Source organism: Tiliqua scincoides, chromosome 2, assembly GCF_035046505.1.
Source record: "Tiliqua scincoides isolate rTilSci1 chromosome 2, rTilSci1.hap2, whole genome shotgun sequence".
Classification (NCBI taxonomy): domain Eukaryota; kingdom Metazoa; phylum Chordata; class Lepidosauria; order Squamata; family Scincidae; genus Tiliqua; species Tiliqua scincoides.
The window spans coordinates 125,561,809-125,704,732 of NC_089822.1; the positions used below are offsets into that span (position 1 = coordinate 125,561,809).

The window sequence follows — 142,924 nt, forward strand, 5'->3', positions numbered from 1 at the left end:
ATAAAAAAGGATGGTGCCACTGAGCACATGTGAAAAATACCTTTCCCTGCGCACAAAGTAATTACTCACACATCTGGCATTTGTGTGAGTTTACAGGCATGCTTGAGCCCCTGGTGCCTCTCGTCTAAAAATTTTAACATCTAGCCTCTTGAGGATTTCTGGAGAATTCAGATTTTGCTTGAAATTCTTGGTCTTCTTTTGGTTAGCTCAATCAAGGCCTTCCTTACTATACTGTGGCTTTTGGACCAACATGGCTACTGAGAATTTTAAAGTGCACAAGAGTGACCAGAGTTAGAAGGAATGCAAATGGGGGTGGCAGTAGGGGGAGCAATCTTGATTGAGTGGTTCTGCAGATTAGGAAAAGTTGGGGGCACCTCAGTCTAGAAAAAGTTGCCTGAGGGGGGACATGATTGAGACATACAAAATTATGCAGGCAGGGGATCGAGAGAGTGGATAGAGAGATGCTCTTCTCCCTCTCACACAACATCAGAACCAGGGGACATCCACTCAAATTGTGTGTCACAAGAGTTAGGACTGACAAAATAAAATATTTCTTTACCCATGTTAACCCCTGCTAACTGGGTAAGAGGCACTTTTTTCCCAAGTGGGTGCTACTCTTTCATTTAGCAGGGGAAGTGTAACTGGCCCTCCTCACCTCAGCAGTGGTTTTTCTAGTGGCTGCCTCCTGGTGTTCTTTTGCATCTTTTTAGGCCATGAGCCCTTTGGGGGCAGGGAGCCATTAGTCATTTGATTTTTCTCTGCAAACCGCTTTGTGAGCTTTTTGTTAATTAGTCTGTGGAACTCCTTGCCACAGGATGTGGCGATGGCACCTGGCCTGGATTGGACAAATTTCTGGAGGAAATGCCCACCACAGGTTACAAGCCATGATGGGTGTGTGCTAGCCCTAAGTAGGCTGTCTGTGAATGCCAGATGCAAGGGAGGGCGCCAGGATGCGGGTCTCTTGTGTGCTCCCCGAGGCATCTGGTGGGCCACTGTGGGGTGCAGGAGGCTGGCCTGGCCTGATCCAGCCAAAGGGGCTCTTCTGATGCTGGGATCACATTCGCTGCCACCTTAAGGCAGCAGGCAGAGGTGGCTCCACCTTAAGAAGCGCCGCGCTGGGTTCCAGCCCATCCTTTCTGCCTGCTACTGATGTTGCCGACGCCTGCAGCAGGAGGGGGCTGAGACCAGCACTGCGAGCAGCATCCCGGAGGGTCCACCAGCCCAGCCGAGAGAGAGCGCCTGCTCTGCTGCTGCGGGGTGACAACCCAGGAAAGCGGGGCTCCCTCGACTGTGGACTTCTAGCGCCCGCTTGCAAGCTGCTGCCGCCCTCCGCCTCGCCTTCCCTTGTGCATTGCCTCCCCCCCGCTGCTGCTTCTCCATCAGCCCCCAAAGCCCCACCGCCCAGCAGCCAGCATGACCGAAGTGAACGAATGCAGCATCAAGGTGCTGTGCAGGTTCCGGCCTCTGAACCAGTCGGAGATCATACGGGGGGATAAATTCATCCCAGTTTTCCAGGGGGACGACACCGTCATCATTGGGGTAAGCAGGTGCGGCGGTGGGGGTGGGGGAGAAAGCAGGTGAGCCCCCACGCGTGGATGGAGGCAAAGGGGTGGCTACTGCAGTGAGCATCCTCTGGAGGTTGGGTACCACCACTCCCCTTTCAGCCGGGCCTGTGGCAGGCTGCCCTTGGCAGGAGAGCTGGTAGCTTTAGCATCAGGCAGGAGGTAAAACAAAAACATGGAGCTTACCCCCCCCCCCCATGAGACCATCAACCTGGTCTCCTCTTTAGGAGAACAATCCCATATGCACTGACCTGGAAGGAAGCCCCATTGAATCTAATGGGACTTACTTTCGAGCAAGCATGCTGCGTAGGGATGTGCCCCCATCTCCTCCTGCTCAGAGGACCCTCTACGTGTGTAAACAAGGACTCGTTCACATCCTGAGAAAACGGAGAGTGTTTTGGGTTTAGTTCATTTGTTTGGGTGCTGCTGCTCCATCCTTGGCTCTGCAGACCTGAAGTCACTGGGTGTGGCTAGTGAAGCCATTGATTTGGCTACCCGGAAGAAAAGAAGAGTTGCTTGGAGCCAGGAGAAAAAAAAAATGTCCTCTGTTTTTATTTGCCTCTCCCACCGGCTTTGTTACCTTTATGTTGCTTTCAAAGCCAGAAGGCTTTATCTATCTGTGCAAACACACTGCTGCCTTGAGGTTATGCCCTCAAAGGGCAAAAGTTGAAAGGCTGTTGTATCTAGGTTGAATCCTCACCATCACTACTGATTGTGATTTTTCAAGCCACATGCACACCACCACCACCACCACTGTGAAGTTCTCCATGCTCACTTGTGTTGGTGCAGGTACAAGGGTGGTGTACCTACAAATAATGGAGGTGGCTTGCTTAAGGCTGCCGGTTGTTTACTCAAAATTGGCAACGCCCTGGTATTTGTCCTCATGGTCTCTATGTCTGTCAATGGACAACATTCTGGGCTTCTGACTTTTTGGGTGTTTGCATGTTTCAGTTGCTAAATGTATCCTTTCTGGGGGAAGGGTCCCCATTCTTCTGAGAGAGAGGGTGGTTATGCCATCAGAGCCAGCCAGTTGGCGCCACATCCCAAGACTGATGTCTGCACCTCCCTTCTGTGCTATGCCACTGGCACTCTTGTTGCGTTGGATCCTGGGCAGAATCAGGGCTCAACAATGTTGGGGATGTGGCCAGGAGATTGGTGGGTTTCCCAGCAGATGAATGCTATCCCAACAGCATCTGTAATCTAAGGAGGAGATGACCCACTGACCAGTTGTTCATGAGCAAGTGACCCATTGAATAGTGTTTCTTATGTGAAGTCATAGGTAGGAGCCGCCCAAGGTGACCCAGCCACTCCAGGCATTTGCACAGACTAGAAATCAGGCCCTCTCCTCACCTTATCTGCTGCGTACCCCTCTCTGGTTTCTGAATGCCTTTCTGTCCTTTTGCTGCAGAGCAAGTTATCCATCTGCGTGCTAATGGGGCCTGACTTCTCTCCCACTGCACAGGCGGCAAATTGAGCCCTGCCATGTCAAATTTATTTTCCACTTGGGTACCAAATTATTCTCTCTTGCCCAGGCTTGGAAAAAGGAAGAGGCTGATGGGGGCATTTTGGAAACCTCTTCGTTTAGCGTAGCCGTGCCGCAAAGTCATTCTTGCTGGTGCTTGAACCAGAATCTTTCCGTGGAGCTCCCTAAATAACAAGAGGCCTGTTTATTTTCCCAATTAATGCAGGTTGTTTTTGTTGTCTTCCACAAAAAACAATTGGCGCCTGTCTATTTTAATCTGGTATAATCCATTTTTGCTGCTGTTGTAAAACAGTCAGACCATTTTTAAATACCGTGTGAGTATTTTTAAAGCGAAAATTCATTGATGCAAATTAGCGGTAGCTGTGTTTGTTTTGTTTTTGGTTTTAAATTCCCTCTAAAGGAGGCAGCCGCCTTATTCCTTTGGAAGAAAATCCCAGAGAGGCAGGAGCATCACTGCAGAGAGCAGGCAGCAGGATGCAGTCCTGCCTTCCTGGGCTCAGCTGCTTTGTCATCCCTCAGAGCAATGACAGGGAACAGTCGGCTACTTCCAGGAACCACTCCCCTCCATTGTGCTCAGCCCTTGTCCACCACCGGACTGACTGCAAGCAGATCTCTGCTGTCCTGCCTTTGGAGGCTGTGCCTTCCGCTTTGCATTCCTCCTGTCCAGGCTGGGTTTCTCACAATCTTGTATCATCTTTACCTTCAGCCATAGCGAAAAGTGAAACTGCTTGGTCTTTTTGTAAGCTTTGTTAGATGCCCTGGAGCATCTGCTCCATACATCATCATCTGCTTCGTTCCTGGGGTTCTAGTGGTGGATGGATGAAGGCCGAAAAAATTCTGCTCTGGTCAGAGCCAGCTCAGCTTAATGCTTTTTCAACCAAAGCTTTTTCAGCTTAATGATTTTATCTGTCTGCTGCTGAGTGTCTCTTGATTGTTGAAGACTGTTTTTGCTGGTCATCAGAATGGTTTCACTTAGGGAGGAGAGGGGAAAACTGACTGATTAGTTTTCTTTTAATTACACTTAGCCTGAAGAAGCATGCCAAGGGACCTGAAAGGTTTCTTGCTACTTGGTGACATTTTAGTTGGTCTTGATAAAACAATATTACGTGACTGTAGCTTTTGTTTTCACCCCATAGGGCTGCATTGGTTAATCGATTAATTGATTAGGCTGAGCAATCTATTTAAACACCTTTACAGCCTGATCCCACCTAAATTCCTGTGCAGCAGTGCTTCTGCACCAGCATGGGCCCCTCTGCATCCCAAGGGGGAACCTTGGTAACTGGAGGTCTTCTTGGGGTAAGCAGACATTTGTCATGGGTCAGATCGGATCTGTACCAGCAATGTTACTGGTGCAAGTCTGAGTGGATCCATGTTGACAAATTGGGTCTGGGAAGTGTGGTAGGATGCAACGTGGGCTGGCGCTGCTGATCCCGCCCTCTCCCAGGCCAGATCTGACCACCTCTGCCCTGTTCCACCACCTTCCCCCTGGCCCTATGCCAGATTCACCTGCTGGGGTGGGGGGCAGGAAGGCTGCCAGTGCTAGTAGGAAGGCTTCAGTCTTCCTGCCAGCTCTGCTGAGGCCTTTGCTGTCACAAAGCGCTTTACAGCACTTTTGCAACAGTGCAAAGGCCTGGTGTGCCAGCGGAATACACGTTCCTCTGGTATGCCAAATAGTCAGGATCGGGCCGCTAATCAATTAAAAAGATTCTTGACACAGCAGATTTTTTTTTTTAAAGAATTGTCATTTTAAATTCAAGTACTTCTAAAACCTTCAGGCCAAAAAGCACCATCATAGGAGAGGCACATTCACTCTCTTCTCACACAATAGGAACACCTCTCCTAAAATGATGCTTGCAACAGCAAATTCATTAATCATTATTTTAAAAAGCGTACCCTAAGAAAGTTAGTAATGATGAATGAGCAATAATGAAATTTGGGAGACCCCGATTTGTCAGGGGGTCATGACAAACCCCAGTAATTTCAATAGGATTTGGAAATCCTACCACTGGAGGATACATCCAAGTGTGCTTCTAGCTTCAGCACTATTATTTTTATCCATATATGCATTTATTCAACTGAGCAGCTGAATCAATTAACTAAGATTTCTGCAAATGGGGTGACAACCCTAATTTTTTCTAATAGGCCAACATAACTATCTGCCATTAATCTCTCTTCCTGTAGGATTAGGTCACAGTCTCTAGATTATCACTATGCCTGTTGAATATAACCAGAACTGCTAAAATGAAAGGTGAGCTTGTGGGAGAACCTTTTATTTCCGGGTCGCCTGGATCAGCCAGGCAAAACCGATCATGCAGTAGTATCCAGCGTGATACAGCTGTGGCCAGATATTTTCAGAAGTAATATTCAAGGTCATGCAATATCTGTAGTGCGGAGCTGAAACAAGAGACACACAAAAGAGGAATAAGTGCGTTCATCTTTGCAGAATGGTCATGTTGCAACCCACAGGATGTAATTTTTCCTTTAATGGTACTGAGGCAGCAGGAGGGGTTGTTGCCATTGTACTTGCTACCCCATTGCTCATTCTCTCCCCCGACTGCTAAAGCAAGTGGGACTTTAATTCTGCCCCAAAACAGAGGAGTAAGGTTTGGGATGGCACAAGACAGTGGTCAAGTGCACTAATGGAAACCTCTCGCACTGCCTTGATATGAAAGGAAAAGGCATTTTAGATTTTAGAAAAGGGCTATCAGAATGCCAGGTGCAAGGGAGGGCACCAGGATGCAGGTCTCTTGTTATCTGGTGTGCTCCCTGGGGCATTTGGTGGTCCCCTGTGAGATATAGGAAGCTGGACTAGATGGGTCTATGGCCTGATCCATTGGGGCTGTTCTTATGTTCTTATAAGGCATGTTCTCCAGGATGCAACCTGGTAGCTATACATACTATAAATTCCACTTAATTTTTTCCAGTGATTATTAGTTTTTTCCAGTAATTAAATTTTTTTTTTAATTAAATTTCTATCTCTCCCCATGGCCACGACGACCCAACCAAGAATTTGGAAAAAAAAAAATCAAAACAATCCATTGAATGAATAGCTATAACTTCAAGCCAATCAAAGTAATCAGACAGTGAAAGCGTATGCATGTCTACTCATAAGTAAGTTCCATTGTGTTCAGTAGGTCTTACTTACTTACTTCGATAAACCTTTATTGGCATACTGGAAATTCACAAGCAATAACATAATAACACAGGAAATAAATGCAACTTTACGGGGTATTAGCTTCTGATCTTTGCCTTAGCAACTATGTTCAGTAGGTCTTACTCGGGGAAATTGTGTGTAGGATTAAAATACAGGAATCAAGTAGTACTTTCAAAGAGCAGAGATCACTTTCCTAAGAAAGGAAACCTGATTGATTTTTCCAGCATTGTACAGTGGGCCTTCAGTATCTATAGGAGAGCCATTCTAGGACAGCCCCCAGATAATGTAATATAATCCACAGGTGCTGGAATCCATGGGGGTGGGGGTGCAGCATGGCGCTGCAATTACCTTCAGTGCCAGACCTTCTGGAGGCCGCGCCAAGCCCATGGGCCACTCTGCCTCCTCAGAACTCCTCTCCAACGTGATCGGAAATCACTTCCAGTTCAGGGATGCGACTTCCAGTCACCTCTGGGAGGTCTCAGAACACTTCCTGGACATGACAAGAAGCGGATTCCAGTCACCTAGAGGCCATCTGAGGCATGGGCTTTGCATCTGTGGATAGTGGATTCCATAGATTCCAAGCCTGCAAACATCAAGGGCCCGCTGTATGGGTGTTAACCCGCCAAGTCTTTCTAGATAGAGAGTTCCCACAGCATCATTAATCCATTGATTTCTAACAAATGAATGAGAACTTGTATGAACACACTTCAGACCATCAGTCCATCTCATCCAGTGCTGAATATTCCAACTGGCAGTAGCTGTCCAACAGAGGTTGTTTGTGTTTCTGTTATCTGGAGATACCAGGGTTTGAAGTGGGGACTTTCTACATGCAAAGAACATGCCCTGACCTCTGAGCTGTGGCCTGTATCATCCTGCTTCCCCTCTGCCCTCTTGGGTCCAGGGCTCCTCTTGAAAGTGCTGTCTTTTCCCCATTGTTGGGTTGGTAGTCTGAGCTCTGATTTTACTGGGGATCTGATAGGATCAGTCTCTCCTTTTCTGACAGATCGAGGCAGAAGGGGAAGGGACACTGTGTACTCTGGTTTGCTTTGCTTCACTACTGTCTGCATCTGAATTATTTCCATACTGCCCTTTTGAATATATGAAGCACTTGCCCGTTCAAACGTCATTTTTCTTCACAACAGCCCTGTGGGATTTGTGTCAGCTGAGAGAATGTGATATGCAGATGAGCTAGAATAAGTTTAATAAGCTCACTGAAGCCCAACCCCCATCTGCAGAGTTTATTCAGCCTGAAGCTTCTGGACCATCTTCAGGAGCGGCCTACAAAGAGCACATAACACTGTTAACCTGGACATGAATGACTGTGACCACCAGGTCTCTGGCCTCCAGGAAGGATTGTAATTTGACTGTCTCTCTGTTATTTCAGTTACGGTCCTCCTGAAGAGTGCCTGCCAAAAGGAAGTATGGAGTGGCCATTTTATGTATTTGTTTAAAAACATTGATATTTTTCCTTTCTTGCCAAGGCAGTTTTTTTTACCTTAAAAAGCATGATCCTACAGAATATATTTAATGGATACCTTTTGTGAGATGCAGACTGTCCAGTTCTGGATCATTAGCAGTGTATCCTTATTTTATTCATCCTCAGACCAGCCCTTTGAGATAGGTTGCTTAATGTGTCCATTTTTCAGACAGAGAAAGATAGTGCCATTCCTGGTGTGACTCAGATCTCCCATGCTTTATATCAGGGGTGTCCAAAGTTTTTGGCAGGAGGGCCACATCAGCTCTCTGTGTCGGGGCCAGGGAAAAAAAAAGAATTAATTTACATTTAAAATTTGAATAAATTTACATAAGTTTACACAAATGAATATATTAAAGATGAACTTGAATGAATGAATGAAGATCTTGCGAAGCTATAAAAGGCACAAAGCAAGGCTGTCCTTTTGTTTGCTGCCGCTATTGCATCACAGACATGAAACAGCAAGCAGTGGAGTGGCCCTCATCCCACAGCTCACGCGAAAAATCAAACAGTCGCCCTCACGCTGAGATCAGTTGTGTTGGGCCAGAGCGGGCTCCAACAAATCTCCAGAGGGCCAGAGGCTCACTGGAGACTGGGGACTCCCTGAGGGCCGCATTGAGAGGCCTCAAGGGCCACAAGTGGCCCCAGGGCTGGGGTTTGGGCACCTCTACTTTATATGACCAATCATGGAATTACATGCAACTGCAGGTGGTTGTAGGTTTTGAATGGCTGGAAGGGGCATGCTTAGTTCCTTCCTTCCCAGTTGGTTGTTCACTCAAATTCACTCACTCCAACCTGTCCTTCCCCACCCCCCAAAAAAGTTACAAGATACAGAGAACCTAAAACCTATGTTCTGTATTCACCAGTAAACCCAAGTGTCTCAAAAGGGGCTGAACAATACAAATATCTCACCTGTGCCATCAAGAGCAGTGGAAGTGAGTAGGGGTGAGAAAGAACCTTCAATGATGGCCCAATCCTATTGGAGCGCTACACCAGTAGAACACTTGTTCACTGCCACAAAATTGCCATAAGGCACTTTGTGATAGTTGCCAAAGCCTTCGTCCACCATAAGATGTCAGGGTGCCTGCCAGACAAGGTAAGTCCAGAGCAGGGGGAATAGGGAGGAGATGGGGTTGGGTGGGCAGATTGGGCCCAGGAGAGTGGCAGGATCAGCAGCCCCAGAATGCACCATATCCTAACCCCCTTCCTGGACCTGAAACACCTGCAGGGATCAACTTGGACTTGCACCAGCGATATTACTGGTACAGGTCCAAGTGGACCCAGATCCAAGTTGATCAAATGCGGTGGCTGGGGTTTACCCCAGGGGCAAAGGGACAAATATCCCTTTACCATGAGACCTCCAGCAGCCAAAATTCCCCCTGTGGGATTAAGCATAGCTCGTGCAGGAATCACTGTGCTGGAATTTAGACAGGATTGGACCAAAAGTCAGTTTTGAATGATGGCTGCCTGATGACTCCTTCTGTGACACAAAGTCAATCCTCCCAGTTACTCCTTTGACTGCATTGAAGCACTGCTCGGGGGTGGGATGTGGGCTTCAGTGCAGGGCCTGAGCCTAGGCCCCCAGCAGCCTGGCACCAGCCGGGCATACCTGGCATTCAGACCTGTTGTTTTTTCAAGAGAGACCTGTCATTTTGTGGAGTTAAGTAGGGAAGCAAACTATCTTGGAAACTGGAGACAGTAATCACTCTTTCCTTCTGATGCCTTTAGCTTAGTGGTTCCAAAGTTTTTAGCACCAGGACCCACTTTTTAAAATTATTCTCCATCAGGACCCACCTTGCTTCATGAGACTAAAAAAAAATCAGTTTCACCTTACTAGCTGCTCAAGTCTCTGTTTTTATCCTTTTATTATGTGAAGGCCAGCTTCTGGAGCATTTTTTGAACAGCCCATTGATTGGATCAGAACCATTCTGGTGGCATTGTGTTCCCCTTTGCCTGGTAGGAGCTGACACACATTTGCCTACTTGTGAGTAAATGGGCACATGTGGCTCAGTTTTGCTTCCCATAGGGCTCAGTACATTTTCCTTGTCTGCTTTGGTGGGGACACACACTTCCTGCTGGAGTGTTTTTTTGGGGCCTGGATTCATTGAATCGGGACCATTCAGTGGTGTTGAATGGTGGTGTTGTGTTCCTCTCGGCCTGCCCCTTCAAAGTGGATTGAGGATCATTTGCTTACTCATGAGTAAATGTGTACATGCAGCTCAGTTTCGCTTTCCATAGGGCTCAATACATTTTCCTTGTCAGCTATCAGCTTGTCAGTTTCAGTTTCATGATCCATCAACAATTAGGTTGTGACCCACTGGTGGGTCCTGACCCACAGTTTGGGAAACACTGCTCTAGCTTTAAGCTAGCATTGTGTATATGCTTGTGCATCCCTATGATTACTTTGTGAGTACGGCCTAGTTATCACAGAGTTGGTAAACCTGTGATGAACCATACCACTTCACATTACAGTGGGAATCACCTTACTGTCTGCTTCTAACTGAACATTCTATTTTTGTATTTCTTTCACAGATAAAAATTAAAACAAGAAGCTGAGAAGGGTTACAGCTTAGTCTTCTTCCTTACATGCTAGTTTTCTGTATGCAGGGGTTATTGATCGATTTGGTGAAGGAGCATTTAATCATGTGAGCTCCCCCTTTCAGTCTGAAGTGGTAACCCAAGCAGAGGTTTACCTCCACCGTGAGAATTGTGGAAAAGCTGCAAAAAAGCAGCATACAAATCTTTTAAATAAATATATTAGGCCTTGGAGATACTTTCTTTTAAATAAATGGATGTGTCAGTATCTCTCTGTCTAATCTACTTCACAGAACTATTTGTGAGGATAAATCATGTGTGCTATCCTGTTCTTTCTGGAGGAAGGATAGGATAAAAATGTAATAATAAACCTCAGCTCTGTTGTGGTTACTGCAAAGATGGAGTTACATCTCGCCACACAATGCTAGGTGATAGGATGGGATGGGATGTTGGCCCTGGCTGCCAGGGAAAGTACTTAAGTGGTTGGGAGAAGGTGATAGTGGCAGCTGTTTCTAGGCTCTAGCAGTTATGTTTGGTTCAGGCAGGGCTGGTCAAACTTGGTGCATGCTTCTGTACAGCTGGCTGGTATTTGAGGGCCAGTTGTGGAAGAAGCAGCATTGCCCAGAAGTCTCCCTCTCATACAACTGTTGAAGGCTCAGGAGTCCTGAGGCTCTTTCAGCCTCAGCTGGCCATGAATATGCTACTTCCTAGCAAGAGATGAAAGAAAGGGATGTCTACTTTTCCCATTAGCCACCCTAACCCTAGAGACCTTTTGGAGCTGATCCCAGGAACATGCTTGCTGCAGGCATTCATAATCCATCTCAAACTTAATCCCATCTGCTCCGAGATCAAATTATGCTCCTTTGATCTTGTCCTCCATAACTGAAGATCTTCAGCGCTGAATCGAAAAGCTCAAATTTCACTGCACACAGCTCTTTATCCACTGTGGGGGTGACTTTGGGACTGTCACACTACGGAACCATATGGCACATTTTTATTGAGTGTGCTGTTAAACTCCCTGGCCTACTAACACACGTTTAGCAAGCTTGATAGTTTGACCTTCCAGTATGCCTACAGGATTGAGAGTGTGGTTTGTGGTCAACCAACCCTCTCTTTGCATAGATGGTAGTCACAATCATTGGCATCACTATGGAGGTGTGGGTGGAGTGGGCCACACTGGGTGTCACCTTCAGGAGGGGGGGGGCATCACACCGCCTGAGCCTCCATTCAGCAATCTGCAGACTGCTCCAGGCCCAGCCACCTCGCACTCTTGGCGACAATTGTGTTTTTGCCACTCACCGGTTAGAACATGAAGCAACTGGGCCCAGTTTCCAAACTGGGCCAAAGGTTTCCAAACGAAGGTGATCTAGAGGCAGGCAATAAAGCAATAATAATAATAATAATAATAAACGTTATTTATACCCCGCCCCTTCTCCCTAAAGGGACCCAGGGCGGCTTACAACATGTTAAAAACAAATTAAAACATAATTTAACAAACAGATAAAAACATATTAAAAACACATTAACAGATACCATAAAACAGTAGTCAGATAAAAAATCAGATAAAAAGAGCATAAAGCAGCAGATCGTAGAGGAATCAGGCCTGTAAAAAATACTAAAAGATGTTAAAAAGATGTTTAAAAGGCCATGAACTCAGAAGGCTTGTTTAAACAGAAGGGTCTTCAGGACTCGCTGAAAAGTCTCAAGAGAGGGAGCCATTCTTAAGTCAAGGGGAAGGGAGTTCCATAACTTTGGTGCCACTACTGAGAAGGCCCTATTTCTTGCCGCCGCCCCACGTACCTCCTTAGGTGGTGGCACTTGTAAAAAGGCCTTCTCTGATGACCTAAGAGGACGAGCCGGATTGTGCGGAAGTAGGCGATCTCTAAGATACCCTGGCCCAGAGCAGTAAGGGCTTTAAAGGTCAAAACCAGCACCTTGAATTGGGCCCGGAAACGAATGGGCAGCCAATGTAGCCCCCGGATAAGTGGGCTAACAGAGTCAAACCGCTTAGCTCCAGTGACCACACGGGCCGCCGCATTCTGCACTGATTGCATTTTCCGAACCGTCTTCAGGGGCAGCCCCACATAAAGCGTGTTACAATAATCTAACCTTGATGTCACCATGGCATGGATCACCGTGGCCAGGTCTGCAATGTGATAGCCCAGAAAGTCTGGGATGACAATTACATCATTATGTCACCCCTGAACTTCCAGAATGCTCAGCTTCTTCAGGTAAGTGTTTGCATTGGGTGACATCCATCCCAGAGACACCTTTGGTCACAGAAAGGTTTTTTAAAAACTGGGTAGCAACCAGTTGCAGGGGGGCAGTGGCAGCAAAGAAGTCTGCTTGTCTTTCCTGCTTGACTAGTTGGTTTCGTGGAGGCAGCAGGTGGGCTACTGTGCATACCAGGATGCCGGGCTGCCTTTGGCCTGATCCAGCAAGACTCAAGAAGAGTCTTGTACGTTCACATTGTGATTTTTTTACTCATGAGTGGAGCTTTCTGCTGGAAGAAATTGTGCCCAGCGAATTTCTCCTTCTTAGATTGATTTATTTCTAAAACATATACACTAGAGCACCTTCCCCCAATTCACTGCACAAGGCAGTGGACCAAACCAAAACATTAAAAATGCAGACCATGTAAAAGCACAAAAAACAGTCAGAAAACTGCAGTGGAGACACATGCCATTGGGTCCACAGGAGAAAAATCAATCAAAAGCCAGCAGTGAAACTGTCAGTTTGAATCCAGGTTCTCAAAAATCCGATAAAAAATGACATGGCACGAACACTCCATGCTCAGCTCCATCTGAGTATTGTCTTTGCAGACTGGCAGTCGTTCTCCAGGGTTTCAGGATTCTTTCTCGGCTCTCCCTGAAGATGCCCAGAATTAAAGCTGCGCCCTTCTGCACCCACTGCAGGTACCCTGTCGCTGAGCAATCACCTCCCCCACCCCCTTAAAACTTACCCTTAAAGATATCGCCTGGTGAGATTTCCTGCCATGCAGATTCCATTTTTTTTAATGTCATAGAAGAAGCTATATTTGTGGCAGCTGTAGAGCGAGCCTCTTTTGGCTGAGGAAACCTGTGCGATGGCCTCTTGCGAAGAATTCAGTAACAGTGACAGATCTGTACATAAGAACATAAGAACAGCCCCACTGGATCAGGCCATAGGCCCATCTAGTCCAGCTTCCTGTATATCACAGTGGCCCACCAAATGCCCCAAGGAGCACACCAGATAACAAGAGACCTCATTCTGGTGCCCACCCTTACATCTGGCATTCTGACATAACCCATTTCTAAAGTCAGGAGGTTGCACATACACATCATGGCTTGTACCCCATAATGGATTTTTCCTCCAGAAACTTGTCCAATCCCCTTTTAAAGGCATCTAGGCTAGACGCCAGCACCACATCCTGTGGCAAGGAGTTCCACAGACCGACCACATGCTGAGTAAAGAAATTTTTTTCTTTTGTCTGTCCTAACCCACCCAACACTCAATTTTAGTGGATGTCCCCTGGTTCTGGTATTATGTGAGAGTGTAAAGAGCATCTCCCTATCCACTCTGTCCATCCCCTGCATAATTTTGTATGTCTCAATCATGTCCCCCCTCAGGCGTCTCTTTTCTAGGCTGAAGAGGCCCAAAAGCCGTAGCCTTTCCTCATAAGGAAGGTGCCCCAGCCCCGTAATCATCTTAGTCGCTCTCTTTTGCACCTTTTCCATTTCCGCTATGTCTTTTTTGAGATACGGTGACCAGAACTGGACACAATACTCCAGGCGTGGCCTTACCATAGATTTGTACAACGGCATTATAATACTAGCCATTTTGTTCTCAATACCCTTCCTAATGATCCCAAGCATAGAATTGGCCTTCTTCACTGCTGCTGCACATTGGGTTGATACTTTCATCGACCTGTCCACCACCACCCCAAGATCTCTCTCCTGATCTGTCACAGACAGCTCAGAACCCATCAGCCTATATCTAAAGTTTTGATTTTTTGCCCCAATGTGCATGACTTTACACTTACTGACATTGAAGCGCATCTGCCATTTTGCTGCCCATTCTGCCAGTCTGGAGAGATCCTTCTGGAGCTCCTCACAATCACTTCTGGTCTTCACTACTCGGAAAAGTTTGGTGTCGTCTGCAAACTTAGCCACTTCACTGCTCAACCCTGTCTCCAGGTCATTTATGAAGAGGTTGAAAAGCACCGGTCCCAGGACAGATCCTTGGGGCACACTGCTTTTCACCTCTCTCCATTGTGAAAATTGCCCATTGACACCCACTCTCTGCTTCCTGACCTCCAACCAGTTCTCAATCCATGAGAGAACTGTAATACTCCACAGCTGGATAAATTTTGCAGGTAGCAAACCCAAGACCTTTCCCCAAAACTGGTGACCTTGGAGATGAGGAGCTTCCATTCTGTTGAGGGAGATGTCTATTCAGGCACTTGAGGATATCACATCAGGATGCTGTAGGGCCTAATAGGGAGAAGAGAGAGTGGCAGCTCTGTAGGGTGGTCCTTAGCAGGGCTAGATTCCATGTTAATGCTCCATACTCTTCAGATTTGTAGTCAAATTACAGTCCCCTGTTGTGGTTAATGACAGCGGTGTGTGAAACAGATGCCCATAGTCCCTGTGCTGGGCTTTTTTCCACGCTACCTGAAAACTGGTTTCGGTGAGAACTCTAAAACGTAAGAGCAGTGACCACATCCCACCTAGAGGAAGAATTTAAAATATTTGTAGCCTGGCAACCAGGGGAAGGAAAACACTCTCTCGCTTCTCTCTACTGCAGAAGATTTCACAGGCAGGGTGATGCAGAAGGGAGGGAGGCTGGCTGCATCTGTTGCACATCATGGATGCAAGTGTGGGGCTTTTGTATCGAGAAGTGTGTGGACCTTAATATGGTTCAGCATTGGGGTTACCACTTTTTTTTTGCTAGTCTATTATCAGGGCACTGGCCTATCCTCTTGGTGATGGAGCTGTGTTCCATGGGGGGGGGAGGGGCCCTGAACAATTGTGTGAATCGGTCCAAAAAAGAGCAATATGGAGTTATGGACGTGTGTGTGTGTGTGTGTGTGTGTGTGTGTGGCGGGGGGAGAATGAACTGAGTGGCAAAATCAAAAAAAGCTGGACTTTAATCTCCTATCATTTGAAATGTGGTATCTCATTTATTTATTTAAATCACTTCTGCTTTCCATCTGCTACCTGGCTAGGCCAACATCCAATATAATCAATACTCAATCAAATAAAATTAATTGCACATTATTTTAATACTTTATAGTGGACAAAGAAAATGTTTAAGGAGCACCACCATAAAAAGTGTGCTGAAAAAGTCCTTATTTATTTATTTATTTATTTATTTATTTATTTATTTATTGCCTGAATGAGATCAGAGGTGTGTCTGAGTGGGTTTTCCTGGGCAAGAAGTTCCATAGTCTGGGGGCTGCTACTGAGGAAGCCAATTACATCTCCCCACTTCTTGTATCTTGCTCAGTTATGAATTTGAACTCTTGGTGATCTCATTTCTCATTAAACAGAGCAGAAGTTTCTAGCCATCATGGTTATGGAGATATCTTGGGAAAAGTAAAGGCAGTATCTGTAAAAGCTCGCACAGCATCAAGACAGAGGTGCAGTCTATGCATTAGAACATGCATAGCGAAACCTCTTCCATGATTTCCAGATCATGCTCCTGTTACCCTTCACTGCTCCTTCTGACACCACAGCCTTTCTTTTAAAAATCAAAATCCTTTGAATTTGTATTTTGGGTTCAAATATTTGAATAAACAAGTGTGCAAATTAAGCAAGCTTAATGAGCTTATTGACTGAGGGCACAATCCTTTGCACGTCTGCTCAGAAGTAAGTCCCATTGTGTTCTATGGGGCTTACTCCCAGGAAAGTGTGTATAGGATTGCAGCCTAAATCTGTTTTACCTTGAATAGTTGCTTATTTACACAACACATTATTAGTTCACGGAATTCACTGCCACCAGCTGTGAGAACAACTTTTAGCTTAAATGGTTTTAAAATGGTTTAAATTAGATATATTCAGAGAAGATTGGTTTATGAGCCATGATAGTTAAATAGAACCTCCATGTTCAGGGACAATATACTTCTGAATATGATAATCTGGGGAAAAACTACAGGGGTGGGTTTTTGCTTCTTTGCCCTATTTACAGAAGTCTCAGAAGCATCCAGCCGGCCAATTGAACTCTGGATTAGCTGGACCTTTTGTCCAAATGCGCAGGGGTCTTATGTTCTTTGACTCATTTTCTGTGCTCATAGTTATCAGAGTACAGAATCTGGCGTCCTTTGGCAATGCACTGATCTTGAACAGTTGTACGAACATGGCACTGTGGACTAAAAGAAGCAACTTAGCCTTTAAGGTGGAGGGAGTTGGGGGAGCAGAGTTTGATTTGAGCCTTGTCTCAGACACAGAACCAGCTTCCAGCTTCAGCCCTAGTAGGTGTGATTCATTCCTCTCACCCCATAGCTGTAGGGTGGTGGATGAGATTGTCTCTGAACACATGCAAAGAACTCCCTCCTCAGCTGCAAATAACAAGTAGTCTGATATACCAGGGGTTAGGAGAGCTTTGAACCCCGGCACCTCTGATTTTTGCAAATCGACTGTAGTTGCTGAGCATATGAGCAGATTCCTAGAACTCATCTCTGAGCAGTTTTTGTCTCTTTCAAAGCCGCTCTATGATGCTAATGCATCTTATCACTGATTCACGGCTTTTCCTTTGCTTTCCTTTTGCTCCAGCCAGAGTCACTTCCCACAATCTCCATCCACACCACACCCCATGATGTCCCCAAAGCCATTTTTCTGCACCCAGCATCCTGGCAAGGCTGAGCTCTGATTAGGCCACTCAGCCCTGGATGCCTGGACTGTTCCTAAGCAGATTAGAGGATTTCTGTTGCTTTCTCCATCCCTGGGAAGAGCAGACTCAGAGAAAATTGATTCTAAGCTCAGCAGATCCAGCTTTGGGTGCCACTAAGAGAGCTGTGGTGGTAGCTATAGGTTGGGAAGGTACCAGGAAGAGAGTTTGGCCCGTGGATGTTAAGGGGGAATGAACTGAACCAGGGAAGCAGCAGCCTCACGTACCTTCCAACATTTGAGTAACAGAAATAGGGATGCACTTATAAAGCTCTGAGTCGTATAGTGAAAATCATGGCTTGAGCACCCTCCCCCTGTCTTCCACAAAGCTACAGTCTCTCTGTTGTATGCTGTGTTCATTTATTCTGCAACAGACTGTCCTCCACAGATTTAAAAGATGGTGCCTGCTGTTTGGGTTAAAGAGATATTAAAAGAAAACTGAATAGTTTGATAATATGCAGAACAAATCTCAACAGCTACTGTGTGTGAAATAAAGGGTTGTCCCCATGTGCTAGTATTCATGTGCATCCATTTGTATGCATGTGCGACGTGAGCAAAATGCACCCACCTCCACCCTTCAGAAATTTCACTTTTGGGAAACTGGGGGGGGGGGTGAATACTGAAAAACGTGATTTTCAGAAAATACTGATAGTGATTTTACCAGGGAAGGTATCAGAAGCTTTCCTGGTGAATATGGCCAGTTGGAACCTATGTACTTGTTAATTACTGTGTCCAATTACTTGTTAATTACTGTGTCCAATTATTAGATTTTTATTCCAACCCCCTCCCAGGGTGACGTACATGGTCCTTCCCCATGTACTATTTTATCCTCACAACAATCCAGTGAGGTAGACCAAGAAAATGGTTAACTCACAGCCACCCAGTGAACGTCATGGCCAAGTGAAGATCTAAACTTGGGACTCCCTGGTCCTACTCTAGTACATTAACAGCCCAATCCTATCCCTGGCAGCTCCGCTGAGTGCAGCAATGCCAAGATGGCTACTGCTGTATCTAGCGGTGCCGCTGAGACCACCAGAGGTCTCCTGGGGGGAGGGGACTTTCGTCCTCTTCCCACAGGGAAAGCCCTAGGATCCGCAATGGAAGGCTTCTCAAATCTGTGTCGCAATGGGGCTTCTCAAGAGCACCACTGGTCCCACCCCCTCCCCTGCCAGTTCCTCCCTCTGCCCCACAGGAAAAGCCCTAGGACCTGCAATTGAAAGAGTGCACATAGCTCCCTCCACACAGCTCTGAGGCCCAGCAACACTCTGTGTTTGTGATACCCAGCACCAGAGCTCGGCCCGCTTAGGATTGGGCCCTACATTCCTGCACCAGACCAACTGCACGCTGGCTTGTTGTTCTGGCTTTTCCCTTAATTGTTCTCCCACAGTTTAGACTGTGAGCAACTTTGGGGTGAGGATGTGTCCATTTTTCTTATATTACTCTGTACATTATCTGCAGTGATGGAAAGCATTATCTGCAATTAATCAACATACCTACATTTGAACTCTTTTCCAATTCACAGATAGTTTCATGGGGCATCTTCTTGGCACAGGTTCAAGTGCGTGTTTGTACGATTCCTTTCCAGAGCCCATCACCATGGTGCTGGGTCACTCTATGCCTCTTGAGATAGACAGCTTCAACATTAATAATGTAGTTACCACAGAGAGGGAGCCCAGTTGGAATCTGCATGATTGAAAAGGGCCCAAGATATTTGGATATGGTATAGAAATCTATGCCAGAACCTTGCACAGTATTACTGCTACCTTCTCTATCCCTGCTGTTTCTCTCAGCTCCCTGTAGTGAAGCCAACAGCATTATCCTGATATGGCCTACATAAACCGTTCTATATAGTAGATGGCAACTAATACCTATGGCTAGTTCTTGTTAGTTGTAAAGCAAGCCAAACCTTCAGAGCTGTTCGTTTAAAGCCCTAACAAGGTCTCTCCCATCCTTTGTTCCTTCTGCTAGTCCATGCCCAGCGAATAGCTAGATGGCTGAATCCAGATGCTGCCATGCCCACCGGCAGCTGAAGCAGGTTTCCTGGAGCCAGCTGGCTCCTGGCTTTCCCCCCTGTTCTGACTGGGCAAACTGTGACACAGGCAGCATCACAAAAACATGACAGCATGTGTCTCCAATGCAAGATGGCTGTCGTCGTCGCCATCATCATCACAATGACCACCCAGCAACACCTGTTCAGAGGCTGAGGAGACAAGAGCAATGTGATAGATTCCAGGTGTTTGAACAAAACTTCTTGCCAGGAAACTGGAAGTAATCAAACCTTGCATGATCTCATCCCTTTCCAACCTCCCTGGGGGAATCGGCTTGTTGTCAATGACATAAGTGATTCCTCACATTTACAGGGATTACTACCCAGATATTTTTTTCATGGAACTGTGTGTGAGTGCCAGAAGCCCTGTGGAGCAGCTTTCCCAGCTGCTCCCTTCCTCTGACTATTCCCATTGCTCTCATTTTATGAGTTCCTTAGCCACTATTGACGACACTGCTCTATTTCTCAGTGAGTACTGCTTTGGAGCAACTCTGGCTCCTAGGACCGTTGCTATTCTGGGCCCACAAGCCATTAAAAATACATTTGGATTTGCCACGCAAGACAGCAAAAGGGCTGCTGAAGACTCCATGGTTTGTGCCAAGAACCTCATAGTCTGAAGTTGGGGGGGCTACCTGGGACTGTGCTGAGGTCTTGGTTGGCAACCTTCAGTCTCGAAAGACTATGGTATAAGCCTACAGCACCTGGTATTCCTTGGGGGTCTCCCATCCAAGTATTAACCAGGCCTGACCCTGCTTAGCTTCTGAGATCAGGTGAGATCAGGCATGTGCAGAGTAACAGTTGCTGCTTGAGGTCCTCTGTAAAGTACTGATAGGAAAGCACTTTGTCCAATGTTTGACCCTGTAAACTTGTAAACTTCACCAACACTGATTTTCCTTACAAGTTCAGTGTTTGCTGAGCGGCAGCGTGTGTATATTGAGCAGAACACTGTAAAACGGACCAGGAAAGCGGGTACAATTCCTCCCTCAGCTGTGAATCTTTGTGTCTAAAACTAGGAGTGTTAACTACCTATGTCACTGGGCAATACTAGTGTTTTCCATTACACAGTGTTCTTGTATGTTAATAGTAGTAAGTACCATAATGATGGGAATCTTTGGTATTAAGAGGTCTTGTGTGGGATGCTTTGTCTGCTAGTTGTTCCTTATCTTGTTTCTCCAAGAGTTGCTTTGGAGTAAGAATTCTTATGTGTCTGGACCTAATGAAGGCCAACTGCCTTGGTTATGGCCCATGTTGTGACACATTGGACCTGGCGGCACAAGAACCAGGGCTAAAGAGACATGTCAGGAGCTTTGGAGCAGAATTTGCTCATCCAAGGGCCTTGATCAGAGGTGTCCCCAGTTCTGGCTCCAGACATGGATATTCCCCAACCAGGAGGAGGAGGATATGGGTGGATCCTGGGCTCCCTCCCCTTCTTAATTCTGAGGCATTGTGGCATTGCTTGAAAGCTTCATCCCTATCCACCTTGCTGCCCCAAATCCTCAGCCCTATCCTTTCATTCATTCATTCATTCATTCTCAACCTTGGCAACAGCCCCTGTGCCTTGGCTGCCAGGATCTTGGGACCACCCCTGGTGCCACATCACGATTATTGTTATTATGAGTCCACAGTGCATCTATACAAAATTGTGTTTCCAACAGTGACCTATCCTAAGGACACTCAAAGTTGTAATCTGTTCTGTGTGGTTTACCACTATCATTTGATAATCACAGGTATACTGTAGCTAAACATAGAGGTTCCATTTCCAGTAATTAATGCTAAAGTTCTTTTTAAAGCCAGACACTAAGATTGGGTACCAGAGATCTTAAGCTTGTCCAGCTGCATCTGTGCAGAATGTGGGAACTTGTGCTGTAATTGTAGGGAAGATCACAGCTCACAGTGCACCACCCAGATAATGCACCTGCACCCAGCCTTCCTGATAGCAAATTTGAGGGGAAGTAATTTATTTCCTTCACTCAGTGCTGTTACAGTGGGATGCAAAGAAAGCATTTTTGTTCTTGGATCATAGAGCTTTTTTTATATGGCCAATGAATTTGACTAATCCAGAAGATATATTATTTTTATATATGTATTTGCACAAGGGAGGAAAAATTACCTCCTCCTTTTCTCATAAAAACAAGCTGAAAGTAGCTAACGTAATTAGAAGTGTTTGAAAAAAAATGTTATTTATTTTACTCAGAAGTAAGCCCATTGTGCTCAGTAAAACTTGGGCTGCAATCCTATCTTACTCACTTCTAAACATACACTTCTAAACATAACGGTCGGTATCCACAGTTTCCCTTGTCCCAGAACAGAGATTGATCACAATCCTATGCATGCTTACTCAGCTGTAAATTCCATTGTATTCAGTGGGACTTACTACCAGGAAACTATGCATAGGACTGTGTTCTTCCTGTGGAACAAGGACTCTTTGTTCTGGAGTAAAGGAAACCGTGAGTGCTATTCAGTATAGTCATTCAGTATAGTATAGCTATTCAGTATTGCTTTGTATTTTAATCTCGATTGTTAGCTGCCTTGGGTGCCCTTTGGGGAGAAAGGCGGAATATAAATCCAATAAATAAATAAATAAATAGTCAATAAGACTTTCAGCTTAAATTAAAAGTAGCAATATAAAACAGGACCACTATATTTATTGATTTAAAACAACAGTGTTAAAAGGTTTTATAAAATATAAGTTTCTGTTCTTGTCAACAGGTTTGTCTAGATGTACATTACTGGTAACCAGTTGCTATTTTTAGCTTCAAGAAGCATACAAGCTGAGCGCTCCTATTGGGAATGTGGCTTTTCTTTCACAAGAAATGGAAGCATATTTCTAAAAAAAACACAAAAATATGAACCATTGAATCTGGCATGATAATGCAGATCAGTGTGACATCTCTGTGGAAATCCAGGAAATTAAAAAAATAATAAAAATTGATACATCTCTTATGAAATCGTCTGTAGTTTTATAGACCACATCCATAGACCACAATCCAGGCTGTACGCACTCCACACTTCAGAGATCACGCTGCATAAATGCAGAATTCAATACTGGGTCCAGAATTTAATTTCTTGGGAATCTCATCATTAAAAGAAAAAACCATCTAGCTTTTATCACTTCGAAGCCAGGCTTGAAAAAGCGTGGGCAATGTCTTCTGAAAATATGACAATCTAGAGCAGGCATCAAATAGGATTTCCAGACACTCTTTCTAGCTTCCTGTCCTCCCTGTTGCTAGTGGGTGTAGAATGAATTATGCTAAACAAGAAATGCACACAGATTTGCATCATTTTCATTCAGGTCACAGAACCTGGCATGTTTTGATACAGAATCCAGGTGTTGTTTTTTTTAAAGCAAAAGGTACACTTCCAAAAAAGAAGATGAGATCACGCCAATTTTGCCAAGTGTCGATAAGCATATTGGAAGCAAGTAGAAACTCCTAAAGCAGGCACACAAGCACTAATCCAAATTTGATTCTGCAAAATTTGGTGTGGGTACTTGCACACAGACACAGACCCAAAGAAGCTTCCATTCCAGATAAACCCACATCTTTCTCTTGTCTCTATTTCAGCGATTTTCAACCAGTGTACCATGGCTCACTGGTGTGCCGCAAATGGTCTGCAGGTGTGCTGCAGGAATTTGTGAGAGGGTCATTTATTATTATGGCCATTGGGGGATGTTAGCCCCCACCAGCATCATGGTGTGCCTTGTCAATTATCAAAAAGCTGATGGTGGGCCTTGACAATTTTAGCACTTTGTCAGTGTGCCCCGAGATGAAAAAGGTTGAAAATTGCTGCTCTATTTCATTCTTTACACTAAAATTTCAATGGCTCTTTCTCTCCGTTCTCTCTGAAGGCTGAGACATTCCTAAAAGGTGGAAAGAGATTTCTAGCTATTAAGCAATATTACACCATTTTGTCAAGGTCCGTTTGCAATGATCAAGATTGGGCAATCTCAACATTATCTGCTGTTTGCAACCTACCCATTTTCTAGCAGCACAACTGTTATTATCATCATCATCTGTTCATTTATATATACTGGTGGGCAACCTTCAGTCTCGAAAGACTATGGTATAAGCCTACAGCACCCAGTAGTTCCAGGCAGTCTCTCTCTCTCTCTCTCTCTCTCTCTCTCTCTCTCTCTCTCTCTCTCTCTCTCTCTCTATATATATATATATATATATATATATATATATATATATATACTGCTTTGCTTGTAACACTGAGTGCAGTTCACAACGTGCAATAAAAACCAAATACGAAAAGCATTCCAAAATGGATATAACATCACTATTTAAAAATATTTACTATACCTAATCCTTTACAAAAAAAAAAAAAAAAAATCAGTTTTGTTCTTCTCTTCTGTCTCTCCATACATTAAAATGGATGTTATGCAATTACATATTAATATATGTTGAAATTGCAGACTGCATAATTTACAGCAGTGGTTCTCAAACGTTTTAGCACCAGGGCACACTTTTTAAAATGTGGAACCCACCAGAAATTGGGTTACAGCCCACAGTTTGAGAAACGCTGACTTACAGTAAAGTAACATGCAGTGAGTCATTTGTCAATAACCAAGATGAAGGAAAAAGGAGGGGAAGACGAGGCAATTACAGTAGGTCTGCTGTATCAGTAGATTTGGGACTCACATATCTCACTATCCATGGGTCCCAAACCCATGGGGTCAGCCCCATGTGGACCATCCAGAGATAACCGGAGCTGTGCTCCACTTGCCTCCAGAGGGTTTTCTGAGGTCTGCGGAGCTGCGCACAGGAGGCCCTAGAAGGTCACTTCCAGTTTTTAGAAAAACCGGAAGTGATGTTTAAAGGCCTTAAAAGACCTTCGGAGGGCCAGGGAAAACTGGAAATGGAAAACTGGAAGTACCCTTCTTAAGGCTTCCAAGTCCTCAGAAGGTGATCTGAGGCCAAAGGAGGCTGTGTGCGACCTCCCTCGGCATCAGAACACCCTCTGGAGGTGATGGGAGCTGGAAGATTAGAGGGCTCCAAGACCCGCAGATTTCATCATCTACAGGTTTCAGTATCCACAGGGATTCCTGGGACAGAACCCTCGTGGATAACATGTGCCCACCTGAAAATGGTTTATAAGGGAAGAATGGAGAATTTTTTTCCTGTAAAAAAATTCATCATCAAACTGTTAAACAACAAATAAATAAACAAGTTTATTATTCAAAGCTTAGTTTAGAAGAGAAATCCAAGCTCCTGTGAGTGTCACAGCAACGAGATTGATATGATTGGACTGCCTGCCTGTTTCAAAATGCATGAAATTTATCAAAGCGACTTAAATAACTGAAGGCAGGCGTTTTTGCCCTCTAGGCTACAACTTGTGTCCACCCTCACCCCACCCAATTTGCATTTGTTTGCTGAAGCATATGAAGTATGTATCCAGAATGCCATGGTACGAACTGCTCTACTTGCAGATGGCCTCATTCCCTGTTGTTCAGTTCCATCATAATCAGTTTAAGGTTTTAGGGATATCCTCAGCTAAACATTTGTTCATTGCTATGGACCCTCTCAGTGAATTGCTTGTGGAATTTCTTTCAGATTATAATCTTTGCCTCTGGGGGATTATTATATCAAAATCTTCATCTTTTGGAGGAATATTGCAGGTGTGCAAGTGGCTCCTTCCCCTTCAGAGCGGCAGGTGAGGCAGAACTGCCCTGTTGTTGTCAATGGAATAACACTGCAGCTGCCCGACCTATTTACACCTGAGGAAGCTTTCCTTACACCTGTAAGGAGTACCTCCTCAGGTGTAAGGAGAGCCTCCTCAGGTGTAAGTAGGCAGGGTGGCTATGGTGTTTTTCCACTGACAACAACGGGGCAGTTCCACCTTATCTGCCACTCTGAAGGGGAAGGAGCCGCTTGCACACCTGCAGTGAGGCTCTGTGCAACACATAGTGCTTTGCATGCTGAGGTGAGGTTTCCTGCAAAACTTAGTGCTTTGCACCCCCTCTAGCTATGCTACTAGAGCCATGCGGTTGGAAAGTGCGATTGCTATGAACTAACTCCTCCCCCTTCCTGGGCTTCTCCAGCCAATTGTAAGGCAAGAACCCCCTTCGGCTCCTCCTCCTGCCCTGTCTCAGCCAAAGAAAAATATCTTTCACATTACGTAAACAAGCATACCCAGACACAGACAGACTCTAGTGTGCAAGCATGTAGAGTTAGTGCCAAGTCAAGTGGCTTCAGACTCGAGTCAATGCCAGAGTCATTGGTGCAGGTGACTTGGGTCTCCACGAGTCAGTGAAAAAAGCTGATTTTAACTGCTTGAACTCAAGTCACCTGACTTGAGTTCCGATCCCTGGCTAGCAGCAGATAATTCTGCCTTGGGGGATGATCTTGCCTCTTTTTATTCCACGTTTAGTAATCCTTTCTCATAATCACTAACTGGATTAGAATCCCTGCTTCAGCTACCTAAAAGGAAGAAAATGCATAATTTGAGTACTCTGCAGTCACTCCGATTATGAGAGCTGAGGGTGTGAAAGTTTGTCTGGTTCATGTTAGTGTTTTCAATGTCCAGTGCCTTCCCCATACTGAAGGCACTTCTCTGCTTTCATTAGTCCAAGGGTTAATTTTCTCTTTGAGAGGGTAAATAGAAACCTACTAAAAACATGGCCCCTAGTTAGGTTAGGCATATTCTCCAAGCCAAGGACTCTATATGAGCGAGGAAAGAACTGATAAAATCAAAGTGACTTAAATAACTGAAGCAGAAAACATCAGCCTGGGCATTTTAATCAACATTTCTGTTTCAATTATTCTCTACAAGAAGGCTTTTTTTTTTTTTTTTGGCTTGTGATGTTTACTCTCACTTTTATTTTTATACGGGTAACTGCCTACACAAAGAGCACATATTTGTGAAAAGAAGTTAGTGGCTTTACCACTTTCAGGACAACATCATTGGTGGCCTATTAGTACATGAAATCCTCAAAAGAAAATGAATTACTACAGTATTAACCATTTCCTTCTTTTGTCTGGGTTACAACTTTATTCCAGAAGTGAATTGGATTTCTCATAAGGGTAACTTTATATCCTTTCAGGCAGCCCAATCCTAAACCTCCCAGTGCCCATAGCTCCAGTGGTGCCAAAACAGCGAACACTGGATCCTGTGAGTGTCAGGATACCACCGGAGGTCTCCTAGGGGGAGGAAGCATTTGCTCCCTGACCCCAGGTAGGTAGCAGCCGGCAGCAATGGGTCTCCTCCGTTCTGCACCCATGTTTGAGCAGGCACAAAGTTGAGGAGACCCATGTTGGGTCACCTGGCTCAGAAGGGGGGGGGGTTAAGATGTGGCAGCAGAGGCTGCTGCCATCTCCACCCCCCCCTCCTAGGCTGATCCTCCCTCCAACCTCCCTCTGCCCTGTTCCACCCACTCCCCACCTCCCCCCATCCCAATAAGACATACTGCGGTCTGGCGGGAACAAAGTGCCAGGTAAGGCACCGCGAGTTTAGCCTCAGTGCAAGTTCAGCAGCAGGGTAAGGAGACCAGGGCCTCAGACACTGTCCTTCTCTTCCCTTGAGAAGAGGGCAGCAAACCAGTGAAGGGTTTTAAAGAACCCCTAAACAAACAAACAAACAAACAAACTATGCAGTCAGACAGCCAGCAGCAGGGTGGGGGCTATCCAGTGTTTTGCATCGAGTGCCACATGTATGACTATATGCCTCTGAGGCATAAGTCATGGGTGTGTCCTTGGTGCAAGGAGCTCCAGGGACTCAGGGAACGCATCCACTCCCTTGAAACCTGGGTGGCCGACCTGGAGAAGCAGATGCAGGCAGAGAAGGACCATGGGGTGACTTCCGGGGATGATCAGGTTTCGTCCCAACCTCAAGCGTGCAGCTCCTCAGATGCCCAGGTGGGAAGTCTCGGGGCTGGAGGACGTCATCCTGGAGAGGAGGGAAACAATCTCCTAGGGGGGACCCCTTCTTCAGGGGACGGGCCCGTATCCAAACGCACTCAGGATACTCCTCGGCGGAAGGGGGGTCGGGGGCTTCTGGTAGTGGGGGACTCGATTATTAGAAACATAGAGAGGGGGGTTTGCAACGGATGTGAGGACTGCATGGCGACTTGCCTGCCTGGTGTGAAGGTTGCGGACATCACTTCTTGTCTAGACAGGCTGGTAGACAGTGCTGGGGAGGAGGTAGCGGTTGTGGTGCATGTCGGCGCCAACGATATGGGCCAGTTTAGCCAGGAGGTCCTGGAGGCCAAATTTAGGCTATTAGGTAGGAAGCTGAAAGCCAGGACCTCAAAGGTAGCATTCTCAGAAGTGCTACCTGTTCCATGCGCAGGGCCAGCTAGGCAGGCGGAGATCAGGGGTCTCAATGCGTGGATGGGACAGTGGTGTAGGGAGGAGGGGTTTAGATTCATTAGGCACTGGGGAGAGTTTTGGAACAAGCAGGACCTGTACAAGAGGGACGGGCTTCACTTGAACTAGAATGGAACCAGACTGTTGGCGCATAACATTAAAAAGGTGGCAAGCAGCTTTTAAACTGATCCCTGGGGGAAGGCCGACAGGAGCCGAGGGGCATCCAGTTCGGAACTCTTCATCCCTATGGGACGAGGATGGGGAGGTTAGAGAACAACAAGGTAAAGGCAGAGTAGGAGAAGAAATTGGGAATGGAAGCGTGATGGGATATGATAGATGGTTTGGCACAATGAGAGGATTCAGGGATAAAGGAGCAAATAAGCAACCCATCCGGGGGCATTCCATGTACAAATGCTTTTATGCAAATGCCCAAAGTCTCCAAGCAAAGATGGGAGAACTGGAATGTCTGGTGGCAAGAGAAAACATTGACATAGTGGGCATAACGGAAACCTGGTGGAATGCAGAAAATCAGTGGGATACCGCAATCCCAGGCTATAAACTCTACAGGAGGGACAGGGAGGTGCGTGTTGGAGGTGGGGTGGCCCTTTATGTTAAGGAAGGGATAGATTCCAGTAGAGATTGAAGGCGGGTCTGACTCCACCATAGAATCTCTGTGGGTTAAATTACCAGGCCTGAGGAGCAATGTAATACTGGGGGCATACTATCGTCCTCCAGACCAGAAACAGGAAGGGGACCTTGAAATGAGGAAACAGATCAGGAGGTGACAAGGAGGGACAGGGTTGTAATCATGGGGGACTTCAATTATCCTCATATAGACTGGGTCAATTTGTGTTCTGGTCACGAAAAGGAGACCGGATTCCTTGACATGTTAAATGACTGTGCCTTAGAGCAGCTAGTCATGGAGCCCACCAGAGGACAGGTGATTCTGGATTTAATATTGTGCAGTACTCAGGACCTGGTTAGAGATGTCAATGTTACGGAGCCGTTGGGGAACAGTGATCATGCTGCGATCTGTTTTGACATGCACGTCGGGGGAAGAATACCGGGCAAATCTCTCACAAAAACCCTTGACTTCTGATGAGCAGACTTCCCTCAAAAGAGGAGGCTGGTTAGAAGGAGGTTGAAAGGGAAGGTAAAAAGAGTCCAATCTCTCTGTAAAAAGAGTACATGGAGGCTGCTTAAAACAACAGTAATAGAGGCCCAGCAGAAGTGTATACCGCAAAGGAAGAAGGACTCGACTAAGTCGAGGAGGGTGCCCGCATGGCTAACCAGCCAAGTTAGAGAGGCTGTAAAGGGCAAGGAAGCTTCCTTCTGTAAATGGAAGTCTTGCCCTAATGAAGAGAATAAAAAGGAACATAAACTATGGCAAAAGAAATGTAAGAAGGTGATATGGGGGGCCAAGTGAGACTATGAGGAATGCATGGCCAGCAACATTAAGGGGAATAATAAAAGCTTCTTCAAATATGTTAGAAGCAGGAAACCCGCCTGAGAAGTGGTTGGCCCTCTGGATGGTGAGGGAGGGAAAGGGGAGATAAAAGGAGACTCAGGGATGGCAGAGAAATTAAATGAGTTCTTTGCATCTGTCTTCACAGCAGAAGACCTCGGGCAAATACCGCTGCCCGAACAGCTCCTCCTGACCAAGGAATTAAGTCAGATAGAGATTGAAAGAGAAGATGTTTCAGATCTCATTGATAAATTAAAGATCAATAAGTCACCAGGCCCGGATGGCATCCACCCAAGAGTTATTAAGCAATTAAAGAATGAAGTTGCTGATCTCTTGACTAAAATATGCAACTTGTCCCTCAAAACGGCCACGGTGCCAGAGGATTGGAGGATAGCAAATGTCATACCAATCTTTACAAAGGGAAAGAGGGGGGACCCAGGAAACGATAGGCCAGTCAGCCTAACATCTATACTGGGTAAGATGGTGCAATGCCTCATCAAAGATGGAATCTCAGAACACATAGATGACCAGGCCTTGCTGAGGGAGAATCAGCATGGCTTCTGTAAGGGTAAGTCTTGCCTCACAGGCCTTTTAGAATTCTCTGAAAAGGTCAACAGGCATGTGGATGCGGGAGAACCTGTGGACATTATATATCTGGACTTTCAGAAGGTGTTCGACATGGTCCCTCACCAAAGGCTACTGAAAAAACTCCACAGTCAGGGAATTAGAGGACAGGTCCTCTCCTGGATTGAGACCTGGTTGAAGATCAGGAAACAGAGAGTGGGTGTCAATGGGCAATTTTCACAATGGAGAGAGGTGAAAAGCAGTGTGCCCCAAGGATCTGTCCTGGGACCGGTGCTTTTCAACCTCTTCATAAATGACCTAGAGACAGGGTTGAGCAGTGAGGTGGCAAAGTTTGCAGACGACACCAAACTTTTCTGAGTGGTGAAGACCAGAAGCGATTGTGAGGAGCTCCAGAAGGATCTCTCCAAACTGGCAGAATAGGCAGCAAAATGACAGATGCGTTTCAATGTAAGTAAGTGTAAAGTCATGCACATTGGGGCAAAAAATCAAAACTTCACATATAGGCTAATGGATTCTGAGCTGTCTGTGACAGATCAGGAGAGAGATCTTGTAGTGGTGGTGGAAAAGTCGATGAAAGTGTCGACCCAATGTGCGGCGGCAGTAAAGAAGGCCAAGTCTATGCTTGGGATCATTAGAAAAGGTATTGAGAACAAAACTGCTAATATTATAATGCCATTGTACAAGTCGATGGTAAGGCCACGCCTGGAGTATCGCCACATCTCAAAAAAGACATAGTAGAAATGGAAAAGGTGCAAAAGAGAGCGACTAAGATGATTACTGGGCTGGGGCAGCTTCCTTATGAGGAAAGGCTATGGCGTTTAGGCCTCTTCAGCCTAGAAAAGAGGCGCCTGAGGGGGGACATGATTGAGACATACAAAATTATGCATGGGAAGGATAAAGTGGATAGAGAGATGCTCTTTACACTCTCACATAACACCAGAGCCAGGGGACATCCACTAAAATTGAGTGTTGGGAGGGTTAGGACAGACAAAAGAAAATATTTCTTTACTCAGCGTGTGGTTGGTCTGTGGAACTCCTTGCCACAGGATGTGGTGACGGCATCTGGCCTGGACGCCTTTAAAAGGGGATTGGATAAGTTTCTGGAGGAAAAATCCATTATGGGGTACAAGCCATGATGTGTATGCGCAACCTCCTGATTTTAGAAATGGGTTATGTCAGAATGCCAGATGCAGGGGAGGGCACCAGGATGAGGTCTCTTGTTATCTGGGGTGCTCCCTGGGGCATTTGGTGGGCCGCTGTGAGATACAGGAAGCTGGACTAGATGGGCCTATGGCCTGATCCAGTGGGCTGTTCTTATGTTCTTATGCTGGAGGAGCACGGGCCAGCCAGCTGAGCAGCAGTGAAACTCAGCACCTACTGATGCTGGCCCAGCTCTGGCACTCCCTCCTCCCCAAGTGCCACAAATGTGCTTTATGGCACATTTATGACACCCAGTGCCGGCGCTGAGCAGTAGCACCAGCTCTCTGAGCCCTCAGGAGTGTTCTCTATGGTTGCTATTAATTCAAATTATTGGGATTTACTTTCTGTTGTCAAGTGTCTCAAACATTCTGCTCCCAAAAGTTGAAGATGATTGACAGATGACAAAGTTTTCTATTAGTACCTTACACAATTGTGTGTGTCCTCCAAAGCATTCAGAACTGGCTGATGCTGGAGATTGGTTACTGGGTATTAGAAATTCAGATCCTCACTTCAGACTAAATATGAAAGTCAAGCTTAAAGAAAGAAAAATAAAATGTTGGGTGGGGTGGGAGAGGAGGCCTCAGACTAGAAGCCATCTTTCATGCATGGAACAATTGAACAGTGATTCACAGCCACATGCAACACCCAACATTACACTAAGCAGAAATGGAATGGACTAGTAGTTTAGACATTGTCCATGATCCAGGGCACTACCTCATTGAAATGAATGGACTGAACAAAGAACTAGTTCAGGATAATTATTTTGCAGATACTTGGACAGTTCCCTGTTCATAGAACCATCTCTGTAGGGACAAATTTATTTTGCAATAACATTTTGTAGGGACAAATTTATTGGGCAATAACATCAACAGTTCCACGCGAAGGACTTTCATTCTTTGGCATGGAGTGTATGCTCCGGTCTTTGTGCTTATTTTGATCTCCAGGTTGAGGTTTTACTGAGTGGATGTACTTCGTATTTTTAAAATAGGAGAATAATGACATTTAACAGAAAAAAAAATATCTAAGGGCTTGCAAGATAATTTTGCAGTTTGCCTGTTAGTATTGAGCTCCCATTTTTTGTGACCATTGGCTTTCAGCTTTAAGAGGGGAAAGCCATCAGTCTTTCTGGTGGGGAAAAGCAAATCTGAAATGCAATGGGCACTCTGCCACAGGGTGTGATTGGTGACAGCGTCCAGACATGCTACATAATTAAGGCATTAATTTTCTCCCCTTCCCCCACCCTAACTTCTTTAACGAGGCTATGAAATGAAATCTGTAGCAGACTCCATAGGCTGTAAATATTGCACAGCCACCCCCAGGCTAGTCAGTGAGAAGGGAATTTGCTCTGTCTCCAGATTGGAGGTGGCCTCAGTTTGAAGCTGCAGCCAAGGGATGTCTCAAGATGACGGTATGGTACATGAAAAGGAAAATCACTAGAGCGCTGTTTCCCATTTTTCTACCCCTCCCCTTCCCTCTCTCATGTTTATTTAAAGCCTCTTCCTCAGAAATAGGACATGGAGGTGTAATTAACCGGAGCTCCTGTGTCCTGGAAATGTGATCAGGGAAGAAGGCAGGTGCAGGAGAGCTATGTGAACCATTATGCTAAATGTGCAGAGAATGGTGAGTTTTCAGCCTCCTGTCAGTTGAGTGATGACAGGTTAGAGCACAGTCTGTGCCCAAGGTGAACTGCTCAGGTGACCTGCTTGACCACAAGTGCAGCAGTGTCTGTGCCGAAAATGTGGCTAACTGAGCAGTCAAAGACTCTGCAAACCAGCTTTAAGTAAAAAGCCAAACCGTTGAACACTTGCGTTCAGCTCTGTTCAGGTCAATCTATGTTTCCTACCTCTCTAGTTCAGTATCAATTCAGCCGCTTGGGGTTTGAAAAAATTGCTGTATGTGCACCTGCCAAGGGATGTTTTAAGTACAAGTAATCCTGCTGTAGATCAACCCATGATAGTTGCTAAAGGGCTAGTCGAATTGTCTGTGATGTGCAAGAATCTTCACAGGAGAAGGACAAATATGGGAACATACCACAGTGCACAAAAATGCTGGGACATAACACTGCAGTGTTTTCAATTTAAGAAGCAGCATGTGTCTCTAGCAACTTTTATGTTCACCTCTTGCCATATTGGAGCTACAGGAAAGAGAAACAGCAAAGAGGCTCCGAGAGCACCACCAAATTGACATGAAATGAATCCAGCACTTGGACAGCTCCCTGTTCATAGAATCATCTCTGTGGCTTGTGCAGAAATTCAATCCTTTGACCTCCCTTGTTGTCTGGACTGCCTCTCCTGGACCCCTTGCTTGTCTCTGATGGACTTGGCAAGATCTGCAGACCCAAAGGGCCATTTATTCTAAGACCTTGTCAGTTGTGAGAACCATGGAATCTAACAAATGACAGCTACCATTACTCGGAATAGTAGAGGAGAGCTCTGGGATATCATTGCATGATTTCCCCCAGCTTGAACCTCCTCCTGGTAAATATGGGTCTGCATATACAAAATGTCTGGAGAACATTGTAAAAATAAGACCTTAAAAAAAAAAAAAAGATGTTGCACGCACATAATGCACTTTGTAGAGAGCTAGTGTCACACAGGCCTAAATCCTAACCAACTTTCTTGCACTGAAATAACTGTGCCAATGGGGTATATGCTGCATCCTGCAGTTGGGTAGTAATCATGGAGGCCTCTTCTAGGTAAGGGAATGTTTGTTCTCTTAGCTCAGAGCTGCATTGCCCTTACCTCTGTGCTGGAAAGTTGATTAGGATTCCACCCACAATTCCTAAGCGTTCTCAAAGAAGTGGTAAGCCTGTGTCTAGGTTGTAACACCAGCCTGCAGTTTAGACTTCTCCACACACAAAATCCCTGTAAATAGAAAATGAGTATTTCAAGGAGAAGGATTCTACACTAGCCTCTTTTCTAATACACCAGTTTTCTATGTGCAGGAATCTTTTAAGGGGAGGAACATTCCATCCGCATAGGCAGTCTGAAGTGGCAAATATAGGATTCTCACTTCAGGGAGAACTAGGTTTGAGGCTGAGCTGTGAACTAGAAAGTCTCTGGTTCAAATCTCACTTCTATCATTTACCTACTTGGTGTCATTAATGGCTGTTTAGCTACTAAAGGGGCTTTTGATGTGGCCACAAAGGTGCCAGTTTGCTCAGTTGTTAAAAAATAATAATCAGTATTATTCTTAATAACAACAGTATTAATATTATGTATTATTATTAATTAATATCAATTTATTATAATTAGTAATAACAGTATTAATAATCAGTGTTACCATGATATGATTCAGTGGATTGTATGGAAAATGACTGCCACATCTGCAGCCACTCTACATGTTCCGTAGTTTTAGTCGCAAACCACAACTAGAGACCAGTTTGAGAAGCTCTTAAGAGAGCAACTGATCTCTCAGCATCAACTCTCCATTTGCAACATACAACAACTCTGACCTATGTAGACATGACCAAGATAATGTATGTGAAGTGCTTTGAACTTTCAAAAATGCTATGTTAAAATGCCAACTTTTATTACTGTATTCAGTTGAAAGCAACATCACTTAAATGGCTTCTTTTTTCTTTGTAGGTGCAAAGTCTGCTATCATTATTTTAATTCAATCCTGTTGACATTGCTCATTACTTCCCCCTTCTGACTGGTGGATCACACTGCTTTGTGCTCCATTGGTATTGGATTGGCTGTGCTTTCCTTTCATGGTTTTTTGAAAGCACATTTTCTTATGCCCTTGTCTGCATGGCCTACATCAGGGGTGACCAAACTTTATGGCAGGAGGGCCACATCATCTCTCTGACACTGTGTCAGGAGGGCCGGGGAAAAAAGAATTCATTTACATTTCAAATTTGAATAAATTTACATAAATGAATATTTTAGAGAAGGAACTTATATGAATGAATGAAGGTCTTGCAATAGCTCAAGGCCTATAAAAGGCCTTTCCTTTGGTGCCTTTCCTTTGGTGCCACTGCTGTATCATAGATGTGAAACAGCAAGCAGTGGAGGGAGCCCTCCTCCCACAGTTCATGCAAGAGGTTGAACAGTTGGCTGAGAGCTGAGAGCAGTTGCATCAGGCCAGCATGGGCTCCAGCAAGACTATGGAGGGCCAGAGGTTCCTTGGAGGCTGGGGGCTCCCTGAGGGCCGCATTGAGAGTCCTCAAGGGCCGCAAGTGGCCCCAGGGCCAGGGTTTGGGCACCCCTGGCCTACATTGATGGTGTTTCCCTTTGGAATGTGTGAGCAGAGAGAGTTTGCTTCTGTCACCTTCTTAGGCTGCAATATTGTACACACTTACTTGGAACTTCATGCCATTATTCTGTAGAGTTTACTTCTGAGAAGACGTGCCAAGGATTGCACTGTTAAACTGACTTTTTTCACAGTTCCTGGGCTGCCTACACTTCTGTTTCACATAAAGATGGAATGTGGTATTGAGTGTACAACTTTGCTGCCTGAAAATATCATTTTTTAAAAGGCAGAGTTGTTGTTAAGATCATGTATATCCCACCTTTTCTCCAAAAACCATCTAGAATGATCTCTCCCAAAAGGAAAATTTGTGTTTTTCCCTGATAGCTTTTAGACACATATGTAAGGCATACCTATTCACCTGGGTTGCAAACCTATGCTCACTTTCTTGAAAGGAAGCCCCAGCAAAGAAAATGGAACTTACTTCTGGGTAGACAAGCATAAGATTGTGCTGTAAGCCTTTGGACAGAGGTGGGTTGACCATAAGGTGGGCTTCTCCCTGGTTAATCCTGCTGTTGTATTCCTTTTGATTTTCTCTTCTGTTTTAGATTGTGTTGTTGGGATTTCGTTACATTTATTGTTCTTTTATGATGATGTGAGCTGTCACAAGTATCTGTCACAAGTGGGAAGGCAGGGCAACAATGTTTAAAAAACAAATACTCTAGTATGCCATATTGGTTTTCTTACTCACCTAATGCAAACAGTTTAACTAGACTCAACCTAGTGCTGTTTTAGCATATAAAATGACCCTAGAACCTAAATCTATCAAACAAAGGGCCTGGAAATACATTTGTTTGGGAAAGGGAAGTGTTATACATCAAGTAGTTAGAACAATGGTTCCCAGCACGTAGTCTGTAATACTCTGAAAAGTGGTCTGTGAGGTCTCAGAAAAAAAGGTGGCCTTCTATCACTTCCACCACACTTCTGTCACTTCTTCACACCATGCGCGCCTCCACAGACTGCCAAATTTAATTGTCATTTTTGTGTGGAGAGGATGGGGGAGGTTGCATGTGGTCCACAATTATTCCAATTTTTGCCTCAGTGTTCCATGGGCTCCTAAAGGTTGGGAACCACAGAAGGAGCCTGTAAGAAGTCTGTGAGCTGATAGGGGTACAGGCTAAGGAAGGAGAAGTGAAGGTTGGCACAGAAGGGAATTCTGGGAAAGAACAGAGTGGTTTCCCACAGCAGTATCGAAAGTCCATCATAGCGGTAGAACGTAGCAGTGGTAATTCTCCAAAGCCAAGGGACAAGAACGCTTTTGCTACTGAGTCCTTCTTCCTGCTATGCTGAGGAAACGGATCTCTTGGGGACAAATTTGGACAGTTTATGCCAGTAGGAGACGGAAGATGTGTAGTAGTGGTGTTGTGAGGCTAACAATGGTATTTCCCATAAATCTCTGAGTGCTTCTTTGATCCCTCTGTTCTGTTCTTTCCTTCCAGGGCAAGCCTTATGTTTTTGACCGTGTCTTTCCACCCAACACTACCCAAGAGCAAGTGTATCATGCCTGTGCCATGCAGATTGTCAAAGGTCAGTTGGGGAATTGGTAAAATCATGTCCTCTAAAGCTGATAATGGGACTGGCCTATAAAACAAAGCAGGGGGGACAGGGCAGTGGGGTAAGGGTATGACATGGAAATGGCGGAATCTATTTCTCAGTCATCTGCTTTTCCCTTTCAGATGTGCTGGCTGGGTACAATGGCACCATCTTTGCCTATGGGCAGACATCCTCTGGGAAGACTCACACCATGGAGGTGAGGTGTTTGTGGTATCAAAACAAGCTGGGCCACAGCTGGGAATCATTGGCTGGTTTTGCACTGCTAATGGGACTTATCTCTTAAAGGCCAAAGCTTAGCTGGAGAAGGGTTTGAGGGGGGTTCCTCTGAGGCTTATCACTGACACTTTGTTCCTCCAGGGTAAGCTGCATGACCCCCAGCTCATGGGTATCATCCCACGCATTGCCCAGGATATCTTCAATCACATCTACTCCATGGATGAGAACCTGGAATTTCACATTAAGGTCAGAGGCCTTAAGGAACGGTGGGGCCAGCTTTTACAGTGGGCATAGAGAATGAAGGAATGTGGGTTCCTAATACAATTTTCACCCTAATACAATTAAGCATTTATATAATCCCATGCCTGTAATAGGGTGGACTGTGTCCCTTTTGCACAGTTTGCACTGAGAAGTTCTGAGATATCACTGGTGCAGGTCTGAGTTGACCCATTGCAGCTGCTGGGTCTTACCCTGGGGCAAGGGGACAAATGTCTCCATATCCCAAGATGACCTCCAGCAGCTGAAATCCCCCCTCCTGTGGGATGCAGCATCACCACGTGGGAATTTAGTTAGGATTGAGCTGCTGGTTTCGAGTGGATTATTTTTTTTGTTCTCAGTGAGGACTTGGGCTTCCAAAAAGGTGGTTGTCAACAAGGACTATGATTTAGGGAGATATGAGAACCACCTGTGCTCTTCCTGTCCTATTCACTCCACAATTCCCCCTGCCCCACAGGTTTCCTACTTTGAAATCTACTTGGACAAAATCCGTGATCTGCTAGATGGTGAGTATCTTCAAGGCAGTTGAAGATATGGAGTGGGGTAATATGGACAGTGGTCTAGGCCAGTGCTTCTCAATCTCTCTGATGTGGCAGACTGGTCATTTTTTCTTCCAGTGTGCCAGGCACCAGTACTGTATCTGCTGTGTTATTGCTTCTTTCCTGGTAATTCACCATGAACCGGCAGCCAATGGCTCGCAGACAAACCCTAGTCCGTGGACCACCACTTTGAGTAGCACTGATCTAGAGCATTACAAGCTAGGAACAGAGAAGGGGTTGATTAGTGACCTTGGGGAGGATTCTGGCAGTGGGAGGATGCAAGTGAAATGAATTTTCTTGGATCAACTGGGGTTTGTTAGAGCTCATTTCCTATCCTTGCTCACAGTGACCAAGACCAATCTTTCGGTTCATGAGGACAAGAACCGTGTTCCATTTGTGAAGGTGAGTTTTCTAAGCGCATGTGGTGCAGGGAAGACCCCTAACCAGAATAGGAAGTAGTGGGTTTGGCCAGCAGTCTATTTAAGGAATGCTGCTTAAGGAATGCTTCTTTTTTTTTTTAAGTGTGTGGGTATGGGGTGTTTCAAGCAAGACTTGGGGCACAATCCTAACTAGGTCTACTCAGAAGTAAGTCCTATTTTGTTCAGTGGGGCTTACTCAGGAAAGTGTGGTTAGGATTGCAGCCTTAAATGCCTTGGTTATAGTCAAGTTTAAATACAGTAGTAACCAAAGCAGTGCATTAAAAATGAACAGCACATTTGTAAAGCTTCATACTAACCATGGTCTAAAATGCTAGAGCAGGGAGACTGTCCCCACAACCATCCTGAATGAAATCCCTCGTTGTGGAAACTGCCTGTGGCGAGGGGGAGAAAGCCAGAGAGGTTGCCCCAAGTGTAAGGCTGAGCAGTGTAAGGCTGCATAGGATGATCATAGAGGACAGTGTGAGGTCAGCACCACCGTATACCATGGCAACACCTTTTTTCCTTCCCTTCAGGGCTGCACTGAGCGCTTTGTCTCTAGCCCTGAAGAAATCCTGGATGTCATCGATGAGGGAAAGTCCAACCGCCACGTGGCTGTCACCAGTGAGTTATGAGGATGAAAACATGCTGCAAAGGTGGCTAATGGGAGAGGTTCTGTACTAGGCCTGCATGACGTGTGACCACCAGGCCTAATGAAACTGAGTTTTCCTATATTGTCGGTTGACAGTTGCTTGACACCCCCTGTTTACGCAGGCCTGGCATTTTTGGTGTAGCAAATCTCTGTCCGGGAAGCAGGCTTGGTTCATATGCCGTTTTTCTCACCTTTGTACCCTTGCAGACATGAATGAGCACAGCTCCCGCAGCCACAGCATCTTCCTCATCAACATCAAGCAAGAGAACATGGAGACGGAGCAGAAACTGAGTGGGAAGCTTTATCTGGTGGATCTGGCTGGCAGTGAGAAGGTGCTGGAGGCTTGAGTTGGATCTGGGATGCCGGCGGCCAAGGCAGAGTCATAAATGCTTGCCTGCCTTAAAGGACCATCCATAGAAAGGTCCCCTGTATCAGAAACCTGTCGTGATCCCAGCAATGCCCTAATTAAGCAATGCTTACTAGGAAGCAAGCGCTCGCTGAAATATGTCCTCCTATCTTGCTTGTCAGGGACCTCCAAACTTAGCCAGAGTTGCCAGGGCCTACGGCTGAGATCTAGCTTAGTGAGATGCCATGAGTCGTGTATGTGTTCTCCTTTTTGAGGTGCAGCAAGGAAGAACCAGGGCTGCCCCCCTGAGTCTGCTGTTGCTGCCTCCTTTCAGCCATTACTACCTCCTTCCTTCAATGCAAGAATGAGTTGTTTTGTTTTGAAATGGGCGCAAAGCAGATTTTGCTTCCTGAAGCAGAGTTCTGCTTCTGGTTTCCAGAAGTTACATACTTCCAGGGTTCAAGGCAGCCTGAGGGGAGCACAGTAAGAGTATGGGGAGTGGTTAGCGGTGAGGTGGTATACCCAAACTGGCATCAGGCAGCAGTTCAGGTTGTACCACCTTGGGAAGAACTGTGCAGTTAGCACCAAGTTTTATTTATTTTATACTCCACTTTTTAGCCAGGATCCTTAAGCAGCTTACAATCAGTGTAATAACAAAAATGCACAATGTATTAGGTTGGAGTGTTTATGAGAGTCTGCATTTGTTCTCTCTCAACCTAAACAGTTTATTGAGAAGAAGAATTAACTTTTTCCTCCTTCCAGGGCTCTATAAAAAAAACACCTACTCCTTCTTTTGTCAGGTCAGCAAGACAGGAGCTGAGGGTGCAGTCTTGGATGAGGCCAAGAATATCAACAAGTCCCTGTCGGCACTTGGTAATGTCATCTCAGCTCTGGCTGAGGGCACGGTGAGTGATATCCTCTGGGTAATGAGCACTCCGTGGACTCTGGGTGCTCTGTGGTGTGTGTGTATGTGCACAGATTGTCATGGGGCTCCCAGGACAGGACTTGACTTGAGAGACCCTAGTGTTGGCACCGAGTCCCATGAATTCTTCTCCTCTGACTCATGCAGGCTCTCCTCCATGTCCCACTTGATGAATGAAGCCCAAAGTGATTTTGCTTGTTGCTAGGAACTGGATAGACAGGACTTTTCCCTTCTAGCAGGAAACTGTAGAGTACATTTGCACTTCTGGTGGCGAGTTTTGCCAGGGTGGGAATGAACCAAATGTGTCCACACTTTGTGTCTTATACAGAAGGGTTATGTGCCCTACCGGGACAGCAAGATGACCCGCATCCTGCAGGACTCCCTTGGTGGAAATTGTCGCACAACCATGTTCATTTGCTGCTCACCTTCCAGCTATAATGATGCAGAGACCAAATCTACTCTCATGTTTGGACAGAGGTAACCATTCTGCCCCATCCCATCTCTGCCCAAAAAGACAGCTATCTGTTCCAAATTCAGGTCTTCTTGAATTGTTGATGAAAAGTTATAAATGCTATAGCATAAAATAAGAGCTTTTTTATGGAATCACCCCACACCACCCTGGTCATCTGAAGAAGTTCCCACTTTCATTCATCTTCCCTCTTTTAGTCAAAGGGCCTCGGTCACTGTAGGACTTGCTGGGCTAGTTGATTTCTGCTAATAGCACATTACTGTAATTGAGACCATCTGTGTTTGGAATTGGGTCCTCGCCCCTTCACCCATGAGAAGGCAATAGACAATGAATAGACTATAGCTGGGCATCTCTGTCCACTGATGCAGACGATGGGGTGAATGGGATGGAATGTTCAATCCAAGTCCGCACTGAGGACTTTGTGACAATGATCTTCCACTTAACCCTTCTCTGCCATAGGGCCAAGACAATCAAGAATACAGCTTCAGTCAATTTGGAGTTGACTGCTGAGCAGTGGAAGAAGAAGTTTGAAAAGGAAAAGGAAAAGAACAAGGTCTTGAAGGAGACAATTGCCAAACTGGAGGCTGAGCTAGGGCGCTGGCGCAATGGTAAGTCGGAGTCTGCAGAGAAGGGAGACTGTGTTTGACTCACAGTTGGGTACGCTCCTTTTAGCAACAGTATCTTCTTTCCAAAATGAAGAGGAGGTGGTAATGGTTGCAATTCCATTTGAGTCCACATGTAGTTTTGGGGGGGGGGGTGGAAGTGTCCTCTGGGACAAGTGGACTTGCTTCTCATGAAATTTTCCCATTTTTCCAGTCTCCTTCTTTTTTTGATACAAAAATTCCAATTAGAATTGCACCTTGTCCAGCCTTTCATTTTGACTGTGCAACAATTACACAGATCAAAAGAGGGAGAAAATAACGCATACTGGGTTAATGGCAAGAATTGTGAATACCAACGTGTTCGTCATCTTAAATCACATGCAACTTCATGAAGCATGAGAACGTGTTAACTCCTGCTCACCTCTGCTTCTAAAGACAATACTGGTCAGGTGCCAGGTGGGTGCTTGTCACAATACAAACTCATCAGATTCAGTGTGGATTACCAGTGGTACGACAAGGCACTAAATAGCCAGTGATGATATGATCCAAGAATCCCAAAAGAGCAAAATCCAAGAGGAAAAGCATAGACAGTTGCTTCCCATGTTCCTGGTTGGTGCTCCTGTATCCAGCAGGAGGGAACGTTCCAGGGAAAAGACAAATATTACCAGCTGTGTAGATTGCTCTGATTTCAGCCAGCTTTTTGGATTTTTATGGGCTTGAGCTACAGGAAGTGGAAACACTGAAAAAATGCACCCATTTCTCTGAAACCAGATCCCACTGGAAGAGCCCGAAGGTTGTAGGATAGGGCATAGGAGTACGACTTGCCATGTTGCCAGTGACTGCTCTGTCACTGGAGAAGAAATGATGAGGTAATACTCCTTGGGAGGCTTTGAGGGTCATGATAACTCTGAAGATTACATAGGATGCGCGTGCAAAGATGGCTGAGCTGGACATAATGGAACAGATGGAAGTGACAATCATCCCAGAAAATCAGTGAAGGATCTAGAAGTTGAACTGGGATTTGAAAAACGGTGCATAATTACTGAATCTCCTTTTGGCTTTGGCAGTTGAAACTGAGGGAGAATTAAGACCCCAGGTAGTTGACATTGATAGAAAAGGGCAGCTGCTAAGGGCTTCTAGAAAAGCATTACTGTTACACTTGCGGTTCCCAAATTCTCTTTGGGAGCTCCAGTAAGTTGTTGCAGGAGAGGGGGGAATATAGCGACGTGATCCCCAGGATCATGCCGCTGCCAGGGGCGCAAAGGGCTTTCTTTTACTTACCAGAAGGAGCAGCAGCTCCTCGACCCACTTCTGGTTTGCGATTGTGAAACCAAAAGTGGGTTGTCGGCATTTTTTCATTCTCTGAGGCTTGAGGAGCCTTGCATAGGCTTCCACAGAGCTCCCTGCATCCCTGGGGGGCTGTTGCTCCTTCTGGTAGGTGAAAGAAACCCCCTTGCACCCCTGGCAGCAGCATGATCCTGAGGATCGTGTCACTACATTCCCCCCTCCCTGCTCCTTCAATGGCCAGAGGTCCTCTGACTGAGGTGTCGCAATGCCCTAGTATGAAAACCTCTGCCTTACACTATTCTTTTTCCGCTGTTTGCATCCTTCCAGGTGAGAATGTCCCAGAAACAGAGCAGCTGAGTGATGAGGAGAAGGTGGTGCCCGACACCTGTGATGAGACACCCATTAATGACAACAACTCTTCCATTGTGATCCGGATCTCAGATGAGGAGCGGCACAAGTATGAGGAGGAGATACGCAAGCTCTACAAGCAACTTGATGACAAGGTCAGATGCCCAGCCCTGACCATATGCCGACCCCACCCCCACTTTTTCCTCTGTCTTGAGTTTCAGTCTCCACCCCTTCCTGTCTTACCTTGATGCATGATACCCCATCCCCAGTCTCCTTTGGGCCGGCTAGCCTTTGCAGGTAATGCTGGACTTCTATGTTTGTACCCTTGCTCTGCTGATAAAGCAAATAGCACTGAACTGGTTCTTTTCCATCCAGGATGATGAGATCAACCAGCAGAGTCAACTGATGGAGAAGCTTAAGCAGCAGATGCTGGACCAGGAAGAGGTGAGCAGTGTGTGCATCCCTGTGCACATACATATGTGGGTTATGAGGGTGTATTTACACATGCACACATGCGTGTAAGAATGTAAGAAGAGCCCCGCTGGATCAGTCCAAAGGTCGATTTGGTCACAGTGCCAGCCAGCTTCTTCCAGGAGGTTCCCCAGCAAGGCAAAGACTGGCATCCTGAACTTGGAGGTTTTGTTTAGCTATTGGTTGGCAACCTTCAGTCTCGAAAGACTATGGTATAAGCCTACAGCACCCGGTATTCCCAGGCAGTCTCCCATCCGAGTACTAACCAGGCCTGACCCTGCTTAGCTTCCAAGATCAGACGAGATCAGGCATGTACCTATCATCTGGGAATTTGTCTTAATCCTCTTTAAAAGGCATCAAAGCTAATAGCTGCCATCACATCCTGTGGCAGTGATTTCCACAGATCCTCTTGAGTCATCTTTCTCTCCCTTTACTGTATTTTTAACACCCCTTTATCTCTGTTCTGACTCACGTCCAATGGTATAGTGGCATATTAACTTTACATTTCTTCCTTACCATGTTTTTCTTTTCCTTCCAGTCCTGCCACCATTCTGCTGTTTATTTCTACTTTGAAACATATTAGTCTTTGTTTAAAAGTCTAGTTCATTTCATCCCAGACTTTTGGAGTGAGTTGCAGTAGTTCTCAGACAAATGTATACAAAGTCAAAAATAGCATTAAAAATATCCCAGATAAATATAACCTGTACAAAACCATGTTAGTCTATGCATGTTTACTCAGAAGTATGTTGTACTGTGTTGAATAGGATTTTCTAGTCCTATTAGGTAAAATTGCATACAATTGTAGCCTGAATGTAATGTGAGCTACATTCTGTATCTCAGGTAGGCCTTGGTAAGATAATGGCCAAGACGTTAATGTATGCCCTTAGGCACATTTCTTAGCTTGTCTCCTAATGAGCTTGATGCTTTTTCTCAGTTAAGATTCTTCTAAAAAAAAAAAAAAATTCAAAGGCAGCACCTGAATGCTTCTGCTGCAGCTGTCATTCCACTCCACCTTGACTACATGGGCTTTCTTTTCATCCTTCTTCCTTCTCTGTTGAAGTTCCGTGACATAGGCTGCAAACCTGAGAGTAAACCCCACTGTACAAAATAGGACTTACTACTGAGTAGACCTGGTTAGGATTGTGCCTATAATGTGTCTGACTCAAGCCCTTCCTTATCTCTCCCCCCCCCCGCCTCTTTTCCTACAGCTGTTAATGTCGACCCGTGGGGACAATGAGAAGGTGCAACAGGAACTAAGCCACCTACAGTCAGAGAATGACTCTGCCAAGGAGGAGGTGAAGGAAGTGCTACAAGCTCTGGAGGAGCTAGCTGTCAATTATGACCAGAAATCCCAAGAGGTGGAAGACAAAAGCCAGCAGAATCAGCTGTTGATGGATGAGCTGTCCCAGAAAGTGGTATGTACTGGGGTGCTGGGCCGTGCTAGGGGTTAATTAGCTGTGAGATGAGTTCATCATCGTCAATAATATTACATAGCATTTGGACAGTGCTTTTGAATGTATAAAGTGCTTCATATGTACTATTGTGATGTAAGCCTCGCAACACATAAGGTGGTCAAGAACAAACAAACAGATCTATCCATTCCCCCCCCCCCGCCAGTGCAATGGTGCCAAAATGGTGACTGCTGCTTCCTGGGGGGGACGGGGGACAGTGGTGGAGGTCTCCTCTGGGTAAGGAAATATTTGTTCTCTTTCCCGGTGTAAGTGAATATTTATTCCCTTTCCTGGGGTAGGCCTCTGCAGCACTCGCTCAGGCATGGGGGGTGGTTCTTGCTTGGACCTACTTAACTAAATAGTTAGTGTTGGTCCAAATGAACCTTTGCCACACGATCGGGATCAGGAAGAGGGGTAGGATATCCCAGCGTTCTTTGTAAAGCAGAAGGAGGGCAATATGTGAATGTGCACCCAACTCCCATGTCTTGGTTCAGCTATCTCCTTTCCTTGCAGGCCACCATGTTGTCTCTGGAGGCAGAGTTGCAGCGGCTACAGGAGTTCAGTGCGCATCAGCGCAAGCGTATTGCGGAGGTGCTCAATGGGCTCATGAAGGATTTGAGCGAGTTCAGTGTCATCGTGGGCAATGGTGAGATCAAGCTGGTAAGAAAGGGAGAATTCCTAAGAAGATGAGGGAAAGTCAGGCTGATGCATGACTCCTACACTGGCACATATGATGGAGTGACAGGGGATGCCTGGTGCCGCCTGCTATGGACCAGCCCAGCATGCCCAAGCCTGCCTTTATCTCAGAGAATGGCAACGCAAGGCAACTGATGGCATCCCATGTTGGGATGGGCCAAAAGTAATGGGAATGGATCCTTTAAGGCTATGTTGGAGCTGGATACCCCTTATAAACTTATATAGCCCTAGTGTTCCAACAGCTGGGGCAGGTCTCCAGAAAGCCAGAAGAGCTCCTGGGAGAGGCAAGCAGCCCTTACTAAGGAAAAGTCATGTTGGCATTATCACAAATCTTTTTTAGTCTAGCTCAAGCAGGAGGAAGACTCCTCCTGTGTAACTGGCTTTCAAAAGTATAGGTAACCCAGCCCAGATGTGATATGGACCCTTGATAAGAGCCACTGCCAGTCCTAGGTTCAAACAGACCTCAATGATATACCAATTTGCAAATAGGTTTGTTTTCCTCAGGATTGCACCGCACTGTGAGGCTAAGGTGAGCTTTCCATATTGCCAATCGTCAGTTCTTTTTAGGACAAAAGAGCCCCACATGGGGGAGGAACATGAGTCTCATTTGACTCCTTTTCCTAGTTGTTTGGTAGGGGTGTTTATACGCTAAACTGGGGTTGAATTAACACCACCCTATTTTGTTGCCATCTTCAGGAGAGGGACAAGGGCTCATTAACTCTAACTAACTACAGCTACCCAAGTCCCAGACTGTACAAAAAGGCATACAAATATGGGAAATTACTGCCAGTTCCTTGCTGCATGACTAAACTGATTCTACATGCAAATGCCTTGTAGCTGAGCTTTGTGTCTAAGATAAGAATTGTAGCTTCTGGAAATGCAGAGGTTTCTACCCTTCTATTCCCCTTCTGCTAACACTACTACCCCATTCTCTTATTCTCAGCCAGTGGAGATTAGTGGTGCCATTGAAGAGGAATTTACTGTCGCCCGGCTGTACATTAGCAAGATCAAGTCAGAAGTGAAGTCGGTGGTGAAGCGCTGCCGGCAGCTGGAGGGGCTGCAAGTTGAGTGTCACCGCAAGATGGAGGTGACAGGCCGAGAATTGTCTTCTTGCCAGCTTCTCATCTCTCAGGTCAGATCCGTGGCAGTGGGAATGGAGAAATGCAGTCATGGGAGAGGGTGACTTTCTGATTTGGACATGGGCTGAGCAGTCAGAGGTATCAAAAAAACCAGGAAGTCTAGAGGCAGATTACCTAGTCCAAGGATAGAGAGCAGACTTGCTCTAGTCCAAGGAGAGCAGGAACACTTAGGATAGCAACACATTATCCCACTTTCTAGAACTTTCCATGCTAGGATGTGTCACAGAAATGGGAGCTATAAAGGAAAGTTTATGCTGTATCTTAAACTTCAATACTCGGTTGGGCGTATAGGTTCTTAAAATGGGATGGTGGCTTCTAGAAGCTGTGCTGGTCTTAGAACTCTCCCCTCCTATCCCCTTCCATCTTTTGAAGAGAGAATTTTAGCAGGGCTGGGTCCATCTTAGCAGAAAGCTATGCATTTGGCTGCATTCCATGTGGCTTTTCTATGGAGAGGCCGATGTGCCTGTGTTCCCACCACAATGAGGGCAATTTCATGCAGTGTGCAACAACAAACCAGGTTACATGTGGAGTGTATCCTTCATAGTGACTGCAACTAATCCTAGCTCCTTGAGGAGTGCACCTATGTGATACTCATATTTGTCTCAGTGCAGCTCCGCCTTTCATGTAGCAAACACAACTGCTGGTGGGTAAATCAGTATCTTATGACTGTACACCACAGATGTGCATATTTTCAGGTGTGGCATCAAGGGTTGGCCATCAGAAGGCCCACTTGGCTGTAGTGAATCCTCAGTACTAGTTGCAGTAGAAGAATCCAGTCTGTCATCAGGGGGTGCTATGGGGGCCTGCAGTACAGGGGTGCTATGGGGGCCTGCAGTACTCAAGGCCCCCAGCAACCTGGTGATGGTAGTACATATTTCTGTACATGTGTCTGGGAACACTGGCCCTACCAGAGGCATACACACATAGGTATTTAAAGATGCATCTGTGGGAAACAGCAGTGGAACAGAGGTGTACCTCATCAGTTAGTTTGCTCCTTTAAGTGCAGAGTTGCATTAACCAGTTAGATTATTCATTAAAAAGGTGTCTGATTAATTTAGCAGCAGATCTGATTTTTCTATAATCCACAGACTGTTTTCTTAAAATGAGCAGATTTAATTTTAATTTTTATTTTTAATATTAGTACTCCTGAACACTGAGGAGCACAAGCACTATTTTAAGAGTCATTCCCCCATTTTTTCCTCACACAAAAGGGAATACTTACAATGCCTGCTATGACACACGTGTGCATCATTTAACAACAAAGAATTCTTACATTAGAACTCTTTTTGAATACAACCAACTACAACTTGTATGATTCAGCAACTGAGGCTGCAATCGTAACCACACTTTCCTGAGAGTAAACCCCATTGAACAAAATGGAACTTACTTCTGAGTAGACTTGGTTAGTCTTCTGCCCTGAGTTTTCTTTGATTGGGTGACAAGCCTACAAACCTCATGTGAGGCAGTGGAACTGTGATAAGATACTGTGACATTTTTCTTTTAATGTAAAAGCAGCTGTGGCAAGTGGGGGGTGCTCCAGATTCAATGAGATATCTTACTTGCTTACTCTTGCTCTCCTTTCCTTTTCCACCAGCATGAGGCAAAGATCCGCTCACTCACGGAGTACATGCACAGTGTGGAGCTGAAGAAACGGAACCTGGAGGAATCCTATGATTCTTTGAGTGAAGAACTGGCTAAAATGCAGGCCCAAGGTGTGTGTATGGGGCTGATCTGGTATTTACAGCAGACACACAACATCTGAGTGTCATGCAGAATTTATGACAGAATTCGAATGACAGGTGCAGACAGTGGTCGATTTTTAATGCAGAATTTTGGTTTTCAGTCAGTTTTTAACACAAGAGAGGAGATAGCTTGAGTGGTACAGCAGATGTTTTGCCTGCAGAAGGTTCCTTGACATCTCCAGGAGGGGCTTAGAAAGGATCCCCATCAAAACCCTAGAGGGTTGCCAGTCAGTGCAGAAATACTGAGTTTGATGGACCATTTGACAGATGGCAGATTCAGATGATGATGATGATGTAGTGCCATCAATGAGCATGATGCTTAACATCAAGTGAGCATCTCTGATTAAACTGCAGTCTTGTTTGCTTCTAAGCAGCTTTCATCAAATTTCAGCACATTTAATCATATCGCTTTATAAAACTTCCCTGTGCACCAAATTCTAGTATGCTGCAAATCAGTATCTGCTTATTGATAGACCATGACTTGGGGTGTTGTTCTACTGCTGGAGGGTGTTTTCGGGGGGTAGCATTTGGGGGTTCTTAAGGAAGGCAATGGAACAGGGAAACCGCACAAACCATTGTTTGCCTGTGCAATTGGAATACAAAGGATGATTTAGAATCTGAACTGTGGTTAGTTCATCCATCCAGTACCTTGCTCAGAAGGCCACATGATCAATGCAGGGGAGGAAGTGGGACTTCAGCCCACATCTCCCAAGCGGATCCTACTCAGATTTCTAGTCTCTGAACTAACATCAGTCTTCCCCCTCACTGGTCTCACAGTGGCACCAATGACCATTCTTCCTCTCTTACAGAGACTGTACATGAAGTGGCCAAGGAGCAAGACCTGATCCAGGATGCAGATGAAGTCAAAGTTAGTAACAAACCTGTAGTTCTTCTTTCCTAGTCAGGAGGACTCTCCCATGGAGGAAGAAGAGCATCTCCCTTTGGAGCATACTTGGCCCTTAGCAAAAAGGGGGAATTAAACTTAAGGATGGATGTGCATATGCTAGGCTGACATCACACAGCATGGGAAGGAGAACAAAGTGGGGTGGGGGAGTAGCATGGGTCTGTTGGAGGGAATAGAGGTGTGATGGGGAATATTAAAGATATTTGGGTCAAAGGTCCCAGGGAAAGATCCTGAAGTTGTTTCCTGTGTTTCTGAGTTGTTTCGTTCCTGTTCAGCAGAAGGCCCTGGAAGTGCAACTGGAGAGTCACCGTGAGGCCCACCACAAGCAACTGGCACGACTGCGTGATGAGATCAACCAGAAGCAGAAGATCATTGATGAGCTCAAGGAGTGAGTCTTCTGTGGAGTGAGATTATGATTCACCACTTGGGTGGGTGTGTCATGTGATGAGACCAGCAGCAATGGTGCGGGGAGGCTGGGCTTATTGGCAAGGCCCAACTCAGTCAGGGATGGAATGTTGTTATGGGCTGAAAGCAACTGGGCTGCAGGGCCAGGGCTAGAAGAGAAAAGCAACCACAGCCATGTATCTGAGCTGGCAAAGGAACTGGGAGCGGAGATGGAATCAGGAAGGAGGCGGGAGTCACTCTTGGGCATGTTGCAATGCACTGAGGTGCAAGGCTGTTGCATTATGTGGGGTGTAAGTCTGCAGTGTGTACTTGTAAGTTCAAACACATAGAGCTAGTTAATGGGTAGTCTTTGGGTGGCATGAGTTCCAGACTGCTAGTTTAGGGCTTTACTAAACTCCTTCACGCAGAGGACATGGGTAGACTGCATGCCTAAACACATTTAATTTTCATGTATTCCTTCTGGGGGATTGAGGTTCTATCAAGAGAGCTAGGATTCCCAAAAATGTCACCACCCAAGGTTCCATGGGCAGAAAATCAAAGTGGTTAGTCCTGTTTAAAATTGGCTTAAATCAGGCCCATAAGTTCAGTATCAGCTGCTGGTAGTGCAATATGGCTCAGTAAGTGGTTGCATCGAACTGTTCCTGCATCTTAGATAGGGGCTTTCAAGGACTGGCAGCCAGGATTTTTGGTCTCCCTCTTTTGAGCATTTACATTTGCTTCCTATGTGGATCTTACACTTGGGTAGAAGGCTAGCAAGAAAACAGTGAGCATGTTTGCCATCCCTGTGTTCACATTTCTGTCCCTCCTTGTTCCATCTTGGTACAGCTTGAACCAAAAGTTAGAGCTTGAATTGGAGAAGCTTCGTGCCGACTATGAGAAACTCAAGAATGAGGAACAAGAGAAGTCACAAAAACTGCAGGAGCTGACGTAAGAGACCCTCTTTCCCTCTCTTTCCATTTCAGCCTGTTTAAGTTCTCTCTGTTGGTACTGTGGAGAAATCGTAAGAAGGGCAGGCATCCATGTCTGAGCACAACCTCCTCTACGTGGCCCAACAATGACCCCTACCACTGTGAAAGTTGATTTCCCCTGTTTTAGGATTGCTTTGCATGTTAACTGTTAAAAGTCTGTGCGAAAAAGGTCTACCCCCATTGTACAGTGCCATGTCAGAAATAAGTTCCGTTGTGTTCAGCTGGGCTTACTCTTGCAAGTGAGTTTAGGATTGCAACATTCAGAGGGTACTTGTGAATGAGACAAATACATTTGAAAATAAATGCGTTAAGAAGGGACATCAGTCATAGAGCCACCGTTGACTACAGTGCCCTGTCACTTGGTAGCTAACTCGGGTTTGCTGTCATGAAATGTATGGAATGGATCTTTGCTGAAATTCAGAGCTGTTTCTTTTTAAAATAGTTAATAGAAACGGCAGCTTTTAGATTTTGGAAATGAAATTGATAGATGTGCATCCAACTATTCTAAAGGGCCCCTGCTTCCTAGGAAACAGTGCAAAAGTGCTGAGCAGAGAAGGCCCACTGAACCCTTTGTGGCAGTGGCAGAGCTAAGGGGAGGCAGGAGGTACCCAGGGTACTCTGCCTTCAAGGGTGTCAAGCACTTGGAGAGGTGCTCTGAGCAGCTGACTGCTTTTTCTGCTTTTTTTTTTCCCCTGTGAAAAAAGTGGTTGGTCACTCAGAGCAACACACAACCACTCTAAGTGCCCACGGCCCAGAAGTAATTACTTCCAGGTTGGGCAGGGACTTTTGTGGGGTGACATCAAGAGTCACGGCCCCAGGTGTCAGAGGGGCCAGTTACACCACTGTATAATGGAATATTTTTTCATCCTTTTGTAATCACAGATTTCTGTACGAGCGACACGAGCAGTCCAAGCAGGACCTCAAAGGGCTGGAGGAGACTGTGGTAAGTACCTGAGGTAGACTTGATGGAAGGGACAGGCAGGCTGCAGTTGCATGGCTAGATGAGGCAGCACTGCTTTTGTTTTTTGCGATCCTCAGGCCCGTGAACTCCAGACCCTCCACAACCTTCGCAAGCTGTTCGTTCAAGACGTCACGACTCGAGTTAAGAAAGTAAGCAGCTCTGCAAATTCCTCAGCCTATAATAAATACGAGTAATACATAATACATATATCAGGGAAAGGGACTCCTAAGAGAAGGCTTGCTGATTAAGGGGAGTAGCTTTAAAGCATTCAGAGCATGTCACATACATTGTCTCATCTGTCCTTGCAGCAGTTCTTTTAGGTGGTTATTATTATTTTCAGTGTATTGCAAATGGATGGTGCTGAGGCTGTGCGGCTTGCCCAAGACCCCTTGGAGAGTTCATGGCAAAAGCAAGATACAACTGGGGGCCTCTTTGGTTCACAGCCCAGGCTCCTAACCACTGTCCAGCACTAGCTGTACTGTCAGCTTCACTATCAGCTTTAAAATTGGCCAGTGCCTAACTTTTAAAGTGTAAGGTTTCGGAGTTCAAGTCAGCCTGCAGGCCACACTCTCGGGAAGCTCCTTATCTCAGCTTTTTAAGTGGTACATCTGTGCCCCCCTCAGTGGTGAAGGAAATGTGATCTCTCCTACATAGTTTTATATTTCAGGTCCAAGTCAGGCATGTGCATTGATGAGTCCTTGCTCAAATTAGGCCCCAAAATGGTCCTTCCTGAACAATCAGTTCCTCTAAAATTGGCAGTGGTTCCAAATGCCATGGCCGCAGACAGTTTCCCCCTTTGCAAGTAATGTGTGCCATGCTGAGATACACCCCAGAATGCCATGGCACTTTTCTTATTCTAGCCTCACGAATCGTTTCCAGATTGTTTTGGAATGACTAAAACCAAGAAGCCTCTCAGCAACCTGCTTGCAAATCAAATCAGCCCTTTGGTGTGGGCCTCTGAACTACTGTACCGTTTGGCTTGGTTGCCTTGCCCGTTCTCTTCACCTCTCTAGAGATACAAGCTCACTCTTTGTTTCCCTTCCAGAGTGCGGAGTTGGAACCCGAGGATAGTGGGGGGGCTCATTCCCAGAAGCAGAAGATTTCCTTTCTTGAGAACAACCTGGAGCAGCTTACAAAAGTTCACAAACAGGTGAGTGGGTAGGATGAGAGTCAGACAACCTTAGTAAGACATGGCAGGGGCAGTAGTGGGGGAAATGGTTTGGATTGGGTAAGGCAGCTGGTGAGTTCAGTCCTACCCTCTCTCCTTACACTCAGTCATCTGGGTGGGAAGCCTCTTCCCTCTCCTCCATTTTGCATTGTCTCTGTGTATCGTAGCAGCTTTGAATGTTTATTCATGATGCCCCTTTCTTTGCTGGAAACACTGCCTGGATGTTCTCCCAATTTTGGTCACCCACCCAAGTCCAGCCTGGCACAAAACATTGCACAGGCATGTCCCCGCATCACATATCTTGCTGTGGTGATTCATAGGCTCGTTCTTGCTGGATATATTGCCTAGACCTGCCCATGGGGCCACCTCATTCCTCTGTCAAACCCTGCTGACCGCAGTAGCATTTAAAATCCTGTTAGCTTAGATTCCTTGCCCTCTACCAAACTGGAGTCACTCCCACCAAGATGACCACTACATTTATATCCCATGCTGCCCCTGAACTCATCACAAACACCTGGCTTGTGTGAACTTTTCTGCCATGTGTTCTGCCCACCTTGCTATGTAACGCTGCCAACAAAATTTGTCAAGTTGTCCCTCTGGAATCATGGGGCTTGAGCAGAGGGGGGTATTTGGGACAGGCAATGGCTCTGTGCTGTTTCTGAGTTTCTTCTGCTCACCTCTGTGAAAGGGTGGGTGGGTGCCACTGCTGTGGGAAAAGGGAAATTGTATCTCTGTATGAGAAGAAATTAGGCATAAAACACCCTGAAGCAGTAAAATGCATCAAACTTCCTATAAAAATACAATGAATCCAAACTTTGTAAAGAGATGTATCGACCTTTGCTCAGGAAGGTCATTGTCCTTGGAAGAACTGGAATTCACTTCACAAGCATTAAAGCGTCCATTCCATGAGGTCTTATTATACTCAGGCCCCAATCCTAACCAACTTTCCAGCTCTGACATGGCTGTGCCAATGGGGTATGTGCTGCACCCTTCCGTTGGGTGGCAGTCACAGAGGCCTCCTCAAGGTAAGGGAAGGTTTGTTGAAAACTGGGGTGTAGCTGCACCAGAGACCCAAGGCTAGGCAAGAATTACCAGTGAATAACAAGGCGTAGACTCGGCAAAGCACCACCACCAGAAGTCTGTTTATAAACTATTTACAAATGTACAGTGCTGCGGCAGCACAGCAAAGGTAAACATCAAAAGTACAACTAGCCACAATCCCAACTCCTCCAACATAGATTCATGCTAGCACTCCTAATAACGACTTTCACACCGTAGGCTGTCCGAGCCCTGAATATACACTAACACTGGCCAATGGAAGGTGGGTTACCTCATAGTTTTGTGACTGTGTATTGCAAGGTATTGCATCAGCCAATCCCATAATGCAGTAGGAATACATTCACTTGCATTGTTACTTGGCATTTGCCCATAATGCCCTTTTCATTGGTCACTTGTACACCACATGATACACTTGACACTTGCAGAGACTATACAGGCACTCACATTGTGGCATGTTACATGGCATTACAGTGCTTTCATCCAGGCCAAGACATCAGGGCCTATCCTTGCCTAACCCAGCCTGTAAATTCCACATGGGTGTGGGGCATATACCACAACAGAGTTGCATTGCCCTTACCTCAGTGCTAGAAAGTAGGTTAGGATTGCTCCCTAAGGCTGCTTGCTCTCTGGTACAAGAACCGTTCCAGAATAAGCAGGCCCACTGAGAGTGGATGCATGGGAACTTGGATTGGGGGCACAACTCATGGATGGAATGCCTCCTTAGCAAGTCCTGTATCAGTGTATAAACTTCTAAAAGAGTTTTTGGAGGGAACTGTCACAGAGAAGCCATCAAAGTGGGGGGTAAGTATTGGGCTTAGAACTGACCTATGCGCATGGATGCCATTGAGGAGGCACACTGGTTCTGTCTTCTAACATCCTTTTGGTAGGTTTTATTCCATTCCAAGGCCTCAATGTAATGTGCATGAGTCAGGCCTGCTGGGGTGGAGCAAGCAGCTGAATATAAATTTTGTACCGGGTGCAGATACTTCTGTTGGCAGCAGTGGAAGTATAAGATATACAAATACCTTTGCAAACAGATGAGTACCGCTGTGATAATAGCGCCTTAGATCAACACTAATAAGCTGCTTTGAAAGCCCATTAAGGACATAAAGCGGGGTATAAATTTGTAAGTAAATAAGTAACACAGCCATTGGGCCCAATCCTATCCAACTTTCCAGCACAGGTGCAGCCGCAATGCAGTCCCAAGGTAAGGGAACAAATGTACCCATACCTTGAGGAGGTCTCACCACAGGATACAGTGCACACCCCGTTGGCACAGTTGCACAGGCAGTGGAAAATTGGATAGGATTCAGTCCATTGTCTCTTAAGGAGAGAAGGGAGTTCTGGGTAAAGTTCCAATATCATCTTGCCCCTCCCAAGATTGCCCTGGTTATCCTTTGCAGTTGATCAGTGACTGCATTCTGCTGATGTCACTAACAATGGCTTCTTTCCTCATGTGAGCCAGGCCAGCTGCAGCAAACTCTGCCTTCTATTATAGAGGCTGAGCCTTTTCTTTAAAACGATCAACTTTCCTGCAAACTCCCAGACTCTCTATCATTTAATCCCATACTTATCTGTCTAGGATGCATAAAATTTCTGTAACCTTGTACCTACACTATAGATGGGTGTGCTTTACGATGACGATATTGATTTCCTGATTAGTATGTAACTGCTAGAACAGAAAGGGCAAGTCGGATTGCTTGAATGTGTTTCCCTTGTAGCCTTCTTTATGAAATGAATAACAAGAATTGGAAGGATAACAAGGGAAAAGGGGATAGATTTTTTAAAGGTAATCAGGATGGTACAAATAGTGTCCCCATTTTCATCTGTGAAATGTTGGAAGATGTGGACATTTGAGAGGTATGTACTTGGGTTGGACAGGGACCAGAGCTCTTAATTTATAGGAGATATTCAATATTTCCTGCTTAGCTTTGCTCACTGGTTAATTTCCACTTTGTCCCCAGTAGGGAGTCACTTCTCTACATTTGTACGATATGTAAAATACTCCAACCATAGAGGACTGTTCACCATTTATATCAGTCAGAACCAGCCTGGCCCAGCCCATACTTTCTAGGCATGTTGCCACTCTGGTGTACATCTCCCTTCTGCTGTTTTTCCTGTTCAGAGATCTTGGGAGCTCCTTGGCTGCAAATGTTCAAATGCCACCTATGATACGGTGGGATTTTGTAGTATGCTGGGAAAGAGTAGGTAGGTTCCAGGTATTGTAACAAATTGTGGCTTGCAGAGGGGAGAAGAGAAGTTGGATAATATATTGGTTATGATGGGCGGACAGGAGTTTGAGGCAATGGCTCTCCTACTGTTTTCCTCTTCTGCTGGGAGAATGGGATGTTAACTGCGTGGTGAGATCAATTGTCCCAGTCAAGGTAGCATGGCAAAGTAAGAAGGGACTAAAGGGAGAGGGGGTGCTTCAGGTCAGAATGAGTGCTGCCTTAACATTTGCTGTATCCATTCTCTCTCTGCATTGCTTCCTTGTCCCCCTTCCCCATTGTATGGTTGTATGTCACCTCATTTTCCCTACTGTCATCCCATACTCCCAAGAATCCTTTACATTAACATGGGGAGAGGTGCCTTGCCCCATAGCTTAGCCCCAAAGAGGTAAAGTTTCTTGCTTTTAGTTAGTTAGAAGACAGAAAGGGTACTGTCCTCATACAGCCATCATTGGACACGTTCTATTGCTGGGGTATAACTTGTCCCTCTCTGGTTTTCCAGAGCAGGGGCTGGGCTGGGGACTCTGTTGATGTGCTCAGTTGCTGTCTGTATCCCCCTTTTCCCTTGCTGCTGCACCCTAGCTGGACCGCTGGGTCTCCAAGGTACCGTACGCCCTCTCCCTACATATTCACTGCCTGCTGGGCTGGGCAGGACATGTTTGCACTTGGCGACCTAATTGGGAGCAGAGGTTTTTGGGGGTGGAGCGGTGGTGGTGTCAGGTGTCTATTTCCTTCTCACTGTTTCACTGCCATGACAACCCTCCTTCTGTCTGCAGCAACCAGAGGTCCCTCACTATTCCACTCCCATGACAACCCTGTCCATGTTGATTATTATGGGCATCCTCTGGAAGTACAAGGTTGTCCTCTGCTACCATGGCAACCTCAGCCCTTCTGGTCTGCATGGCTGACACAATGAACCCACTCTCAGCATTGTCATATGTGTGCCTTCAGTGGCATCTGGTGAGTCTTTAGCCATGGCGACCTTGACCAAATTTTGCCTGCACAGCGGCTGCCCCAAAGGAAACTGATAAAGACCCACAGCTTCTAGCTAAATTCTCAACCACAGTTCTCCAATATAAGACTAGAAGTAGGTGTGGAAAAAACCGGAGATTGCTCATCCGCAGCACTGGATAATCTCACAGAGTTTCAGACCCTGTAGTTATCTGGAGAGGCATTAGTTAATAAATCCTCAGCCTACTGTGTGTATTAGGTGACACACACCCCCACCTTCCCCACTGTGATGTCTGTTTCTAGATATGGGAGCCAAATGTTATCTCAAACATTTTCTTTCCCTCCCTTGGAGACTGTGCTGCCCAGTGGCTCCCCTGTCAATTCCCATCATGCTGGTGACTGCACCCATCCCACGTGTCTGCCTCATGCTATTGAGCTGTCATTCTAGCATGCCGCTCACCCACCTGTGTGTAGCTTGTGTGTGGTGGAAGCAAAGGAGTTCTCTGGAAGAAGAGAGGCTCTCACCCCCTTCCCTGATGTTGCACCTCATGACATCCCTTGGCATGGTGCATGGCTTGGATCTGTGACACCTGAGCAAATGTTGGGGCCCGCCAGTTTTGAGGGAATAAGGGGTGAATGCTGGTTTGGATGGGCAGCAGTTTGTCACCAGCATCCAAGTTGAATATTATATATTAAGATTTGAATATATATTAAAATGCATAATAGTTTTCCCATGTCTTCAGTTGGCAACTGCAGGCCATAGTATATAAGACAACTGTGGAGTCACTAAGTGAGAGATCAGAGGCAGGGAAGAACAAGAAAGTCGAGGTATGGTTGTCAACTGAAGCTATTCTTGGAGCTGTTCCCCCCCCCAAACATGATATAATTTTGGAAATTCCTAGAGGCTCTGTTAAAATTGCCATGGTTTGATGCTGATTCTTGGAGACTCCAGGCCAATTTTGGAAGATTGGCAACCCTAAGTCCTGGTTGTCAAGGGGCAGTGATGTCTCTGCAGGACTTAGGGACATGTTCTGCTGTTCTTGGGAAATGTATGGTGTGAGAGGACAGGATGAAGGATGCAATCCTATCCACACTTACCTGAAAGCCCCATTGACTGTAATGGGACTTACTTCTCAGTAGACATGTATAGGATTGGGCTCTTAGGGCACAAACCTAACCCACTTTCCAGCACTAGCATAAGGGCAATGTAGCTCTGAAGTAAGGGAACAAACATTCCCTTACTTTAAGGAGGGCTCCATGAGTACTACCCAACTGCAGGATGAAACACACATCCCATTGGCACAACTATGTCAGTGTTGGAAAGTTGGTTAGGATTTGGGCATTAATGTGGCTGTTCCCTCTAGGAACAAGAATGGATAGGTCTCTATGGTTTGAGGCTTCTGGATACAGGCAGGAAAGGCAGAAGTGATGACCAGTGGTTTTATGGTGAATGCCATAGGGCTGGAAGATGAGCAAGCGCTCTGAAAGAAGGGAGAAATCTATTGGAATGAGGGTAAGAAGTTCATTCATTTATCTCTTCAACGGCCCATACTCTCTCTGTTTGTTCTACCTTTTTCCTGTCAATGTGGTGTCCAGCTGGTTCGTGACAATGCAGATTTGCGTTGTGAGCTTCCTAAACTGGAGAAACGTCTTCGGGCTACGGCTGAGAGAGTTAAGGCCCTGGAGGGTGCACTGAAGGAGGCTAAAGAGGGTGCTATGAAAGATAAGCGGCGCTATCAGCAGGAGGTGGACCGCATCAAGGAGGCAGTACGCTACAAGAACAGCATGAAGCGCAACCACTCTGCACAGATTGGTGAGCAAGGAATATTGGCGGTGGCAATTACTCATAGTAGAGTACACTCAAGTGTACGTGTGGCCGGAACGTGAACATCTGAATTTTAGATACTGTATATATATTTGTTTCTGAGTAAGCTTGGAAGTCATTTCTTCTGCGCAAAAGCAGAACAAATAAATACGTTATATGTTTTAGCCCAGGTTCCAGTGCTGTGTGTGCTCCACATTTTAAAAAGAATGGCAATCTTGTGTCCCAATAACCTATCCTGAAGATTGAAGAAATGTTATAGACTGAAAAAATTACGAGTTCGTTGAAGAAGAAAAATTAATAAAGTAGTAGAACACTGAGTGTGCAAAAACTTTTTATTGAACCAGTATAAGTATAATTCCATTAAAGCATACTATATACTTGAAAAATGTATCAACTATACTACGGGCATATGGAAGTGATTGGCTGTGATCAGATAAATAACACCATAACCGTTCCAAAAGACAAACGTTGATCATTGTAAAATCCAAAAGGTTATTATTTGTATCACACTCTTTCTTGACATGCCACATTTCCTCCTCATTCTTAAGACTAAATGGAGGAGTATAAAGTTTATAATGCGCGAATGAATGTGTGATGTGTGCTGTGTCTTTTGCAGCAAAGCCTGTGCGGCCAGGGCACTACCCAGCTTCATCCCCCACCAATCCCTATGGTGTCCGCAACTCTGAATGCATCAGCTACACTAACAGCCTCTTCCAGAACTATCAGAATGTCTACCTGCAGAATGCTGGCAGCACTGTGCCTGACAGCTAGTGAGTATCCCTTGCATCCAGTTACATTTAGAAGGGTAATGCACAAACTACTGTTCATTCTACACCAGTTGTTTCCAAACTGTGGGTCGGGACCCCCTGGTGGGTCATGACCTGATTTATGGCGGGTTGCCAAAAAGGCAATGGTAAGATCAGGTAATTAATTATCTCAAGCCCTATGGTGTTCAAAAATCAGATACTGTAGGTACTGATAATTATCCTGCAAAGAGCTCAACTCCTGCAGTTTGCAAGCGTATGTATGTGTAGGAAGATAAATGTCTGAGGGTCTTTTTTGGTTATTATTACTTATAAATAAATATTTATTTCTTGATCTCCTTTTTAAAAAAATCTGGTAAACCTAGGTGGGTCCTAACAGAATTTTAAACAGAATTTTAAAAGTGGGTCCCAGTGCTAAAAAGTTTGGGAACCACTGGTCTACACAATTCCATCATGACTGATTCAAGGTCCACCTCTTTAGTCTCACCAACTACTTTTTATAGGTCTGTTTTCTAAGAAATTGAGGTAGAGGGAGTCTGACGGACTTCTTGATTTCCCAAACCAAACTCTGATATACCATCCCTTCCCTAATTTTATAAATAAAAATTCTGATGGAGACTTTCTCCTCTGGTCCACCAAGTTGCTTACCAGGATTAGGTCAAGTATGGTTTTCTCTGAATCCAGAGTCTGGAGCTTCAAAATCTTTAGTGAGTAGAAAGGCAAGGAGGACCGCTTCATATGACCATTTTTGTGTGTGCTGAAATTCTCACTGGTTAGTTTATCCCATGAATTTGGATGAGTTGAGCTAGATTTCTGAATGGTTCAATAGATGTGTGTCAACCTGCATTGTGAAGATTACTCAAAATATGGTGAGTTGTGATTTGGAGAGACGAGCTATTCATGAGGCTGTTGAAACATGCACAAGCTTGCTGGAGAAAAAAAAAAGATATCCTAAAGACATTGGAAAAAATGACTGTTACAGTTGCATTTAGTTGGGGTATAAGATTCAGGTAGGATCATCAGGTCTGACCCATTTAGAAATTACTCACACTGATGATTTTATAAGAAAATATATGCCTGTACTCCATGTTCCCTCTTTCCTGTGAATGGCTTGTAACCTAGAATCTAGCAGTGACTCAGCTCATAGATGCATGGTATCCCTGAAACTTTGCACACATGTCTTTTCTCTGCAAGTCCTTGTGGAGGATTTGACTCTAGAATCCCATAACCACTCTAGTGGCTGGTCGTCCTTTGCTGTAGGCTATACTTTTAAGGAAAGCAGAGCAGAACTGAGATACCAGAAACTATGCGGTCCTCACCCAAGTGATAGAAACCCTCAGACTTCCATCTAGCCCCATCACTATTTTTTCTCTTCTTCACCCACACAGCTTTACCAATGCCTCTTCTAGCAGCGGAAGCAGCTCCTCCAGTGCCCCACTGACCTCCTACCAGAAGCTCAATGTGGATAATGGTAAGAGAACTGGAGAGATACCTGGGCAGTGATGAGAAGGCAGAATGCTCCAGGAACTTGTATGTGTTCACCTGAGTTCTTACCACCATGATGTGCTATACTTCCCCACATTCTGAAGTTCTTCATTTAGAGATGGCTTTTGTCTCTCATTTTAGAGGTCAAGACGTATGCCTCCAACTCCACAAAAAATCGGGGGGGGGGGGAGAGATAGGAACCAAAGAAATTGACTGAGGGCTGGTCAATGTGGTTATAATCACAGGTTTTTGGAGGAAACTGCTGCTTCCTAAACCCTAATGCTTCTGTTTTTATCTTTCCATCTTGTTCACTTGACTTGATGCACAGGAAATGCTACAGACATCAATGATAACAGGTGAGAAGCTCCAAAGAGGGGCTGGGTAAGTGGCCTATACAGGAGGAGATTTCCTATGCACTGGATGAAGTAGGTTCCCTGGCCATTCAGGAGATCTGGTCCTAGCCTTTGTAGTTTGCAAAGCCACAGACTGCTTGTGGACTAGTTGGATCCAAAGAAGGGCTGCCACCTCTTGTGTGAAGATTTGTGAAAATTCACTATATAGGCGGAAAGGTCTGGGCTCCTACATATTTGACTTCCCTTCTCCCGTAGAAGTGAACTGCCCTGCGGTGTTGAAGCTGATGAACAAGCCAAGCTCTTCCCTCTTCATCAGGAGACTGCAGCGAGCTAATAGCAACAGTGCCACCAACTGCCCAGTGGGCCTCAACACACCATCAGGTACAGCCCTTCCTCTGCTCTCCCTCTCAGCCAACTCTCTTCGCTTGCCCTGTAGCATAGCCTCTTCCCTTTACCCCAGTGGTTCCCAACCTTTAGGAGCTCAGGGACCACTAAGGCAAAATTTGGAGACGGCGGGGACCACATGCAACCCCCCCCCACCCTCGCACACAAAAAATGCAATTAAATTTGTAATACATAAGAAGATTATTTAATAATTAATGTGATGGTTGTGCTTGCATTTGCTTCACTAGCTGTGAAAGTCAAGTATGGAAAAACACCTCAAAAAGGGAGAGGGTAAGCACAAGGGGATTATAGACAAGTCATGCAAGGTAGTTAAATGAGCCAACAAAAAGCACACACATCCCTCCACACTTCCTTTTGTTACACAGCCCTGGCCCTGCTCTCCCCACTTGTGAGTCCAGAGTCCTTAGGAAAGTGTTCAACACAATTTAGGCAGGTGGGTCCTGAAGGAGAAGCACCAGCTCAGAGAGACATCTCAGAATAGCTGCTGCATGTCTCAGGAAGAAAAGTCCTTTTGGTGTGCACTGTAAGGTCTTTAGGGGGAAAAAAGCCACTTCCTGTTCTAATTGCTGTCATGCGCTAGCTGTGGACTACTTTGGTTGGAGCTAAGAGAGTGTGAGCAGGCCTATAGGTAGGTTGCAGCCACAAAAATACAGCTGCCTGCTCTGCCATTAGTCTGTGGAACTCCTTGCCCCAGGTGTGATGATGGTGTCTAGACTAGATGCCTTTAAAAGGGGACTGGAGAAATTTCTGGAGAAGTTCATCACAGCCACAGTGTGACTAACAGCTCCATTCTAGGCATGTCTACTCAGAAGTAAGTCCCATTATAGTCAATGGGGCTTACTCCAAGGTAAGCATGCACAGGATTGCAATCTGAGGAGATAGGGGAACTGGCCAAGTGTGGGGTGGGGGGGGGCTCCCCATGGACAAAGCTGCTGCTGCTCTCTGAGGAGGAAGAGTCAGGGTTTACACCTGCTGTACTTGGTTATAGTGGTGCCTGTTCTGCAACTTCTGGGATTACTTCTCCCCAGGTGGGCCGTTTGCAATAAGACAGCAAAGGTGCTGCCTGTTTCCCTCTCCAAAAGGGGTGCAAAAACCTGGTTGCCTGGATCCCCCTCTGGCCCTCCCCCTCACCCACAAAAGGGACTTCCCAGGCTGGCTGGAGTCCTGATCTGACTCCTGAGAAACCAGGCTGCCACGGCTGACCTGAAGGCACAGGATCAAGGAATGGAGGCAGTGGGCAGCAGGGCACCTCTCCTCTGCATGCAGCTGAGGCTGCACAAACGCACGCACATTACAGGGCGCCTGCACTTCACTTTTTTGCTTGTCTGGGCACTCACAGACAAGGAGGGAAGGGAGGTGGAGGGGGGAGGCAGGAGACATAGAAAGGCTATGCTCTGATGGGATCTGAGCTGCTCTGATTTGCTGCTGGCACTGCAGAGGCTTTTTCTGCCTGGAAGGGCATTTTTTTTTTCTTTTTTCACCAGAGAAGTTGCGGACCACCTGGGGGGACGCTGCGGACACTGGTCGGCAGACCATGGGTTGGGAACCCTAGCTTTACCCAGAAATCTATCTGACCCCTCTCTGCTGGGCCTCTAACATAGCCTCTCCCCTTAACCCAGGAATTTGTCTGATCCCTCTCTTGGCTCTTTCCAACAATGTCATTTCATTCTCAGAAAGCTTGCCCCGTTATTAAAGTCACTTCATGTTTCAGGGAAGACATACCCATCCAAGTCCCATAGGATCATAGCTGGGATCTGAAATTCATGGATGTGCACAAGTGCAGACTGCCTGCCTGGTCTCCCCCCCCCCCCCCCAATAATTTGGTTTGGAGTCCAAGAATTAGCATCCTGACAATTTCAGCTTTTATTAAAAAGAAGAGTCTGGGACTTACTCCCATGTAAATGTGTATAGGGTTTATTAAATGTAAATGTGTATTAAGGCTGCAATCCTAACCACACTTTCCTGAGAGTAAGCCCCATTGAACAAAATAGGACTTACTTCTGAGTAGACCTGGTTAGGCTTATGCCCTAAGTGATGTAGCTGTAAGAGATTTCAGCAATGCTCTGAATTGCTCCTTGCCTCACCTGTGAAAAGCAGAACAAATAATGCAAATTGTGCCATTGTAATAATTTATATAGGTTGCAAAATTTGGCATTTCTGGGCAAATTTTTAAACCCTTTTAAAAAATAAACCTTTTTAAAAAAGGTTTTTTAAATGGTTTTAAAAAATCAATAGGATGACTGGAAACAAATTTGGAATATAAATATTGATAACTAAAGCAGTGTCTTTTAAATATAATTTATATAAAATGTTTTATAGATGGCATTTAACTTCAGAGAAATTAGCAAAAATGTATTCTGGGTCATCAAATAAGTGTTGGAAATATAAAGAGGTTGAAGGAACCTTTTATCATATGTGGTGGACATGTGAAAAAGCAAAGAAATACTGGAAAATGATACATAAATTCTTGCAAGAGATATTGAATTGTGTATTACCATTCAAACCAGAAATATTCCTCCTAAATGTGACATCAGAAATTAAAGACCAATATAGAAAATACCTTAGTGTACATATGGTTACAGCGGCAAGAATACTGTTTGCGCAAAATTGGAAATCTACAGACGTGCCAACTAGAGAAAATTTAATAGACAAAATTTATGACATAGCAGAAATGGAAGTTTTAACAGAAAGAATGAAAGAGAGAGATTTAGGTAGAGTAAGAAGATATTGGAAGCCTTTTAATGATTAGATAGATAATTTTAGTTAAACAATATCGAGTGTTGAGATAAATTTAAATTTTTATAATGGCAAATATGATAGCTTTTGTATTGAAGATTATTGTGTTTTTGTCAGTCATTTGATTGCTTTTCTTTTCTTTTTTTTAAATAATGCATGTTGTAATCTAGATCCATATCCTTATGTGTAACCTGTGTAGTACCTGCCCAAAGTCTAACCCATTTTCCTCACCTGTATCTGTAATAAATAAATAAAATACTTTAAAAAAAATCAATAGGATAAATTTCAATAACTTACAGAAAAGAATTAAAAATAACATTATAATTTTGAAAAAAAACAGTTATGGATTAGTAGTATCTTGGAACTTCTGTCTCAGAACATAATAAGAGTCCCTTTGCAGCAAATTTACCCCAGTTTGTTTCCTGGGGTAGCTTTTTAAGAAATTTATCAATTCAGTAATTAATACAGTATATCCACTTGACCTGAATAGTAATAAATAGAGTATCTTAATTTATTACTCTTATAAATTAAGAGTATCTTAATTTATAAGAATAAATTAATATATTCTTATAAATAAATTATAATATTATAAATTAATAAATTCATTATGATAGCAACAATGGAAATTTTTCCTAATTCTTAGATTTCAGTAGCAGTATTATAATTGCATCACAGCCCAATCCTAAACTGCACTGGCACAGCAGGGCCACATGACCTCCACTGCATCTAACGCAGCTTTGGAGCAGGCTGGAGGTCCCCTTGGGGTAAGGGGATATTTTTCTTTTTCCATCATGCCCTATGGGGCTATGGATCAGACCAGCTATTTACCGCCAGCTATTTATGCTGGGAGACCTGGAGTGGTGGAGAAGGCCCTGCTGCTTCCACCCCCCTGGGCCTGATCTGCTCCTTTTCCACCTTCCCTCATTCAGAAACACACCTTCCCTATGCCCCTACACTGCCCAGCGCAAACCTTACCTCTGCCTGCAGCCATTGGGCTGGATAAGCATTGACGGGGTGGTGCAGGCTTTCCCACTGGTACTGCTTACTCTCCAGGTGCCATGATGCGCCTTACAGCATATGTGCGACACTCTCCACCAGCGCAGGAACCGCTGTACCAATGGATCTTCTAGTTTGGATTGGGCTCTCAGCTACATACTCAATAGGCAGAAGGATAAGAATCATTACTGCAGCTATTACGATTTTTAAGACAATGTATAGTTAATCTGGCAGTGACAGAGGCTAAAAACACTCCCCTATTGGTTAGCTTAATTATGACATCTAGCATAGTTATGACATCACTGTTCTGTTTCTCCAGCAACATCAATCTACAGCCGTTGCCCTGGGTTTTCACTCCTGCCTTTATTGTTAATTTAGCTGTTGTCAGCTGATACCCCCCCAATTCTTATCAGGCCTTTAAAGTGAAGAAGATGTAGGTTTTTAGATGGGTGGAAGATGGAGGCTTTGTTCCTTTGGCTTCTGTTCCAAAGCTGGACTCTCCAGCCTTTCTGAATCAATCTGTAATTTTGCTCACCAGAAAACCTTGCTCTGGCAGGCAGGCTATTTATGAGAAAATTGGAGTCTTTATTTGGATTGCAGATTGTGGGGTCAGCTTGTTGAACTCTTTTTCCATCTCCAGGGACCCTAAGAATGGACGGGGGAGTGAAATGGACTTGTGGAAAATGGAAGATAAGGGAGAGCACTAGAGGGTGGGGTAGGATAGCTGAATTTGAGTCAAAATTGAGGCCATGGAAGGTGTGTGTGGTTAGGGTGTTCACAGTTTTCCTTGTTGCAAAGGGAATCCCCTGGGTTGAGAGACAAAAGATATGGGGGGCAGGAGTTGTCTCACCTGTGGGAAGAGTTAGGTGGGGGGGGGGGTGGACTGAAGCTTTTTTTACTTACTAGCTCAATCCTGAAGTGGCAGTTCTCATCACTGGGCATTTGAGCTGGAGCCCAGAAGAGGTACCAGTCAGACTAGATGGTTTGATCCAGTAATACAAGTGCTACCAAATGTTGGAGAATGGAGAGTCTAAATGGAGAAACTTTAAAAGACTGCAAAAGACCAAGATGCTGCTGCATCCCTGCAGTCTGTCTAGTCAGGAGCCTGATTTTGTACAACCATTTCTACTTGCTCTTCCCCTCTTTCTTCTTTTCTCTTCTCTTAGTTTCTAATCAGGATGGAAGCCTCAACTCTGCATGCCGCAGCCTGGCTTTCCATGGCCTCTGCTACAAATGGGCCCTGTTTGTGTGTCCTGCTCTCTCCGTGTCCTGTATATTTATCCAGCTGCTGCTTCTCTCTCACTGTTTCTGTCCTACTCACTTAACTAGACAATGATATACTCACTTATTTCCTTGGACTCCTGCTCCTTGGTGCCCCCCCTTCTCACCTGCCTCAGTTGCCTTAAGCAGATGCTACAGGGACTGGTTGCCACTGGACCCAGATGTAGAAGATTCCTACTGTAGGAATGGGTTTCTGCCTAAGAGAAGGGGTATAAGGCATTATACCCCTTATTAATATCTCCTTTTTTATGTCATATTGACCCTAGCCTGGCAATGAAGAACCCAGCAAAAATCCTATTATTATTATTATTACTATTATTATTATTAATAATAATAATATTTATATATTGCTTTTCAACAACAAAAAGTTCACATAGCAGTTTACATGACTAAATAAATGGTTCCCCATTCCAAGTGAGCATCTCACAGAAAAGATGCAGAAGAAACACCCAGCAATAGTCACTGGAAAAGATTCTGTGCTGAAGAATAGGGTCAGGAACTCTTCCCCTGTTAAATATCAGAGGACTGCCACTTTAAGAAGTGCTCTTTAGCAGGAGAGTTTTCGCCTTTTTACTATATTTTTCTGTCCCCTGTGGGAGTTAAGCACCTCCATATTATTAGCAAGGTGGTGGGGTAGAATAATTATTCATACCCAGAGTCATAGCTAATTGACTCGGGGGGGGGGGGAAGCCTGGACTTCTTATCTGTACAGAACGTTCCTTAAAGGGCATAGAACATGGGCAACCGACTTCACTTTTTGGAGCCCACCATGGTGCCTGAATCTCAAACCTTCTTTAGACTTAACCCCATCTTTCTCTGGGCATACCTATAGACTAGGGTCATTGTGACACTTCATGAATGCCAATTGTTTTCAGCAGAAAGGAGCTACTTACTCCCTGCTTTCAAAGCTTCGCTAGTCATCTCCTTTGGTTGGCATAATAGGTTATGGATGCTGCTACCCTCAGTTAAGCTGACCCTTTGGTAATCACCAGGATTGTTGGATGCTTCATCAGTGGAAGCAAAGTGGGGAGTGCATAACAATAAGGAATGAAGGAGATGAACAGCTCTGGTTTGAGCTAGTATTTGGGCACTGGGAACACAGGAACTCCATGTTAATCTATATAAGGAGAAAGAAGGGTGGGGTGGGATGCAATTTGCTGAGTCCTAAAGGGTTTGGTTGTCAGTTCTCTAACACATCCTGCACATCTAGAAGGGTGGGCTAGAGTCTATTGATTCTGGAAAATGAGGCTGCTATCAACACAACACATTTTAGGTTGTTCCTTTTTTTGTGTCTCTTGATAGCTGGGTCAGTGGCCTTTAGTCTGTGTTTTCATGTATATCCCTAAGGGGAACAGTGAGTCCACTGCACATCTTCAATTAATGTCACCACTTCTGAGTCACAGAGAACAGACAGGTTTGTGGGAGAAGGGGGAATGGCAGCTCTTATGGAGGGCTGTGGGTCTGCCTGCTGTCCAGCTCTTCCGAAGCAGCAGCAGCCCTGTTTGGCTTTCTTTGGAGTTGCTGAGACCCCATCGCTTTATTTCTGTCTGCTCAGGTAACACCAAATGTTGCATGTCAAGAATATCTAGAAGTTTATTTAAAAAAATAAATGAACAAATATGTTAAAAAATAACAGCGTTGTGCTCTGTGTGTTATTTTGTGCCAACTCAAAGGATACAGTAGAACTGGAAAAGCTGTGGAAGAATGCACGTTCTTGTGAGAGACTAACAATGCCGTCAGAGGCATGTCTCCTCAGAAGTAAATCCCACTGAGTTCATTAGGATTTACTCCAAGGTTAGTCTGTATATCTACTATGCACACTTACCTGAGAGTAAGTCCCATTGAACTCAATGAGCCTTACTTTGGAGCCATCATACATGGGATTGTGCTGCACAGGTATGGCTTTAGGTGGTTCTGTGGCTGCTTCCTTGGCATCAAAAGACAGTAAGTGTAGGATGAGTTAAATCCTACCTTTTATTGAACCATCTTAGGATGCTGCAGAAATATTCAGAGTTCCACAGCATTCTTCATCATGCATGATAAAAAGGACCAAGATTTCAGCTGCTCAGGGAATGAGGAACATGGTGCTGACTTACAAGGGCTTGAAAAATCTTATCAACAACCTGGGACTATTCACAGTGTTTGAAAAATGTGCATCATTGGTAGGGGGCAATTTGCATATGTAGGTTACAAATAGCTGATAAGGGATACCTTATAGAACATGCCATACTTGCAAATAAAGGGCTACAGAGAATTCTACTACCTGCACTTGGATTTAAAGCAGGGATGACCTGCTTTGGCGGCCCATGTGGTGGCCCATGTGGGACCAATTTGTCTTGCAAAGCAATTTTATATAGCTCATTATCCTTTCTGGCTTAAGCACAGTTTTGTTCACAGTTTCATGCACAAGGAAAAGGAAGTAGTTTTCAAATGTTGTGCAAAATACAGATGACCCCATGTTGAAGTTACATCTCCTCCGGCATTGTATATGGGTTGTATCCAAAGAAAGTTGGTGTCAAAAAGCACCATTGCTTCTTGAGATAAGTTCATCATGACTAACTCAAGTCTCATTAATTTAAATGGGACCTAGACACAACAAACTTTTTTTGGATACAAACCAATATCCCATCTATGATCAATTCTTACCAATAGGCAATGCCAACTATATGCAAATCAGGGTGTGCAACAGGATATCCTTCCTTTCACTGCCCATGGACTACTGTCCTATTTGGTTATATTTATTACCCTGTTCTCAAAGGGTTTTAGGTGATAGCCCTTTTCAAGGCAGCATTATTAAAAATATTTACCTCTTTTCAACAAAAATAGGTCCTTTCAAAGTTTTGCAAGACTCTGGCCAACATCTGGAACTCGGACTACATCTGCATTATTTGTCTCCTGGATTACACATCAAATTTCTGGTGTATTCAGCACTTCATCCTTAGTAATAAGGCACCCATTTTTAGATTTTGTTTCAGGAACATTAACATCTCGTTAAGGAAAGTACCAATTTCCCCATAATATTCCCTGTGACACCTGAACGTACATCACAAAGAAGGTTGTCCTCTTTAAGCTTCCCCCTTGAATCAGCAAGTTGGCATTCCTACCTGTGAATAAAAAAGTGTTATGGTAGTGGTTAAACATAAAAGCCAAAAAATCCAGGATTCAAATACTTATTAATTCACTATATTCTTAAGCAGTGGTAAAATTTGAAGTGTAGGAGTTGTTTCAATATGACCATAGGCACATTTGTACAGCATGTGCAGCCTTTCAAAACCTTTTGCATACACTTCTCACTGCTATTCGATCCCACACTGAGCATTTAAGAGTAGGAGTGAGACTTTTTAACCCTTATTTGACAGCTGTTGCAGTGGTTACTACATGGATACCTTATCAACCACATTGGGAACAGTTTTATTATTGTATAGCGCAGGCTTTTAAGATGGCAACAACGGGACTTGCTAAATAAGAAGAAAAAAAGAATGGTCCATTTTGTGCTTTTAACAGCAGCTTGAGGAGTGGAAAACAGTAGAGATAAACATTGGACCAGTTAAAGATTCTGCCTTCTATCGAAGACACAGCTGCAGTGCCCATTTGAGAAGTTGGCAACAAGTAAGAAGTGTCCAACTGCTAAGCACAGCTAATTAACCCCTTATTTGCAGGGCTTATGTGCTTTTCACAGCTACGGGGAAGCAAACATTAAATCATTATTGCTACCATTGCAGCAGTATTTCCTAGCAAAGAGAGCCTGAAGTAGAAAAGATCCTGGTTGAATCAGTGCTTGAGATGTGGCTCTTCAACGGCATAATAGGAAATGTTCGCGTTTAGAACGGGCTTTTCACTCTTTACATGGAAATTATATGTTTCGCGGCTCACAGGTACAGGTGTGCGTCACTTAACGACGGGGATGCACTCTTCTATCCCCCGTTGTTATGCAGTTAGGTCATTAAGTGAACATTCCAATCTATTGCCTTTGTTGTGTAACAGACACTCCCTGCCAGACACTAGCTGGCTGCATGGGCTACTGGAGATAGATGGCCTCTTCCTTGCATTAAGAGCCTCTGTGCTGTGTAAATAGACACTCTGCTGCAGGCTATGGGAGATGTGATTGCCTCATTATCAGCATCTTTATTGTACTTCGACCACTGTCACATATTCGGTTCATCTTAAGCGAATGGTTGTTAAGTGGCGCATACCTGTATTTTGAACAGCCCCAAGTACACGTGTCTACTCAACACTCTTATAGCATGTGAGAACACAACTGTAGTACATTTTACTGTAGTAAAATAAATCCCATTCTGAGCCTCTCCTTGATCAACACTCTTTATTAGCTAAAGGCTCATTGTGCCTACAGCCTTCTCAGGCTACAATCTTATGCGCACTTTCCTGGGAGTAAGCCCCATTGACCAAAATGAGACTGACATGGGGGTAGACATGCATAGATTGGGCTCTCAGCTGGTTGACACTTCGAATTGTGACACGCCTACCTGAAACTGTTGCAAGATTCCAAAGCAGCCCTTCACTTACTTAGCTCATCATGCACCCGCCCAGTTTGATTTCTTTCTCCACTTCCTTATAGTCATGGAAAATAAAAAGTCTGATGACAAGTTACACATCAGGGCAATTGGCACTTCTGTCCAAACTTTTTTCCCCCACTTTCAAAGCAACTATGAGCCCAAGCCTATACTCAGAAGTAAGTCTCATTATAATCAATGAGGCTTACTCCCAGGTAAGTGTGGCTAGGATTGCAGCCTATGAGCCCAATCCTATCCAATTTTCCAGTGCCAGTGGTGCTGTATCAATGGGCTATGCACTGGTTCCTGTGTTGGGGAGGTAGTCACAGAGGTCTCCTCAAGGTATAGGAACATTTGTTCCCTTACCTTGGCTGCATTGCAGCTGCACCGGTGCTGGAAAGTTGGATAGGATTGGGCCATATGAGAGTAGACGTGCTAGTCCAGTGGTTCTCAAACTTTTTAGCACCAGGACCCATTTTTTAGAATGACAATCTGTCTTGGCTCACTGGAAATTATATCATTAACCTGGAAGTGATGTCATAGCTGGAAGTGACATCATCAAGCAGAAAATTTTTAACACCCCATACAACAAAATCAAATCAATCAAGTAAATTAAAAGTTTGTGATAAGTATAAGTTTAAAAATTTATTTAAAAGAAAGAAGAATCCTCCTAACCCTCCCAAACAGTTGATCTGTTTTTAAAACATTCCCCAAACATCCCAAAGGCTGCAATCCTACTCACACTTACCCAAGAGTAAGCCCCATTGACTGTCATTGTTAAAAGCACATACAGAGCAGCCTGTTCAAAATACAGATCTGTCACATTTCCCCAAATGCAGTCACATACCATGGTGGCATCGTATTAAAAATACACATCGAAACAAATGGGGACCCACCGGAAATTGGCTCAGTTTGACAAACACTGCATTAGTCTGTTGCAGCACAAGAACCCTGAGGCACTTACACAATTTAACATGTTGACTGCAGCACAATCTTTTGCAGACCAGAACCCATGGGATTGAGTCTTGAGTCTCATGGGCTTGAATCCATGAAATCTTTTGCCTCGATAAGTGTGTCCGACTTTTAAGTTGCACAGGACTGTTGCTTTTCCTAGGCAAAGCAGATGAGCATTTTCCAACCCACGCAGGGATGCAGAAAGCTCTTAAAGAAGAAGATATTCACTCCAATTGAGTGGTGGGAGAGTTAGGACAGACAAAAGAAAGTATTTCTTTACCTAGCGTGTAGTTAGTCTGTGGAACTCCTTGCCACAGGATGTGGTGATGACAACTGGCCTGGATGCCTTTAAAAGGGAACCGGACAAGTTTCTGGAGGAAAAGTCCATCATGGGTTACAAGCCATGATGGGTCTGTGCAACTTCCGAAGTAGGCTGTCTCTGAATGCCAGTTGCAAGGGAGCGCACCTGTGGATGCAGGTCTCCTGTGTGCTCCCCAACAGCGCAAGCCTATGCATGTCTACTCAGAAGCAAGTCCCATTACAGTCAATGGGGCTTACTCCCAGGTAAGTGTGGATAGGGTTGCCGCCTCAGAGCCCAATCCTGTGCACGTCTACTCAGAAGCAAGTCCATTACAGTCAGTGGGCCTACTCCCAGGTAAGTGTGGCTAGGCCTGGGCTGCGAGGCATCTGGTGGGCCGCCGTGGGACCCAGGAGGCTGGACTAGGTGGGCCCTGGCACGGGCGCTTCCTGTGGCTCAGCAACCCCAGTGGCGAAGCACAGCCTGAGTCACTCTAGCCTGCTTCTGCCTCTACGCGAGCTCCCTCTGTGACGCGGCGCGCGCGGCGCGGCGGTGGAACCAGCTGGTGGCTGCTTCCGTTGCCGGCGGCGAGGCAGAGGCAGAGGCAGAGGAGGCGATGGCAGCCTCGGCGGGGCCGGGCTCCCGCACCAAGACCAAGAAGAAGCACTTCGTGCCGCAGCGGGTGAAGGTGCTGCGCTCGGCCGACCCGCTGCTGGGCGTGTTGAGCTGGGGGATCAACCACCAGGTGAGACACCCACCCTTCTCGCTCGTGTGAACGTGTGCACGCGTGTCAGGTCGACACGCGTCTTTCCTCTGCGGGGTCTCCAGGGAGGTCTGCCTGCCTGCCAAGCCCTTACGAAGGCGGGTTGCCCAGTCCATTCACACTGTCCTTGGTGAAAGATGGGAAGTCAGGGACCCCAAAAGAGGACCAGGCACCCGAGAGATGTAGGACACGACAAAATAGAAACATTTATTCCACCTACTGTCCACCTACACCTACTTTTGGGTCACCCTGTGTTTGTGCGTGTGTGTGTGTACGTATATGTATATGTGTGTGTATACACACACACATTGACAGTCCATCCTCATTGGCGTGCGCACACACACACACACACACACACAGGGTGACCCAAAAGTAGGTGTAGGTGGACAGTAGGTGGAATAAATGTTATCATTTACTGTCCACCTACTTTTGGGTCACCCTGTATGTATGTACACACACACACACACACACACACACACACACACACATACAGGGTGACCCAAAAGTAGGTGGACAGTAAATGATAACATTTATTCCACCTTCTGTCCACCTACTTTTGGGTCACCCTGTGTGTGTGTGTGTGTGTGTGTGTGTGTGTGTGTGTGTGTGTGTGTGTGTGTGCGTGTGCGCGCACGCACGCACGCACACACACACACACACACACACACACACACACACACACACACAATGTGGTTAATTTAAACCACACATACACACACACACACACACACAAATGTGGTTAATTTAAACCACACATATACACACACACACACACACACACACACACATAAATGTGGTTAATTTAAACCACACATATACATACACATACAGAAGTATATATACTTTTGTATGTATATGTATACATATATTTCTGAAGTTGAAGTTGTGTGTAAGGGCGCAATCCTAACCAGATCTACTCAGAAGTAAGTCCTATTGTGTTCAATATAACTTACTCCCAGGAAAGTGAGGTTGGGATTGCAGCCTAAACAGGGTTAATTTAAGCCACACTCACGCATACACATGTATAAGCATGTGTGGGTGTATAAAATGTGGTTAATTTAAACACTATGTGCCTTAATATCAAATTTAAAACTATGTTATGCATAATTTATTGCGACGCCGCTGGAACCAACCGTGTTGGCCTCTGCCTTTCCATTGGACCATTTCAGCGACGTGGAGAGGGAGGATTTGCTGCATGGGAAACAGTCTATCCTCCATATCTACTTTACCCAGGCTCCGCGCACTGGAGAGGACACTCTGTTCCAGAACACTATTCAGAGCGCGATACCATAGTCTTCCGAGACTAAAGGATGCCAACAAGATTGCATATAACTTATTGATTCCAAGAAGGCTATGCGCTGCCTGCAGGGGGCCTGCTCACAGGGAAAAGGAGGACATTGAAATTCTTTTCCAGAACCTGAGGCTGAAAAAGAGGACATGTCCTGGAAAAAGAGGACATCTGGTTACCCTGATCAAGATAAAGTACCACTTCTTCTCACCCCCCACCCCAATCCCCATCGCCCATCTTTTCTGGTAACAGTATTTTGTTCCCTGCTCCTGGTCTAGTGGTGGTGAGGGGCTCTCCATTGTGTACCAGAATTTCTCATTAAGAATCTGAGTAACTAACTAATCCTGATGGCATGCTTTACATTTTTTCCATGGTTGAGAGGAAGTCGTATTTTTTTTTTGTCTTTGTTGTAACCTTTCTAGTACCATGTAATGCAGTGGTTTTCAACCTCTTTCGTCTCGTGGCACACTGAAATTGTCGATCAGGTTTTTGACAATTGTCAAGGCATTCCATACTGCCAGTGGGGGGGGGGCTCACACCCCCCATTGGTCCTACTAATAAATGACCTTCCCCCAAATTCCTGTGGCATGCCACTCACGGCACACCAATGTGCCACAGTACATTGGTTGAAAATGGCTGATGTAAGGTCTCGAATGCCTCATACCCTTTCCCCCTTGCCTTATGTGATGCCCATGAATGAGCTTCAATATGGGCAAGGAGAAACAGGCCATTTTGGCCTCACATGGAAACATCTCTTTAGTTGGAAGCATATGACACATTGGAGGTTAGGTTTAGAGGTGCTAGCTGCAGTAGTACTGGTGCCTTTTCTGTATTGATTTATTGCATGGTGAGATCTCCTTCTTGCCTGGAACAAGTCTGGTGGGATTCTGAACTGAAAGGATTAGCCCCAGGCATACCAAATAATCATATGAAAAGGATGAAGTGTTCAAAAGAGGTCAGTCTGCCTTATTTCCTCCTCCACCTGACTTTCTGTAGATTATCTGGCTGATTCATCCCCATGAATCTGACATCATCAACTACTCTCCCATCTGACTTCATCACCTTGGAATTCTAAGTTGAGAGAGCCTCACCAGTTGGCAAAAATGGAGAGTAATAAATGACTTCTCTTCCAAAGCTCCCCTTGCTTTCCATGCCTGTCCTTTTCCGTAGCAGCTCATGATCTGGATCTGAGGATTGCCAGTCCATAGCACTCATTTTCAACCTCCTGCCAAACCATGCTCTCTTTTTCCATTGAGTGGCGTGGGGTGATTATCAAAGGGATACAGATCCTGAAACAATGCCAGATGTATAGTCATCATCCGTTGCCATATGTCTCCTCCAGTATCTGTGTGGTTTTAGGTTGCCATTGTTCAGTATCTGTACCAAATGGTTGCCTGTACAATTTTTCAGAATATTCCTCTCTACCCTTCTGCTACTGGGGACCAGCCATCTATTCATTTTTTAGATTTTTACTGTGCCCTTCCATCCTTGTTGGGCCAACAAGGTGGCTTGCAGTCAATATTAAAACATAAAAATAGTACAAACAAACTAAAATCAGCATATAAAAATAAAAAACAATTTTAAAAACACTTTAAAAATCATATTTTTCCTCTTTACAGGGCAGCTGGTGTTTGTAGCCTTTAAATGTTGACCTCATACCCTCTCTTATGGGAGTGGGAGGCAAAGGCAAAAGAGAACTTGATCACCAGGTACTGAAGGTTACACAGTAAATAAACAGATGTCTTTGGATATCCTTTTGCCATCTTCCAGTCTCTCCTGGTATCTTATTTATGTTTGCTATTAGAAGATTATTTACCTTGAACTCCTATCCAACCTCCCCTCTATAACAGGATCTAGTGCTGGGTGTTATTGTCCAGTTACTATTTCTGTTTCAGCCAAAGAAATATCTGCCTCTGTTATGACATCCCCTGGGGGCTGGGGATAAGAATAGGCCCTCAGTTTGGCTGTACTTGTTGTAAGAGGCAACTAAACAGCCACCTGGTAGATGGGACTCTTTGGCCTGGGAAGGCAGCTCATCTGAGAGAAGGAAAACTCTGATCCCAAACCTCCACTGCCTTGTGGCTACATCCAGTTATGGAAAAGGCTTCAGGAGTCAACCTCGAGGCAAAATCCGGAGCTGGAGTCCCTAAGGCAGTTCATGGCTGAATACAGTGATGTTCTGGAAACTCCTGCGACGCCGCTGGAACCAACCATATTGGCTTCTGCCTTTCCATTGGATCATTTCAGCGACATGGAGAGGGGGGATTTGCTGCATGGGTAACAGTCTATCCTCCATATCTACTTTACCCAGGCTTCGTGCACTGGAGAGGACACTCTGTTCCAGAACCACTATTCAGAGCACAAAACCATAGTCTTCTGAGACTGAAGGATGCCAACAAGCAAGTATGACTTATTTTAGACTGAGGACTAATCAACTGCCCCATGTTGACATATTTATAAACTTTTTGGGTTCCTGTGCTGCTCATCTTGGTATCCCATGGTAGTACTTGTCTCTGTAAGCCATTGCATCTCACAAGGGCTTTGTGGTTGCCTGATGCTGGTTTGGGGAGCCAGTTGCTCCAGTCTTTCTGATGCCATTGTTTATCAGGGACTGGCATGGAACAGATCCTTTCAGTCATGATTGATACTTCTGCCCAAGAACCGAGAGAGTAACTGTTGTGAGTGTTTGGGGATCAACCCCTAGAAATCACTAGTGTCCTCTTTCTGATCATCCTTTTGGGAAGAATGTGCCAGAACACGTGGCTCTGACTGACTCATAATTGATGAGCTGGACTCTTGCTTGTGCAGCCAAAACTCCTGACACAGATTATTTTTAGAAGGTAGCTGGAATGGTAAGGTTGTTTTCATGATTTTCTCTTCATTTGTACTACTTTGGTCCAAATCCTAAGCCACTTTCCAGCACTGGCACAGCTGTGCCAATGGGACATGTGTTGCATCCTGCAGTTGGGGGATATTTATGGAGGCCTCCTCTAGCATGTATGCACTACTGAAACAGAGACGCCTGCGTTGGCTCGGTCATGTCGTGAGAATGGATGATGGCCGGATCCCAAAGGATCTCCTCTATGGAGAACTCGTGCAAGGAAAGCGCCCTACAGGTAGACCACAGCTGCGATACAAGGACATCTGCAAGAGGGATCTGAAGGCCTTAGGAGTGGACCTCAACAAGTGGGAAACCTTGGCCTCTGAGCAGCCCGCTTGGAGGCAGGCTGTGCAACATGGCCTTTCCCAGTTTGAAGAGACACTTGGCCAACAGTCTGAGGCAAAGAGGCAAAGAAAGAAGGCCCATAGCCAGGGAGACAGACCAGGGACAGACTGCACTTGCTCCCAGTGTGGAAGGGATTGTCACTCCCGAATCGGCCTTTTCAGCCACACTAGACGCTGTTCCAGAACCACCTTTCAGAGTGCGATACCATAGTCTTTCGAGACTGAAGGTTGCCAACTAACTAACCTCCTCAAAGTAAGGGGATATTTGTTCCCTTACCTCAGAACTGCATTGCCATTATGTTGGTGCTGGAAAGTAGGTTAGGATTACACCCTTAGTCACTTTAACATGGTTGTCAATGCTGTGCCAATATATAGTGTTTGGGGCAGTCTTCCTAGAGGACCTCGCAGACTATGACTTTGAATTTTAGTCTCTAAAGTGAATTATGTCCATTTTCCTTATGGAGGGGGTTCACCAACAGAAATCTGTCTCTGTTTTGGTCTTGTTCAAAGACATCTTCCAGCTGGTCTTGTGTAGCATGTTACCCCATCCTTTGTTGCAGGTAACTTCCTATTCAGAAGTTACCTATAGTAACTAAAACATCCTGTGCATAATGTTTCCATGAGTTGCAATTAGGTCCTTATTTCTCTGAAGTTTGGGGCTGGCATAAGATGCTTTAAGTATTTGGGTGTAGTATGGTCCAAATTACTGTTCCTTTAAGTAGTAGGGAATAAGTTTCCTCCATTACCTGAACATGAGGGATTTGTGCTAAGAGCTCTTAGTAGAGTAGTCTATTTGTATCTACAGGAGATATGTTCCTGGACTCTCTGAAGATGCTGACGTCCACATTTTTCAGTTTTTTTCAGTTTTTTAAAGTATTCCTTACCTTAGCGCTACAAACCGTGCCAGATGCAGGGCAGTCTCTTCCGCTTCCAGAAGTTACTTTTGGGTCGTGCCATGGTCTGTGACCCCCTTCCTTGGCCCTTGCATGCCTCAGAATCATGGAAGTTTTTCCCAAACACTTCCATGATGCATTCTAGAACGAACCAGGTCCAAGGGAGGGAGTCGTGGGCCTCAGTGCGATCCAGAAGTGACTTCCAGGAGAGCCAGAGACTGCCCTGCAGCCAGCATGGTTTGTGGCACTGAGATAAGGAATGCTTTTAAAAAAATGTTTTAGGAGAGACGAAAAAACAAATGTTTTTCTAAACATCTGACATGACCTGAGAGTGGCTTATGGGAGCACCACCGATGATCAAATTTTTGGATGCAGATGAAGAGGGACCACTGTATAGATTATTGAAGTTCCTGACTTTTGATTCCTCAATAGGAATGCATGTTTAGTGGGATGCCAGAGTAAATGAGGCCATTGTACTTTGTGTGTGTCCTCATCTTGACTAGCTCAGATGCTTGCTGAAGAATCTTTCCCATTACTCTAGTCAGAAGGATAGGGTAGCATTACTTGGCCTTTGCAAAGGTGTTAAGAATTCAGTGCTCTGGTAAATAGTTTAAGCATCTGAACTGAAGTTGCAGTTCCATGTAATGCATCTTGAATTGCCTCCTAGGATGAGTCTGGCCTCATTTAAACTCTGAAAGGAGGCCATTTTCCAGGTCTTGGGTGGAAAGAAAATCAACAAGCACTGGAGACTTTCATGGTGATGGGTGGTCTATAAATGCACATAAATAAGGTGTGTGTGATATGTGTGTCTCTTTGCTTGATGTGTGTGTGTACTGGTCTTCAACAGACAGACTGCATTCTGTTGTTTGACTGATCCTTTCCCTCTAATTCCAGCAGTTTTACGACCCCAAAGTATGGGGAGCGTATGAGCTCTGTGGCACAGCACCAGAATAATTCAGACTCCGGAATGAAGGAGGCGTCGGGGTACGTGGGCCTAGTAGCATGCCCTTCTGCGTTGCAAACTGGCTTAATTGCTGCAAAGTCAATTGCTTCCTTCCGTTTTGCCCTTCAGCACTTCCAGAGTGTGATTGCTAAGTTGATGTTTGTGCCTAAAAATAACACGCTCTGTGGCTCCTTTTTCTCTAAGAAATAGGATAAAATAGAATTGGTGAAGCTAAAACTGCTGTGTGTGTCTTGGATTCCTTCATTCTCTTGTGCTATGTCCTAGTTAGGTGTGTTCAGATCATTACATCTGACTTTAACTGATTAACATTAGGTGTGCAGTCTTTCCCTGTATGGTTACTAATGCTGGTTGTAGCTGTTTTTGTTTAGAACGGGGCTTTCTAAACTGAGTGTTGCCTCATCAGCCAGCTCTGTAGCTCATGAGCTCAGCTAGCCTCTGCTCTCTGCTGTGAAGGACACCAAATGACCTCAGTGATGATTTATGTATATAGCATTTTAAAATACGCCTAGCAGTGTTCTCTCCTTATCTCTCTTTTCCTCTTAACAACTTTATGATGCAGGTGGTGCTTGTTTCTGTATCAGAGAACTGGAACCCATCTTATACTTGAGTCTTCTGAATTCACTTACCTTGCCAAGGCACTGCTTCTTAACCATCTCAGTAGGTGTGAAACTGTGGGGTGGGTGTTTCTGGAGGTAAGCCTGAAGTTTTAGGGAGGGAGGGAATCCGGCAATAGGCAAAACCAGAGATGCTCTCTTCACAGATCTAGCACTAGAGCCATTACTGTACTATTTTTACCATAAAAACTGCAGAGAGGCAGGGAATACTGGGAGATTCTGACTGCACCTTCTCCTGCTTTCTGTCCTGGCAGGCTTGTATGCAAGTGGCATCTAAGATGATATGTTCTGGTCCTGTTCTAGTATCTGTACTGGACTAGTGCCCTAATCCAGAGACCCTTAGGCACATAGTTGTGGGCTGTATACATGTGACCATGCCAGGGTGAATTTTAAAATGGCTTATTAAAAGTAATTACTATTTTCTAAGGTTTTAATTTTTTCTAAGTTTCAGCTATACTAAGTTTCTCTTAAAATAATCTGGCTCAAAATGAAATCTGAATTTTATTGAAGTCAGTATAATCTCTTAAAATTGAGTGTGTGGCCCTCTTATGAAAGACTGCTTTCCTTTGGAAAGAAAGGATTGTGGGGAAAATGTCTTCATCAATGATCATATAGCTCAATCAATCATTAATTTACTCATGGCTTGGTGTTGAGGAGTAGTCAAGGCCCATCAGGTTGCTACAGGTGTTGTCCCCTGAACTATCTCAGCAACTTTTAATGCCTAGGAACTGCCTAATCTCTGCAATTGGCTCAGTCAGTGCTCCCATTGTGCATATTTATGGCTCTGTGCCAATTGGCATGCACGTCGATTTAGCAAGTATCTAAATAGAAAAAAATTGTTTTCAGACAATGATTTAAATTGCCCCCCCCCGTGTTTTTAAATTGCTCCACCCTGGGCTGCGCTTGTGGATTCCATGCACTTGCTTTTTAGAAATGTAGCTGCCAGAGTGGGTTTGAGGATTTAGTAAGTTTTGAATTCAGACCCTCTTTCTAAATGTTTGAGAAATACAGCACCAGCTGCTTAAAAAAAAAAATAATAATAATAATAAATGAGAATGTTGGTGCCATGCAGCACAATCCTGAGCTGCACTTGGGCCGGCACATTTGTGCCTCCTTGTGAGTTTTCTAGGCCGGCGCACAGAGGCTGGAATAAGCCTCTGTGCTGATGGAGGCTCTGAGTGTTGCATTGGTCGAGCTTGGCTGACGCAAGACTCTGAGATGGGCAGGAGGGAGGCATTCTGGGGAGGGTGGGGTGCGGGAGGCAGGGCTGCGATCCGGTAGTTATGCCGAATCTCAACCCCTGTTCCCGGGAAGTTTGGAGCGGCTTCAACTCGCTCTGCTCTCCTCGGACTTGTGGTGCAAGTCTGAGAAGATCTGAGGTGGCGCAAATCTGAGGATACCCATAGGTGCAAGGGTTGCTTACCCGGAGGTAAGGGGGAAAGTTTCCACTTACCACTGGCTGAGCTGCTTTGGGCACCTATCCTGTGCTGGATACAGCTTTAGCCTCATGGCTTGCCTGTTCCAGCGCAGGATAGGATTACGCCCCTCCTCTTCTTCAGCAGATTGTTATGGAGGTGAAGGAGGGAAACACTTTATATGCCAAGATGAATAAGGTTTTATTGCTTGTAGGCGGTGTATTGTTTGTGACACCTCCACAGCAAGGCTTTGGCTGACCTTAGATTTGAACAAGTCTCCTGGGTCCCAGACATTTAGCCTAGCAGACCATTTGTAGCTCCAAGCTTACATAAGGAAAATGAATCACTGAATAGCTCTGTGTGTGCGCAGGGTTTTCTGTTGCTCATGGAATAGAGCATTCTCTTGTGGGATAAGGTAGGCTGAAAAATGGTGACTTCTGCAAGGTCCCTCTGGGAGCTTTATGACAAAATAGGGACTAACCCCCAGTCCCAAACAGTGTGCTACAGCACACAAGCTCTGGTTGAGCCTGCCTCACTCGCACATTTCCACCTCTGGTCCTAGAAGAATGATCTTGTCTCTATTTTGCCAAAGGATGAGATAGAAAAGGTTACCCCCCCCCCCCGACGCACAAGCAAGTAGGAGTAAATTTATTCATGTTTGTTGTTTGGAAGATAACTGCATCTACCCCTAATAACCTGAAAGTGTGAAGGTGCAGTTGTGTAGTTAGTTACTACAAATCATGAATTTGTGGCAGGCTTGCCTCCCACTGTTGGGTGGGAAGCGCTTGCTTAGAATAAAAAAAATGGATATTTGAATCTATCTTAGTGCTAGCTGGAAATGCAACCTGTATCTGTATTGTTGATTGTTGTATGTACGTTGGCGTTTCTGGGCTTTATAAAAATAATAATAACTTTATTTATACCCCGCCCTTCTCCCCAAAGGGACCCAGGGTGGCTTATTTGATAAGTCAGGCTATCATAAGGGCTGCCTGGCTTCTGAACTCTGAAGTATCAGCTGTACAGGCTGTCAACCACACCCCTGTGCAAATATTGTACCTGGCCAGGCACAGCATACTTGGCTTTGCAGATTTTCATCCCCAGGAGAGTTGTCACATTCCTGTGGGTGCAATCCGTAATATTGCCCTTTCCAAGAAATCTGTACAAACTGCTATACCCAATTTGTGGTTGACAAGGACTGGACTGGCCTCAGTTTTTTTTCTCAGGCAGACACATAACAGTTCTGCAGCTGAAACTGGGCAGGTCTAGTCCTGTAAACTCTCTGGACGGGAGACTGCATGAGAATCTTACATGAACTTCTCTGGAAGGCAAGTGGGACATAAGAACATAAGAACAGCCCCACTGGATCAGGTCATAGGCCCATCTAGTCCAGCTTTCTGTATCTCATAGCAGCCCACCAAATGCCCCAGGGAGCACACCAGATAACAAGAGACCTCATCCTGGTGCCCTCCCTTGCATCTGGCATTCTGACATAGCCCATTTCTAAAATCAGGAGGTTGCACATACACATCATGGCTTGTAACCCGTAATGGATTTTTCCTCCGGAAACTTGTCCAATCCCCTTTTAAAGGCGTCCAGGCCAGATGCCATCACCACATCCTGTGGCAAGGAGTTCCACAGACCAACCACATGCTGAGTAAAGAAATATTTTCTTTTGTCTGTTCTAACTCTCCCAACACTCAATTTTAGTGGGTAAAATTAGTAATAAGTAATTAGGCACTAGTAATAATGTACTGATTATTCTTTAACATCCGAAACTAGTTAATCTGGAATGTCCACCTCCTTGGTTTTTAACATTCCAGTCATGAATATGAGCTACAATCCTTGCTTTACTCATAAGCAGGCCTGCATGCATGCTGCAACTCTGTGGGAGTTAGGAAAGCCCGCCCTGTGTCATTTGTGTGGAATTTGCTGTCTTGAGGATCTAAGTTTTATGTTTAAGAAAAAGTTAAGTTTCTAGTCCTTATGACTAAGAGGATATATTTGAAAGTCTATGGTCAATGTCTGTTGAAATCTCAGAAGCCAGAGGGCAACTGAACATGTTTTCCAGTGGTTGGGAGAGTTGCTTTGGTTGGTGCCTTCCATAGCTCCTGCACTTCCAGGTTTGAGGAACCAGGTGTGAGGAGCACGGGAAGGAGGTGGCTGTTCTGCTTCTCAATGAGTGAGTGAAAAGTGGATCAGTGCAGCTTGTGCTTGCAGCGGGCTGGAGGGAGGCAACAGCAGATGAGGGTGAAGGGCACTCTGAATCTGCCCTCCCCTTACGAGCCACTTATGCTGCAGGCCTCCTTGTGCTTGGGCTGCCTCTGATTCTGCCCTTAATCTTCCTCCAAGATTAGCTACTTATAAAGCTAATGGCCTTTTCTGGAAGTTCTCTTCCACATGCCTCTAGTTTAGTCTTTCAAAGGCTAGTCCAATCTGAAGAGCTTTATCACGTTGTGTTTGTTTTGGGGATGAGTCAGAGCTGCTGCAGAATTTTGCAACAGATTCTGGGCATCCACCAGGGGATACCTTTGAGTCCCTCTCCCTTTCTCTACACAGTGATTCTTCTAATCTCATCAGCATCTCATGCTGGAAACAGCCTGACATTAGACTGTGTGCCTCCTTCTCTCCGACTGGAGTTCTGAACTGACTCCGTAAGAAAGGTGTCTTTCTTGGGTCTTTCCCCAGATAGCAGCTGTGGAAGTCACAATGATGGAGCTGACTGCTGGTGTCGCACTGAACTGATGTGTTGCTGCCTCATACAAGATTCAACTGCTTTTACCTTCTGTCTTTCCATGTAGATAAATGAACTGAGTCAAGTTCCCCTGCCAGTCATGCTGCTTCCTGATGACTTCAAAGCCAATTCCAAAATCAAGGTGAACAACCATCTCTTCAACAGGTGAGAAACTTCGAAGGATGTTAGACCTGTAGGTTTTTTAGTCTGTGGTTCTCAGACTTTTTAGAGGCCCTGGAGGCTGCTGCCTGGTTTATGAATGCTATGGCTATGGTAACTGGGCAGCAGATCTCCCCCTCCCCAAGTAGTAGCTTGCTTAACTCTTGAATAACGTAGCCTAATCTGCCCTGTCAGTTTTGCGAACCACCAGAAATAGGGTCATGAGGGTCCCAGACCCACAGTTTGAGAACTGCTGGTCTGTTCTTGCTCTGGTTGGCAGTTCTCCTTGCAACAAGCAGAAGTCTTTAACTTTGGCTGCTTGAGATCCTTTAACTGGGATTTAGATCTGGTGTATTGTTAGTAATGCAAAACTCCATTCCAGGAATGTGCCCCCCCCCCCCCAGTTTATATGATGTCAAGGGCATGGCCTATAGTTGGGGAAAAATCTCATATATAGCCCTCCTCCCTCTTTTTCTGTACCATTTCAGGAAGGTCAGAGGTCACATGATTTGAATCCTCCATGTAAAAGCTGCTAATACATAAAACTACAAGAGAAGGCACTTTTCTCTCTCCTTGGCCTGATTTCTTAATGGTTAGTACTAAAGGAAGATTATTTGTCCATCTGGCAATGTAACCATTCTTACAAAGATGGAGGATTACTCCATGTGGTAGAGGAGGCTAATGATGAATGGATTATGGGGCATGGGCCACAGATTACTCTGATAAGACTCGGATAGACTTGGCAAAGGCTTGCTTATTTATCCAAAAGACAGTCCTTTTGAGATAAGGAAACAGAAGGGGCTTTGTGTGTGTAAGAACAGACTATAATTTGGGGCTTTTGGTGGTGAGTTTGTTCCAGTTGCAGCAGGAGAATATGGTTTGCAACCTTCAGTCTCGAAAGACTATGGTATAAACCTACAGCACCGGTATTCCCAGGCGGTCTCCCATCCAAGTACTAACCAGGTCTGACCCTGCTTAGCTTCTGAGATCAGATGAGATCAGGCATGTGCAGGGTAACAGAAAACTTCAGAATATAAGGCCTGGTCTTTTGTATCAGGAGTCTGTCATATAATGGAATAGAGTTTAGAGTGCAAGGTGAGGAAATCACATGTTTGAGTGCTTCCCTAGGTAAAACAAACTCCTCTACAAGTAGAAACCTGCATAGCAGGAAATGGGCTGTGATAGAATCTAGATTTTTGTTATAGATATGTATGCAGAATTATGATTCTCTACCCCAGCAGCCTGAAGTGGTACAGTCCACTCTTCTGCCTCATTCTCTTGCATGGCCAGGCTTGGTATAGTGCAGTGGTTCTCACACATTTAGCAGCGGGACCCACTTTTTAGAATGATAATCTGTCAGGACCCACCGGAAGTGAAGTCATGACCAGAAGTGACATCATCAAACAGGAACATTTTTGACTATCTTAGGCTGCAATCCTATCCACACTTACCCAGGGGTAAGTCCCATTTACTGTCATTGTTAAAAGAATAAACGTAGTGGCTTGTTAAAAATACAGGCTGTAACATTTCCCCAAATTCAGTCACATATCATAGTAGCATCAAGCCTAATATATTAAAAATAAAATATTGAAATGAATGGGGACCCACCTGAAATGGGCTTGCAACCCACCTAGTGGGTCCTGACCCACAGTTTGAGAAATACTGGCTATAGTATCTAACCCTTCATCACCCTATTCCTGCAGGGAAAATCTGCCCAGCCATTTCAAATTCAAGGAGTACTGCCCACAGGTCTTCCGCAATCTCCGTGAACGCTTCAACATTGACGACCAAGATTATCAAGTGAGTAGACATAACTTTCTGTTTTCTAATACCCTTGTGTTGAAGGTTCCTGATTCCCCCACCTCCCTTGGCTGATTTTTCATCTGGTTCATCTGATTTTTCATCTCTGAGGCTTTTGCTGTGCCCTCACATCCTGCAGAGTCCTTTGAAGATAGTAGTCATGTTTGCCCTGATTGTTTAAGTACCTTCATTTCCCCAGCAGACTGGATAAACAAAGGACCTAGCTTTGAGCCAGCTCATTGGATGGTGAAACCCACCTGATTCCCAGGAGCAGGAAATTGAAGTGGGTTCAAGTGAACCCAAGTATTGCATCTTATTTGAAAAAGCAGGGCAGGCACTCTCACTCTTTTGCATTTGCCCAGATCCAGTGTCAGAAGCATTTGATGCTTCATGAGCACTATGTGGGGCTTGTCCACTCACTTTGCTTTTTTTAAGCCTATGTACCAGAATCCTGGAACAGCATGAGTAAGTATTTTTTACCCAGTAAGATTCATTGGGTTTTTTAAATTTTCCATGCGCCTTTCAGCCTCTTTGCTGACCTTTGCCTCCCCCTTTTCTTGGAAGACCACCCATATTTTGTTTTACTCTTACTATTTCTTTTTGGTTGCCCTGATATATTGTATCACCTTTTTGCTTGTTGCTTCTTTATAGTTGCTTGTTGCTTCTTGTTGCTTTAAGTTGTTAAAGAAACTTGTTGCTTCTTTATAGTTTCACCTGCCTAGTCTCAGAAGGAGTAGGTCGTCATGTCTGTCAGACCATCACATTCCACTACTGTTTGATTTTAAGGGATTTTGAGGGTGACAGAAGAACTTTAGGGCTCCATGGATTTTTCATACTGGAGCTTTGACCATAATTTCTGCAATTCAATCTCCCATTCCTACCAGCAGAGGGCTAACAGAATTCCAGCTCATAATTGTACACTACATTTTCCTTTACTTCCGCGTAAAGGGCACCGGATACTGTTTTTTTTCATGGTCACTTCCTATAATTAGTGGTTAGGACTTATTTCTCTGTCTTAACATGATTCGCACAACCCAAAAATGCCTTCATACTAAGTGCTTGCTTGTACTATAGTCTGTTTTGGTTCTGTGGACAAGATAGAAGCACCTGAGTGATTCACTCATGGGCATTCAACTAGAAAGTGCCTCGTCTGTTCAGCAACTTGTCTGTTTTAAAACTGGATGTTCCTTATTTGCTCCCAGTTGTAACCCTGTAATCCCTGAATACCTCTATTGTGCTTTTGAATGCTTTTGAGCCTATTACAAAATGTTTTCTTTTCTGGTGTAATGTTTGTTTTCTTAATATAGTGCAATTTACCGTGTAGTTGTGCAAACTGTAGAACAAGCGTGCTTTCCATTGCCATTTTTCCACCATCGTTGGAAAGAGCTAAGGACCCTTGTTTTGGCTGACAGGAGGGAGTGTGGGAAGCCTGTCAAATTCTCTTATCTGATCTCTTTGACTTTTTTCAGGTCTCACTGACACGCAGCCCGCCCACCTATGAGACTGAGGGTGGTGGACGCTGCTTCCTCCTGTCCTATGACAGGACCCTGGTAATAAAGGAGATCACCAGTGAAGATGTGGCAGATGTACACAGCCTCCTGTCCCATTACCATCAGGTAAGGTTAGTTGGCAAGCCCAGTACCTTCTGTGAAGTCACGGCCAGGTAGTATGTACTTTTAAAAATTCAAGCATTGTTCCCTGAAGAACCAAGTTCAGCAAACTGAGTACTATGTGCAAATTAAGCAAGTTTGTCTATCTTTTTATTTCTTTTGCTGCTAGCCCTAAGCAGGGCAGAAAAGGCTGTAGAAAACATTGATGCCCTACCTCCGATCCCTGGAACTTGTGCTCATTTCTTCTCCTATGTCTGAGATCTAGGAAGGCACTGCTTGCCTGTTTTTAAACTTTAACCCTCAGGGCAAGAAGCTTGTTTTTTCAAAAGAAAAATAAAAGCTGGCATTCAGAGAATGCAGAATACTCTGCCGTTAACAGGAACAAACAACGTTATGTAAAGGCACCTCCAAGGTCTAGGCGCTGTTCACATTAAGCATAAGATGGGCTGTGGGTTTTCAAGTTCTGCACTCGAGCCACATGATCAGGCACAGACTTGATTTTTTTGAAACAAGCGAAAAACGTGGGCAGTTGTGTTGGCCCATTTGAAGACATTCCAGCAGCAACAGTAGCATAATACCTTTATCAGGGCCAGCTAAAAATCAGGAAGTAGTAAACAGGCTTTTGAGTTAATCAGAACTCTTCTTCAGGTTCAGTTTTAGGACTGAAGGGAGAGAAGAAGCTGCTGTTGGACATTAAAAGCCCAAATTCATAATAATCTAAAGATGGAATGTAGGCAATGTTGTACTGTAAAGACTTAATTAGGTTAGGCTGTGCTGCTTGCAAAAAATATCTCAAACTCCAGCAAGGAATTCTGGGGTGACAGAGAAGTAGCTGCTCTTCCAGTTCGTAAATATAAGAACCAACAGTTATTCCGGTCTAATTGGAACACATAGTAAGACCAAGAGCAGAAGTTGAGAGAAACGCTGGTCTGGTCTCCACTTCAGCAAATCTGAAGTCTAACTTTAGGTGATGCGTGAGGAATAGAGACAATGACTGAGGTGCATTACCTCCCACAAGAGGGTGTTTGAGGCCTTCTGAGTCATCTTAGTGGAGGTTCTAATCTAGAGCATTTTTAGCATGAGCTGTGCCAATTTTTTTTAAGACATTGATTTTGTGTCAAAATACAGCATGCAAAATAGACTCATGGTTCTGCTTGAGATACTGATTTAAGAAAGACAAGGTTTGGCAGCTAATGAAGATTTGGTTAATTGGGTGTGTGAGCCAGGAATAGACATTGGAGAGGCATGGGTAGCTGAGTGGGGAATTAAAATCCTTAACCCTGGCCAATGAAAAGCCTGATTGGAACCCATTCGGAGTGCCTATACATTTTTCATGTATTCTTTATAATCATGCTGCATTCTAACGGCTTTAAAAACTTGAATCTGAAATCCTCTGGATACTGCTTGTTCCGCAGCCAAAAACCCATGACAGACTCTCACAATATTTACAGACCCTGTCCTTTAACTAGCTTCCATCTACCTAAAAGTAGCAGAGTTGTGAGATTCAGGAACTGCAATAGAAGCTTGAATTCTGTTCCCAGATCATCTGCTGCCACCCAGAAGTTGCGTCCAACATTTTGGCTGTGTTTTTAAGCAGTTGGCAACTGTCACTATTAGCAACCTCTGTCTCCTTATTCTAGTATATTGTGAAGTGTCATGGGAGCACCCTCTTGCCCCAGTTCCTGGGTATGTATCGGCTCAGTGTGGACAATGAGGAGAGCTACATGGTAGTCATGAGAAACATGTTCAGCCACAGGCTCACCGTACACAGGAAGTACGACCTGAAGGTAAGGGCTCCCATTTGTCCATCTGTTGCACCTTATTTGTTAATGTATGTAGGTGGTGCTTGCTTTGGAAATCCCTGGGCTCCTCTTAACCTCACCAGCTTACTGTACAAGGCTGTGTTACTTAAGGTCAAGCTTGATAGTCCCAGAGTTGTGATGGGTTGTGTAAAATATGGCAGCCCGAGTGTTCCATTTAGCATCCTTTCCAGGTTGTTGTGGGATTTGGAGCGCAGAGCATCTGCCTCATTCTTGTACTTTCTCAGTCTATGTTTATTCTATGTTCACAAGCTTTTCTCAATGCTTCTTTCTGCATCTGATACTAAATCCTGTACTTGCATGAAATTGCTGAATAGGGACAGCCCTGAAAATGGGAAGCATTTGTGCTATACCCCTTTACCACATGGCATGTGTCAGCATGCAAAGATAGATAGTCTGGCTCCCCCTGCCCCCTCAATTTCTGATGTCTGTTCCTGATAGTGTGTTGTAAGAGAGTTACATAGGACATTGGCGAACATATCACCTAGAAGGAGCTGAGCAGAAGAAGTCCTAGTCATCTTCGAAGCCACCACATTGGTACATAGCAAGTTACTAGTCCAGATTAAGTGATCTGGAATATGTGCCCTAAGGCATCAATACTGCTGTTGGATAAAACTACATTAAAAGTTGCCTGAAAAGCAGTACAGGGGGGCTGTATCAGCAGATTCTGTATTTGTAGATTCACTTATCTACGGATGTGGGAAGGCCTCCCTATGCTGCACCCCCACCCTTTGAGGGCGAGGGGAACAGTGCTCCCCTTGCCTCCAGAGGGTATTCTGAGCCCCGGAGAGGCCTCGTGTGTCCACCTGTGGCTACTGCGGGCCTCAGAATGACTGTTTAAATGGGGGAAAAAACGTGACTTTCAGTTTTTCATCAAAAGCAGAAATGACATTTTTAATGCCTTATAAGGCATAGGGAGGTCTGGGGGAGCATCCCTTGTATCTGTGGTTTCACATAACCCCAGGGGCTTCTGGAACGGAACCCCTGTGGATACCAGGGCACACCTATATTTAAAAAGATCAAATAAACAAACAGCTTGTTTTCTCCATGGTGCCACCTTCCTTAAAAACCCTATTTCTTCATTCAGGTGTTCTGTGAGGCCTTTGACTTAACCACTTTGCACCCTCAACTGAAATGAAACCTCAGTGGGTAGAACTATATTTGCTTGCATTTATCCTTGGGACATCCTATTCCTCTGCTATGCTTCTCCTTACCCTCAGTGTCTAAATATAAATTGTAAACTCCTCAGGGCATGGGCTGTCTCTTACTTATGCTACTTTCCAAAGTACCATGTGCTCTAATGGCACTTTCTGAATAATGAATTGTAATAAATAGCTTCATCTCCAAGGCAAGAATTCTTCCTCCCCACCCAATAGTTGTCACTTCTAAGTCATTCAGAAAATGACTATTTGGTCATTGTGAGGCATACAGCTCCCCGTGAGCTTCCTCCAGCCATTGCTGTATCAAGCTAATTACAGTGCATTTGGCTGAACCGTCAGCCCAATCCTAATGGGCCTTTACGCTGACAGAATGCATGTTCTGCCAGTGTAAACGGCTTTATGGCCATTGCAAATGCTATTAGGCCAGTGCGCCAGGCCCGGCTGCCACTGCAAGCACTGAGTGGCCAGATCCACATAAAGACGGACAACTGCTGTTGCAGGTAAGCCAGCATGGGGGTTGGGGGGAGGCAGGGAGGGAGTTGAATGGGGTGGGGGTGGGCGGAACAGGGTGGTGATGGGAGAGGGGTGGGTGCAGCAACGACGCACGCCAAACCTTGACCCTCCCATCTTAGGCCTGATCCAACTTCCTGGGCCAACATGGATGTGCGCCAGTGACTGAGCTAGCACAAGTTTTGTTGACCCATAATGGCTGCTGGGGCTTACTCTGGGGCAAGGGACAAATGTTCCCTTACCCCGAGGAGACCTCTAGCAGCCAAAAATCCCCCACTGGATATGGTGGCAGCCACACTGGCACTGCTGCATCGTCACACGGGGATTTCATTAGGATTGGGCTGTGTATCTTCTAAGAAGAGCATCCAGAACTACTTTGAAGACTGCACATGGTAGAGGCTCTGTCCCTTTGTGATCTGAAAACTTGTCCCAGCTCACTGAGCAGTTCCTGCTGCTACACTCTCATCTTGCTGTCATGATGGCCCTCCTTGGGAGCCTGCCCTGCAGAAAATTGCCAAACTGCATCTTTAGGCGGATAGTTGAAGTGGTTTGAGTGTGTGGTATAGTCCTTCACTGAGTGTCCTCTACCTGTACTTCATTCCTTTCTCCAGTGCCTGTTAGGCAGCATCTTCTTTCTTCCTCTTAAACCCTCCCTCCCTCTCCTGCTGTTGCAACGGAACAGTCCCCTTTTCCCCTTCAGGGAATTCATTCTGTGCATGAATAGTTTCAAATGCAAGTTCTTTTTTGCATTTATGCTGGAAAAATTAAGGTAGGAAAATGAGTTGGATCATGCCTGCCCCCTCTGCCTTCAGCCCTATTACACATCATTAAAGCTGACCCCAAAGTAACTTCTCCCGCAGCAAGGTTATATAGATCTATTCTGGAGCTAACTAGGCCTTGTTCACGGTGATGAGCATTCTAGAAGGCGGTGGGGGATTGTACCGCAATGAGGACTGCAGTGGAAATGCTGATTGAGCTGGAGGATCACAAGTAAAGTGCCCATCACAAAGGGGTGCATTTGATGTAATTCAGATATTATTTGAATCAACCTGACAGATGATGGAGTACTGCAGTTTATTACATTGAAAATATTACCTTCTAATGTGAAAACTTAGCCAGTCTCTCTGGGGGTAGTGAACAGAGAGGACCTGCTAGGTGAATGACTGATATACAAGGGATTTGGGCTTCTTTGCCTTGATGTTTTATTTCAGATTCCTTCCCCATCCTTCCAAAACTGCCTCTGCAATTATATGTCCCAAAGTCTCATTAGAAAAAGAGAAGAAAGAAAGCTGGGTTCCTTTAACAAAAGGCTGCAGGCTCATTAGAGGTGCTTCCCCCCCCCCCCCCCCATTTCAGAATATCCTTGGCATGGGAGTGTCTTCTTATGGAAGGGAATAGAGCAGTTTTCACTTCCCTATGCAACAATGTTTTGCACAAGGACTGAGAAGGCTTTTGCTTGGGATTATACAGCCTTGGGGGCAAAGGACCGAATCACACCCAAATCTGACAATTCAGATTCAGCTTCAGTGTCAAACTTCTTCAGGGCCAGAAAAGTATGGGTAGTACTGCACATAACACAGAAGCAAGGTAAGCAATGCCCAGAGGGCTAACAGGTCAAAAATCATGCCTTCTAATGTATTGTTGCCTTTCTATGCTATTTTTTCCTTCCTAAATAAAAATGCTTAAAGGATCTCTAGAGCCCTTTTTAAAGAAGAGAATGAATGAACCCTTGCTATCCAAATGAAGTCACCTGTACTGAGGTCTGGTCTACTTATATAGTAGAATCTTGAGACAGTCCAGTGAGCTGTACTACTGCCTAGGGCCAGTCTTTAAAATGTTTGTCCACATAAGAAATTGCTCCCTGCATGTTTATAAGCCTCTCCATTAAAAAAAAAAAATACTTAGCTCATCCCAGTCCCTACTGTGCTAGCTTAACTTTTCAGGGGGGGTAGAATTTTATGTTGGGAAGAATTTTTTTAGTTTTGACTACCCCCTGCCAGCTCAAGTGGTTCAGTAAATTTTACTGTCTTGTGATTGGCCCACCACATTCTGCTGCATGTGTGGACCAGGTCTCAGTGGGCGAGACCTGGCTTCAAATATTGGCTACATTGAGAATTCCCCAGGTAGTTCTCAATGGGCAGGTGATGAACTCTCAACTTCCAGCCCTCCTTCTTCTAAATGGAGAATGGAATTGCACACCTTGTATGTAAATGGCAATTGCAACTAATTTGCTCCATAAATGTATGATGCAGAGTCCTTTTATATCGGAGCCCTTTCCTTTCTTTAGCTGGAAGGGAGCAGGGCAAAAATTCTTGTAAATGTGCTGTGGTGTCTTTGTGGTCAGCAGATGGTAGAGTACATTGTCCTTTAAATGGATGTACTGCTTGTTGTGTGGAGCCTCCAAGGGGCAGACTCCTTGCTGAAATTCACAATCATGTTTGCTGAGAGAAACACTTTTGACAATATCGGTTATCTTTAATCTGATCAAGGCAAAGTCTGTAATGTAGGAAACTTCTTCTTCTTTTGCTGTTGCAGCATTAAAAAAGAGATGAGTATTTGCTGCAGACTGTGGAGTCCACTTTTAATTGAGAGAGTGTATTGCTTATGCACCCTTTCTTCCCCCTCTATTATACTCTTTGATTTCAGGCAAACTGAACAAATACTTATGGGAATAGATGGGGGTCTAGGCTACCACTGAAAATTTCTTCTGTTTTTGTAAGCTCAGTCCTCCATTCTTAGACCTAAACTCTTGTGTTTCTGCTTTCTTTAGGGCTCCCTGGTATCCCGTGAAGCCAGTGATAAAGAAAAGGTAATTGCAGATTATATCTGCCTGATGAAGTATGTTATATTATCTCTGTTTTGATGTAATGCAACCTTTGGCTCCTTGACCTAATCCAAGGTGGTGATACAGCGTTTTCTTGGCAAAAGAAGGTATGGGAATGTTTGGCACGGCATAAGAGTAGATTTCTTTTCCTTTTTTACCCAGTACTGCTTTTCTTCAAGAGACCTCCAAAGCTTTCTTCTCTTTGCATTGCCTGCTATTCATTCTCTCTTGCTTACATGGGATGGATAAAGGGAAGAGGCACAATACCAGAACCAAAGGACATCCATTAAAATTGACTGGCAGGAGAGTCAATACAGACAAAAGGAAATACAGGCTGAGCCTCATTATTCGCCTGAAAACAAACTAAAGCAAATCTATTTAAAAAACAAAGTTCCCTTGCTCTGGTGATTTTAAAAACAGCCTTGCTGACCTTTGTGATGTAAGATAAGAGTCATTAAGAAGACAATCCATCAATCAGTCCTCCTCCAAGCACTTAGAAAGGAGCTTCACTCAGCCCCTCCTTTCACCAGTGCAAAGTGATCACCTTTCTTTCACATGCCAGGGGGAAGGGTGGGGTTGCCTGGAGAGAGAAGGATTGATGGATTGTCAGCCAGCTGCCCTCTCTCTCTCTCTCTCTCATTAAGGAGGCTATTGTTAAAGGACTGTTCAGTTTTTAAAAACTCATTTTAAAGGGATGCATTTTCCCCCTTCTCCAGGGATCAGCACATTCCTTCTCATTTGCAGTGGCCATTAGTGTTGAGTCAAATCCGTATATAAAAAGTCCGTGTATAACAAGGCTGGACCTGTAGTTCTTTACCCAGTGTGTAATTACCGTATATACCCCCTTGCCACAGGGAAGTTGTGATGGCACCTGGCCTAGATGCCTAACAGATTTGTGGAAGAAAAGTCCATCATAGATTGCAAGCCTTGATGAAACTTCCAGGTTTTAGAGGTAGCCTTTTAGAGAAATGCTAGGTATCCTGTTGCTTTTGTGCTCCCTGAGGCATCTGGTTGGCCACTGTGAGATACAAGAAGCTGGACTAGATGTTGGTCTGATCCAGCAAGGCTCTTCTTATTTGATGGGGAGGGGATCATGAGCTGGAAAAGAACTACACCTACTGAGAAAAAAGTGCAGTATAAATTGTGTACAGAAGGTGTTGAAATGATTTGAGAGTGTGTTGCATATCTACTTCTGTGGTTGATTTAATGTTTCTTTTCCCACCCTTACTATACATGGTACTGCTAAACTGCTTTTGCAAACCTTGGTTTGTCTGCTCTTTGGAATAGGCCTAGTTTCCTTTTTGTACTCTGCCAACAGAGTTCTGCCCTTAACTTGAAAACCCCTAAAGACTCACAGACTGCTGACTATGGCGCCTACTGCCACATCCTGCATTTTTCTATGTGCTCCCATGGAACTGTATGGCACACAGAGCCCATGTGTATGCATGTATTGTTTTTTGTTAAAATCTTTTGTGGGGTTTTCAGCAAAAAAGCTCACAAGGTGGTTTACTGCAACAAAATGTGTCTTGTTGCTTTTCCAGGGCAAGGAGCTGCCAACGCTTAAAGATATTGACTTTCTGAACATGAATCAAAAAGTGTACATCAGTGAAGAGTCAAAGAAGGACTTTATGGAGAAATTAAAGCGAGATGTGGAGGTATCATGACTGCCAGGGCCTAGGCCCAGTGTAGCCCAACTAGAGGGTTGCACCCAGTTAGTGGAGATCAGTGAGTAATGGGGCACCAAACAAGGGCCTGACTTGTTCTGAGCCAGAGTAGGCTCTTTATCTTCGGGGGGGGGGGGGCATGGAGGAATTTGTTTTCCAGCAGGCTCCTATTTCAAAATCAAAGCCCTATAGCTCCTGAATAAAGCTCTTCCAGGCAGTGGCACTGGGGCAAAATTTATTTTACACCACCCAAAAGGCCTTAGAAAGGCATTTTCAGTTTTTACTAAAACTGGAAGTGCCTTTCTAAGGCCTGCAGCGGGCCTTCTAAGGCTCGGAGAGGCAGTGTATGGCCTTCCTGGCATGGCACCTGGGGCAATTGATCCCCCTGGCCCTTCCAAGGTTGGAAGCCACTGCTCTTAGGCATTATGCAAGAACTATACAGCCATGCTTTTGAATAGAAGTCTTTTATGAGTACAGCTTTCTTGGGAAGAAGAGCCTGTTCTAACTTGAAATGGTTGGTCTTGCTGAGCTGTGTTGTTAGTGCAGGGTCACCTTCCAGATCATCTAAAGTCATGTGATGCTTTCCAAAAACAAAAGGAGTTTAATGTGGCCAGAAGTCACATTTTGCCATTGCTGTGACCCCAGCATCCCCAAATAAACCTCTGCCATATCTGTTTCTCTGACACTGAGATCTTGTGTGATGGTCACAGTATGGGGGCAGCTGTAGTGGTGTTCTTTTCTGAGCCACTGGAGCTCATGGGAGGAGCTCATGCTGCAGCTTCTCCTCATGCAGACATGCTTCTGACATGCTAATGTTGCTGTGAAGTGGAGCCATACCACGGGTGTCTCTTATTCCATCAGCACAGGAAAAGGCAATGCTGCAGCTGCTCCCACACCACCAACGTAACTTGAGACACTTCCACATGACAGCTCTGCCTTTCTGCTGCTGCTTCCTCCTGCTGTAATTTTGTCCTCCCACTGCAGTCTACATTTCTGATTATCATTCTGCTTACTTCCGTCTTTCCCCACAGTTTGGCCCTTGAGACCACTGTGGTTTCGGATGACTTTATTTACCTGATGATCTGCAACTGATAACACATACTGGGAGGCTGTAGGATCTGAGGACCATCTTGTGGTGGTCTTGCCATGAATGAGAAATAGCCTTCAACAATTGTATGATGATTGCCAAGTGAACGGACGGCTGACCACTTGTTTGAACCTGCTTTTAGTTCCAGCACATGGCTTGGGAAGAAAGGGGACTAGTGTGGGGGGATGACGACAACAACAAATCAACAAATTATCCAACTGAATTTGGGGAGAACTCAAAGTGAGCTTGAAGATATTGGCTTGGCCTCTTTAAACAAGTTTGGTCATCCCTGAGCAACTGATACATTGTAACAAATTGGAAAAAGAGGCTCAGGGTTTATAGCTATTTCTGGGCAGTGGTGAACCTCCCGTGCCCCGTGGCAAAGTTCCACAATGGCACCCTACCTCAGGCTGTTGCTGCCCCCCCCCCCACAAATCCACCCCCTCACCTGAGGCTCACGGAGCCTTGCATGACCGTAGGCTGTGTTGGGGAAGCTTCCTGAGGCTTCCCTAACGCTATAAACTATGCTTCTGGAAAAACAGAAGCACAGTTTCCTACCCCATCCGGAGCTTCAGAGAGGCTTCCACAGGGTCCCAAAGGCTTGTGCCCGGGGCATTTGCCCCATCAAATATAATGGGAGGTCTGCCACTGTTTCCGGCTGGCAACCTTCGACTATTCCTGAGTCCTCCAGGCCACTTTCCATAGGCTACTCCAAAAGGTTAGTGGCAGCATGAGAAAAAATCTCTGCATGTCTTCCTATGAACACCTTACCCAAAGACCCTTCAAATTCTGGATCAAGCATTGTTTGCAGAGCCAAAAACAAAAGGCTGTCAAATTGGTGCCAATCCTTCTTGTCTCTGGAGAGTCACAGCACCAAAGACTGCATTTTTAAAAACATAATTAGAAATTATCTCAAGATTCTGCCTAGCTGCATCTGAATCTTCCAACCATGTGAGGGTGGGTGGGGTAGGGATTACTTCAGACTTCTCTCCCATAACTGCATTGCATGAGATTTTACATCCTATTACATCTGATCTACTATTATGGTACATACATAAGTATATAATTTGAGGGTTGAGATGCTGTGGAAGTACATCTGTTGCATTTTTGTTCAGATATACCTTCTTTTCTCCAGCATCAGAAACCAGTTGTGCACAGCGCTTATTGGCTAGTGCCAGTGTGTTACAATTCCACCTCCTTCCCTTTCACTGAAGCAGTTTTCAACTTTGGGGGGGGAAAAGGTGAGAAGTTTATATTAAAGCACAGGATGAACTTGTAATTGGGTACAGGCTGCATTTCAAACAATAAAATGCTGAACAGCCCTTATGAGACAAAGCTGAAGATTAAATCAGCATACAAATAATGGCAAGGATTTTTTTTTTTTTTTTTGTAATTTGCAGGACAAAAGTGAGGGGAAGCTGGACTTGCTCTATGATATAGGGCAGGGATGTCCAAAGTTTTTGGCTGGAGGGCCACATCATCTTCCTGACACTGTGTCGGGGGCCGGGGGGGGATTAATTTACATTTAAAATTTGAATAAATTTGCTTAAGTTTACATAAATGGATATATTAAAGATGAACATATGAATGAATGAAGGTTTTGCAATAGCTCAAGGCCTACAAAAGGCCTTGCACAAAGCAAGGCTGGCCGTTCCTTTGCTGCTGCTACTGCATCACAGACCTGAAACTGTAAGCAGTGGAGGAAGCCCTCATCCCACAGCTCACGCAAGAGGTCAAACAGTTGCCCTCATGCTGAGAGCGGTTGCATCGGGCCCGTGTGGGCTCCAATAAATCTCTGGAGGGCCAGAGGCTCATTGGAGACTGGGGGCTCCCTGAGGGCCGCATTGAGAAGCCTCGAGGGCCACATGTGGCCTCAGGGCCGGGGTTGGGGACCCCTGATATAGGCGAAAAACCCCAAATCTTCTACTTGTGTAGAGTAAATGTATGGTCTACATGCATTCTTACTGTTTTTTTTTTATACTTTATCAGCCTCTAGCAAGGCTGCTGCCATGGATGTAAAACATTTTTTAAATTCATAGCTTTGGGGACAAAAAATATAAAAATCCAAGTTTCACATATTCACCTGGGCTCAGAGCTTATCTCCCAGCTAAGACGAGAACTAAGGTTAGTTTCCAAGTCTAGGGAAAAAGTGCTCACAGCCGGCATTTCATCAGCTATTGTTTTTCCTTGGGGACTGAGTCTGCAGAATGGAAAATGCTTCTGCAGTGCAAGATCCAACCTATTAGCCTTAATGACTGTTAATAGCATGTGCTGGGGGGGAGGGGATGGCTGCAGATGCTCTAATTGCTAACCCTACCAATATTCCATGCTGCCTTTTCCTTTCATCAGCTGAGTCTGTGCCAAGTGTTCTTATTCTTACACAAGCCTATATACTGCTGATGCAAGTTAGGGAAATTATTAGACATGAGGTTCCAGATGATAGAATTGGTATTCTAGGGTGGTGTTCTAGGTCCCCTGGTGACAGCCCCCCTATGGAGAATTTCTAAAATTCTCTGCTCATGTGAGCCCTTAAATTATGGTTCATGTGAACAAAAGAGATTGGGTTCTTTCACAGGCATTATCTAGATGGACTTGCTTCTGTACTGTCTTCTGTTACGTTTGTACACAGAGGGGCCATTCAGACATACCAGGGCATTAAATGAATGAGCACAGAAGCCTGCTGCTCAGATCAGGTCTTCTTCTGATCCTTCTTTGCAGGAAACCATAGTTTGCCATTTCAGCACAAGATTGGAAGGAGAGACTCCTTACATGTGATTTGGAGAAGAGAAGAGTGGGAGCCTGTGGCACGGCCAGCCTTAGGGCAGTTTGATTGATTTGGTAGAATCTGGCCCCATGCTTTGGAAGGCCCCCACTCTGCTGGCACTGACACCCCAGCATGGAATTGTTCATGCCAAAGTGCAGCAGGTGGAGTGTTGTGTTGGCTCTCCCATGCACCTTGCATCCGTATGGCCTGAAATGGGCCTCCTGGAAGCAATTGGCAGTGACCGCATCACGTCACCACCAGCTATTTCCGGGTGCCACGTTTTGCATGTGGCACCATTAGCAATGAAATTGCCATGGCTGCAGGCCCCACAGCTGCTTGGTGAATGGGGAGGGCTCCCCCCCCACTCCTCACCTGAAGCTCCTTGGTGCTCATTGGTGAGAGGCTGATAAAGTGAGTCTACCTCTTGGCTTTCAGAGTTGAGAACTGGTCTAAGCACAATGGTTAATTCTGTGAGCCTCCAAATCTCTGCCATGAACATGTTTGGTGGTTTCTCAGGAGTAATAGTACCAGCCAACCTTGCAGTACTGTTGCAAGGATGACTGAGATAATATATTTCAAGCACTTCAGATGCCTGAAATGTACGACGTAAATACAAGTATTTTTTAGGAAGATGATGGTGATTCATGTGCCCCTTCCCTTGAGGGATTCAGGGAAAGGAGGGGATGGAGAGGATCTGAGCACTTTTCATGAAAATTGATAGCAGCACACATTTCCAGGAGTAGAACGGTTGCTGCAGTGCTCTAGCGAAGGGTGCTAGTTATGAGCCAACAAACTCCTGGTTCAAATCTCATCTTGGATGGGAACCTCATTAAGTGGTTTTAGGCAAGCCACTTTTTGATGGCCTCATTCTCCACACCTGCAGTATGGGAATAATACAGACCTAATGCTGTGGTGCAGATAATGCTGAGATAATTAGATGGCACACTTCAGACACTAAAACGCTTTATAAACATTCATTATCAGTACAGGTAAGGGCTTTTCTTTGGAGAGGAATCCCTTCTCCCTTTTTGCTTTAACTTCTCTCCCACGCAGAACAGGAGTGCCATTAGCATTTGCAAAACAGAAGGAAGTTGTTCGTGTAAACGTGGCCTTCGATTTCAAAGCCAAGTTGGCCAGGGAAATCATCCTCATTATTGGGCTTAAGATGGTTTGTGGTGGACATCAGGAAGCAGTGGGGCAGCCATCGCCCCTCTGTGCAGCTTCTCAGTCTGTAATGCTAGAGAAGTCACGGTGGAATTGCTAGATTTCACAGCATGATGATGAAAATGCCAATTAATAGAAGTTCTGCAAGCAAGCAAGCGGAGGCAGAATGAGGGCCCATGTCTGGGAGACGAAGCTGGGTGTGTTCCAGTTAGAAATGAGGTACACAGCTTTGAACAGCCAAGGCAATTAATCATGGGGACAGGCTGCCAAGAGAGGGATGCTTCTTCCTCTGCTCCCCCCTTCAAACACATGCCGCCTTCAGATCAAAACTGGACTCTCTTTTAAAGACAAGAAAACTGTCTTGATGAATCTCAAGTAAATACTGCCCCCTGGTTGTTGCTGTCACAATTACTAGCTGAATTTCTGCACTGGAGGTTTTTTAATACTGCTTCCTTGACCCCTTGGCATGCCATTGCTAGCAGGAGGGAGGAGGGGAGAGAAGCCACCCTTTTCACTCGTGGTAGTTGGTTGGTTAGTTCACATTAAGTCAGGCCACCTCTCTGTTCGGCTGCGATCAACTTGCATTTTAGAAGCACTCTAATTCAAAGTATTTGGAACCTGATATTTCTAAGCAGGGTTCAGGGCATGCAAAGGAGAGTGTGATCCCTGTTTGAAGTGCCATTCTGCACACTATATGGGATAAGGCAGTAGAATTCTAGATTGTACCACTTTAAATTGCAGAGGGTAATGGGGTGTTGTGTATTTTTGAATGTGCTCTTGAGTAATTCCCAAGGGTAACCCCCTTCCTCCTCCCACTGTACTACTGTGACACATTTCAGAGAGGGCTGTGCTCAACCCCTCCCCCTGATTTGCTAGTTTACCACAGCAATGGAGGAAGGCATTTTTCCCCCTACAGGGAAGATGTGTTGAAACATATGACATCCCCACCACCACCTGCAACCTAAAGTGCTACAATCTGTTGTCATCACCTCAATTCATCACAATGTGTAGAACAATTCCGAATGGAATTATCCTACTGTTCTACAAAAACAGTCATTTCACAGACTGGAGTAGGGAGTTCAACCACTCTTCAGCCTGTGGCGAATGATGAACTGCAGGGTAACACCATTGGACAGGTGATGATAAAGGATAATGATGAACTGCAGGGTAACACCATTGGACAGGTGTAATGGAGTGAACAGTGTGCATTTGGGTGTGGCTGGCCAGGTCCTGGTTCAGATTCTTGCTTAACTGTGGAGCTCATCAGATAACAGATCACTAATGAACGCTGAGGATGAACTGAAATATATCTGAAAGGTTTGTGCTCGAGCTGACTTGAGTTGTCTTCTGGATCATGTGAAACAGCGGAGATGCCTCTTTGTTTTGAGTTGGTGGCTGTTTGCTAGTGTGTCTTTTATTAGATTGTTAGGTTTTATTTTGTTATGTAAACTGCTTTGAACTGTGTTTGTGGCAAAGCAGTGTATAAATACTGTATTCTTAAGACTGGGTGATAACTGACTGCTACGCAATTAGTGACAGACAACTAAGGACCCAATCTCATCCAATTTTCCAGCATCGGTGCAGCCGCAGTGAAGCCCCAGGGTAAGGGAATAAATGTTCCCATACCTTAAGAAGGCCTCCGTGACTGCTACCCCACCACAAGATGCAGTGCAAGCCCACCTGGCGCAGCTGCACTGGCACTGGAGAATTGGATAGTATTGGGCCCTAACACTACAGCCATATAACCAACCAGGGCTTGGTTTGGGGTCAAGTTTGTGTTATAGTTATTGTTATTCTTGTCTTTATTGTTATAGTTAATTGGTGGTGTTTGCTTTGTGTTATTTATAAGATAAAGAACGATTGTTTTGTATTTGTTAGACCCAAAAGTGATTGTCAATCTGCCTTTCCTCATCTATGGGTATTATACTGTGGGCATTATAGTACAAAGTGTGGTTTGCAGTTGCATTTGTTAGAAATTTAACAACTTCTTACTAATTAAAAAGTGTGAATGCAAAAGGAGAAGGGGACGGCAGAGGACGAGATGGTTAGATAGTGTCATGGAGGCGGTGAACATGAATTTGGACAAACTCCGGAAGTTAGTGGTAGACGGGGGGCCTGCCGTGCTGTGGCCGATGGAGTCATGAAGAGTCAGACACAATTTAATGACTGATAACAGTTAAAAAGTATATAAATAGTAAATCTTGTTTCCAAATTGGGGTTTATTTATAGCTCCTGTTTTAGAGCACCATGATCATGTACAGATTAATTTGGTGTCAAATGAAAGCATAGAACATGTGGAGATCCCCAAAAACTGCAGTTTACCAGATGCTGGAAAATGGGTGAATCCAAAGGAATCCAAACCCAGTCCAATTAGCAAATTCAAAAGTAGACTATTTCTTGGTCTTTCAGCTCTCCCTAGCTTTTGCTATGATCTCACAGAAAGTCAGGTCTGCTAGCTTATTGAAATGAGCCCTCCCCTCCAACCACTGGCTGAAGTTGCTGTGGTGTTGTTGAATGTTAAGCACTTCAAAGTAAAACTTTACTACAAAGGGTCTAGAGATGGAGGGGCTTGTATGCAAATGTATATGTGGATAGATGAGGTTTGAATTTTGGAATAAATCATTTGGAATAACTAACATTAGCGTGGTTGGGGAGGGGGCTTCCGCTTGTAAGAAGTGTATCGTTAATTTCCCAACCAGCTGACCATTGTAACCATATGCTTAGTTCCTAGGACAACTAAAGATTATGGACTACAGTCTGCTCCTTGGGATCCATGACGTGCAGCGAGCTGAGCAGGAAGAAGATGAGGATGTGAAAGAGGAAGAGGAGGATGGAGAGGGTGAACCTGGAGGTGTGGCATCAGTAGGTTCCTATGGAACATCTCCAGAGGGCATTGGCAGCTATCTCAACTCCCACAAGCCTCTGGGACCTGGTGACTTTGACCCTTACATCGATGTTTATGCTATCAAGAGTGCTGAAAGTAAGTAGAGGGTGAGAGGGAACCTTCAACAGAAGAACTTTGTTAGGGCTGTTCATTGACTCCATGTAATCAATGAAGTCAGTCATCTTTGTCTGCACTGGTTTTTTAGCATCTGGTCCTATTGCCATATTTCATTGAAGGGCTGTATTTGAACCTGTTATCTGATCTAGTGATGTGACATTAGCTGGGGAAGACAGCCACCTCCAGAGGCTGGTCTTGGCTAGATCATAGTTTCTTTTGATGATCGTTCTGTGATCCTGGCACTAAACTAAGGCTGGGTACTCCATTATTATTATCAGGTTTTTTATATCCCCCACTTTCCTAGGGTAGTTTTACGAAACAAAATAATTAAAAAAATCACACAAATTAAAGCAATTCAAAACACTAATTAAAACAGCCATTAAAATCATTTCACAAACCTGAGGGAATAAAGTAGTCTTTTGCTGGGTTACAGGACATCTGGGCTGGCACCAAGCAAGCCTCCCTGCAGAGAATGTTCTACAAAATTAAGGCCCTCTCTGCAATTACCACCTGCTTCACTTCAGATGGCAGGGGCAGTGGGAGTTCAACCCCATCCAGCACAGACTGAGCAACATCTCCCTGAGCTGACCTAACATAGAAACTGTCTTGTTATGATAGAGATTCCGTTTGTTGGTTCCCATCCAACCCATTACCGATACCAGACACCAATTCAGCATTACCGATGAATCACCTGACTCAGATGTAAAGGAGGAATACGGTTGGGTGTCTTGGCATGCCTCATCCGAAATTGCTGGATTACTTCCTTCAGCAGTTCCATGTAGATATAAAAAGCAAGGAGAATACAGTGAAATTCTGTGGTACCCTGTAGATCAAGGTCATAGGGCCAAGCAGTGATTGCACCAACACCTGCCAGAATTGGCCCTCTAGGGAGGCACAGAACCACCATAACACTGTGCCCTCCGCTCCTAATCCTGTCCAGAAGGATATCATGGTTGATACACATCTATGCATCTACACGATTACTCTGCAAACGTACTGCTGCCTTTGGCATTTAATTCAGCAGCCTGAGGATTCCCAAATTTTCTTATTAAAAAGAGAGAGATTGTAGCCCTTGAAGGCATGCACGAAAGATGTGTGGGTGATGTCTGGCATAATCTTCAGTGCCAAACAGCACTGAAGCAAGCCTTTAGGGGGAGAGCTTCAGTTTCTGTCCTTTATATCTGCTAGACCCACTTGGGGTCTTGATGCTGAGCGAATGAGAGCCACATATCAGGCAGATGCTCTGTTAATGCTAGCTAGCCCTCTGAATCAAAAACTGGTATTCCTTCAAGGCATCACTCCTTTCATCTGTAAGGACTCAGATATATACAGATATATACAAATTATACAGATTTGTTTGACATTTACAGTTCTCATCTAAGGAGGACTGTAAATGCCAAACAAATCTGTATTATTTGCATAACTCTGATTGCAGAATTTGGGCTATTTGTCAAAATACAGATTTTGGGGGATGGGGTGGCACTAGGTACACACCACAGTCTGAGACGGCTATCAGTTTCTGAGATAGGAGCTAGATTTTGATAGTCAGGATTTCAAATGTTGCCTCCTACCTTTAATATTTTCTGCATTCTGCTTTGCCTTTCTTCGTCTATAAAATAGTCTGCTTTGGATATAAACACATAGAACATATTGCATGAGTTTAATCAACGCTGAATTGTTTGCTATATTTGGGGTCAAATAAAGGCATTTCCCCCCCTTTCGTTAGATGGGTTAATGATCCTGATGGACTTTCTTTTGCCACAAACAAACTGCCATAGCCTATGTCCCTCACAGGCTCTCTTTCTACTTTTCCAGATAGTCCCCAGAAGGAGGTTTACTTCATGGGCCTGATTGACATCCTCACACAGTATGATGCCAGGAAGAAGGCTGCCCATGCGGCTAAGACAGTCAAACATGGGGTGAGTCTGACCCACACCTTCCTTGAAAAAGACTTAGTGCTAACTTCAGGGGTTTGGAGCAATCCCTTACTGATTGCTGATCAGTCTGCTGATTGTGGCTGCTGATATCTCAGTTGTCTTATATCATGCTTGTACAGTCTTGAAGACCCTGACAGCCACTATGAGTGGCATAGGTGAATGATTCTTGGTAGCAGCTTAGAGGGAGGTCTGGTCTAACTTGATTGAATTGGCATGCTGGAATGGAAAATACAGAACCTATAGGAGCTGCTTCTGTCGTCTGCCTTCAACATCCAGATTCATTCTGTGCTTTGAGCAACAGAACTGCAGGCCCTGTGCTGGCCTTGAGGGAACAGACAAGAGCCATGCAGTGGATTCCTGCTGCTAAATGCCAGGCACTGGAGAGACTCCAGAGGCCCTGAGAGTCTTACCTAGCCTACTAAATCCAAGACTGTGATTTCCTTCAAGGTGCCTAGAAACCCAAATAAGGGACAGGGTGGGGGACTGCAGACAACCAAACTCCCAACAGTGCAATAGAAGTGTCATTCACAGTAAATGATTAATTTTCAAAGGCATTTTTGTTGCACCATTGGTCTGGTTCCTTTTTGTTTTGTATTCACAGCCTAGTCATAGGGATATTTCTTGAGAATGAGATAACACCAAAAGTATACAATGCAGAATAAGAGTTGTCTGGTGCTGGAGCGAGATTCACCCGCATCGGAGAACCCACATGTTGTCAGAGGTGGTTGACCAAGATTGTCTGCAGACAAAGAACTGAATGCTGTCACTCTCCACATGCCTCCTATATACTTGGTCCACAGTTTTCCCTAACCTGACTAAGAAGTGGGGGGAATCTTTGGTTCTTGCTAACACTTTTTCTCCCCCTACAGGCTGGTGCAGAGATCTCCACGGTTCACCCAGAGCAATATGCAAAGCGCTTTCTGGACTTTGTCACTAATGTATTTGCTTAGCGATTGTGCTGTACATCTTGTTGGCCAAAGCTGAAGATCAAAGGTTTTCCTGTTCCCGGTAGTTCTCCTTCACCCCATCCCCAATTCTGGGTAAGAGGGATGGTTCCCCCCCCCCATTGTTTGGGTCAGCAGGAGAGTTGGTTTGGTCTCAAAAGAGCCCCATTGTAGCCAGGCTGGGGGAGGCTGCCAAATCAAGTGCCTTAACTTTGACCTGCTGTCAGGATGGATAGTGGCCCAAAGCACCAAAGAGTTGCTTGGTGGCTGCCTTTGGAAGCAGCTTCCCTGGTCCCTTCATCGGAACAAGAGAACGAAGGCTGGCTGTGAATATTCATCCAGCATCTTAGCTTGTCATCTGTCCCTTTGCTTATACCAGAGGTACAGTCTATCCGGTGATTCTAGTTAGGGCAGGATTTAAACACCTATATAGGGATAAACTGGTATTTTATTCCAAGACAGAATAATATGCAATAAGAATTTAATCTTGTGCCTTGGGAGACAGGGTTGAATAGAATCAGTGTCCTCCTGGGTGACTGGCAGAATATTCTGTTACCTTGTGCTTCTTGGTGTTACTGCCTACTTGTTTCAAACCCCTGTGCTAATTTTTTTTTTTACCTCTCCACCCCCATCCAAAGCTGGGAGACTATACTGTGCCACCCATCCTTATGGGTGGTTTTGGTCTTTGCTTAACACTATTGCTAGTAGTGGAGACCTTCCATTCTAAGAGCCTAGACTTAGACTGGACTGGTTTCCCTTGGGCTCTTTTGCCTCTCCAAACCTTGTTGCCCAAATTCTGTTCCATATACTTATTCCTAGGCCAGGGCCAGAATGGTTTCACCATTCTGTAACACTCCTCTCCCCCACCACCCCAATTGGGGGAATACTGATTCAGGTCTACCTCGGGGCAGCCGGCACAGGGATTTGGGATTGGCCCATGGCTGGCATTCTTCCTGGAATCCCTGACCTAGCTTTTGACACAATGAGAGGTTTGCAGTGCCTCCTTGGGCAGAGGTGAATTCAGGGGCACAGGATGATTCTGAAGTTGGTGCAATGTACATTCCCTCCCTCCAGTTTGCACTATAGTGGGCAGAGTAGTGTTGCTCTATAGTGAGGCCAAGTCTTTTTTTCATATTGCTGCCCATAGTGCATAGTTAGGCTAGCCCCACCTAGACAGGGCAGCCAATCTGATTCCAAAGTCTCTGGGAAGTGCTGTGGTAAGAGCCCCATAGTATGTTTAGGTGGGAATTGAACTCTTTGCATAGCTTTTGGGGACAGGAAGTCCCTGTGGGGACAACCATGCCCAGTGGTGGGATATTTCAGATGCTGTTTGTGTGTGTGTGTGTGTGTGTGTGTCCATTCTCCTGCCAAAGTGGCTTCAGACAATTCCTTTAGTGACCTTGAGTGTACACATGTGCATTTATCTATATCAGACTGACAAAATTATGTGTTGTGGGAAAGGTCACACTAAAGTCTGTTGTTCAGTTTGGAGTGGCTTTCTAGGCAACGTAGTTATAAGCTAAGGAACTGTGAGGCACATGGGGAAGGACATCCTTCTGCAGCGGTGTTCACAAAGTCAACAAAGCAAGGCTCCGCCCCCCCCCAAAGATCCCACATACTGAGAATAGTGAAGGGAGTATTCAAGGCTCAGGATGAATGAACTGATCATGGACCAGTTGCACTGACCTGCCCTGGTATGCTGGTTTGGCATGCCATGTTAGCTGTTGTCCTGGGGAGAGATGTGGTTAGGTGGGGTTGCCTTCTGGCAGTGGCTGTGTTCTGTACAGCCAGCTGATTTGTTGCTTTAGGCCTCCTGGAACCAAGGGGTAGCCTAGTGGCTTTCTGTCAGTCATCTCTCCCTTGCCTCAGTAGTGGTTCTTTTGGGCCTGATGCCATTCCTCCTGATGCAATAAAGCTTGTGCCATAGACACCTGCTTCTGTCCAGGGGCTGCACAACACTTAGCCTCTTTCAGTGTTTTCTTATTGTATAAGATGTTGTGTATTTCCAGTTCACTCTGTATTGATAGAAATAAATTATTGAACCAGAAGTTGTCTGCATGGCTCTGCCTGAGCATCTCCTAAACCAGCAGGATGGAAAAAGGAACTCAAGGCTTGACATGGAAGAACAGGAGATACCTCTTTCCCCCTTCCCATGTTCTTGACCTACCAAACAGTACAGGGGTGTCCAAACTTTTTGGCAGGAGGGCCACATCATCTCTCTGACACTGTGTTGGGGGCCGGGGAAAAAAGAATTAATTTACATTTCAAATTTGAATAAATTTACATACATTAATATATTAGAGATGGAACTTCTATTACTGAATGAAGGTCTTGCAATAGCTCAAGGTCTACAAAAGGCCTTGCACAAAGCAAGGTCGGTCTTTCCTTTGCTGCCACTGCTGCATCACAAATGTGAAACAGCAAGTAGTAGAGGGAGTCCTCATCCCACAGCTCATGTGAAAGGTTGAACAGTCACCCTCATGCTGAGAGCACTTGCGTCTGGCAAGCATGGGCTCCAGCAAGTCTCCAGAGGGCCAGTTTCATTGGAGACTGGGGGCTTCCCGCGGGCCACATTGGGAGTCCCTGAGGGCCGCAAGTGGCCCCTGGGCCGGGGTTTGGGCACCCCTGTGCTAGTATAGAAGAGGGGATGCAGATGGAGCCTGTAACTCACACCACTGGATTCCTGAAAATGAAATGCCCATGGTGTAGGTTCTAGGCATTGTACCACAAAGTTCCTGAATTGGCTAGGATCAGCCTTTGACACCTGTAAAGGCTAACATCAAAGAAATGTTGGATACTCTGCCCTCTGCTGCTCTGGGTCACCTCTTCTGTTTAAACCTAGCTATATGGGAATGGGTTCTCTTTAGGCAAAAGAAAGGAGACAGGTGATGTGCATGTGTTTTGAATTCATTCTTCTTCTTTTTTTTCCTTCCTAATAGGCTAGAGCTGAGTCCTGTAAGTGAAAAATGCTTCTGAAGCAGAGTCTTAGATATCCACTTGCCCTGCTGCTTTCAAAGGGTGGCTGTCTAGAGTCTTGTCCTCACCTTCAGGGGGAGCCCACACAAATCTTGGCAGTGTTGTGTTAATTAACAGAGGTTAGCTTTTCACAATTCTAATTAAGATTAGATTCATCACCCACCCACTTGAATTTAAAAGGATGGAGAAACCTTTCTCATTTGTGTGTTGAAGTGTATGTTCAGCAGTGGGAAAGGGTAATGAGTTCTGCTCCCTTGTGTGTACATCAGCCTGGGTAATAGAGGGAGAAGAGTGCACCTGGTAATTCAGGATGGTTTTTCTAAGCCCTACACTTCCTTGATCAAGATGAATGCCCCTTGTTCAGACACAGTGCCATAGAGAGCCTGATCTTATCTGATGTTAGGCATGCCTAAATTCACTGAACTTCTCTTCACACAGGACTGTAGCCCCCAAGTGTCTTGGCTTCCTTAAGTATTCAATGCAATCAAAATGTCATTGTTTAGGAAATTAAATGTTACGGAACTATAGGCATAAGACAGGGCTTTTCAAACTGGGGTGTCACGCTAAAGAGAAGTGGAACGCGTTTGCTCTGCATCTACTTTCACTGCTGCGGGGAGCCCTGCTGCAGGTTGCGCTGGGCTCCCCGCACCCCCGGGAAGCTGCAGGGGGTTGGGTATGTGTACCCAAGCCCCTGCACCCCCCTGAGTGGTGTGATCCTGGGGATCGCACCGCTGCCTTCCCCCGCCCCTGCTGCCTCCCCCCCCACGCAAGAACTTAGTGGCTCTCAAACTCTCCCAGAGTTTGAGAACCACTGGCATAGGAGGTGGTATAGCTAAGATGATTCAGTGGTGCAAGAAAATGTTCCTGGATTCACCAGCAACTGTATCCCAATATAATAAAAGTTGCCTACGTACTGGTTTGGTTCCAGAGATTTGTATGGAAGTTGGAATGGTACATGCCTCAAAATACCCAGCTCTGCACTATTGTGCTTATGTAAAAGTTCTGTCACAGCCCATCTGTAACTCAGGGAACTAGTGTACTGTTATGGGGTGGGGGATGCAGTGGTATTAGAGGAATGTATGGGATATTTTCTGAACACTAACACAATTCAATGAGCAGTTACGGCTGGTATATGCTACAATCCTCTGCATGTCTCCCCAGAAGTAAGTCTTATTGAGTTCAATTAATGTGACTTACTGTCAGGGAAGAGTGTAGCTAGAATTTTGAGCAATACACTGTGTGAGGCACAGGGAGGTTGACCTCTCTAAGTAAACCTGCAGTGGAGTGTAGTTGACTGCAAACCTCTGACTGTGTCTGCTGACACATTGCAGCCACTTCAGTGGAACTCCAGGAGAAGAAGTCCTGCTGAATTTGGCATATATGAAAGCCTAAACTGTGCAGCACAAATACTCACCATGTCGGCCTGCTGTTATGGAGTGGTGAACATTATTCACCAAGTCAGCCCTCTCAACGAAGGCCCACTCAGAGCCCAATCCTATGCATGTCTGCTCAGAAGTAAGTCCTATTATAGTCAGTGGGGCTAGGAATGCAGCCTCACAGCCCGATCCTATGCATGTCTGCTCAGAAGTAAGACTGTGGCACAGCGCCTGGCTGCCGTCCTTGGCACGCTTCGCCTGGAAGGAAGTTCCCGCTGCACGCAGTTGGTCTTCCTGCCGTGCAAACGTGCCTAGGCTGCAAGCGTACCTGCTGGCGCGAGGGGGCTGTGCGCCCCCCCTTGGCCTGCCCATTCCTCCCTTGAACTGCAGCCAAGCCCCTGGGAGGCGGGAAAGGGGAGCATCCGCGCTTGCTTGGCTGGCTGGCTGGGAGGGAGAGCGCCTCGCTCGCTCGCTCGCTCGCCCGCCCGCCCACAGCCTTCCGCGCAGGGCTGGCTCCTTTGCCAGCACGTCGAGTTGTTGCTATGGCTATATGACCATCATTCCAGCAACAAGCGGCGCCACGTGATGCGCCCGGCGATGGCTGCTTGGCGGGGAGGGAGCGGGGCGGAGGGACAGTGAGCAGCAGCCCCGGCACGCTTCCCCCCGCCGCCGCCGCCGCCGCCACCTGGAGCGCGCCAAAGGCCGCCCAGCAGCAGCAGTGCCCTCCTCCTCCTCCTCTTCTTCCTCCTCCCCCTGCCTCGGTGTCCTCATCGCTCCGCTCCCCTCTCCACCATCGCCACCTCCCCCTCCTCTTGCAGCGGCGCCTTCGCACGCAGCCTGCCCAGCCTGGATGGATGGAGCGTTCCTGCGAGCCTGGGCTGCTCCGCTATGGTGGGTGCCGGTGCATGTATGGGGGGGGGGTCTGATTGCAACCTCGGGGTGCCTCTGCGCGGCGAGGGGGCGGCAGCTGCGGACTGCACGTCGTCGATCTTTGTGTGCCACCCTGACTGGAGCTGTCTGGAGCCGGGCTGTCCGGGGAGCGCTTGCTTCCCCTTAATAATGTGGCGCATTGATCGGAGCCCCATCTGCATATTCGGGCAGCCTTCCGTCGAAGCAGCTGCAGTCCCCGCTCATTGTGTGTTGTCAGCTGGCTTTGCAGCAGGGGTGTTGCCTGTGTGTGTGTTTTGATTGGGGGGGGGAGGCGGGCGGTGCGATCTCTTGTATGGGTGGTGGTAGGTGGTATCTACTCTTCCTTGGGGGGGGGGGAAGAGACACCAAAACACCCGGGAGGAGGCTTTGCAGAGCGATCGACCCCCGAGTTGCCTATTCCTCTACCTGTCAAGCCTCCCAGAACTGCGGGGGTGGCCAGGCAACGAGGTCTTTTATTTTTTTCTTCCCCTGCACAGCGAGAGGTGTTGATCTGGGGTCTAATTAGGTCAAGTGAGGATGACACGGAGGTGCTTACCTTTCCTTTGGATCCTCCCCGGGGTGGGGTGGAAGGGGGGAGAAGATGAGGTGGGATTATTTCCCCCATGCATTCTTGAGAAGGTGTCATTGGGGTCCCAGGGCTTTGAGGGTGGTGGGACTGAAAGGGAAGGGGAGGGGGTTCTGAAGAATCTAGGTGTGGAATACCGACTGGTGTTTTGGATTGAGAGCCCAATCCTATGCATATCTACTCAGAAGTAAGTTCCATTGTGGTCAATGGGGCTTACTCCCAGGTAAGTGCCTATAGGATTGAAGCCTGAGACCCTCTTCAAGAGGGATGGAGGTCTGAACGCCCTAAAGCGTCCTTAGCCCAGCAGCTATTGTCTCTTGCCCTGAACCCACCCTGCACATCGCCCTTTTTTCTTTGTTCCCTCATTTGTCCCCAATACTTCAAAGGGAGTGGAGGCTACTGGGCATTGTCTCTGATAAACAACCCCAGGTTTGATGAGACTGGCAACAACCATCACCCAAATGGCTTAAAGGGGGGGGGGATCCAAACCTGAATTGCCTCATACCAAAAGCTTGCTCCCACCCACACATCCCAGCTGCCAGGTGTATCTCAGGGAGAAGGAGTCATCTGGAAAGGTTATTTTCTGCCCAATGGTTTCTCTCCCTCTCCCAGTCTGCCCTTTCTTCACTCTTCTCCCCACCCTTTGCCTTGCTTAGTTTTGCTTTTTTCTGCCAACACACAATGGCATTTGGGTCTGTTATCTTTATTGTGCAGGTGAGGCCCATTGGAATGTAAATGCCTGGCTTGGCCTCGCCTTGTCCAAGGTGACACCAATAAAGTATTCAGATGCAATAGAGGGCAGGACTCCTGTACACTTAATGGTTCAGTGGAAAGGGACTCTTCAGCTGGCACAGCTTGTCCTGGCACATGAGACTGCAGGGGTGTGGAAAGCCACCCTGGTTGAAATTCCCTGTTCTCCAGTTTGCAGAAGAATACATTATATCTCCCCAGATCATAAATTAGACCCTATGCCACTGTTCTCTCCCCCCCCCCATCCCTGTGTCCTGATGTGGGTTATGGAAATCCACCTGTGGTCTGGTCAGAACAGTCCACAGAACAGTTTGGGATAAGTATGCCAGCATCCATGTTGGTGACTTGAGAAGATATGCAGGAAGAACCACCCTGCTGCTGCCCTCTGATATTTCAGAGCATATATTGTGGGGTGTGTGTGTGTGTGTTCCTTTTAAGGGTCAGACCACTCCATTTTTTACTATGGCTGCTGGGATTGTTTGGCAGGGCTACCTTTGTGCCTACTGACCTGTTGTGGAGAAGCTGCCTTCAACCTGGCCAGACTCATAGTCCATCTTACCCAGTATTATCTGCTTTAGTGGACCCTGTCTCTTCTGGGTCTCAGGCAGGAATCTTTCCATCACCTGCTACTTGACTGTTTTACTGGAGAGGCCAGGGATTAACTCTAAAGTCTAGAACCTTCTTTCTGTAATGGATGTGTTTTTGCCATCCTGAAAAGCTGCATGGTGTGTTATTGTAGGATTGTCTTAAGTATTTTATTGTCACTTGATCTACAAGGGTTGGAGCTTCATGAGCTGGATCTGTGACTTCAGGGTCTTTTCCAAACACACCAGCTGCACAGGCCTGCTTCCTTTTTGTAGAGTCTCCCAGAGCATTGAGGTTTTTTGTATGGTTATTCTGAAAGAGGAAGCTCTGGTGTACAGTATTTGCAAGAAACAGTAGTGCAGATGCTGAGGGCCAATGGCTGTCCTTCTTTTGCCCTCATCCATGTTGTCTGCCCATATGTACATGAAGAGGCAGTTAGTCCCACCAGCAACAACATTAAATTTTTGCGCGGCCCACAGGTATACACATTTTGTTCCTGTTGCATATGGGTAACATTGGGCAGAAATGGCTTATGACCAAGGCCTTCCAGGACAGGAAAGTTCTGATGTGTCCACTGTCTAAGTACTTGGAGAGGTTGGGAGCTCTGTAAATTAGATTTGGACCTGGACCACACACAAATGAAAGAAAATCCAGATTATGTGAGTCAGGAGGCTTAATATATAGATTGTTGTTATCAGATCTGTTCAAGAGTTCACAGCAGAGGAACAATAATGTCTTTTTCTGTAAATCAAATTCCATTCATTTATGACAGGCTTAGGAGTAGATAAACCTAGAAGAGGAAGTATCTCTTCCAGGCAAGGAAGCTTTGATAAACTGAAATACAGTTCTTTGTGTACATCCAGGCAATCAGTGTGCCAAAAATAACATAATTGTGTGTGAATCAGTGGGGAGGCAACTCAAAATATATGGGGGCTAGTACTTTTTTTGCAAGGCTGGATAGAAGAATGGAGTCTCCTGAATTAATCAGAACTCTTCATCAGGTAGAAGTTGTGCTCTTAAGCACACTTACTAGGGAGTAAGCCCCGTGCTTAACAGTATGTGCCTTACTTCCAAGTAAGTCCTTACTTCAGCAGGCCTTACTTCCAAGTAAATGGGTATGCCTCATAGCTGCAGGCCTGTGCACGTTTACCTGGTAAACCCAACTGAACACAGTGGGACTAACAGCACAATCCTATGCATGTCTGCTCAGAATTAAGTCCCATTGTGGACAAGGGGGCTTAGTCCCAGGAAAGTGTTCATAGGATTTCAGTCTTACTGTTTGTAACCCTGAGCCCATTTACTATGACGAAAATCACACTGAACTTGGATGCATTTACTTTTAATAGCTTGTAACAGCCATGCCTGGGATCAGGCTGTTCGTGCATCAGAAAGAGTAGTTTTTGTTAGAACTGACTGTCTAAATATTTGAGTCCTTTGTGACCGGTTTTGCACTCTGTGTAAGTAAGATTTAGCTTCTTTGCCGTTCTGTTCTGTGAAGAATTCCTTGTCCATCAGAATCCTTCATCCTCTTATGCCTGCGACTTCACACTTTTTATGTCATCAGGAATTCTTTTTGCTATTGACTTGTAAAATGAGGAACTCCAGCAGATTGCACAGGATTCAGGGGCACACCTGAAGTCGCAGGCATGTCATGTGATGCACTGGCAAAGCTTTTGGTCCTCATCTGTCTTCTTGTGACCTAAAACGCACCAATAATGCCCTTTGTTTGCACAGTGCAGCAAAATAAAAAATAAAAAAAAATTCAGGAGTAGGTAACCTGACAGGGAAACTTGTCAAACAGTACTTTTCTCATCAACGAGACCCTGATAAAGTTCCAGTGAAACACAGTTTGAAAACCATTATTCTACACTAACGGGCATTAGTACAAAACTCAATTTACCTGTTTTAAAATAGTCATTCATCAGTGAGAATGCGGCTTCCAGTGCTCTACCTTTTGCAGCCTTGGGATGTAAACAAACATACCAATTGTGAGAATGGCAGAAGTGATTTCGTAGCTCTGTAAACAGACCCTTCTGAGGTGAACTCTTTGCTGGGTTTCCACATGGTGAGACTGGCACTGCCAAGGTCCTCTTGTGGAGGGCACCTGTTGGTTGGCAAAATGATTTCACAAACACACCACCCCACAGTTCTGTGCTACAGTACTGCAGCTATAAGTAAAAATGTTTGCTTTTAAGATTGAACAAAAAATGTGCATGTGGTGCTTTTATCAATAAAAAGTGAACAACCTACCTGCAACATGGAGGGGAGGCTCAAGACTGATAACTGAATCAGTGGCGTAGCTCACTGCTATGCTGCCCCAGGGCATGCAGTTCACCGCCACCCCTCTAACCCTTCCCCCTTCAACCTGGAAGTAATTGCAGTTACATCACCGCAATTACTTCCAGAATTCGCCGGGCAAGGCTGACCACTTCTTCCCAAGCGGCCAGCTTCGCTCCTAGCTACCGTGCCAAGAAGGACCGTGGAGGCAGTGGGCAGGTTCTCTTGCCCACCGCCCCTACAATGATTCTCTGCATGGTTGCATGCTGCTGGGAATGAGGCCAGTGGCCTTGCTCTGAGTGTCCTTGTTGAGGGGGCGCAGGACCACAGTGACTGGCTTGCCATGGCTGGGTGACATTGCCGCCCCCCATGGAGTGCCACTTGGGGTCTGTGATACCCCCTCACATACGCAACTGAACTGGTGCTTGACTCATTGCCATAGACGGCTTTTACCAAGAGGAAACCAGGCTCACACCATGTGTGATGAACTTCTGTAACTTTTCTAGTATTACATGTCTTGAAACTTAAGGGCTAGAAACTCCTTAAAAAATAAAAAATGAATGATGAGCCCAAAATCAAAATTCCACGTTGATCAATGCAATCACACACTTCTGTTTGTACCAGTCAAGGGTCAAGCAGTTGTCTTCTGCTAAGTGAGGAGAGAAGCAGCTTTTAAAGTGGTGACTGTCTCATATTTAGCAGAGGGAGAGCAACTGTCCCTGTTCATCCCTAGTGTGGCATCTTTTCCAGCAGTTTTTTTTTTTTTTTTTTTTACTGGTGTCTGTCTCTTCTTTTCTCTCTCTCTTTTTAAGATTGGGAGCCGCTTGGGACAGAGAGCAAGCAATCTCTTTTTTCTTTTTTGCCATTTAATCTTGAATGTCTTCCCCAAAAGCTTTCTCTTTCATTTCATTGCAATGCATACCACTTGAAAATCGGTATATAAATCGTCTTAATGATGATGGTTGATTGAAACTGCCAAAGTATTTATGGAGAGTTTTAGCGTGTGTGTATGTACGCAGATCTACTGTGGTTGAGAAGCTGTATAGCATGGGAGATTTATTTTTTTTCCATTGCCAGATTGCATGTTCTTGGACTATGCTCTGCCATGAGAAGCATTTCTCAGGCTCCAATGGTGGTTGCTTGCAAGCCACACTGGTCTCTTATTCTCTTGTGGCTATGCTGTGTGTTCTGCATAGCTGACATCAACTCGGTTCAGCAATGCTCCCCATCATGCTTGGAATTGGTCCTGAGCATAGTGCTCGTGGGGGTGCCAAAAAGTCATTGTATCTCCAGCAAAACTGGAGAATGATGTTGCCTTGCTCATGTTCACACAACCCTTCAGCCCCTTCCCACTGGTGTTCATGCACAAATATTGTTTGCTGCCCAAACCCCTAGGAGCCATCTGCCACTGAGGTTGGTTTCTTGTGAACAAGATGGAACTGCCTACTCTGAAGAATGGGAAGGAGAGAGGAGACTGAGACTGCTTGCTCTGTTGCAAAAACCTCAGTTGAAAGAGACAGTCCTTGCTGTAGAATTCCCCACCCCCACCATGGGCTTGACTTGCAGGGTGTCCATGTCTTAAAAAAAATGCAGCCACTTTGGGGATAGAACAACTACTTTCCAATGCCACAGCACCACCAGTTTGAGAGTGCCATTTTGGGACAGAAGGGCAAGATTCTCAGCAACATTTGTTAAAAGCTCTTCTTGGAGATGTACAGGATTAAATTGCAAAAAAGCAGCAGTATAGTTTAAGAGCTTTTTTTGTATCTCTTAATACATATATAGCAGTATTGTCAGCACAAATTCATCTCTCTTTTGAATAAAGTAAAGATGTTTGTGCCTTCTTGGCATCCATACCTAGTTTGCGCATAGGCCCATTTAATTGCATAACAATAGCTGTCATTAAGTTAGGCAGCAAGTCAGCCAGAAATGCAGGATTAAAATGGTCTGAAACATGGGGGAGAATACCCCTAGTCCATCTGGCTTTCTGAAAAATGGTCCCCAGTTGAAGATTGTATGAAGTGTTTTCTAATTCTCTCACCCACACCCTTCCAAGAATTGCACTTTAAGGAACAAAAGCATGAAATAGAGGAAGAGATTGCCTATTTTTGTCATGGACAGACTTGTCATGTCCCGTCCCCCCACCTTCTGATTCTTGCCCCAGTGTTTGTTTACTTGAAGATTCTTCCACTAAAATCTAGCTTCAAAAAATCAATCCCTTTGCTTTGTCCTACACCTTTAGTCTTTCCTGCATAGTGATGTTGAGGAAATGCAAAACAAAACTCTCTGCCATATCATGTCAAGGAGCAAAATTCCCCAGCCATGTCATGGCATGGCATACAAGTTTACAAAGCCCCATCTGGGTACCAGTAGAGAGGTGTAGGGAAGAAGGAATATTTTCCCTTCTTTACAGAGTTGCCTCAGCAAAGGACGCCTGCCCTAAGGTTTTTGCAGTCTAAGTTTCAACAGGGAGAGAATGAAAGGAGAAGAGAGTAACATTAAAACAGGATCTATGTGAGCCAGTCCTGTTACACAGATTTAAATTAGAGATTAAGGAATTAAAGCTAAACATTTTCTTGAATAGGTCGACATGGAATCTGTTAAGTGGCATTTTATCCTTCCAATAAGAACACTGTGAGGTAATGTAGCCTAAAAGAAAGAGCCCCTAGACTATTCAGTGAGCTTCAAAGCTTGAGTGGGCTTGAATCTTGGTTAAATCTCACTTAAAAACCCAACACCTAATGCACAAGCAAGAAGGCAGCTTGGGATCTATTGGCAGATCTCTGGGTAATGTGCAGTAGGCTGGCAAGGGGGTTCTGGCTTCCAATTGTTTAAGAGTAGCAACAACAAAAATTCTTTCTTTCTTTGAAACAAAGAAAGCATGAGGGGGTGGAAATCCAGGAGGATTTGGGTATGCTGTACAAGGCCTGTGAGCTCAATTTTGGTACTGAAAATAGGTTCTTGGGCTGAGCATGTGCCCAAAGGCACCTTGTCCTGTTCCTTAGTTCTAAGCCTGTGCTTGCCTTCCGGGTTATTCCTTTGCGCCAGCTCCAGTTGGTGAGTGTTTTGGACCTGATTAAAAGAAAAGCCTGAAGTCTCTCTGCTCCTTCTCTATACCACACCAGCTCTTGCAAGGCATTGTGCAGATTGCATATCAAGTTTTTCCAAGAATAAATGTGTTGGGAATGCCGTGACTGGAAGCTGCTTCTCAGTACACATATGCTTGGTGAAATAGACGGGTGTATTGAGCACACATGACAAATGACTCATGGGATTCATCTTGTACTGCATTTCCTATCTTTGGTGTAAGAGTTTACATCTTGTGTGAAACTTGGAGCCTGAGAGCTAGTGCAGCTGCCATGTGTCTTACAGCACAATCCTTCCTATACAGTACTCAGAGGTAAGCCCTATATTGCTCAAAGGGGGTTACTCTCTAGTAAGTGTGCTTTGGAGTTCAGCTTTACACACTGGATCCAATTTCATCCATAGTTGTGCTGATGGTCTTATCCTCTGTGACCCTTGCTGAACTTGTATTCTGATACAGTGGATCAGAGCATCTCTTTTTGATTTTATTTATTTTACAGCAAATAACTTTGATCAGGTCAAGGGCCCATCTAGTCCAGCTTCCTGTATCTCATAGTAGCCCAAAAAGTGCTCCCTCAGGCATTTGGTGGGCCACTGTGGGATACAAGAAGCTGGGCTAGATGGGCCTTTGGCCTGATCCAGTGGGGCTCTTCTTAACTACAGATTAACTTCTTTTGTTGCATCTTCACCCAGAGAAGACCATCCCCAAAACCAAGCAAACAACCACTCCAGTTATGGAGTTATAATTATTACTCCAGGTTTCTATTGCTAGAGGATGGTTATTTATAAACAGAGACACCTGAGGCTCAAAAGCTTTGCCCTGTTCCTAAAATGGAACTGACTGCTATTCAGTAGGGAGGAAAAGCATTTTGCACATGCTTGGAGGTGCTAGCTCCTGCTACTTATTGTACTGTGATTTATTTTTTTACATGTTATTAGTCACTTTGCAAGGATACAGGCGGGGGTCAAGGTAGGCAGAGTATAAATATCCCTTGAGAGCCAGCAGCGGGGAGTGGTGGTGAAAGTGTTGGACTAGGACCAAAGTGATGCATGTTCAGATTCCCCCTCAGCCACCATCTCTCAGCCTTGAAGCACTGTGAGAAAAAGAGGGAGCCATGGCACACCACCCTGAGCCCCTTGGAGGAGGGGTGTGGGAATAAAAGTGCAATTATTTTATGACTAATGATTGAGTTGTGTCTGGTTTTGTGTGCTCCCTGAAGCATCTGGTGGGCCACTGTGAGATACAGGAAGCTAGACTAGATGGGCCTTTGGCCTGATCCAGCAGGGGACTTCTTATGTTCTTATGAATTCTAAGGCTGGCCACTGGCTCTGAAAACAGTTGTTGCTTGGAACTGCAAGCAACCTTCTGAGACATACAGAATTACGCAAGTGGATGGGGGATTGTAGCAGTCCTGAACCCACTTCCTGGGTCATTGACCTCAACTCCTTTTCAAAGAGACAGGAGGAAAAACTGGATGGGGTGGGAAGTGCTCAGTGCCTTCATAACAAACAACCAACATGGGTTATCAATAATTCCCCACTTTAGTAACAATAATATAATCCCCCCACATTCATAACCCATAAAAAGGCCATTTAGACAAATACCAGAGAAGCATATTAACATTCACAGGTTCCAAACCATTCTCCTAGCTAAGATGATGATGCTTCTTCCTCTTTCCCCCTTTTCTTTATACTCCAACTAATCAACTACCCACCTCCCTCCCTTCAATAATCCCAGCCTTACACCAGCGGAGCATAATAACCACAACTTCAAAAACCCAGTCAAGATCTTCAAGGGCCAGTTACATTACAGGGATGTTCTTTTCAGTCTCACACAACACCAGAACCAGGGGAGACCCACTCCAGTTGAGTGGCAGGAGAATCAGGCCAGCCAAAAGAAAATATTTCTTTAGCCAGCGTGGAATGAGTGTGTGGAACTCCTTGCCACAGGATGTGGTGATGACAACTGGCCTGGCTGCCTTTGGAAGGGAACTGGGCAGACTGATGGAGGAAAAGTCCTCTAAGTTGCGATGGGTATGTGTCAGCAACTGGTTTGAGAAGTGGGCTGTCTCTGATTGCCAGAGGCAAGGGAGAGCACCAGGATGCGGGTCTCTTGGGTGCTCCCTGACAGCCCAATCCTATGCCTGCCTACTCAGAAGTAAGTGCCATTAGAGTCAGTGGGGCTTACTCCCAGGAAAGTGTGGCTCGGATTGGGCTGTGAGATACAGGAGGCTGGGCCAGGTGGGCTTTTGACCTGACGCCGCCGGGCTGATGGTCTCACCTCCTCCCCTCTGGGCCAGCTAAAGCGTCTCTCTCTCACCCGCACCCACTGAAGGGGAGCGGGAGGCGCTTCTCCCTTAAGAGACGTGACAGAAGGGGGGGGCTGAGTTCGAAGCGGGGAGGGAGGAGAAGCGCTGCTGGCGCTTCGGGGGTGGAGCGCTGCGCGCGCGCGGGCGCGGGCGCAAGAGCAGACGCTCGCGCCGGGTTCTCCCTTCTGGTTCCGCAGCCGCCTAACCCGCCCGCTTCTTTCCCCTTCGCAGTTTCTGATTCGCAGCTCAGCTGAACTCCCACATCCGGCCGGTCCTCCCGCTCAGCCTCTCCCATGGGCTCACCAGGTACAGTACCAGGGGTGTTGCGCGCTTGGCAAGGGGGGCTGCTCTGCGCCTGTGCTGGTGGGGCTTGCGCTGCTCTCTCTGGGGGTGGGCTCTGACTTGTCCTCGGGCTTTTGAGGTATCAGAATCAACCCCCCCCCAAAAAACCCCTTTTTTATCCCACTGCAAAGTCACACCCCCCCCCCGGCTCTTTCTGGGAGGTGGGCAGTGGGGTTGCCACAGCAGTGCTGCTTGTTCTCCTTGCAAGCCTCCTGAGTGGCATGGTGTATGCCCCCCAATCTTGCTCCTTCCTTTAGAGAAGGATCTAGATCATCTCCCCCCCCCAAAAAAAACCCCCCTTTTATCCCACCTCAAAGTCATTTCCCCCTACTGGCCCTTTCTGGGAGGTGTGCAGTGCCACCTGGGGGGTTGCCACAGCAGTGCTGCTTGTTCTCCTTGCAAGCCTCCTGAGTGGCATAGCACATGTCCCCCCCCTCAATCTTTCTCCTTCCTTTAGAGATGATTTGCCCTTCCCACATGCTTCAAGCATTACAGGTGTGCTGTAAATGTGTGGTATGGGGTGGCCCACAAGCCTGCCTTGGGTGTCAAAACTCCCCCCCCCCCACAGTTCCTTATTCCTAAATGTTGTCCAGGGGCATCGCATGTGAAAGCGTGCTGTGCCAAACCAAGACTTTGATATGGGCATCCCTTTGCATCCTGAAGGGGACCTTTTGGATGTGGAGGGGTGTGAGATGTCCTGGGGGAGGAATGGTTTGGAAACTTCCATTCCTTGTTCAGGTTCCTCATGTGGCATCTCTACCAAGTCAGGACTTGCGCACTGGTAACCAACTTCAGGTGCCACTGATTGAACACTGAGGTCTTGTGTGTATGCATGTGTCTTGAAGCCAAAGGTTTTTATGCTCTGTATGGAAGCTTGAACTGAATCCTGTAACAAACCTGCTACCCAGGGTCCGTTCCTCCTCTTGACACTTCCCCTTCAACATTCCTGGCATCCTGGAAGCCACTGAGCAAGCTCAGTCTTCACTGGACTGGTTGAGTGGTTTTTTCCCTTTTACTTTTTATTTGCATTTACAGGCTTGTTTACTTGAAGCCCCTGGGTTGCAGGTTTATTACAGGTTCCACTTGTTTAAATTTAAAGCCTAACCCAGCACCTCCAGCAACCCTTGCTGTATTGAGACCACAGTGACTGGAGATAGCTGCTGAAAGGCCTAATCTCTTGCCCTTGAGAGGATGTCACTTTCTCCAGATGTGGAATGAGCCCTTAAGTACATGCCTGCCTTGCCAGCATGTTGCTCATTGCTACTTTTTATAATTTATATGGCACGATTATGGTGCATTATGAATTCCCGCAATCCTTTTAGCCTATACCTCTTGAAAAGAATTATCTGAAATAGGCCATTGATTTTTCTTCTCCTCCCTGCCACCCCTTCGGGGGATGGGAAAATGGGCATGGCAAGAGAGGAGAATCGCCAGGACACTTATACCTTCTTCTGGACTCTCAGGCTCCAGCATTTCATCTTGAACCTCAGGAGGGATAAGGGGAACCCCTGGGATATACTGGCCCTGGATGCAGGTTTAAGAAGGTCATCTGGTAAGCGCCTGCTCTACTGGCTGGCTCTCTGGCCTTATTGGTTAATTCATGGCAGATTCCACCTTCCACCCTGTCTGTCTCTTATGCTTGTAATGGATGTCTGAGCCCATGGAGTGAGCAATAGCAACCACAGGGTACATCTCTTGTGCTTCTTGGCCTCAAAGGGTATTCATCATGCATTTTAGCTGCCTCTTTGTTCAGCATCATTTAGGGCTAAACTAGATACTGTAATGTGAAATGTGTCATCTAGTTTGGGGCTTTCATTAAAGTAAAATAGCCGTGTTAGGGGGCAAGTCCAGATCTCACTGTAGAGATGTTTAGCTTGCATTTTTCCTGCTGAAAATCTACCCTCCATGGCTAAAAATGCTATTTACCTCAATGGCATGGGAGCTTATTAACTTACAGGGAGCATTTTCAGAATGAATCAAAGATTGAGAATAAGGGGTATACACTCCATTCCTCTGATCCTGCTCAGGACTGTGACACAGGACCCCATATGGCTGCCATTTGTCCATGAAAGCCTTGCTGTTCAACCAGTGATACAAGAGCCACTAGTGGTACTTGGTCTTGCTGCCTTGGGATTGCATGAGTGCTCTGTCTGGCCTGACACCACCCAGTCTAGTGCTGGCTAGGTAGCAGTGCAGCAGCAGAGTGTGGCCCTTTAAAAGAGGTGCGGATTGGGAAGGAGGGTCTAGAACAGGGGTGTCCAAAGTTTTTGGCAGGAGGGCCACATTAGTTCTGGCACTGTGTCAGGGGCTGAGGGGAAAAAGAATTAATTTACATTTAAAATTTGAATAAATTTACATAAATGAATATATTAAAGATGAACTTATATGAATGAATGAAGGTCTTGTGATAGCTCAAGGCCTATTAAAGGCCTTGCACAAAGCAAGGCTGGCCTTTCCTTTACTGCCACTGCTGCATCACAGACATGAAACAGCAAGCAGTGAAGGTAGCCCTCATCCCATAGCTCACATGAGAGGTCAGTCGCCCTCACGCTGAGATCAGTTGCGTCAGGCCAGAGTGGGCTCCAACAAATCTCAGGAGGGCCAGAGGCTCATTGGAGACTGGGGGCTCCCTGAGGGCCGCATTGAGAGGCCTCGAGGGCTGCAAGTGGCCCCAGGGCCAGGGTTTGGGCACCCCTGGTCTAGGACAAAGGCAGGTGGTGGCGGCCACAACTAGAAAAGCTCCCCCCTCTGCAGGGACAACTATGGGGCAAGCCACTACCTTCTGTACACTATCATCTTCTCAGGTGGCAGTGGTGCCTGCAAAGGTAGTACTATGAAAAATGATCCTTTCCCTCCCACCCACCCCCCCACAAAGGAAAAAGACGTTGAAAAGCCCTGTATTAAAACTGTCCTCACAAGCAGATGACACATTAAAGTTGTGTCTGGTTTGAACCCAGCATACTTAGATATTTGATGCCTAATTTTAGTGAAAGTTTTTGTTTTACTAATTTGGTGAAACAGAAGAGGATAAATCTTCTTACTAGGGTTGGCGTGCCACAAGGGTATGCACCAAGGCATGCTAGTGTGCTCTGAGAGAACTGCTAGGACGCGGAGAAATAAATTGGCTGAAGTCTCCTGTGAGCACAAAGTACTGATTCATAGAGGAGGCTGCTCAATGCATCCCTGCATGATTTGCTGCTCTGGCCTTGTCTACTTTTCAGTCAGACCTCTCTGGAGAGTAATTCTGCCATGTCCCTGCACTTGGTGTTGCTGGATAATGCCAGTGTACAAGAGAGCAGTAAGCAGCAGAGCAGTTGTCCTTTTGGGAGAAAGTTCCCTGTTGTGTCTGTCTCAAATCAGTAACCGTGCCAAAAGGAAGGGTAGGCTCTTCTGACAGCAGATAATCTTTATCCTTCTACTCTTAAAAATAAGCTTATAGATGTGCCTTAAATCTTAAATGAGGGAGGGAGTTTTTTTCCCATTATCAGAAGTTTGGGAAATGCTGTCCAAGGGAGGAAGTCTCATTGAGACTAGTATTGCAATCCTAGGCATATTCATTTAGAATTGTGTTGGTTATTAAGAATTCTTATGTCCCACCCAGTCTACTCTAGTACATTTCCATCTACAAATCTCCCTGGATCCTTTACCAACAACTTCAGATTATTTATGAACAAGGAATCTTCTTTCTTTAATTCCCCATTTGGTGCCATTTGGGGGTTCTGATTACTCTTCTGTAATATTCGGCTTTATTGAGTGATTTAGGAGAATTTTAACCCCATCTTTTTGATCAAGAGAACCCAAGATGATTTGCATGATTATATTTACATAACAACAAAATAACATTGAAAAGGAGTAATATAAAATTAAAACTAAAAGCAGTAGAGAAGGCCAAATGCCTCTTGAAGGTCACCTTTCATTTTAAAAGATTTGTTTTCCTTTTTGTTCTGATATGATTTTCTTCCCATTTTACTTCCTTTTCATGATTCTTAATACGGTAGTTCAAGGGACTTTCCACTAAGTAACTACAAAGAAGAGGTTGGGCTCTTGGCAAAGAGGAAATGCACTGTTCACGACCCTTTTTCTACTGGCTGGTGCCCTATTTCTTCAGGGACACACAAAAAACAGAGGGGAAGAAACTGGAGGGACCGTAACATTCATGCAGGAAGAGACTGATAATTCAGGCCAAAAATTCCCACCCAGATGTGCAACTGTATAGCAGACCTGTCTGTATCAGGAACTGCTGCTGTTTAGGTGCAATGTCTGGGGGGTTGTTCAGGGCAGAATTGCGCATTGCCATAAACACAGGGCTGCCACAGAAAACAGCAGACCTGAGTCAAGTTCTCCCCATTTATCATGTATAGTAAAACTTAGCCTTGTTCTATCTGGGTAGTTGGGATTCTTAGTTTTCTTTCTAACCTGAAGCACAGTAAATTATCCAGATGGTCTGGGAGTTCTGAACATCTTTCACAGGGCTACGTGGGGTTATACCCCAGTTTGGGGGTTATGTTATATGGGTGTATTGAAGTGGTATAATGAGTTAGGAATTTGAATACCTGGGGGGATCTGCTAACAGGATTTCCGTTGTGTGTCATGCTTGGCAATAATAAAGAAAAAGACTCCAAAATAGACTGCTAAAGCCCCAAGTCCTGACCAGCTCTGCTGTTATTTGTATGCATGTGCATCTGTCTTTAGCCTTGCCTGGAGCGACTGCCTGCAGCTTTGACTGTCTTTCTTTCTTTCTTCAGTGTCATTTGTTTTATCCAGGATGGCTGCTTGTGGAGGCACCACCAAAAATAGGCTCACAGTAAATAAGCACGTCTGGGACTTTCTGACCAAGGAAAGCCCTGCCAAACTGGTTAAGCTGAAGGAGGAGAATAAGGTCACCATCTTGATAGATGGCGAGACCTCCGAGATCTACGTGCTGCAGATCACCATGCCTGCCCATGGGCCCAGCAATGGCCTCTACCTGGCTCGCAAGGCCCTAAAGGCCTTGCTCAAGGAGACTGAGAAGGAGCTGAAGAAGGCCCAGCGCCAGAGTGAGCTGATGGGCTGCATGGCCTTAATGGAGAAGAACAGGGAGCATGGGGCAGTGGAGCTACACCGCCGTGGGGCTGCTTTAATATCTAGAGGGCAGCAGACCTCTGGGCCGAGAGTGGTCAGTGGTGGAGTAGGGGTAGCTAGCTGCTCAAGGGGAGGGGAAGAGGAACAGGACAGCCAGTGCCCCATCTGTTTGGGGGAGATCCAGAACATTAAGACTCTGGAGAAGTGCAAGCACTCCTTCTGTGAGGACTGCATCACTCGGGCCTTGCAAGTCAAGAAAGCCTGCCCAATGTGTGGGCGCTTCTATGGGCAGTTGGTGGGCAACCAGCCTGAGAATGGGCGCATGCTGGTCTCCAAGGACTCAAGTCTTCTGCTCCCTGGCTACGAGAAATATGGCACCATCATCATCCAGTACGTCTTCCCACCTGGCATACAAGGAGTAAGTACAATTGATCTTTGTGTGTCTCCATGGGGTTATGAGAGATAAGCAAAATGGCTGCCTTCATGAAGGGCAGGGAAAGGGAAGCACAGGGAGGAATGCATTACTGTGCTCTCCACACAGAGGTACATTATCACATGGCAGAGAAGAAGTCCTCTTTTTGTCAGGGTGAAGGAGATGTTTTTATTCTCACCACAGTGGCCTCCCCACATACAGTATGGGAACATTAGTACCCATAAAAACTAATGGCAACCACTGGCTGATACTGGAGAAGGTGAAAAGGGTATATTCAGGAATATTACTGGGATGGGATCTAAAACCTTTCCTGGTTGACCTGATTACTTGAAGTTAGCCTCTCTGCTAAGAGTCTTGTTGATGAATTTAATGAAAATAGACTCTGTTATCTGCCTTTACCCTGTGCGATGCTTCTTGGTCATAGTAGACCAGGATGCTAGATTGTAATTTGATAGGTTGGATTCAGGGATTGGATTTTATCTCCATCTTCTTTCCTCTTCCCAAGTACCTTGCTGCTTTCCTCAGCCCTTGTGTGCTTCCCTCCCTTGATATCTCTGAATTTATCCACCAGCTACAAGAGCTTCAGTGACAGGTAAATTCAAGGTAGAGGGAGTTTGAGGATTGTCTGGGAGGAAGCGCTGGCCATGAAATTAGGAGGAGGAGGAAACCTGGGCAAACAGTGGGAAACTTTGTTCACTATCTCTGTGTCAGGCAAGAGAACCTTAGATTGTGAATTGATACTTGATTGGTTTAGGTGTGCCTTGAAGGTGAAAGGTGTGCCCCAGTAAGGAGGAGTTTGTTGGTGGAGAGTGAGTTGAGAAGCAGTGTATGTAACCTTCAGGGACTAAACAGGTGCCAGAGCTGTAGTGGATATGCTGGGGCATCTCTCCAGGATTTTGATCAAACCGATTTGTCTGGTGATATGGGGGTTCTTGTGGGTGATCGGAGGTGACTAGCGAGAGCTGAAATGACTTAAGGGAGAAGTGTACTTTTCCTGGTGGTATATTTACCTCCTTGATATCTCAAAAACGGAACTGTCAAGAAAGATACCAGGAGAAAGCAGACCGCTCAAAGGCAATAGTACCTAGTTGTTAGGCACCCTTCCTGCTCTTTACTTTTCTCGGAGACCAGGCAGAGGGGTTTGTTGGGGAAACCCTCCCTCCCACAAGAGCACTGAACCTCAGGGGTTCTTTGTTAAAAAGTCAAAACCACAGTAGCATATGTGAGAGCAGTTAGGATGTGACAAACCACTGAATGACCTGTGGACATGGACAAGGCAAGCAGAGAGTCAACATGTAGCTGGTTTGTTGAAAATCCAAAATAAAGAGAATTAAACCAAATGGGGGAAACAGCAGGTAGGGACTACAAGTAGGCAGATGGAAAACGCCCGAACTTGGTTGGACTGATGCAAAAAAAACCCTTGTCCTAAGTGGGTATAGTAACTAGTAATGCCCAGTAGATGGTGCTGGGATGCTACTCAGGAGCAAAGCATGTAACCACCCCCACTCCCACGGCATCACATTTTAAAGTGGTTAAGTTTGCAAGGTGGTTTGGAGAGAAAAAAGAAAACAAAGCAAAATAATTCCCTAATGTGTCTAGTTAGAATTCTGATCCCAAAGCTATTTGCACTGTCCAAGGAATCTTGGTCTCTGCACTTACAGGAGAGTAAGTGCTCCCACAAACCAGCTTTAGATCTCACAGCAAATCTGACAGAAACACAGGACCATCTCTGTGCTTGAAATAAAGTAAACAAGGTTTGATGATATCGTACAGTTGCCTGATTGGAGTAGTGGAGCCATCCTGGCCACTCCACCCCACCACTTTAACTTAGACAAGTTTGGCTTCCCAATCGGTGGGTTTTAGCTACTCCAGACAGGGAAGAATTATTTGAATCCACAATCACATAAGAACAGCCCCACTGGATCAGGCCATAGGCCCATCTAGTCCAGCTTCCTGTATCTCACAGCGGCCCACCAAATGTCCCAGGGAGCACACCAGATAACAAGAGACCTGCATCCTGGTGCCCTCCCTTGCGTCTGGCATTCTGACATAGCCGATTTCTAAAATCAGGAGGTTGCACATACACACATCACACACACATCTGGCACTTTGACAAGGGATAAAAATCCTATAGACTGCTCCACCTGTACAGGAACTTCTGGGAAGTGTCCAAAAATAAGGAAAAATAATTAGAAAAATGGTGGGGGGTATTCACCACACTGACCGATCCAAGGAGAAAGCATTATTTTTAGAGTATTGCTGAAACAGGATTAGCCAGGATTCAAAGATGCCCACTGGGATTTTTTACTCTTCCTCCCTATCCTGCCTTTAAGCAGCAGATCCACATACCTCATTATGAACCACTTTTAAAAGATCCTGTTTCAGAATTCATTTGTTTGGTGGCCTGATAGATTGCTCTTCAATTAACCTTTTGGTACCCAGAACCAGTAATGCTGGTCTCTAAATTTTGGACACATATTTTTTGTCCTTTTAGCCTTCAAAAGCTTACATCTTTCTAATAATAGCTTGGATCCAAACCCCTGCTTGTTACAAGCAGAAGTGCTTCTGTTCAAATTGGGGTGGGTGGATTTATTCACACAATTTATTTATAGTTTTCATCTAATGCTGATCGCTTTCAGCAAAATCACACAATAGAAATTAAATCAATTGTTGCCTTTTACATTGCTTCAGCTCAGTTCCATAATTATCTGCAAACTACAATGGACCCTCAATATACGCAGGGGTCCCATTTTTGGAAACCTTATGGATACTGAAACATGTGAATGATGAATTCTGCAGGTTTGGTTACCTGAAATCCTCCAAACATGAACAGAGCTGTGCTCCATTCACATCTGGAGGACCTTCTGAGGGCCAGGGATGCCTCAGAAGGCCTTGTAAGACCTCCGGAGGGCAAAAAAATCACAACTTCCATTTTTTGACTAAAAACTGGAAGTTGCTATGTTTGACCTTCTAGAGGCCCTAGAAGGACTTCAGAACATCCTCTGGAGACGATGGGATACAGCTGCGGTCACCTCTTGAGGGTCCTGGTTGTGCCAGCCCTGTGGGTTTGGAGCCCGCGAATAGTGAAATTTGCAGATAAGAAAGTGCCGACCTGAACCTCAAAGACCAAAGCACTGAATGAAAATACAAACATCACAGTCTCAGTCTAGCCCTATCTAGTCTAGTGACATCCTGTTGACTTCAGTGAGATACAAAAGTGCTCTATTGTTGTAAGATGATCCTGGATCACAGACTGCAGGTCTAATGAGAAAATAAGAAGAACTTATCCAAAGATGCTGTCAAAATTGTATTTATTTTGGGGGTAAATGTCAATATTTTTCAAACTCGCTGCTCTTTCTTGCAGATTTTTTTTTTACTCCTTTACCAGAAAAAATAAGCACAGAAAGCTGAGACAGCATAGTAACTCATAATACACTGAGTACAGATCAAACAGAAAATCAGTTTTTAGCCCCTCCTCTTCTATTTTCTGTCTTAGATTTCATTGTGGATTGGCACAGCTCTCTCCTTCCTGGATTTCAGCCTAATGAGAAAAGGGGGAAAGAGGCAAGACCCAAGGGGGAGGGGGAAAAGAGATCAGGTGGAGAAGCCTCTATGAGGAGGTGGGTCTTCAGGTGCTTGTTGAGGGGGATGGTCTGAAAGTCTAGTAGTTAAGTATTTCAGGGATAGCCATGGGGAAAAAAGTAGAGGCATTGAGATGGCAGGAGTAATATAGTTTGCAACTTGTTCTAATGGAAACAAAAGGAGAACTTTTCCCTTTTTGGATATGCCTGAGGACATGTCATTAAAGTGTTTGCATTTATTTTGTGGTGGCCCTTAAAGCTCTGTACCTGGTATGTAGATGGCAGCTCTGTATCCTACTGTAAAATGAGGTACAATGATGGCTGTTTGAGTACAAATGCACGGAATCTAATGAACAAAGCCTAGGATTTACATTGTTAACGAAGCAGAGATTCCACTATAAAGTCAATTTCTTTCTTGTTAAGCTTAAAGTAGAGAGAGTTTCTCTGTAAAGTCCTTAATTAAATCAAGTAAGCTAGTTGAGTTGTATCCAGAATGAAAATGCAACTTACTGAATGTTCTGAGTGTGTTTGGTTTACAGGTGTAATTTGGTACATTTGTAACCTGCTGTTCATCCAAGTAGCTAAGGCTAGGGTTCCCAACCCATGGTCCATGGACCACTGGTGGTCCGCAGTGCCCTCCTAGGTGGTCCGCAGTGCCCTCCCAGCAGTGCCCTTCCAGGTGGTCTGCAACCTCTCTGGTGAAAAAAGAAAAAAAATGTCCTTCCAGGAAGAAAAAAAAACCTCTGCAGCGCTAGCAGCCAATCAGAGCATAGCCTTTCTCCGTCTCCTACCCCCCCACCTCCCTTCCCTCCTTGTCTGTGAGTGCCCAGACAAGCAAAAAAGTGAAGTGCAGGCACCTTGTAATGTGCGCGCGTTTGTGTAGCCTCCTGGCTCAGCTGCACGCGGAGGAGGTGCCCTGCCACTGCTGCCTCCAGCCTGCTGCCTCCATTCCTTGACTCTGTGCCTTGAGGTGAGCCCTCGCAGCCTGGTTTTTCAGGAGTCAAATCAGGACTGCAGCCAGCTGGAGGAGGAGGAGGCGGCGGAAGTGGGGGGACCTGAGGAGAGGAGGAATGGGAGTAATGAGGAGGAGGAGGAACAGGCTCCTAAAGGCATCACTGGCTGGTTGGGGGGGTTTCCCTGGGAGTGGGTTTCTCTGGATGTGATTTCCCTGGGAGTCCGGACTCCAGCTAGCCAGGGAACACAGAGGAAGGGAGTTGGAGGCAGTGTGGCAGCAGCAGAGGGGAGAAACAGTATGCTCAACCCCCAGCCCTGGTACCCCCTCCCCAGTTGGCAGGATTGGGCCCCCTGGATGTGCTCTTCTAATGCCCAGGGGTGGTGCAAGGGATCCAGGCAACCGGGTTTTGGCACCCCTTTTGGAGAGGGAAGCAGGCAGCAGCTCTGCTGTCTTACTGCAAGCTGCCCACCTGGGGAGAAGCAATCCCAGAAGTTGCAGAACAGGCACCACCATAGCAAAGTACAGCAGGTGTAACCCCGGACTCTTCTTCCTCAGAGAGCAGCAGCAGCAGCTTTGTCCATGGGGAGCCCTCCCCCACCCCACACTTGGCCAGTTCCCCTATCTCCTCAGATTGCAATCCTGTGCATGCTTACCTTGGAGTAAGCCCCATTGACTATAATGGGACTTACTTCTGAGTAGACATGCCTAGAATGGGGCTGTTAGTCACACTGTGGCTGTGATGAACTTCTCCAGAAATTTCTCCAGTCCCCTTTTAAAGTCATCTAGTCTACACATCATCATTACATCCTGGGGCAAGGAGTTCCACAGACTAATGGCAGAGTAGGCAGCTGTTTTTTTGTGGCTGCAGCCTACCTACAGGCTTGCTCACACTCTCTTAGCTCCAACCAAAGTAGTCCACAGCTAGAGCATGACAGCAGTTAGAACAGGAAGTAAAGAGAGGCTTCCCCCCCCCCCCAAAGACCTTGCAGTGCACAGCAAAAGGACTTTTCTTCCTGAGACACGCAGCAGCCATTCTGAGATGTCTCTCTGAGCTGGTGCTTCCTTCACACGTCTCTTCTCCTTCAGGACCCACCTGCCTAAATTGTGTTGAACACTTTCCTAAGGACTCTGGACTCACAAGTGGGGGGAGCAGGGCCAGAGCTGTGTAACAAAAGGAAGTGTGGAGGGATGTGTGTGCTTTTTGTTGGCTCATTTAACTACCTTGCATGACTTGTCTATAATTCCCTTGTGCTTACCCTCTCCCTTTTTGAGGTGTTTTTCCGCACTTAAAAGAGGCAAGGGCTGTGCATAATGTGGTCTGGCATGGGGGAAAAGACTGGATTGAATTGGGTGGGTGTGTAAACCTCTGAGTTGGGGGGGGGAATTATTATGTGTTCCATGTAAACCCAAGACTTTCATAGCTAGTGAAGCAAATGCAAGCACAACCATCACATTAATTATTAAATAATCTTCTTATGTATTACAAATTTAATTGTATTTTTTGTGTGCAAGGGTGGGGGGGGGGTTTGCATGTGGTCCCTGCCGTCTCCAAATTTTGCCTTAGTGGGTCCCTGAGCTCCTAAAGGTTGGGAACCATTGAGCTAAGGGAAGGTCATACATGGGATTTCTCTCTCCAACTCTCTGCTTTATTCTTACAGCAACCCCACAGTGTCAGTTGAGAGATGATGACTGGGCCAAGAGCTTCAAAACTAGTGGAAAATAAGTGGCTAAAACTGACAGTCTCTCCAGTATATCCTGCTGGTTCATTCAGGCACCCTAGTCACACATACATTGACCCACCCAGTGTTCCATGTGCATATTGTTGCTCATATGGAATGATTAAAGAAGAAAGTTTAACTGTGGAACCTAGTAATTACTGATGCTTTCAGTGTTTTCTTGCACCACTCTACCAAACCATTGTTTCTGTGTGTCCTCTTCCTGTGCCTTCAGTAGTTTCAGAAATCATACATTCCACTTAGAAGAGAGAGGCCTCAGTGGAAATGGGGGCCACTCAAGTTGTGGCTGATGGCTTATGCCTCAGGGGAAGGGTTTACCTTGGCTGTACCATCTAAGTGTCTTCTCATCTAGCTGCCTTTTTGGACTGATGATGGAATCCCTTTTGCTGCTTCCGTTTTGCAGGTGGAGCATCCCAATCCTGGTGTCCGCTATCCAGGCACCACCCGTGTGGCCTACCTACCCGACTGCCCCGAAGGCAACAAGGTGCTGGCGCTGTTCCGCAAGGCCTTTGACCAGCGCCTTACCTTCACCATCGGCACCTCCATGACCACAGGCCGAGCCAATGTTATCACCTGGAATGACATCCACCACAAAACCAACTGTACCGGCGGGCCGCAGCTGTACGAGTCTACCATGGAGAGGCGGAGAGGATATGCATGATGGGACTATAGCTAGGGGTCCCCAAGGGTGGGTGGGTAGCCTGCCGGGGGGGGAGGCTTGAATAGTCTTCCTTTATAAGTTCTATTTAATGCTTAGAGGCAGATACACGTGCTTATCATACAGCCATCCTGGGATATAAGGCTTCCTGATTGTCCATGCTGTACAAGGGAATCTGAGGGCTGCCTTGTGCTACCTGCTGAAATGAGTGCTAGAGCTTTTCCTGAGCTGTACTGTATCGGGCTATGGGTTTGCAAAAGAGAAGGGGTTGCATGTTAGGAAGGAGAGAGTTTTCTACGTGCACTGAGTTTGCTTCCACCATGGAGAAGGGGAACATCGCTCCCCAACTACAACCTAAACTGGTTATAGTGCAGGGAACATGTCGCCACTTAATGCTTTTAAGTATATGAGACTGAGGCTAAGAAAAAGTTTGGTTCACTAAGGTCATCTTTATGAGCCTTTGCTGGAGATAAGGTTTCAAGCAATGCCTCCCAGCCTTATTTTTCTCTTCACGGAATGTAGAACATATATTTTTCAGTGAGCAGGGTGTAAGACTCAACCTGTATGCTGATATTTTTAAATTTTGAGGGGACACTTTCGGTTTGTCAGAGGGGTCCCGGGGATTTCTGGGATGTTCAATGGTGTGCACTCTATTCGTTGAATGAGCCTTAGCTCATTGGGAGAACAGATGCTTTGCATGTCTGCATTTCTGGATATGGGTAGGAAAGAACCTTCTGGAATTGTGGGGTGTGGCTGGTAGTTAGCACGTATACAATCTTAGGAGATTGGCCCAAGGGCCTGACTCAAGAGAAGGTAGCTTCATATGTATAGAGTGCTGACTAGGAATCATCATTAAATTGCATAAACTGAGAGGGAACCTGGAACACTCTCCTGATGAGTGGACAAACTGTCCTTTAGAGAACTTCTCTGCCATTCCTGTTCTTCTCATTGAGGGTCTCTAGGTCTTGATACTAAAACCCGCTGGGTAGATAACTGTTGCGATCTAGGATGAGAAGTGTAACTTCATGCAGTTTTGTTTCTCCTTCTCCAGGTTTGGCTATCCTGATCCTACATATCTTGCTCGGGTACAAGAGGAACTACGGGCCAAGGGTATCACCAATGACTGATTTTGTTCCCCACACCCATCTGCTCAGGAATGGCACACTGTTTCCACCAGGTCCAATAGCTGTCAAGGGAGCCACCTCCTCCATTGGAGCCAACTCTTCCTGTGATGTGGTCTTGATCCAGGGTGCAGAGCTTTGACATTCTGGTTGAGAAAAATTTTCATATGGAACTGCTTGCTTGAAGTGGAGGGGGAGCAGAGACAGGTGGAAGACTCTGTGTGTGTGCATTAGAGTCGTGTGTTTGAATGAGTTGGTTGAGAATGTTTGAGTTGATCTTGCTTTGTGCAGAACAAGATGGCAGAGTTCTGTATTCCTGCAAAGAGCTTGAGGGAAGGGATTTACATTTTTGAATGCTGCCATACACTGAAAACCCAACTGCGACCAAAGTTCCCTTCGTGTAGTAAACTAGCCTGTCATGGAGAGTGCTATGCTAAATCTTCCTCTCACATATAAGCTAACTTATGGCTTGCGGAAAGCTTCTTTTCTTTTGTCTTTTAAATATGGGAGGGCATTACAAAAATGACATTCCACTTGTGATCTGTGGAGGTACATTTTGGTATTTTGCATTCATTATGCAGAAGGTTTAAGGCCTACATTGTGATGACCAATAGTTAAGCAATAAAGGACTAACTCAATTAGGGCTAATTAGAGATGTTGGGGTGGCCCTGTTTTGTTGTTTTTTTATACCCCATTCACACATAAAGCAATGGGTGGGGATTTGGTTTTTATATCCAAAGGGCTGTGTGGGTGATGCAAACTGAATTCTTTCTGTTCTACCCCTATCCCGTCTCCATTTTTTGGTCTTACCATATTTCTTTCAGCCAGGTTCAAGCTGATATCTGAGCCAGACTAGGAAAAAAATCTGAGAAAAGAAATGGCAGGGAGGTGATCTGTGGCAGCCAGGGAGTTGTGAAAGTGCCCTGCTCATCCAGGTGCCTGCCTCCTTTTGATGTTAAAAACACTCTACTTGGACAGGCAAGTGAACAAGAAACACGATTTGGTGGGGCAACCAAATTTGTTTCTTATTGGGGCTTGGGTGTAGGTGAGGTTTCTTGCCTCAAGAAACTGCACCAGTGTTATGTGGGGCAGTCAAGCACATGGAAATGAGGATTGCTGTTTCCTTACAGCCGTCCCACCCAATCTAGTGGCCCGGTATTTTTCCTTCATCTGCTCCCTCTTTGCACTCTGGTTTCCTTTGGTTCTCCTCACAGAATTCCAAATGCTTTGAGAATTGGAACCTTGGAAGCAAAATTAAAATGAAGCCACATGCAGGATTTATCTAGTTGCCCGATTTATTCTGAGTGCCAAACATGGGCTTCTTACAGATCAGAATTTGTAACGCTTGGATGCAGAGTGCCTCTAAATGGGAGACAGAGAGTGGGTTGGTTGCATGGATTTGTGTCCGTTTTTCTGTGTGTGAGTGTGTGAGAGAGAGAAGCATACAGACATTTTTGGAGCCTTGTAGCCAAAAGGCTCTTCCCTTGGTCTCTGCTACCCTGCCCCACCCCCGCTGGTCACTGGAGCTGCCTAGGCATCGGGCACCCACCCCCATGCTGCTAATCTCCAGGATTGGCATCAGCCCAAGTTAGTGGAACTTTTCAGAAACATTCCACTATCTTTCACATCAGCTGGGACGACAGTGGCTTATCGACTCTGGGCACAGACAACTTCCTCAACGGCCATCTCTCTGGCAAGGATGGATGGCAACCCATGGACCATTTCTGGTGTACATACCTTCCGCTCTGCCATCTTGGCTGCCATGTAATTATTCCAACAGAGTCCCATCTGGGACCATTCCGTGTCATTTGGAACTTGGCCAGGCCTGCCTGAACTCCTTGGCTGGTCTGTATACTCCTGACTCTGGCACCTACCTGTTGTTGAGTGTTTTTTGGGGGGGAGGGGTTGTCTCTCAGCTAACTGCAAGCACGTTGCCTCTGGCAGAAACCAGTTCTAATGTTCAGTCTGCCTCATACTGGTGAGAGCTCCCCTCGGATGTGGTTTGGACAACGGGGTTTTCTTTGCTGTTTTAAAAAGAGTAACTGAAAATATGACTTTGTGTTCTTCTGATCTTTTCAGAAAGTACATGCAGCAGGCGTGTTGTGTGTTTTGGTTTTCTTTTTTTGCATTGAGTGATCTAAAAGCAGCAGGGGTATCTCAATGATGGTGCTTATATCAACTTCTCCAATAAGCCTACAAAAGTTATTATCAAGTTTAGCAATATAACCAATGTTACTCCCCTGCCTGCCAGCACATGGGCATAATTTAATGACATTTATATTCACTCACTACATTCGCCCTTTGTAATCCTCAGTTACATTTTCAGTATACTCAAGGCAATTTACATTTTTAAATGGTGACATACAGTCTAATACAAAAAGGGGGGGGGTTAGGAAGACCTTACAGCATCGGTATAATGACCTGGTGAAATGGGAAGCAGTTCTGGGAAGATAGGGGTCAAATGGCACTTGACCCCAGCTGAGCTGGTGGAAGGATATTGTGGTCTCCAAGATTTCCGGTATCCCAGTGATGACTTTTTAACAGAACTAAAGAACACATTTTCTTCTCATTTACAAACATTGCTTACCACCATAAGGTGAATCTTGCCCCAGGTAAGTAGTGGTTATACGCAGGCCAGTGTTTAGACAGATGCTGTTTTTTTTGAGGAACAGAAAAACTTGGCATTTGATAAGGGTGACCTGTCATGGAAAGATTTGAAGCGTTCTGGCGTGGTGAGGACGTCATGCAGTGAGAGGTGCAGTTGGTTGCGGCATCTCGGACAAGAACAAAAACTGAAAGCTCAAGTTGTTTTGCTCAAAGCCTCTGGGCTATTTTCATTTGGTCCCACTGGGTTCTTGGGGATGTTGACCCCTGGGGAAAGGGCCAGTGGTAGAGCCCTACTTTGCATTCTGAAGGTCTCACGCTCATTCCCTAGCATATCCAGTTAGGACTGCAGAAGATTCCTGAGCTTGGGAGTGCTACCAGTATTCAGTCCTGACTTAGGTGAACCAATGGTCTCATGCAGTAAAAGGCAGGTACATGTGTTCAGCACTTAAAAACACAGTTTCTGGTCCTCATGATTGCTGAGATAGGTGTGAGCACATCTGGCTCTAGTGTTCTGTTTCAACTCCTGTCTTTTGCTCCTGATTTAAATAGAGAAAGGCTCAAGTCCTCTTACCTTCCCCACCCCCAAATTCTGGAGCTGGTCTGGCCACCAGTGCAGTAGTAGCTGTTTTGAGTCCAGTGTGACCTTGGCCGTTATAGGTTCCCAGTATTTCCTGAGAGGTAATATGAATGTGGTGGAAGAGGAGGGCATGCTTATCCACTCCCCTCAGTCTGTTTTCTCTCCAGGCAGGCTTATTTCTGGTCTGGAAACTTGGCTGGTAGAACAGGGGCCTGATGGGAAACCTGCAGGCATGGGAAAGGTTAAACATACACTTCTCACACTCATTAATTCCCCTTTTCTCCTACAACTTCATCCTTCCTGTGTTAGCCATATGGGTTGGAGGCCCTGTTGCAAAGCGTGGTTCCATCCGGGAAAGTAGCATTCTGTATTTAACGTGCTTGGCACAAAGGCGTATACAGTATAGGGCAGCTGCTAGGTTGATACTCCGTGGGCCAAGTGAAGAGAAACAGCAGTAATTGTAACACCCTCTGAAGGCAGGAATGCCTTCATCATTCCTTGATGAAGTTAAGGACTTGAAAATGTGCTTGACTCAAGAACTGAGGAGGTTGGGTTGCTGTGCTAGGCCTTGCTCCTTTCAGTTCACACCCCTCCTCAGGGCCACCTGTCCTGCTCTTCATCCCACCCTTCGCCATACTCCTGCCGTCATGCACTTAGTAAGAGTCTGAGTAAGACTAGTCGGTGTGATGACATATTTTGTGTAACTTATTGTTTTGCTTATTTTTAGCATAACCTTAGTTTGTTAGCTTTAGTAACTTAATTCAAATACTAAAAATTTGTGTTTTTTAAACATTCATGGGGGGTGGCGTATGTATAATATAACCAGTCCTGATTCCTGTTAATCTTCTCTGGTTCATCTTAAGTGTATTAGATTAACAGATGGATTTATGTCAAGCCCAGAACTGCACAGACACGATGGGAAGATGCCCAACTTGGAAAACAGCCTCAGTCAGGCCATGTCGCTGAGCCTGTGAGGTGTGTCTATTAGTTGCATATCACATCTCCTGTTCCACTCTGGGTGTATTGTAAATGCCGGACTGGCCTTGTAACAGGCACCTTAATCGGTGTGTTGCCTCAATCGTGGCTCATCTGAACTCAGTATTCTGTCTGGTGGTTGAGAGCCAAGTGACCCTGTGAAACTCACAAGCAAGCAAGATGGAGGTGATCTATCTCCAGACACCGCCATTGTATATGGAGGCTCAGTTATGTACCTTTATAGCTAGTGGTCATTCATAAACTGTGCTCTAAGCTGCAGCTATTTTTCATGGAGAGACAGCTTTGAGGGGACAGCAACATCTGAACACCCAGTCTTTAAAGCAGTACCTTCATAAAGTGTGGGAATGAATTCTGTCTTGGTGGTCAAAATTTAAACCAATCTTTAAGGTCCAACCATTTCTGTGACCTGCGAATATAAGCAGCAACTCTGACTTTGAGTGATGTAACAGAGGGGATGGAGGTAACAAGAGTTGCCTGGCAACAAAGTAGGGCAGTCTTGGAAGAGGTGTACTATAGATGTACAAAGACAGGCCAGGTGGCCAGTGGCACCAGCTGACAAAATGTTCTTCTGATCGGCATGTCCATAAGCAGCTACTGCCAGCTACCAGATGGCTGACAGGGGACTTCTCTGGCAAGGCTGGGCTTCCTTCTGTCCACGGTCTTTCTGGAAATGACAAGGGCACAAAGAATTAACATATTGGGGGTAAGTACATTATTATAATAGTCTTCAGACCTAACTCTTGTCATCTCTCTTATCAGCTACTTTCAAACTGAACTAGCAATCTAGGATCTAATTTTTTTTAATGATGGGTTACATATAATGTGCTTTCCCCCCCCCCCCCAATCTCTGTAAGATGACCAGGTACAAAAACAGGCAGAGAAGAGTCCTTGTAACTTTAACAATTGATGGAGGAGGAGGAAATTTGGGTGGTGCCATGCCCAGGTTGGAACAGCTCTGGAAATCTGCTTTGCCACAAAACTATATAAAAGGCCCAGGAATCTTGGTTCCCCTTTGCATCCTACTAGAAAAGGAATTGAAAAGAAAGCTGCTAATATAACATGCCCTTATGCAGATCAATAGTGCCACCACATCTGAAATACTGTGTATGGTTCTGGTAGCCACATTCCAAAAAAGGACACTGCACATCTGAAAATGGTGCAGAAGACAGCACCTAAAATGATCAGAACGCTGGAGCATCTTATGGAAAAGGATTACAGTGTGTTAAGGCTTAGTGCTGGAGGGGGAATACAATTCAGGGGGGACATGATTGAGACATAAAATTATGTACAGTGGGGGGGAGAGCGAAGTTTCTTTTCCTCCCTCAGAGCACTCAACTATGATGAAACTGATTGGCTTGGAATTTAGGAAGGATGAAAGCATAGTCTGTGGAATTCATTGCCACAAGGTGTGTTGATGACTTTGAAAGTGAATGAGACAAATTCGTGGTGGGCTGGCCTATTACTGACTACCCATCATTATGACTGAATGCTGCCTCCAGGGTCAAAGGCAGTGTGTGCCTCTGAAAACCAGTTGCAGGGACTAACCGTAGTGGGGTATGCCATCATCTGCTCTTGTGTTGTTCAGAGACAACTGTTGGGTCAGTCTGGGCAAAGCGATGCTTGATCCAGCAAGGCTCTTCTTACATTGTTAATGTGTCCTGTTTTTAAGTACATATAATTTTAAGCTCAATGGCAAAAGGAAAATGGTGGTGTCTGCTGTGATGGACTCACAGCCCAATCCTATCCACATTTTCCTGGGAGTAAGCCCCATTGGCTCTAATGGGACTTACTTCTGAGTAGACATGCATAGGATTGGGCAGCCTAAAGCTCAACTTGCTTATGGATCCTGGCCTGACAATTGAAGGCCAGTGTGCTGCTGTATTGTGTCCTCTAAGCTGAGAAGAATTCAGGAAAAAAACCTGGGGCCATTAAAGAGGTTAATGAAACGATGAATGGCGTGAACAGAGAGAAATGTCATTCTATCTCAATACTAGAATTTGATTGCCCCTCCCAGCTGACTGGCAATGGGTTCAGGAAGAATGAAAGGGAGCACATCTTTGCACAACATACAAGTTACAGAATTCACTTGTATGAGGTGATGGTCTGGTTTTGTTTAAACGGTTATTGTCTTCTTTTTTTTAAAGGACCCTCAAGGCAGCTCACAATCTGCTTTAAATCAACAAGAAAAAGTTCGAATGCAAGCAAAAAGTAGGTCAGAGTGCACAACACAACAGAAAGCGATCTTAAGCCGCACCAGGAGGCTTTTTGAAAAAAGGATTGGGCAGATTCATGGAGGAAAAGTCTATAGGCAATAACAAGTTAATAGAACCTCCATATTCAGGAATGGTATACCTGAGTATCCAGCTGCTAGAGTTAAACAAGAAAGAGGAGCTGTTGCCTTTGGGTGTTTTGTTTTTGAACCCTGTATGTCAGCTTTTTAGAGGCATCTGGCTTGCTGCTGCTAGAAACAGAATGGTAGACAAGATGAATCTATGGTGCGATCTAGCAGGATGAGTCTTCCGTCTGCTTTAGGCAGCCATTTTCTTCAGTCAAAATGAGACTTCCTTATTATCATTTAGTGGCATAGATTTGGCCTGGGGGAGGGGAAGGCAAAGGCATCACTAGGGTCTGCATCATCTTGTGCAAGAGCTCAATGTGTCACCCCCATGATCGACCTCTTCCCGTACCAGACCATACAGAATAAATTACAGTATCATACAGCCTAAATGCAGTGGCATCACTAGGGTTGAAGATGTAAATCCCCATTTACTTTTTTTTAATATATAATACAACAGGGTTATATATTAACAGTACCAACAAAAACCAGTGGTCAATTTGATGACACTCACACAGCTGAATAAGAGTTGTAGTATTAGCTCTGATACATGGAAATGAGAGCTGAGTCATATTAACACCTTATTGGTTCCCTGCAGTGTCATAATAGCACCTCATTGGCTCTCAGAGCAATCAATCTCATTAGTCAGTTTTGAGTTAAGCAAATCTACTTTTTGTTACGTAAGGCAGTTGTGTTTTCCTTTTCTGGTTATTTGGCTATATCCTTTGATTCAATATAGATATTTCAATGTAGTTTGTTTTACTGCATTCTGTGTTAAATTGGCTATTGAACAGTATATAGTATTATTCATAAATACCAAGGTTTTCACAATTTTAGCCACTAGTGGTTAGCCACCCTCTGAGGATGTCACCCTGTGCAGTCTGCACCCTAGCCCCCCCCCCCCCATGATGCCTCTGGGGCGAGGAGATGGATTGGGGAACAAACAGTTTAGGGCCTGACCCATCCCAACTCATGGAGGGCTCCTCTCCACTTTCCTCTTGCCACAGCCACCACCCCTCTGTGTCCG

The 142,924-nt window shown here is 45.5% G+C and overlaps 3 protein-coding genes and 1 pseudogene across 6 annotated transcripts; 3 read left to right on the top strand and 1 right to left on the bottom strand.

Moving 5' to 3' along the window:
• Positions 1–1,413: 1,413 nt before the first annotated feature.
• On the top strand, positions 1,414–61,459 carry KIF5A (kinesin family member 5A). Its single transcript, XM_066613877.1, has 29 exons — positions 1,414–1,539; positions 1,575–1,577; positions 36,368–36,455; positions 36,605–36,678; positions 36,840–36,944; positions 37,432–37,480; positions 37,860–37,915; positions 38,466–38,553; positions 38,789–38,913; positions 39,728–39,832; positions 40,178–40,326; positions 40,778–40,926; positions 42,535–42,710; positions 42,931–42,999; positions 44,235–44,441; positions 44,991–45,137; positions 46,117–46,305; positions 47,907–48,024; positions 48,864–48,922; positions 49,237–49,346; positions 50,189–50,290; positions 51,214–51,274; positions 51,370–51,441; positions 52,338–52,442; positions 58,295–58,511; positions 59,140–59,293; positions 60,676–60,758; positions 61,101–61,128; positions 61,381–61,459. Exons 1-29 carry the CDS (start codon positions 1,414–1,416, stop codon positions 61,457–61,459), a joined length of 3,093 nt encoding a protein of 1,030 aa, XP_066469974.1.
• An 11,405-nt stretch (positions 61,460–72,864) lies between these two features.
• PIP4K2C (phosphatidylinositol-5-phosphate 4-kinase type 2 gamma) lies at positions 72,865–108,691 on the top strand. Of its 3 annotated transcripts, none has more exons than XM_066613818.1 (11): positions 72,973–73,051; positions 79,373–79,459; positions 84,267–84,364; positions 86,062–86,158; positions 87,628–87,774; positions 89,409–89,555; positions 94,029–94,067; positions 95,624–95,737; positions 103,486–103,741; positions 105,578–105,681; positions 106,569–108,691. In XM_066613818.1, the coding sequence occupies exons 3-11, from the start codon at positions 84,300–84,302 to the stop codon at positions 106,647–106,649; spliced, it is 1,050 nt and encodes a 349-aa protein (XP_066469915.1). In that variant the 5' UTR covers positions 72,973–73,051; positions 79,373–79,459; positions 84,267–84,299; the 3' UTR covers positions 106,650–108,691. The 3 variants fall into 3 exon arrangements, with proteins under 3 accessions (XP_066469913.1, XP_066469915.1, XP_066469914.1); XM_066613817.1 differs by having other exon boundaries at positions 72,989–73,051; positions 79,370–79,459; XM_066613816.1 differs by lacking the exon at positions 79,373–79,459 and having other exon boundaries at positions 72,865–73,051.
• Positions 85,271–85,390, bottom strand: LOC136642784 (5S ribosomal RNA; annotated as a pseudogene).
• Positions 108,692–111,799: 3,108 nt separating the features above from the next.
• On the top strand, positions 111,800–137,433 carry DTX3 (deltex E3 ubiquitin ligase 3). Of its 2 annotated transcripts, XM_066616425.1 has the most exons (5): positions 111,800–111,886; positions 121,727–121,801; positions 126,583–127,316; positions 134,007–134,224; positions 135,313–137,433. In XM_066616425.1, the coding sequence occupies exons 2-5, from the start codon at positions 121,789–121,791 to the stop codon at positions 135,386–135,388; spliced, it is 1,041 nt and encodes a 346-aa protein (XP_066472522.1). In that variant the 5' UTR covers positions 111,800–111,886; positions 121,727–121,788; the 3' UTR covers positions 135,389–137,433. The 2 variants fall into 2 exon arrangements, with proteins under 2 accessions (XP_066472522.1, XP_066472523.1); XM_066616426.1 differs by lacking the exon at positions 111,800–111,886 and having other exon boundaries at positions 121,695–121,801.
• The last annotated feature ends 5,491 nt before the right edge of the window (positions 137,434–142,924 follow it).

Excerpts from the sequence above, each read along its gene's own strand:
- KIF5A (XM_066613877.1), top strand. The coding sequence starts at position 1,414 with ATGACCGAAGTGAACGAATGCAGCATCAAGGTGCTGTGCAGGTTCCGG. Across the intron at positions 39,833-40,177 it reads CAGCTCTGGCTGAGGGCACG|AAGGGTTATGTGCCCTACCG; the intron begins GTGAGTGATATC and ends TGTCTTATACAG. Across the intron at positions 45,138-46,116 it reads GCAATGGTGAGATCAAGCTG|CCAGTGGAGATTAGTGGTGC; the intron begins GTAAGAAAGGGA and ends TCTTATTCTCAG.
- PIP4K2C (XM_066613816.1), top strand. The coding sequence starts at position 72,923 with ATGGCAGCCTCGGCGGGGCCGGGCTCCCGCACCAAGACCAAGAAGAAG. Across the intron at positions 73,052-84,266 it reads GCTGGGGGATCAACCACCAG|ATAAATGAACTGAGTCAAGT; the intron begins GTGAGACACCCA and ends CTTTCCATGTAG. Across the intron at positions 103,742-105,577 it reads TGCTATCAAGAGTGCTGAAA|ATAGTCCCCAGAAGGAGGTT; the intron begins GTAAGTAGAGGG and ends CTACTTTTCCAG.
- DTX3 (XM_066616425.1), top strand. Across the intron at positions 127,317-134,006 it reads TCCCACCTGGCATACAAGGA|GTGGAGCATCCCAATCCTGG; the intron begins GTAAGTACAATT and ends TCCGTTTTGCAG. Across the intron at positions 134,225-135,312 it reads TGTACCGGCGGGCCGCAGCT|GTTTGGCTATCCTGATCCTA; the intron begins GTACGAGTCTAC and ends CTCCTTCTCCAG.